The following is a 144,179-nucleotide window of genomic DNA, read 5'->3' as shown; positions in this document are numbered from 1 at the left end:
CCGGCAATGCGAACCCCTGCCCCCTGCAGCTATAGGGGATATTACAAGAACTGTAGTGACTATAATCAAGCGCCAGGTGGAGTTTGTGTCTATGTCCTGAACTCAGTATGTAGTGAAACTGTGCCGCTTCAAACCCCTCTTGAAGCTATGGCTGTCAGGATAAGGGTGACACAGGAAATAACTGTCTGCAACATATATCTTCCTCCAGATGGTGCAGTACCTCTGCACATATTGACTGCATTGATTCATCAACTCTCTAAACCTTTTCTACTTCTGGGAGATTTTAACACCCATAACCCCTTGTGGGGTGGCACCGTGCTTACTGGCCGAGGTAGAAATGTCGAAAATTTACTGTCTCAACTCGACCTCTGCCTCTTAGATACTGGGGCCCCCCCACACGTGGCCGTTGATTTATCCCTCTGCAGCCCAGGACTTCTCCCATCTGTCCACTGGAGAGCCTGTGATGACTTGGGTGGTAGTGACCACTTTCCCATCTTCCTGTCACTCCCCCGGTGCCAATCCCCTGGACGTCAACCCAGATGGGCTTTAAACAGGGCGGACTGGGAAGCTTTCACCACTGCTGTCACCGTTGAATCTCCCCCATATGGTATCATTGATGTGGTGGTTGAGCAAGTTTCTGCAGTGGAAAATGTGATCCCTTGTTCTTTAGGGTGCCCCCGGTGAAAGTCAGTACCTCGGTATTCACCGGAAATCGCTGAGGCAATTAAAGAGCATCGGCGAGCTCCACAGCGACATAAACAGCACCCTTCCCTAGAGCACTTAATAGCTTTTAAGCGGCTCAATGCCTGCGTTTGCCAGCTTATAAAAAGACGAAAACAGGAGTGTTGGGAGAGGTATGTGTTGACCTTTGGGTGCCATATGTCACCTTCCCACATCTGGACGAAGATCAGATGTGTTTGTGGGTATCAGACCCCAACAGGTGTCCCAGGAATTAACATCAATGGCGGATTATCTACCGAGGCTCATGCGATTGCCAAGCACTTTGCTGAGCACTATGCTCGATCTTATCTTCTGCATCAGAGAATTACCGCCCAGCCTTTCACACACTCAAATGGCGAGCAGAAGGGAAAGTCCTCTCGTTCGCTACACGCCACAGCGAACCCTATAACGCCCCATTTACAAAGTTGGAACTCCTCAGCACCCTTGCTCATTGCCCCGACACAGCTCCTGGGCCAGATCGGATCCACAGTCAGATGATTAAACATCTCTCGTCCGACTACAAGTGAAGTCTCCTCGTCATCTTCAACCGGATCTGGTGTGATGGCGTCTTTCCATCGCAATAGCAGGAGAGCACCATCATTCCTGTGCTCAAACCTGGTAAAAACCCACTTGATGTGGATATCTATTGGCCCATCAGCCTCACCAACATTCTTTTTAAGTTGCTAGAATGTATGGTGAGTTGGTGGTTGTGTTGGGTCCTGGAGTCACGTGGCCTACTGACTGCATGCCAGGGCGCTTTCTGCCAGGGTTGCTCTACCACTGATAATCTCATGTCTCTCGAGTCTGCCATCCGAGCAGCCTTTTCCAGATGCCAACATCCGGTTGCCACCTTTTTTGATTTATGTAAAGCTTACAACACGATCCGGTGACATTATACGAGTGGGATCTCCGGGGCCGGCTCCCGATTTTTATCCAAAATTTCCTATTGCTCCATACTTTCCGTATCGAAGTTGGTACCTCCCATAGTTCCCCACATATCCAGGAGAATAGGGTCCCACAGGGCTCCGTATTGAGTGTATCTCTATTATTATTGGCCATTAACGGTCTAGCAGTAGCTGTAGGGCTGCCTGTCTCACCTTCTCTGTATGCAGATGACTTCTACATTTCATACTGCTCCTCCAGTACTGGTGTTGCTGAGTGGCACCTACAGGGAGCCATCCACAAGGCCAGTCGTGGGCTCTAGCCCACAGCTTCCAGATTTCAGCCACAAAATCGTGTGTCATGCACTTCTGTTGGCATTGTACCATTCATCTGCCATCAGAGCTCTACCTTAATGACTACCCACTCACTGTAGTGGAGACATCGATTATTAGGACTGGTTTTTGACACCCGATTGACTTGGCTACCTCATCTTCATCAGCTTAAGCAGAAGTGCTGGCAGCACCTCAAACTCCTCCACTGCCTGAGCAACACCAACTGGGGTGCAGATCGTTCTACACTGCTGCAGATCTACAGAGCCCTTGTTCAATCCTGCCTTGCCTACGGGAGTCTGGTTTATGGTTCGGTGGCACCCTCAGTGTTGAGTTTACTCGACCTAGTGCACCACTGTGGCATTCGACTAGCGATGGGAGCTTTGAGGATGAGTCCGATGAACAGCATCCTGATGGAGGCTGGTGTCCCTCCATTGAAGGTTAGGTGTGCACAACTGCTTGCCAGTTAAGTTGCACACATTTGTAGTTCTCCTGAGCATCCGAATTACCATCTCATTTTCTCAACCACTCCAGTTCATCTCCCGCACTGGCAGCCCAGGTCAGGGCTTACGATTGTGGTTCGTGTCCGATCCCTTCTGTCTGAACTGGAGTCCTTCCCTCTACCACCTCTCCTCGAGGTCCATTCATGTACACCTCCATGTTGTAAACCTAGGCCGAAGCTTCGCCTGGACCTTTTGCATGGCCTTAAGGACTCAGTTAACCCCGTGGCTCTCTGCTGTCACTTCCTCTCGATTATTGACATGTTCTGGGGCTCTGAAGTGGTTTACACTGACGGCTTGATGGCTGATGGTCATGTTGGCTTCACCTACGTCCACAGAGGCCATATTGAACAGCATTTCTTGCTCGATGGCTGCAGTGTATTCAGTGCAGAGCTGGTGGCCATATCTCGTGCACTTGATTACATCCATTCATGCTCTGGCTGGTCATTTCTTCTCTGTGCTGACTCCTTGAGCAGCTTACAAGCTATCGACCAGTGCTACCCTCGCCATTCTTTGGAGTGACCATTCAGGAGTCCATCTATGCCCTGGAGCGGTCCAGTTGTTCTGTGGTGATTGTCTGGACCCCAGGACATGTCAGCATCCCAGGCAATAAATTTGCTGACAGGCTGGCCAAACAGGCTACACGGAAACCACTTATGGAGATCAGCATTCCTATAACTGACCTGCTTTCTCTATTACACTACAAGGTTTTTTGGCTTTGGGAGACGGAACGGCATAGCAATACACATAACAAACTGTGTGTCATTAAGGAGACTAAGAATGTGTGGAAGTCTTCCATGTGGGCCTCATGCAGGGACTCTGTGGTTTTCTGCCGGCTCCACATCAGCCACTCTTGGGTCACCCACTGCTATCTCCTGCACCGTGAAGACCCATCTCAGTGTCGGTGCGGCGCTCGGTTGACAGTGGCCCATATTCTGTTGTGCTGCCCTACTTTGGCTGCCCTGCGACAAAATCTTCGGTTACCAGATACCCTGCCATTAATTTTAGCTGACAATGCCTCCTCAGCAGATTTAGTTTTATGTTTTATGTGTGAGGGTGGGTTTTATGTTTCTATTTAAGTTTTAGCACATGCCCTTTGTCCCTCTGTGTCTTCAACCCTAGTGCTTTTAGGCTGGAGGTTTTAATGTGTTGCAGAGTGGCTGGTTTGTCCTTTTTCTTATCATGGTCAGCCAGCCATGGTAATCTGCTTTCTTGTTTTAATCTCTTCTACCGGTTTCTAGCTTCTCTCAGTGGTTTTCTCGTCCTCTTTTGTTCCTTGTAGTGTTTGTTGCCTTTCTGTCATTCTTGTGATCTTTTCTTCCTTTCGGTACTATGCTGAACGTCTCGTTTGTTTTCTTCTTTCTCTCGTGGCATTACTTTCATAGGAACAAGGGACTGATGACCTAGCAGTTTGGTCCTTTCCCCCCTCCCCTCCCACTCCTTTAAACCAACCAAACGCTACCTAACATACAGAATATCCATATCCATCTGTATTCAAATCTTGCTTCCAATCTTGCATCCGATGGATCATTTGCTTGTGAAGGACCAAGGTGTAAGACCTGTCTCTTACACCTCATACCACAGTCCAATCACAGGCATTGCCTAAGAGGCAGGACCATATGTTAAAGCAGCTGTGTTATGTATCAGCTACACTGCAATTACTTTGCAGCAGTCTATATGGGCGCGGCATGTAACCAACTGTCTGCTCACATTAATTGCTACTGCCAAACTGGTCAGCAGCAAACTTGACCATCCAGTTGCTGAACATGCTGCACACCAGAACGTAAATGACTTGTAACAGCTGCTTCACTATGCTTGCCATTTGGATGCTTCCTTCCAGCACAGATTTCTCTTAAATATGAAAGTGTGAATTTTCTTTCCAGCACATCCAGCATTATTGTGCAATCTCGCTAGCCTAAACCCACTGCCTCACCTTATCTTTATCCTTTTCTCTTCTGTCATGGGACACTCCACTACTTCAACATCCAGATCATGTGCCTTCTCCCACTATTCTTCCTCAGCCCTCTGCACTCTCTCTCTCCCCCCCCCCCCCCCCCCCGCTCGCCCCCCCCCCGCGCTCGCCCCCCCCTCGCTCGCCCCCCCCCCCCCCCTCGCTCGCCTCCCCCCTCGCTTGCCCCCCCTCACTTGCCCCCTCCCTCCCCCCATTCCTACACTTCTTCCCTTCTCTCTCTTCCTCCCCCCACCCCTCTTTCTTCCCCTCTCCTGCTCTTATATGCTCTTTCCTCTCACAAGGGAACCTCCCCATCGCACCCCCTCAGATCTAGTTATAATTTGGCACAGTGGATAGGCCTTGAAAAACTGAACACAGATCAATCGAGAAAACAGGAAGAAGTTTTATGGAAGTATGAAAAAAATTAGCAAAATATACAAACTGAGCAGTCCATGTGCAAGATAGACAACATCAAGGACATATGTGAGTTGAGAAGCGCCGTGGTCCCGTGGTTAGCGTGAGCAACTGTGGATCGAGAGTTCATTGGTTCAAGTCTTCCCTCAGGTGAAAATTTTAATTTCCTTATTTTCGCAAAGTTATGATCTGTCCGTTCGTTCATTGACTTCTCTGTTCACTGTAATAAGTTTAGTGTATGTGTTTTGCGACCACACCGCAAAACCGTGCGATTAGTAGACGAAAGGACGTGCCTCTCCAATGGGAACCGAAAACATTTGATCGCAAGGTCATAGGTCAACCGATTCCTCCACAGGAAAACACGTCTGATATATTCTATACGACACTGGTGACGGCATGTGCGTCACATGACAGGAATATGTTGTCGACCCACCTGACTTGTACACTTGGCGAATGGTTAAAAAGATTCTTCTACCTTGCCCAATCTAGGTTTTCTTGTGGATGTGATAATCACTCCCAAAAAAGTGATGAAAACAAAAGAGTTTGTCACGGACGGACGGACAGATAATAATTGTCTGGAAATAAAAAAATCAAACTTTTCACTCGAGGGAAGACTTGAACCAAGGACTTCTCATGCCCCATCTGCTCACACTAACCACGGGACCACAGCACTCCTGAGCTCACATTCTCCTTGATGTTGTCTATCTTGCGCATGGACTACTCAGTTTGTATATTTTGCTTATTTTTTTCATAGTTCCACACAACTTCTTCCTGTTTTCTCGATTGATCTGTGTTCAGTTTTTCAAGGCCTATCTACTGTGCCAACTTATAACTAAATCTGAGGGGGGTGTGATGGGGAGGTTCCCTTGTCAGGATTTTCCTGCTCCTTCCTTGCAGTACCCTGCTGTACCCTGCTTGCCTTGAACATCCTGACCAAATCAGCCCAACTAACTGCTCTCAATAATCATTGTTGCTGCTGCTTCTGTGTGTGTGTGTGTGGGGGGGGGGGGGGGGGGGGGCGTCCGTCCTTCCTGCTAGAAAAAGAGCCAGAGTTTGAATCCTAGTGTTCACTCTTTACTGTAATGTATGTCCGTGTGCCCCATGTCTGCTCCATTGGTGAGTGTTTGCATCTTCCTTATTTTATGTATTCTTACTAATCCCTTTGTAACATCATATATTTATAGATTCCCGTTCTTTCCTTTTGTCAGATTATGTTATGTCATGATAGTGGAGGTATAGTGTTACATGTCTTGTTAGTTAATTTCATGCTCTAAAGATTGTATTCATGATGAATATTATGATAAAAATAAAAATGAATAAAACATTGCAGAGGCAATTAAAAATATTTTATGTGGCTACATGATGGCCATTCAATTATTAATAAATGGCTGCTTAGATCTAGTCAAGAATTCTTCAACAGTATGGAAGTTGTTGTTAAGGAGGAAACTTTAATTTACATTCGAAAACTCTCCTCCTATCAAACATCTTATTTCTGTGGGTAAATTGTCAAATAATTTAATAGCTGCGTATTTTATGACTTTCTGTGGCAGAGTTAGGTTCACTATAGGGAAGCGCAGATCATTTTTCATTCTAGTTATGTGTTTGTAAATGTATCTGTTATCTTTAAACTGCAATGAATTGTTCGCAGCAAATTTTGTCTAGTCTACGTCAGGGCCTTTGCCCATCATAGAGGCGTTTCTCTACTCCTCAGTTTCACTTAGCCAGTGAGAGGATACTTCCACATAGCCAAAAGGAACTGAGAAAAAAAGGCAATGAATTTCTAGTGCTGAAATCAAAATCGTTCTCTTCTTTGTTGTTGACATAAATATTTGACATATTTTTTCTGAATGTCACAAATTACAAGGTTGTGGTTAGGTTGGGACCTAATAAGACAGCTTAAATTAATCGGACTGAAATGAGCAGTTATTACAATTACAATCTTGGTTGTCATAAATGTTTGACTGTTTGTTTCTTGTACATAAATTAATATATCTGAGGTTGGGATTTATTGACGCACAGATGTATCCAACTCTTGCTTTTGAACACATCATCTGTCCACTGCTCTCTCATTGGCTGTACAGTACAAGCAGCTGTCACACCCCTTTCTGTTCCCACCATGCCTCATGGCAAGTGCTGACAACATTGCTGCGCAAAACGTATATATGCCACTGGCCCTGATCTAGATTTTTATCCAAATTTTATCAGTGGATAAATGTATCATGAAATTGCCGTTACAGTTTCCAGTTGCTTAACAGTCACCTGCAAGATGTATGTTTGTGAGTCATATACTCAGCCATATATACATTGTTGTATGCAATGAATACTTTTTGCCAAAGTGAGGCGTTGTCCCAGAATAGTGTCCCACAGAAGATTGAAGATAGACACCACACATTGTCCTTAATGCAAATTTCTGTGCAATTAATACTCTGTCTAAATAGATTTGACCCAAATGATTGTTCAGTGGGACATTAATCACTCAAGTAAGATACTTGTTTACTGAAATTTTCATAAGTAACTGATTTGTAATTTATAGAAGATGGTAGTGTTGAAGATGTCTTTCAGAATCCATAAATTTACGAGGAGACAGAATGGCTGGCCAGTATTTACTTCCCAGAATCTGTTCCAGCTACTGCCAATGAACATGTTTAAAAGCTTACAAAACTGTGCCTAGCTCTCAGAACTGTTAGTTGTTTCCACAGGGAGGAAACGAGGATAATGCGGGGAAGGCTGGAAAAGATAGGCAGGCCCCTCAGATCCCTGGATTGATAGTTATTCACCTGTCATGAGGATGAAGGGTACACAAAGAAGTTCTATATTATTGAATGAGAGGAACAAAGTCTTTCGGAAGATATGTAGAATTTAATGGCCACAGGGAATTGGAAACTGTCTGACATCCACTCCCTGTATTAACGCACTGCATGGAGATTAGCAATTTTTATACCAGTATATGTGTATATGCAGACACATTTTTGTGCCTTCCATGCTTAGAGAGGTGAACATATAAGGAAAATGTCATTAAAGAGTTTTAAAGGACCATTTGTCTGTCTAAAATGGGTGCCACTGTAATGTTCCTGCTCACAATCAAGATGTGAAAATTTAGCCCAAACAGGAAATATTACTTTATTATCCATTACAAATCCTCAAGAAATCAAGGGTGATATTCATTGTAGTTCATGTTTGTACATTGCAGAGGGTCTGGTTTCATTGCTTTCTTGGATTATGCAAAATTCTTTAGCAATTCTTGCATGTTGCCATTTTTAAATAAAAAATGCAACACAAATGTACTGATAATTTTCACTATTTATGCATTCCAATTAATTGCAAGTGACTCTCACTGCATACTGACTCATATTAACAACTCTCTGTAACAACAAACGGCTTTGACCTGGCACTAGCCTTTATACAACAAAGAGTTACTTATGGTTCTTAAAGTATTGTTATATAAAACGTTAATTACACAGTCCAGTCACATTAACATAACAACCACTAATGTTTAATGTCAACATGCAATAAGGGTGCATAAAGTGTGCCAGGAGGGGATGTGGGAAACAGTGCAGCTGTTGTCGAAATGCGAAAAAGGAGCGATTTATCTGATGTCCAAAAGGACACGGTCGTTGGCTTTTGGTGCAAGCACGGAAGCATTACTGGATTGGCTAAGTATATAAACTATTTGCATGCTGTCTTGATTAAAGTATACTATGCATAGGAAAATGGCACTATCCAAAACAGGCACCGAGGCAAGTGTGGTGTCCCACGAGTTATAGCTGACGGGGTGAACAATGGCTGTGGTGAATAGACGTGCAACTGTTAAGCAGCTGACTGCACAGATGAACTGAGGGGGCTACCAACAATGTCTCCTCAATGACTGTTGAGCGAACATAGTTGCATACAGGCCTCCACAGTAAGTGTCCGGTTCGTGCACCTGTGCCAACTGCTGTTCATCAGCGAAGAAGGTTGGAACTGGCACACCAGTACTGCAACTGGACATCCACTGAGTGGTTACAAGCAGTGTTTTCAAATGAATCATGTTTTGTGCTCTATTAGACAGATGGCAAACATCCTGCAACACCGAGCGAGGTGGCGCAGTGGTTAGCACACTGGACTCGCATTCTGGAGGACGATGGTTCAATCCTGTCTCCAGCCATCCTGATTTAGGTTTTCCGTGATTTCCCTAAAATCGTTTCAGGCAAATGCCGGGATGGTTCCTTTGAAAGGGCACGGCTGATTTCCTTCCCAATCCTTCCTAACCCAAGCTTGCGCTCAGTCTCTAATGACCTCGTTGTCGATGGGACGTTAAACACTAACCACCACCACCACCACCACCCTGCAACAATTGTGGAAGTGTCTGGGCCAGAGGAGGGAGCATTATGTAATGAGGAATGTTTTCGTGGCATCTGCTGGGTGGTCTAGTCATTCTGGGGAAGGCACAATGGATCAGTGAAAGTATGCATCTCTACTTGGGGACCACATCCAACGCAGCTTGCAGTTGGTTTTTTTCCCCAACATGATGGCATCTACCAGCAGGGCAGTGCAACGTATTACACAGCTCACACTGTACACGCATGATTCGGAGAGTACCAGGATGAGTTTACCATATTCCTGTGGCCACAAAATTCCCTGGATTTAAACCCAATGGAGAATCTGCATGACCCACCTCTATTGATCTGTTCATGCCATGAATCCTCAGTTGAGAAACCGAGTACATCTGGCCATACTACTAGAACTGGCATGGTTCCAAATCCCTGTCGGTGCCTTCCAGGACCTCATTGGCTCTGTTCCTGCGTGTATCGCAGTGGTGTGCGCTGCAGAATGTGTTTATTCAGACTTTTGACAGGTGGTTACATGTGTTTGGACAGCGTATGGTTTACAGTGGATAGAACTTGTGCATAATTAGCCAGTACATTCAGCAGAAAGCAGACATATATTTTACAGAAATAGTTTTGTAAAATACAGTGTCTTCATTGTTAAATTTTGTAGGATGAATATTTTTAACAATTAATATTACAGTAGACATGTTTTTCTTCCCCCCCATGAACCATGGACCTTGCCGTTGGTGGGGAGGCTTGCGTGCCTCAGCGATACAGATAGCCGTACCGTAGGTGCAACCACAACGGAGGGGTATCTGTTGAGAGGCCAGACAAACGTGTGGTTCCTGAAGAGGGGCAGCAGCCTTTTCAGTAGTTGCAAGGGCAACAGTCTGGATGATTGACTGATCTGGCCTTGTAACAATAACCAAAACGGCCATGCTGTGCTGGTACTGCGAACGGCTGAAAGCAAGGGGAAACTACAGCCGTAATTTTTCCCGAGGGCATGCAGCTTTACTGTATGATTACATGATGATGGCGTCCTCTTGGGTAAAATATTCCGGAGGTAAAATAGTCCCCCATTCGGATCTCCGGGCGGGGACTACTCAAGAGGATGTCGTTATCAGGAGAAAGAAAACTGGCGTTCTACGGATCGGAGCGTGGAATGTCAGATCCCTTAATCGGGCAGGTAGGTTAGAAAATTTAAAAAGGGAAATGGATAGGTTGAAGTTAGATATAGTGGGAATTAGTGAAGTTCGGTGGCAGGAGGAACAAGACTTCTGGTCAGGTGACTACAGGGTTATAAACACAAAATCAAATAGGGGTAATGCAGGAGTAGGTTTAATAATGAATAGGAAAATAGGAATGCGGGTAAGCTACTACAAACAGCATAGTGAACGCATTATTGTGGCCAAGATAGATACGAAGCCCACACCTACTACAGTAGTAGAAGTTTATATGCCAACTAGCTCTGCAGATGACGAAGAAATTGAAGAAATGTATGATGAAATAAAAGAAATTATTCAGATTGTGAAGGGTGATGAAAATTTAATAGTCATGGGTGACTGGAATTCGAGTGTAGGAAAAGGGAGAGAAGGAAACATAGTAGGTGAATATGGATTGGGGGACAGAAATGAAAGAGGAAGCCGCCTGGTAGAATTTTGCACAGAGCACAACATAATCATAGCTAACACTTGGTTTAAGAATCATGAAAGAAGGTTGTATACATGGAAGAACCCTGGAGATACTAAAAGGTATCAGATAGATTATATAATGGTAAGACAGAGATTTAGGAACCAGGTTTTAAATTGTAAGACATTTCCAGGGGCAGATGTGGACTCTGACCACAATCTATTGGTTATGACCTGTAGATTAAAACTGAAGAAACTGCAAAAAGGTGGGAATTTAAGGAGATGGGACCTGGATAAACTAAAAGAACCAGAGGTTGTACAGAGATTCAGGGAGAGCATAAGGGAGCAATTGACAGGAATGGGGGAATTAAATACAGTAGAAGAAGAATGGGTAGCTTTGAGGGATGAAGTAGTGACAGCAGCAGAGGATCAAGTAGGTAAAAAGACGAGGGCTAGTAGAAATCCTTGGGTAACAGAAGAAATATTGAATTTAATTGATGAAAGGAGAAAATATAAAAATGCAGTAAGTGAAACAGGCAAAAAGGAATACAAACGTCTCAAAAATGAGATCGACAGGAAGTGCAAAATGGCTAAGCAGGGATGGCTAGAGGACAAATGTAAGGATGTAGAGGCCTATATCACTAGGGGTAAGATAGATACCGCCTACAGGAAAATTAAAGAGACCTTTGGAGATAAGAGAACGACTTGTATGAATATCAAGAGCTCAGATGGAAACCCAGTTCTGAGCAAAGAAGGGAAAGCAGAAAGGTGGAAGGAGTATATAGAGGGTCTATACAAGGGCGATGTACTTGAGGACAATATTATGGAAATGGAAGAGGATGTAGATGAAGATGAAATGGGAGATATGATACTGCGTGAAGAGTTTGACAGAGCAATGAAAGACCTGAATCGAAACAAGGCCCCCGGAGTAGACAATATTCCATTGGAACTACTGACGGCCGTGGGAGAGCCAGTCCTGACAAAACTCTACCATCTGGTGAGCAAGATGTATGAAACAGGCGAAATACCCTCAGACTTCAAGAAGAATATAATAATTCCAATCCCAAAGAAAGCAGGTGTTGACAGATGTGAAAATTACCGAACTATCAGCTTAATAAGTCACAGCTGCAAAATACTAACACGAATTCTTTACAGACGAATGGAAAAACTAGTAGAAGCCAACCTCGGGGAAGATCAGTTTGGATTCCGTAGAAACACTGGAACACGTGAGGCAATACTGACCTTACGACTTATCTTAGAAGAAAGATTAAGGAAAGGCAAACCTACGTTTCTAGCATTTGTAGACTTAGAGAAAGCTTTTGACAATGTTGACTGGAATACTCTCTTTCAAATTCTAAAGGTGGCAGGGGTAAAATACAGGGAGCGAAAGGCTATTTACAATTTGTACAGAAACCAGATGGCAGTTATAAGAGTCGAGGGGCATGAAAGGGAAGCAGTGGTTGGGAAGGGAGTAAGACAGGGTTGTAGCCTCTCCCCGATGTTGTTCAATCTGTATATTGAGCAAGCAGTAAAGGAAACAAAAGAAAAATTCGGAGTAGGTATTAAAATTCATGGAGAAGAAATAAAAACTTTGAGGTTCGCTGATGATATTGTAATTCTGTCAGAGACAGCAAAGGACTTGGAAGAGCAGTTGAATGGAATGGACAGTGTCTTGAAAGGAGGATATAAGATGAACATCAACAAAAGCAAAACAAGGATAATGGAATGTAGTCTAATTAAGTCGGGTGATGCTGAGGGAATTAGATTAGGAAATGAGGCACTTAAAGTAGTAAAGGAGTTTTGCTATTTGGGGAGCAAAATAACTGATGATGGTCGAAGTAGAGAGGATATAAAATGTAGGCTGGCAATGGCAAGGAAAGCGTTTCTGAAGAAGAGAAATTTGTTAACATCCAGTATTGATTTAAGTGTCAGGAAGTCATTTCTGAAAGTATTCGTATGGAGTGTAGCCATGTATGGAAGTGAAACATGGGCGATAACCAGTTTGGACAGGAAGAGAATAGAAGCTTTCGAAATGTGGTGCTACAGAAGAATGCTAAAGATTAGATGGGTAGATCACATAACTAATGAGGAAGTATTGAATAGGATTGGGGAGAAGAGAAGTTTGTGGCACAACTTGACCAGAAGAAGGGATCGGTTGGTAGGACATGTTCTGAGGCATCAAGGGATCACCAATTTAGTATTGGAGGGCAGCGTGGAGGGTAAAAATCGTAGAGGGAGACCAAGAGATGAATACACTAAGCAGATTCAGAAGGATGTAGGTTGCAGTAGGTACTGGGAGATGAAAAAGCTTGCACAGGATAGAGTAGCATGGAGAGCTGCATCAAACCAGTCTCAGGACTGAAGACCACAACAACAACAACAACATGTTTTTCTTTACAATATTAATGAGCAATTTTGCCATTTAATAAGTTTATACTTAGTTGTTACCCTTTGAGGTCTGATTATTACTCTTTGTGAAACTGCACAGTGATTCGTGTAAGTTGAAAATTAGACATGATCATTCATACATTTTTACATAGTGAAATTCTCATTGTATCGAGGAGAATACTAAAAAGGCGTATTGTGTACAATTATAGGTGAATCTTTGTCTGTTACGTCACACAATTCAGCAGTCGGAAAAGCATATTTTTTGTCATCTCATCTGTTGGGAAGGCATTACCGCCTTATGTACTTCTTATTATTTTCAAATAATGTCTGTGTTACCCAGATGGCAGTGCCAGTCTTGTAATTTACATACATGGACTGAAAACAGATTGTGGGTAAACTTATACATCACCTATGTAAAGAGATTGTGGACGACCATGTGTAGGGTGACCAGATGCAATTGCTTAAAAAGGAGGGCAAAGGAAGAAAAAAAGAGGACACATCAAACGGGTCAACTGCAGATGAGGATACCACCCGTCAGCTTTGGACAAGTCACGTGACTGCCGGGAATTACCGGTAAAACTAGTAGTTAATTGTTACTGGTGGTCAGGTGGTGATTCCCAGAGCAATATTTTTTTATTTTAAATTAAAAACATTGATTGTGGTGACGTTGTGGCATCAATTGCTTTTATATTTACGCATAGTTTTAAGATTTAACAAAGACGGCTGCCTAAACGCCACTCCTGATTGGCTACTTTCATGTGACTTGCCCAAAGCTGATGGGTGGTATCCTTGTCTGCAGTATTCCCCATCAAACATATGTTCAATTTTAAGAAATGAGTTTATTATTTATAGACATTACATACATTCCTTAACAATTATTCATACTTCTTGGAGGAATGAAAATTCTTTTAAATTATATTGGATCATCAACAGACTTTTCACTGATTCAAGGTTTAATCTATTCATCTCATCAGTCCACTGTGTGGTAATTAGAGAAAATATTCTCGATCCTGGTGCCACCTACTAACGCCACACTCGTGCGTGTTTATCACAAAGGCTGTGCCAATAGTTGAAGTATTTAAGAAAAGAGCAATAGAACGGTATGAATTGTAAATTTAACTGTATTATGCTCAACTTTGCGAAAAAGCCAGACACTGTAAAAATCCTCCCGGACCCCGGACAAAGAGCTAAAAAGCAGCACATGTCCGGATTAATCCGGACATCTGGTCATCCTAACCATGTGCATCGTTGGTGATAGGCAAACGATGTATGCACTACAAGACTGTAGTTGCACCAAAAAGTCATTCTCCATACTGACAGTTTTAAATTGGTACAGCATGGAAGCACGCACAAAAACTGGAGAGAAGGTACTGTTTTCACTCTATTATTTAAGCTGTAAATGATGGCACACTTAGACCATTCTTCAATGGGGGAGCAACTGATTACTGTCTCTCTTTGGAGCAAATGGGATAGATTCAGTATGTGGACAGAAAATATTCTGAGTACTTCAGAACGTACTAGATTTCTCCAGTTGAATTAAAAATTTGTGTGGGAAAACATGAGCAGAAATGAGAAAATGACCTTGCTGATGAATTTCATAAGAATTATGTGTGAGAAAACCAAAAAGGATGAAAATTATCTTAGGGACAGATTGTAAAGATGCTGGCATTTAACTTTTTGTTGATGTTATGTGGTCATAAACTTCATTGGTACGGGCTCGTAGGTAGTGGGGATGGGCTTTTTGACATCAGAGGCTTATATCTGTGGTAAAATGAAGGGATAGCAATAGCCTTCCCCTAAAGCTTCTGTAATAAAAACTTTGTAGGGACAACTCAGAACAAGAGAAAAAGGGATGTATGGAAAGACGCCCTGGACCAGCAAAATCATGATGAGAAAAAGTTGTGCTCAATGCCTAAGAAAGTAGAATTGGAGAATGATGATGGTAAGGCAGTTTTATTTTTTTATTGACTGGGAGAAGAATGAACTAATGTTGAATTTGAGAAGTTTCATATACAGTAAAACTTACTCAATATGGAGTTGCATGGGACTAAAATAATTTACCAAATTGGACAAGTTTCCAGATTACACAAAACTCACTAGGGAACATAAAATTTGTCAGGTATCATGCACAATAGTGTAAATTGGTAATTATGCACGTATTTACGTACCTTCACTCCCTGTGCAGTTGACATTCATCTCCTATGTATTGTACATTAGAACACTAGACTATTACATTAATTGATAAATAATATGCCATGTCTGTATTTTTATTCTAATTTTAAAGTTGTTTATTGTTGTATGTACATACATATTATTCCCATGTTCATTTGCTTTACATTCCGCTTTTTTCACCACACATTGGGGAGGGAAACCTATTTGAATTCCCTATTTAAAATTGTTTTTTATACACAATTTTTTGCGCTGTACAATAGTTCCAAGAGCTTGGAAGAATTTGTGTGTGTGTGATCTGCAAATTGCATAACATCATTTATACATGCAGTAAGTTGTTGAGGCCTATTAATTTTTATAGGGACACCATTTTGCTCCTCTTCTTCTTCCTTTATATCTTCCTGATCATCTTCTGTGTTGCAAATTTCTATTAAATCTGTGGCTGAAGTACAAGTGGTGTGAGTTGACAGATAGTGATCAGTTCAAATGTAATCATCTGCACTACATGAAATTTTTCGGATTTCAATTAACTTGGCAATTGCTGCTACATTTTCTTGAGCTTCGATGGCCACAGAAGCACATTGTTCTTGACCTCCAAACCCCACTTTGTTGAAGGATTTGGTAACAGTTTCAGGCATTATTTCCCTTACTGCCAAGCCAAGCCAATCCAATTTACTACATCCAAGACAGAAACTGACCATGCAAGAGCAAATGCACTTTCGGCTTCTTCAGCACTAAGAATAAGAGGCTGCATATATAATCACATACAATGTGAAATGAATGTGTAAATAACCCCCTGGTCCATGGGTTGTTTGAGATTGCTTGAACATGACAGGAACCGAGCCAGTTTCACATTTGATAACTTGACTTTCGGGTGGCAGGTTGCATTGTTTGTGAAAAGGAGAACTTGGAAATTTCCTTTTTTAAATGTGGCATTGAAAGAATTCCGCCATTCTTCCACAAGGCCGCTCACCATCTGCACCTTGTTATTGCTTCACCATATGACTGGAAGCTTGCTGACATCTTTGTTTGTGAAACAATGCAGTTTTTCCACCTTTCCAATCACCAGTGGCTTCTACATTTCACCTAACTTGTTTCCACGCAGAAGTACAGTGAGTCTTTCCTTGGACATTTTTCTGCCAGTGCACTATTCGCCTTGAATTGGTAGAGATTTTGAAGGCAATGTGTAGGAAGCCACTCCTGTTTCATTGGCATTGAACACATCTTTCAGTTCACAATTCGCAGTTGGGTTGTACAGTACGGTCTTCCATTCTGAAGCTACAATTTCCAGCACAACCTTAGCTTGTAAGTTTTTTGTCTGTGCACTTACAAACCATTCCCACACTATGTTGTTAATTTCTTTATTTCCTGTCTTTTTCACCTTTCTTTTCATTGCTCATTCCCTTTTGTTCATTCAGTTCATATCTTATCCTTATTTCTTAAAGTATCATAAATTGGTGTATTGCCGAAGTTAAAATGCAACATTTTTTTCACACAGAATGAGTTTGTCTATCTCGGTCACCTAGATTATCTTAATCTTTTTGTTAAGTGTTAGTGACACATGCACTATTAGTAAACTAAAACTGGCAGAAAATAAAGCAGGCAGCACATTTCTAGGGAATGCATGACTTCGCCAGGTAAAACCATTGTTTAATGGAACTGCAGGTTCAAGCATAGTGTTCATAGTTGCTCAACAATGTCCTAGTATGCACCCATGCACATCAGTAATAATGGAAAATGAGAAACGCTGACAGAGTGCACACGAACAAATCATTTCCTTTGATATACCAACACTGTGTATCACTTGTTTGTTGTTATACTGAGCGGTGCAGTTTGGTGTCCACACCTTTTTTCTTGGTTTTGTGCCACTTAACAGCATTGTCAGGGCTGTATAGTCTTTGTGTTAAAAGTAGAGTACTTGTAGAGTTGTGAATAACTAATGTATATATGCATCTTCATGTTTTTGCGGCATAAAGACTGCTCCAAAACGTTTTGAGTGTGCAGCTGCATAAATTCAGCTTCTTCTTCTAATATTTCGGCTGAATACCGTCCAGCCATCTTCCGAGTGAGCCAAAGTATCTAACACTCCAGCACTTGCTCCATCCTTTTAAACTCGAGGACCACTGCGTATTTGGCCAAAGATACACAAGGCCGCAGAGACGTTGATAAGTGGCAAAGAGGTGTAACATATGCATGGAAATTAAATCTATGGCTGCGCAGTTGATCCACACGGTGATATCGATGTGTCGTGGAGAGCTGCACCGTCATGACGGCTTTGTGATTGAATTACAGAAATTGCTGGATTCCATGATTTGTCAAAGCTGAAGTTGCTACCTCTATTAATTAAATTCCTCGCCAACCGAATTTCAATTGCTCCTTCCATTACAGAGTCCCAGAAAGATGAAGTTGAGGCTAAAATTTCGACATTATCGTACACCATATAGCTCCCAGTGTCAATACAGTGCTTCGCCGCCACAGATTTATTAGGTTGTAAGAGACGGGTGTACCTGCAGTGCTCTGTGCATCTCTCGTGGACTGTATGTGTTGTCTGTCTGATGTATGAATGGATGCAATCACAGGAGATTTTATAAACCCCAGGCTTCCGAAGCACCATATCATCTTTAACGGAACCCAGGAGTGCTACAGTCTTTGGTGGCGGGTGAAAAATCACTTTCATTTTGTGTTTCCTGGGAATTCATCCTATTTTTGGTGAAGGGCTTCCCACATATGGCAGGAAAGCCATGGATTTAAAACTTTCCGTGTCTTCTTCTGCTTTTCTTGTGCCCACTGTTGATTTCATTTGTAGTGCCTTACGTATCTGCTGTGGAGAGTACCTGTTGGCTTCAAAAACTCTTCTCAGGTGTAGAAGCTTGTCCTCCAGACTGGTCTCGTCAGTAGTGATGTGTGCTCTGTGTACTAGAGTTCTGAGTACACTCATTGTCTGCAAAGGATGGTGGCAACTATTTGCACATAAATACAAATCTGTGTGGGTCGGTTTTCAATACACTGCATGTTCCAAAGTGCCATCATCTTTGTGCCATACCAACACATCCAAAAATGGAAGGCATCCACCTTTTTCGATTTCCTTCATGAACTGAATTTGTCTGTGGATAGAATTCAGATGATTTAAAAATTCTTTTAGCTTGTCTTCACCATGGGGCCACACTAAAAACGTGTCAGCAACATACCTCCACTACACTAGGGTTTCAAGCTAGCAGATTACAGCACTTTCTCCTCGAAGTCGTCCATAAAAAGGTTGGCCACCAAGGGCGAGTTTAAAAGGATGGAGCAAGTGCTGGATCATTGGTCACCTTGGTTCTCTCTGAAGATGGCTGGACAGTATTCAGCTGAAATATTAGAAGAAGAAGAAGAAGAAGCTGAATTTATGTGGCTGCATGCCCAAAATTTTATGGAACAACTAATGTATACTTTAATACACTAGTACTGTACAAGTTCTTTTTCACATTATAAGATTAATTATTAATTAAGTCTTAAAATTGGCATTTCAGTAAGCATTCTATGTTGATCATTTTTTTAATGTGAAACAGGAACTGACAGAGATTGAGGCCAGGCGGATTGCAGGATCAGAGGATTTGTTGTATGGACCAGTGCATCTTCATAATTCAAAGTATCTGGTATTTGGGTGGGGTGGAGGGGATCTAAAAGGTGTTGGTTGTGCAATTTGTCTTTGTTATAATTAAACCATTAATCTAATGTTTAGGCAGTAGAGCAATGTAAAATTCCTTTAAACATTTTATTTCCAGATGGGATGCTTTCTCTGCATCTTGGGCTCAACTGTTGTTGTCATCCATTCTCCAAAAGAAGAAGAAATAGAAAATTTGGACGTCTTGAAGCAGAAACTATTAGATCCAGGTAGATAGGTCCATATAATAATTTATGTAGTTTTCTAGCCTGTACAGTTGTTTTTTTTCATGTATCTCCAATTTGTTGTAATGTCTTAACGAATAATCTTTGATATATTTAAAGGCCTATTTCACTTTGAGAACAAGATAGTAAATTTGCTTAAAATGCTTTGCAGAAATGTTTTGGTTTAGTGTAGCTGACTGAAGATCTGAGATCAAAACTGAACACTTTCTGTGGAGGGACAAACACACAAAAAATCATGTTTCCAAGTTGTTCATCAGTTTTAGTCATGCTGGTGTATTATTTCAAATCAGTCTATGAATGGTCTGCTGTACACCTCTTTGGAAAGATTTCATTAACACTTTCAGGCATAATCTGTATGGGGAGTTAACAATACAATGGGACAGCATATTTCACTTTTAAGATTAGAAATAAATCACTTCGGGATCGGTTATTGGATATTAGATGTAAGTTACCAGAAATTTTTGTGATAAATGAATTGGTGCTTGAACAAGGCTGTTGGTTTTCTACTTAATGAAACTTTCAATGTAGAGTGAAGTCAAATGTAAAAGCTTTCGATAAGTATGACCATACTAAATCTGTCCAAAGCAAAAAAGTAAGAAATTTAACCGTGTTGTCATGGAGTACGTCTTTGCCATCAGTTGTTGGTGCAGCTAGGTACTTGAATGCTGCTGATGTGAATATCTTGTGCTTGTCGACACAAACTGTGGAATTTCTGTTGGAGCTGAAATGCTAAAAAATTCTGAGGTATATGCTATTCTCTTCAGATAGTTACAACTTTCTTCTGTAATTATTTTTAGTCTACAACTTTGCTGCCACCAGTTTGCAATAGGTGGCAGCAGAGGCAAGTTGGGTTGCTGGTGGAAGGTTGCATTATACATTAATCTTAGACATTTGTAAACATAACGCCATCAAAATATTACTCGATTTGTGATTGCATCATAAAGTTATTCTCAATTGAATATGTCAGCTTACAAGCCCTATTCTTATTATTTGTGGATAGCTTTAATTTTGTGCTTTAATGTGAATAAACCTGTGGCTGAAGATCATAAAATGTTGCGTAAGATCTATTGTGAGGCACTTATTAATGAAAGAATCTGTAGAGAATGGTCTAAATGCTTCAAGAATGGTGATTTTGATTTTAAGACCCATATGGCAGTAGAGAAGCTTTTCAAAGCTACTGAAACTGACTGAAACAATCACAGGATATCATTATCGAAAGCAATTGATGCATTTGAGCCTAACACTGAAAGACAAAGGGCCCAATACAGCAATAGATATGAAAAGGTGATTTTGCAGCATAGCTATGATTGACCCCATGTTGCAAAACCCATAAAAACATACTTAACACTGAAACGGGAAGTCCTACCACACCTGCTGTATTTTCCAGACATTGCTTGCTCTGGGTTCCATCTTTATCAATAAGTGGTGCACAACCTGGCTGACCAGTACTTCTGGTCTTATGAACAAGTGCAAAATTGGTTTGCCTTATGGATCTCTCAGTTATTCCACCACAGGATTTGTATGCTGCTTGAAAAATGGAAGAACATAGTGGCAACTAATGGCCAATACTTTGAATTGTAAATTTTCACAATAGCCGTTGCACTTTGAGAAAAAACAAAAATTGGAAGCAAAGTCATAGACCTAATATTTTTATGCAGTTAACCCACAACATACTAAAGATGGACATACGTCTCAAAAAAATACAGCTTTCCATTACATAAAACTATACTCTTCGGAGGGTTGACCAGAACTCGTGCCTTCAAATAATTCTCCTGTGTTCTTTCTTTTGAAGGACATAGGAAGATGTACTTCAGTGCACCTGTACACGGTTATAGTCATACTCTTTTCAAGCGAGATTATAGCAACATATATAGTGTTATTTTATCTGCACTAATTATCTTTGCATTTTTGGAGTATCAACAGGGAATATCCAAATGCTTAACTACTGCAGCAACTTAGTGAAATTGATGACATCAAATTTGTCACCATTAAGGGAACTTGAGCTTTCCATCCACGGAAACTTAACAATAGAACCTGTAGGTGTAATCTTCAGTCATTGTTCAAACAAGACTCGTTTTCTTACCTGAATTTGCTGACTCAATACGACATTGACTGTCTATGAAGAAAACTCTCTGATATAGCTGTGAATGACTGAATACATTGCATAGAAAGTCAATGGAAAACCGTCTACTGTTCTTATATTTGCATTCTGTTGAAACAAGATTCTTGAGTTTCTCAGAGTCAACCTCCTCAATACACACTTTTCCCCACCTCTGCACAAAAGCTGAATTTACATTTTGAGAACTGACATAATTGTTACTGCAATTACTATATATTTGTTAATTAAATTTGAGAAGAGGAGCTGGCCAGTACTTCCATTCAGGAAGTGTAATTACCACTATGGCCAGTAGATACTTACAAATGCAAATGGACATCACTGCTAGCTTTTGGAACCACAGGTAGAAAAGAGGAAATATTTTGGTTACAGGATTGATGAGGAGAGAGGGGGTGTCATTTAGAATCTAAGCATTTTCATAGAAGAAAAAGCGTCGACGATCAAGAAATTGTCAGAGCATTGGAGGTCAAAGGTGGTAAGCACTGCGGTTTTAGTTCAAAGGTCATAGAATATGGTGATAGACTGAGTAGTGAAGATGGATATAGAAAAAAAGAAAATGGCAAGTGTGACGTCCCTTCCATCCTTCTTCACTTGCCGGGAGGAGATGCGACTCGTAACGATGTTTGTCCCCGTCGGTATGACGCGGAACAGCACCTGTAACTCTTGTAAGAACACAACTCCTCGCCTGGTTTAGAAATATTCTGTTATCTGTCTGCAACAGTCTTCTCAGCTTGTGCAAACTGGTAAACTGCAATTGTTTATTTTTATTTTTATGACTGGTTAGTTCTGTGATGAAATAAAATGTTGATTCTTGATTTCATCATTACGGTCGTTTTTCACATGATACGTAGCGAGGATGAAATTTTGCTGTCTACTATTCCTAGCTCACTTATTTGTTACATAGTTTAGTTCTTAATTTCTTTGCGTGTTTTTGGGTACTTGCATTGTTTAATTCATAAATTTCGGGCGTATTACAGTATTTGAGAGTTGTAGCATCGCCTGTTAGTACCTGAATAGTGTAAATTCGCGTAGTCGTATGTCTTCTGTTTTTGTTTTGAATGGCCAGTGTTGGTTGGTCACAGCCAGTGTGCTCCCTGCCACCGTTGGATAAGCAGCTGCCAGCAGCAAGTCATATACGCCTAGCTTACTTACTTGTTACATAGTTTAATATTTAATTTCTTTGCGTGTTTTTGGCTACTTGCATTGTTTAATTCATAAATTTCAGGCGTATTACAGTATTTGAGAGTTTTAGCATCACGTTTTAGTACCTGAATAGTGTAAATTCGCGTAGTCGTTTGTCTTCTGTTTTTGTTTTGAACGGCCAGTGTCGGTTGGTCACAGCCAGTGTGCTCCCTGCCGCTGTTGGATAAGCAGCTGCCAGCAGCAAGTCGTATACTCCTAACTCACTTATTTGTTACATAGTTTCGTATAGGAGGTGTAATTTCAAGTTTTAGTTACTGTAATCGTAAATTCAGACAGATTGTAGCGCAGTCGTTAGGCATTTGTACAGGTTAGTTCATACATTCTTTGCGTGTTGCCCTTGTGTTATTTAGGCACGGACTCGTGTTTCAGTAACTGTTGTTCAACATTGATTAGAATGGGCAGGGACTGTGATTGCTGTGTTCAGATGAGGGCTGAGTTGGTATCCCTTCGCTCACAGCTGCAGGCGGTGCTGACTTCGGTTGCGCAACTTGAGGCTGTTGCCAATGGGCACCACTGTGGGGAGCCGGACTTGGGTATCACGGGGATGTCAACCTCATCCCGTCTGTCCCCAGATCGGTCTGCCGCTGTGGTTGCCCCGGTTGCTGCCCGCAGTGGGGCTGAGCCCTCGCCTGTGGTTGATTGGGAGGTCGTCCCAAGGCATGGCAGGCAGCGAAAGACATCCCCAGAGGCTGATCAGAAAGCCTCCCCAGTGTGTCTGACAAACAGGTTTCAGGTACTGTCTCTGGCTGAGCCAGATGCAGCTGCCTGCCCTGTTTCAGAGGATGATTCTCAGCCTTCAAGGTCCGGGCAATCGTAGAGGGTGGGCTTATTGCTAGTTGGGAGCTCCAATGTTAGGCGCATAATGCGGCCCCTTAGGGATATGGCGGCTAAGGAGGGGAAGAAATCCAGTGTGCACTCCATGTGCATTCCGGGTGGAGTCATTCCTGATGTGGAAAGGGTCCTTCCGGATGCCATGAAGAGCACAGGGTGCAGCCAGCTGCAGTTGGTGGCACATGTCGGCACTAATGGCGTGTGTCGCTTTGGATCTGAGGAAATTCTCTCTGGATTCCAGCGGCTATCTGATTTGGTGAAGGCTGCCGGTCTTGCTTATGAGATGAAGGCAGAGCTCACCATCTGCAGCATCGTTGACAGAACCGACTGCGGACCTTTGGTGCAGAACCGGGTGGAGGGTCTGAATCAGAGGCTCAGACAGTTTTGCGACCATGTTGGCTGCAGATTCCTTGACTTGCACCATAGGGTGGTGGGGTTTCGGGTTCCGCTGAATAGGTCAGGAGTTCACTACACTTAGCTGGCGGCTACACGGGTAGCGGAGGCTGTGTGGTGTGGACTGGGCGTTTTTTTAGGTTAGAAGGCCTCGGGAAAGTACGGGGTGGGCTGCAATCTCAAAGGGTGCTTGGCAAATACAGGATGTGCTTGGATCAAGGAACAGTCGGAATTGTAGTTGTAAATTGTTGTAGTTGTGCTGGGAAGTCCCTGAGCTTCAAGCGCTAATAGAAAGCACAGAAGCTGAAATCGTTATTGGTATAGAAAGCCGGCTAAAGCCTGAAATAGGTTCTGCAGAAATTTTTACGAAGTCTCAGATGGTGTTCAGGAAACATAGATTAGGCAGAATTGGTGGTGGAGTGTTTGTGTCTGTCAGTAGTGGTTTATCTTGTAGTGAGGTCAAAGTAGGTATTCTGTGCGAATTAGTATGGGCGGAGGTTATACTTAACAGCCGAACTAAGTTAATAATTGGCTCCTTCTACCGATCCCCAGACTTCGATGATATAGTTGCTGAACAGTTCAGAGAAAATTTGAGTCTCGTAACAAATAAATACCACACTCATACGGTTATAGTTGGTGGGGACTTCAACCTTCCCTCGATATGTTGGCAAAAATACTTGTTCAAAACCGGTGGTAGGCAGAAAAGATCTTAAGAGATTGTCCTAAATGCTTTCTCCGAAAATTATTTCGAGCAGTTAGTCCACGAACCCACGCGAATTGTAAATGGTTGCGAAAACACACTTGATCTCTTAGCCATAAATAATCCAGAGCTAAGAGAGAGCATCATGACTGATACAGGGATTAGTGATCACAAGGTCGTTGTAGCTAGGATCAATACTGTTTCTTCCAAATCCATCAGAAACAAACGCAAAATAATTTTATTTAAAAAAACAGATAAAGTGTCACTAGAAGCCTTCCTAAGACACAATCTCCATTCCTTCCGAATTGACTATGCAAATGTAGACGAGATGTGGCTCAAATTCAAAGATATAGTAGCAACAGCAATTGAGAGATTCATACCTCATAAATTGGTAAGAGATGGAACTGATCCCCCATGGTACACAAAACAGGTCCGAACGCTGTTGCAGAGGCAACGGAAAAAGCATGCGAAGTTCAGAAGAACGCGAAATCCCGAAGATTGGCTAAAATTTACAGACGCGTGAAATTTGGCACGGACATCAATGCGAGATGACTTTAATAGGTTCCACAACGAAACATTGTCTCGAAATTTGGTAGAAAATCTGAAGAAATTCTGGTCGTATGTAAAGTACACAAGCGGCAAGCTGCAGTCAATACTTTCGCTGTGCAGTGTCGATGGTACTGTTACCGGCGACTGTGCCGCTAAAGCGGAGTTATTGAACGCAGTTTTCTGAAATTCCTTCACCAGGGAAGATGAATGGAATATTCCAGAATTTGAAACACGAACAGCTGCTAGCATGAGTTTCTTAGAAGTAGATACCTTGGGGGTTGCGAAGCAACTCAAATCGCTTGATACTGGCAAGTCTTCAGGTCCAGATTGTATACCGATTAGGTTCCTTTCAGATTACGCTGATACAATAGCTCCCTACTTAGCAATCATATACAACCGCTCGCTCACCGATAGATCTGTACCTACAGATTGGAAAATTGCGCAAGTCGCACCAGTGTTTAAGAAGGGTAGTAGGAGTAATCCATTGAACTACAGACCTATATCATTGACGTCAGTTTGCAGTAGGGTTTTGCAGCGTATACTGTATTCAAACATTATGAATCATCTCGAAGGGAACGATCTATTGATACGTAATCAGCATGGTTTCAGAAAACATAGTTCTTGTGCAACGCAGCTAGCTCTTTATTCGCATGAAGTAATGGCCGCTATCGACAGGGGATCTCAAGTTGATTCCGTATTTCTAGATTTCCGGAAAGCTTTTGACACCGTTCCTCACAAGTGCCTTCTAATCAAGCTGCGGGCCTATGGGGTATCGTCTCAGTTGTGCGACTGGATTCGTGATTTCCTGTCAGGAAGGTTGCAGTTCGTAGTAATAGACGGCAAATCATTGAGTAAAACTGAAGTGATATCAGGTGTTGGAAGTGTCCTGGGACCTCTGCTGTTCCTGATCTATATAAATGACCTGGGTGACAATCTGAGCAGTTCTCTTAGGTTGTTCGCAGATGATGCTGTAATTTACCATCTAGTAAGGTCATTCGAAGACCAGTATCAGTTGCAAAGCGATTTAGAAAAGATTGCTGTATGGTGTGGCAGGTGGCAGTTGACGCTAAATAAAGAAAAGTGTGAGGTGATCCACATGAGTTCCAAAAGAAATCCGTTGGAATTAGATTACTCGATAAATAGTACAATTCTCAAGACTGTCAATTCAACTAAGTACCTGGGTGTAAAAATTACGAACAACTTCAGTTGGAAAGACCACATAGATAATATTGAGGGGAAGGCAAGCCAAAGGTTGTGTTTCATTGGCAGGACACTTAGAAGATGCAACAAGTCCACTAAAGAGACAGCTTACAGTACACTCGTTCGTCCTCTGTTAGAATATTGCTGCGCGGTGTGGGATCCTTACCAGGTGGGATTGACAGAGGACATCGAAAGGGTGCAAAAAAAGGCAGCTCGTTTTTTATTATCACGTAATAGGGGAGAGAGTGTGGCAGATATGATACGCGAATTGGGATGGAAGTCATTAAAGCAAAGACGTTTTTCGTCGCTGCGAGATCTACACTCCTGGAAATTGAAATAAGAACACCGTGAATTCATTGTCCCAGGAAGGGGAAACTTTATTGACACATTCCTGGGGTCAGATACATCACATGATCACACTGACAGAACCACAGGCACATAGACACAGGCAACAGAGCATGCACAATGTCGGCACTAGTACAGTGTATATCCACCTTTCGCAGCAATGCAGGCTGCTATTCTCCCATGGAGACGATCGTAGAGATGCTGGATGTAGTCCTGTGGAACGGCTTGCCATGCCATTTCCACCTGGCGCCTCAGTTGGACCAGCGTTCGTGCTGGACGTGCAGACCGCGTGAGACGACGCTTCATCCAGTCCCAAACATGCTCAATGGGGGACAGATCTGGAGATCTTGCTGGCCAGGGTAGTTGACTTACACCTTCTAGAGCACGTTGGGTGGCACGGGATACATGCGGACGTGCATTGTCCTGTTGGAACAGCAAGTCCCCTTGCCGGTCTAGGAATGGTAGAACGATGGGTTTGATGACGGTTTGGATGTACCGTGCACTATTCAGTGTCCCCTCGACGATCAGCAGTGGTGTACGGCCAGTGTAGGAGATCGCTCCCCACACCATGATGCCGGGTGTTGGCCCTGTGTGCCTCGGTCGTATGCAGTCCTGATTGTGGCGCTCACCTGCACGGCGCCAAACACGCATACGACCATCATTGGCACCAAGGCAGAAGCGACTCTCATCGCTGAAGACGACACGTCTCCATTCGTCCCTCCATTCACGCCTGTCGCGACACCACTGGAGGCGGGCTGCACGATGTTGGGGCGTGAGCGGAAGATGGCCTAACGGTGTGCGGGACCGTAGCCCAGCTTCATGGAGACGGTTGCGAATGGTCCTCGCCGATACCCCAGGAGCAACAGTGTCCCTAATTTGCTGGGAAGTGGCGGTGCGGTCCCCTACGGCACTGCGTAGGATCCTACGGTCTTGGCGTGCATCCGTGCGTCGCTGTGGTCCGGTCCCAGGTCGACGGGCACGTGCACCTTCCGCCGACCACTGGCGACAACATCGATGTACTGTGGAGACCTCACGCCCCACGTGTTGAGCGATTCGGCGGTACGTCCACCCGGCCTCCCGCATGCCCACTATACGCCCTCGCTCAAAGTCCGTCAACTGCACATACGGTTCACGTCCACGCTGTCGCGGCATGCTACCAGTGTTAAAGACTGCGATGGAGCTCCGTATGCCACGGCAAACTGGCTGACACTGACGGCGGCGGTGCACAAATGCTGCGCAGCTAGCGCCATTCGACGGCCAACACTGCGGTTCCTGGTGTGTCCGCTGTGCCATGCGTGTGATCATTGCTTGTACAGCCCTCTCGCAGTGTCCGGAGCAAGTATGGTGGGTCTGACACACCGGTGTCAATGTGTTCTTTTTTCCATTTCCAGGAGTGTATTTACGAAATTTCAGTCACCAACTTTCTCTTCCGAATGTGAAAATATTTTGTTGAGTCCAACCTACATAGGTAGGAATGATCATCAAAATAAAATCAGAGAAATCAGAGCTTGAACAGAAAGGTTTAGGTGTTCGTTTTTCCTGCGCGCTGTTCGGGAGTGGAATGGTAGGGAGATAGTATGGTTGTGGTTCGATGAACCCTCTGCCAAGCACTTAAATGTGAATTGCAGAGTAATCATGTAGATGTACACGTTGCTATGCCATTGCTACATCAAGTTATTGTCAACGGTCCGACGTAACTCCAGAGATATCTTATGTTCAAGTAAATGTTTTTTTAATACTCCGTAATACTGGTTTAAACTAATCACTTTTCACTGTCCATTAAACATGTACTCATTTAGTTACTTAAAATGTTGAAAGAGTCAATCAACTTGCATTAATACACATTGTATTGTCCATGTAATGAGTGAGGTGACACTTAAGATTTATCTTTTGACTCAGATTTTATTGTTCTTTCTGTAATTAATTGTTTGTCCGTACAACAAAGGTACACCAATATGTCATTCAAGATTAACTTTTTTCAGCTCAGTAATCGTGACACTGACGACAGCTTTTGACTAATTGGCATACTTGTCTTTCTTCGTGTCTTCGTTTTATTGAGCCCTACTCAAGACTACGAATTGTTTCTCTGTCGTTGATTCATTGGTGTCAAGGTTTGTAACTGTTCATCAGTACAAAAGCTAAGTCCGATAAACCAATATCACTCAATTGAAGTCTAACACTCACCTTAATATACCATCACGCTGAGAACGGTAAAGATTAACTTTCCTCAATCAAATAAATGAGCAATACTTCAATCTCTATCTCATGAATTATCAAACTTCCAAAACTGAAACAATGTAATAGCGTTTGCATCCAGACAACTATCGCAAAAGTACTTTAGAGCGACTCAAGAGCAACTAACTGAACATTTCCATATCCAAGTTGGATTGTAGTTGCATTGAATTTCCTTTTCAATGCGGCTACAACTCTCTTCCATGGTAAATGTTATCTTTGACTTAATTACTTCGCCAGCCAATGTGGCCGAGCGGTTCTAGGCGCTTCAGTCTGGAACGGCATGACCACTACGGTCGCAGGTTCGAATTCTACCTCGGGCATGGATGTGTGTGATGTCCGTAGGTTAGTTAGGTTTTAGTAGTTCTAAGTTCTAGGGGACTGATGACTTCAGATGTTAAGTCCCATAGTGCTCAGAGCCATTTGAACCATTTTGAACTGGATTACTTTATTTCATTCATATGGTTTTGAATTTATTCAATAGGTGTTTGATAAAGAATCTATGATAATCCTTTCCTGTTATCCCCCCTTTTTGTATGCTATTCTCAGTATTTGAATGATATAGGTGTTTATCAAAATATTACCAGTGTAGATTTTATCGTCAATAGTTGGTGCACTGTCAAGATGACTCACTTCCCTACTTTCAAGTTTCCACAAAGTTTGTTAATTGGGGTTTTTCTGTCCTTGGGGTGTTACACACACACACACACACACACACACACAAATTTACAAGATTGAATTGCTGCATCATTCGGCACAATCATATGAACTTAAGATCCGTAACTTATAAAAATTCATCATTATTGTTCATTTTCCTTTCGTTGCATCGCCGCACTGACTCTGCGTCTGCACCAGACCATGCGAGCTGCAAACATGGCCTGGTTCGAAGCCAGTTTCTTCTTCTCCTGCACCATGGCGATGCTGCCACAGCATCGAATCGTATAAGGCAGCGAGTACCATCTGATTACCCGTGCTCATCTGGTAACCTTCGTTGTCCAGTGGTTGCTCTCCTGGTAGACTGCACTAATAACTCAGTACAATCTGCCTTAAGATGGTCCGCATCACCACTGTCATTTAGTCTGTAACAATTAGCTCACTTCTCTCTTGTGCACATACATGATACTAAATTTTCATTGTTTTCATCATGGCACATTGTTTCTGCCCTTAATTGATCATATTTGCATCTAGTGTGGCTAATCTCTTGTCACTTCACACGTGTCCTATCGGTCTATTAACCAGTACAGCTTTTTAAACACTGTCACTATTTTATTAGTAATGTTCTATCATTGAAATGTGTTTCACCCTTTTCAAGTTTATTGTTTTATCTGTTTATATTTATTTTCCTTTACTCATCTCTTACCTTGTTTTTCTCAAAATAAGTGCTCTTTTACTTTTAAATCAATTTCCGTATTCTGGAATGACCATGACAAGATGTTTCAGTGTGTTTGCGTACTTTATATAAGTAGATGCCTCGTTTATTGCATAACATGATGAGGCACGTTAGTAAAAGAATAACAAACAAACATTAATAATTAACTTAAAAGAGACATACTTAATTACTTAATAAACTTTTAACAAAAGCCGTCATCTTTCTCGATGGTTTATTAAACAAAACTTAATGAAACATGCTGTTGTTACTTAGTAAACTGTGAAACTCATCATCGTCTTTGATTACTTAAAATTTAACTTGATTATTACAAGAACTACTACTACTACTGACCTAGCTTCTTATCGAACTGACTTTTTGGAAGATTAGCTTTATGTTGTAATCTTAAATATACTTTATGTATAAACTTATCACGATCCTTTGTCTTATTACGTAAGCATGGTAACTTACCATTTCACTCATTACTATGTTGCTTATTAAATAAAATCTCATTAGGTGAATAACCGTTTGACATACGTGGTAATTCATTATACATTTCTTCAAATTTTCCAATTAATTCTATCCATCTGTGATGTTGGTTACACACATACGTTCTTATGGATCTGTTCAATTCTAAGAAGACTCTTTCTATGGACTTCCCTGATTGATTATAGCGGACAACGAATACATGAGGAATTCCCCATGTCTTCATTGTTTCGCACCACACTTTACTTCGAAAATACAATGCATTATCAGAAATTAGCATTGCAGGCTTCCCCACTTTAACTAAATAATCATCTATGATCCTTCTTAACATAGTTTTCACATTAGTTGATTGTAACACGTACAATTTTACATATTTTGTGAAAAGATCATACATCGCAAATATATATTTAAAATTTCCTTTTGCTGCTGGAAATGGCCCACACGTATCACATGATATAATGCTTAGAGGTTTCCTAGGTATTATCGAATGCAACACATCTTTAACACAATAATTGACCGGCTTTGCCTTTTGACATATCCTACAGCTCTCGAGTATTTCTTAAGCTCTTTTTGGTAAATTTGGATAGAAACATAGTTGTTGTAATTTCTTTACACACTTACGAGCTTCGAAATGTCCCATCTCATATGTGTGAACCACAATACGGAATCAATACACCTTGAGGGTATGCATATCTTCCACTCATCCTTCTCAGTTTTACAATAAAACAATACGTCTTCTTGCAATTGGTAATGACTATTAACATTATCAGTCGTTCCTGTTCTTAAATCACTTATTATTTTTCTCCATTTACCAGTTACTTTCTGCATTTTGCAAACTCATTTCATTAACCTCTTTCCTATATGGAAGTGTTCCTAACATCATCACCTTAAAATCCATTAATCGCTCTTCTTCAACGTCTTCGATCTTGGTAGCTGGTAACCTCGACAATGCATCAGCGACAACATTCTCTCTCCCTTTGACATGCTTAACGGTTACGTCATATTCCTGTAATAATAAGGCCCAACACGTAAGTCGGCCATTTAACATTCTACTCATAATGAAGAACGTCACTGCTTTATGATCGCAATGTATCATTATCCGTTTACCATATACAAAATATCGGTATATTTTTTTAGTGCCTATATAATTGCTAATACTTCCAGCTCAGTAGTACTGTATGAGCGTTCACAACCTGCTAAGGTTCGACTAGCAAAGGCAATAATTTTTATAGTTTCTACTTTATCCTCATCGTCTATTTGGAATAATGTAGCACCTAGTACTGTTTCCGCTGCATCTGTTGCTATGAAAAAATCTTTATCCATCTGTGGATGATGCAACAACAGAGCATTTCTTAAAGCATTGTGAATCTCGTCAAAGGCTTTACTACAAGATTCTGCCCATTGCCACTATACATTTTTCCTCAACAATTGCAACAGACAGTCTTTATTTAATAACTGCTGAGATACAAACTTTCTGAAGAAAGATGCCAGACCTAAAAATGACTTAAGCTGTTTCTTATTTTGCAGATACGAACAATTTCTTATTGCATCCAACTTTTTAGGATTTGGAATAATTCCTTCAGAAGCTACAATAAGACCCAAGAATTCAATCTGATTTCTTCCAAATTTGGATTTTGCTAAATTAATCGTAACTCCATATTCTAGGAATTCTCAGATACACGATTCATTAGCTCAATATATTCTTCCCAGGTCTCTGTGGTGATCAGTAAGTTGTCAACATATACAGTGACCCACTGTAGTAACTCCGGACCGAGTATTGTATCTAAAACAGTTATAAAAACACCACCACTAATGTTCAGTCCAAACGGCATTACTTTAAATTGGTAACTATGTCCTAGGTAAATGAACGCCTTATACTTTCTTGATTCCTTAGATATTTTAGTTTGCCAATATGAGCTTCGGAGGGTAAGGGAGGTTAAAAACTTCACCCTGTGAAATTTCTGTAAAAGTTCTTCTAAATTCTCCGGGCGAGTCCTCACAGGCTTAATAATCTTATTAATATCATGAGCGTCTAAGACTTACCGAATGTCACCGTTTGGCTTAGTCACTGCCAATAATGGGCTTGAGTATTTGGACTTGGAAGTCTCAATAATTCCCCAGTCTATCATCTTTTTGATCTCTTTAGTTACTCTTTTTGACTAAGGGACTGAATACATCGATTTACAAAAAGTCGAATGAGGGCATGTTTCGATACAATATTCAAAGTCCTTAATTACACCTGTTTTTTTAAATTATTAAATACAGGCAAAAGTAATTTGTAAGACTTCTCTCAATTCAGTTTGTTGTTGGGGCGATAAATATTCCGATTCTCGTACTTTTTCAGCGGTGCACGATACATCGGTCTCAGCATCAGTTTGCCTAACACAATCATTATTCTTGAAATGCAAATCATTTACAGGAAGACAATTAACAGTTAGATTCTGGCAATACTTTCCTAAAATAATCTTCTTTTTCAGCAAAGTTGCCTTTAATAATTTGCCTTTAACTATAAAAGTACACACACCTCCCTTAATATCAATCACTGCACCATAATCATATAAAAAATCCATACCTCAAATACACGGTGTTGACATTCCAGACACTACCAAGAATGTGCATTCTATGGCTACTCCTTGTAGTTCCACTGTCACCCGTATCTGCTTAATTATGCGCTGTGCTTTCGCGCTAAACACCCCTGACACTGTGTAGCCTGTTACTGGTAAGGTAAGTATTTTTTGTTGCTGACTAACCATATTCAAGCAACCCATTATCATCACACTAACGGTTGCTTCTGTATCTATCAGTATATTAACCGGTAAACTATTAATCTTTACTACTACAGTCACTTGCAAAGTATACCATTTTTCATGTTTTGGTTCTTTCATGAGATCTTCCTGAATATCTGGTTCCGTATTATATTCAAGAATATTTATTGACTCGCGATGTTTGCTTCCCTCCTCAATACCAGCCACCCGAGGAAGGCCTAAAATGACTGGTACTAGTTTGACCGTCCGTCATTCAGGTTCCTCGGTGGTTCATATAACTCTACTAAATGAATTTCATTTCTTGTTGGTGGATATATATTATCCGCAACTACATTTCTCCCATCTGTCAACGGTATGGGTCTGGTAGATCCGGAAGACGCACGTGTAGTATTAATGTTTGTCCAACCTACATTATTCATCTGATACATTCCCCAATTTGATTTATTCGGCGGCTCCATAGGAGCACAATGATTCCCATGGCCATTGTCGCAACATGGATTGTGTGACGACTGCTGTCCCCCAAACTTTCTTTTCCTATTTGTGTTTACAACGTTCACCCGTTGAAAACCTCCTGCTCCTGGTATTTGGTTATTATTCCCTACGAAATTCCCTTTAGAGTATTTGTAATTCATATTCCAATTTTGATTATTCTTTTGTGCGTGATCCACATGTCCACTACTGTTCTTAGAATTATTGTTACTTCGGTTAGTCTGGAGAATGACTATTACTTTGATTACCGGTATTCCATTGGTCTGTACACACATTATTCCTAAATTACTATTGTTATTCGGTCATTGTCTCGCATCTTCCATCAGCATGTCGATCGAATCAGACAGAAATCGTTCTACCTCACTATTGGGTACATGAAAAAGTCTCTCTCTGATATTAAAAGGTAATCTACCTTTTAATGTTCTAATAACCTCCCTACTCGAAAACGGTTCAGTCCAATAACGTGTCTTGTTGAAATAACGTTCAAAATATTGTCTCAGTGTTTCTTTCTTTGAATTGTAAAATTCAGGCGGATAAACCTCTTTACATAATCTCTCTTAGCTACTAATTGACCAATATTTTGCTAGAAATAGTTTTTCAATTTCGGAACATGTATTGCAGGTTTCGCCTAGCTCAGTGGTCCACAATGCTGTTTTTCCTACAATTTTTGATACTATGAATTGTAGTTTGTCATACTTTGTCCAACTATGTGGAAATATCCTTTTAAAAGCATTAATAAATACTTTGGGATTAATGTTATTCTTTTCACTTGGAAAAAATAGGAAATTGTCTAATACTATGTTCTACCTTTAATGATGAAATAAAACTTCTTTGAACATAGGGATCATCCTCTTCATCCGATTGGCTTTTAACTTCCTATGGTTCACCTGTAGATGCGTTGTGTTGTACTCGCGAACGTTTTCTCTCGCAGTTAGATTTCGTATGGCTACCTATTTGTTCATTTTTCGGCTTGGCATTACTACTTGATCGTTGCTCTGATGAGTGAGCGAAGCTAATTGCTGAGTGACGCCCTTTGGTAAATTCATTGACAAGTTTGTCTTTAATCTGTTTAAATTCTTTAACAAAAGTTTCTTTTAAAGAATTATCCCTTGGTGTCTGTCCTAGTACCTGCTTCTGTGCACTCTTGATGGCAGATCGCACATTGCCATCAACTTCTATAGTCTTATGTTCTGTCCATTCATATAGATCCTCTTCTAGCTTCTTACTTTGGTTTAACAGGTAAGTATCTATTTTACTTAATGAGCCAATCTGTAAATCATTTAGATGACCAGTTAATCCCTCTATTTTTTTGGTAATAGTGCAATTATTCTCAGTAAAGTTGTTAACCCATTCCGATATGACCCCAAACTGTTCTGAAAAATTACTAACACTTTCGTGGATTTTGTTGATACGGTCAGTAATTTTAACTTCTTCTTTTTCTCGATTCACTAATCTGGATTCTATATTATCAATTTTAATATCAACATTAACCTGCTGTTGAATAAACTTATCCTTCCAGGCAATGATCATTTTAGCCTGTTGTTCTGCAAAGTTATTTTCTAAGACCTGTTGTTGATTCCTGAATTTGGCATCGATAGCTGCTTGCTGCTCCATTATCCTAGCATCGATGTCAGGTAATCTATTTTCTAACATCTCCCACTGTTCAGAAAATTTAGTATTTAAAGTTGCTTGTTGTTCAGCTTCATCAGAAAATTTCGTATTTAATATCACTTGTCGTTCAGCTAGTATTTAAATCACCCAACATATTTAGCTTTGATAGTATAGCACTAAAGTACATCTGTATTTCCTGAACCGGTTTGTGCAACATTCATCATGCATTTGTTGCCTGCTTTCTCCTCGGGATCAAAATTATCATCATCTACTTCCATAATCTTACTTTCTATTCCAGAACCAGATACACTAGGAGTAAGAATTTTGTCCAACTCTGTAAATGATTCTCCTCCTACGTTAACAATTGCTCTGTTTATCTTCTCATGTTCGGATAATTCACTTAGTTCAACAACAGATTCTGGAATGGTTTTGTCAAAATCACCATGTAATCTCCTACTTTGCTTTGACATGATGAAAAATTTTGTTAACTATGGTTTACTACAATTACAATATTCAAACGACACTACATTTACTCCTACTTGAGACAAGCACAATGAAAATCTCACTGTTACCAATATGGTAAAATAATGAAATCTACGGTACCTAAATAATCACTTATTTTGATTAGTGCCTACTGTTTATCATCTATTTGGGATTGTTGCAGCTTCACCCATGTCCCTGCCGGCAGCTTATGTCACTGTCTTGACTGGCGTTCTGCTATCGAAAAGTTCTCTGACGTGTTGCGTCGCTCCGTCTGTAGATATCTCATGGTCGGAAGCATTGACCCTCATGTGGCAGTCTTAGAGGTTGTTGTCTCTGCTGGGTTCGTCGATGTGAAGTGCCAAACAATGTGTAGTCCGGTGTCATCAGGCCCTTTGCTGTAGGCGAACGATGTGTCACTTGGTGTCATCGAGTCCCCGCGTTGTAGGCGCCAACTGATGTGACGTTCCTTTCCTCCTCCTTCACTCTCTGGGAGGAGACACGACTCGTAACGATGTTCGTCCCCATCGGTATGACATGGAACAGCATTTGTAACTCTTGTAAGAACACAACTCCTTGCCTGGTTTATAAATATTCTGTTATCTGCCCACAACAGCCTTCTCAGCTTGTGCAAACTGGTAAACTGCAATTGTTTATTTTTATTTTTATGCCCAATTATTTCCGTGATGAAATAAAATCTCGATTCTTGATTTCATCATTATGGTCGTTTTTCGCATCATACATAGCGAAGATGAAACTTTGCTATCTGCTATTCCGATGCTGCGTCAAGTTATTAACAACAGTCCAACATAACTCCAAAGATAATTTATATTGGGGTAAATGTTTTTTTAACACACCGTAATGCTGGTTTAAACTAATCGCTCTTCACTGTCCATTATTCATGTACTCACTTAGTTACTTAAAATTTTTTAAAGAGTCAATCAACTTGTATTAATACACATTGTATTGTCCATGTAATGAGTTAGGTGACACTTAAGATTTATCTTTTGACTCAGATTTTATTGTTCTTTCTGTAATTAATTGTTTCTCCGTACAACACGGGCACACCGATATGTTATTCAAGATTAACTTCTGTTCAGTTCAGTAATTGTGACACTGGTGACAACTTTTGACTAATTGGCATACTTGTCTTTCGTCGTGTCTTCGTTTTATTGTGCCCTACTCAAGACTATGAATTGTTTTTCTGTCGTTGATCCATTGGTGTCAAGGTTTGTAACTGTTCATCAGTACGAAGGCCAAGTCCGATAAACCAATATCACTCAACTGAAGTCTAACACTCATCTTAATATACCGTCTCGTTGAGAATTGTAAAGATTAACTTTCTTCAGTCAAATGACTGAGCAGTACTTCAGTCTCTATCTCACGAATTATCGAACTTCGAAAACTGAAACAACCTAATAGTGTTTGCAGCCAGACAACTATCGCAAAAGTACTTTAGAGTGACTCAAGAGCAACTAACTGACTGAATATTTCCTTTTCCGAGTTGCATTGCAGTCACATTGAATTTCCTATTCGATGCAGCTACAACACTCTTCCATGGTAAATGTTATCTTTGACTGAATTACTTTCTTGGATTTAACCTTTGTTCATATGATTTTGAATTTATTCTATAGGTGTTTGATAAAGAATCTATGATAATCCTTTCCTTTTATGTACCCTATTTGTTTGCTATTCTCAGTATTTGAATGATATAGGTGTTAATCAAAATATTACCAGTGTAGATTTTATTGTAAATAGTTGCTGTCACTGTCAAGATGACTCACTTCCCTACTTTAAGTTTCCACAAAGTTTGTTAATTGGGGTTTTCTGTCCTTGGGATGTTACACAAGCTAAGACAATAAAACAAAGTATAATAAATGTAAGCAGAAGGAAAAACATTACAGGAAAAAATTTAAAAAATGCAACACAAATTGGTTTAGGAGGGGTCAAGTTAGGTTAACCCCTTAACTGGTCTGGACGTGTTAACGTGCACACCTTTGTACCTGTCTGTGTGTGCTCTGAATGTGTTTACGTGTGCCACCAGTCCTTTTACCTGGTACTCTGAATGTGTCTATGCGTAGACACATTCAGAGTACCAGGTAAATGACTGGTGGCATGCATAAACATGTTCAGAGCACACACAGACAGGTACAAAGACGTGCACGTTAACACATCCAGAGCAGTTGAAGGTTTAATGTAGTTTGAACCTGGAATGGTTGAAGCATGAGAGGATATGTTGAAGACAAAGTTCCCACCTCACGAGTCCAGGAAAATGAGTGCTCAGGATTCAAAACACCAGTGTGTGGAGTTGCAGGCTCTCATGTCTTAATAGTCATGCTGTACAACATATTGAAATCTCCAAAACAATTTGTCAGTGTCAGTTAAACATTATACCGGTTTGGTGGTTGTCATTCGTGTGTAGAAAGCTATGTAATTAACACACGAGTTGCAATTTTGGTTGGTCCTCGTAAAACCTTGCATTTGTATTGTGTGATTTATTTTATTGACACAGGAGAATTGCCCCAATTTAATCCTTGTACCACTGAAAAGATGAAAGAAATAAGTATAGTGTTAGTGGTGGTGAGAAACAACTGAAATTGTTAAAATTGAACAAAGCTCCAGAGCCAGGTGGAATCCTTGTCAGATTCTATACAGATGATTTTGCAGCTGAGCTAGCCCGTCTTCTAACTATAATCTATCATCGATCCCTCGAACAAAAAATTGTGCCCTGTTCTTGGAAAAAGGCACAGATCACACCAGTGTACAAGAAGGGTAGTAGAAGTGATCACCAAAACTGCTGTCTAGTACCCTTGACATCAGTTTGTTGTAGAACCTTAGAGCATATTCTGATCTCAAATACAGTGAAGTATTTTGAACAGAATTACCTCATCAGTGCCAACCAGCATTTATTTTGAAAACATTGAGCATGTGAAACCCAACTTGTGCTTTTCTCTCATGACATACTGAAAGCTTTGGATCAAGGCAGTCGGGTAGATGCTGTATTTCTTGATTTCTGAGAAGCATTTGAATTAATACCACACCTACACTTATTGTCAAAAGGACAATCATATGGTGTATCACGTGAACTATGATTGGATTGACAGTAATTGGAAAGATGGTCATAAGTTTTGACAAATGCTACAAAACTATTATATGTATTTTGCATACAAATTTATTTGTTAATTTTAGATCTGTTTGACAGACTGTGCATTATTCTTTTCACAGGTTTTGTGTTCTATGTTTTCCTAGTGTTGGCACTAACACTGGCAATTATATCATACTTCGGCCCACGATATGGACAACGAAATGTTGTGGTTTACATTACGTTATGTTCTGCAATTGGTTCCCTCAGTGTTATGAGCTGTAAGGGCCTAGGACTTGCTATCAGGTATTATAAAAATGCAAAATTTGTATCTCAACTATTTTCTGGTGTATTGATTGACTCATGTGTTATTAAACTATTTTTCAGAGTGCTATTTCCATAAGAATCATTTTATTTTTAAATGAGTTGTTGAGCTTGCCATAGTTGCAGTGCGCACTAGATATTGTTGTAGATCTTGAAATGTGGCTGGAAAAGCCACGGAGTAGAGTCCGGTGTGACAAGCATGCAGACATGGTCTATAGAAAACAGTGACAGATTTTTTAAAAATATTCAGCAAGCCACCAAAGTATTATTTTTTACATCACTGTCATAAAACATGAGTGGGAAATGCTAGACTTACTTTATGGTTTGTTGGATGTCTTGCTACACTCCCTTTGACGTGGTGATCATTGCAGCATTTTTTTTCTAATGGAATGACTGCGAAAGTGTCAGAAAGGGGAAAATATGAGCCTTTGTAGTGGTTTTGTAGGATGTGTAGTAGATATGGTAATAGCAGAACCAGCTAAGAAATTGTTGCCCTTCAGATTGTACTAGGAAAGAGAAGAAATGCTCTGGACCTATGAAAAGGAAGAGGGGAAGAGACAGATGGGAAGTGATGACAGACAGTAGAGGGAAACAGGTGTGGATTTATTTCAGACATTCACATCATTAATGTGGAAATTAGGTTGACCTTTTGCATCATGAGCAAATGCATGTCTAGACAGGGCTCAACAAACTTTCGAAAAAAACTTGAGATGTAAGAATGTAGAGAAATCTGCAATGGGAAATTAATTTTAGTTGTTAGGTAATTCTCACATTAGAGACATTAATTAACTATTTCATTGTGAACTAAAGCGGAATTGCCTTTTTTTTCTTAAGATAGGTGGCAATGGTGTCAGGAGGAGTGATTTTGTAGAAGAAGATACTAGGTTAAGTTTTGTGGTCTGACCAGTTGTATTGAGTGAAACCCCTATGTTCAGTGGCTTGTGACCGAAGATGCACCAGCATTAAGAATGCCAGTGTGGAATTCTTATTGACTGACATCATTTGAAACCCCTTTTTCTAGAAGAGTCTGTATAGAGTGGAACAGCCACTTAGATTTATCTAACTTGGTTAATCCCATCTGAACATCACATGATCTCTGGTAATACGATATGATATATTGGTAAAGGAAGAGCTGGCATGTTTATATGAAACTTATGCATCAAGAACATTTAACAAAAGTTTTTTTTCGATGTTGCTGGTAGAAGTGCAGTTAACTGTTTTCTTCTTTTTCTTGTGCCCTTTTTTCTGCATCAGCACAGGGTCAGCAAGTTATTTACAGAATTGGGTTGGCTTACCCCCCCCCCCCCCTCCCCTCCCCCCCCCCCCTCTTCCTCGGTACCCCCTGGGATGAAAGACGTGTATGCCAACTATCTGTGTGTACTGTTAATCATGTGGAATTGAGAAAAAGTGGTCTAAATGTTTGTAAATCATGTAACTGAGGCAGGACTTGGGTAGCTGCCTTGTATCCATGTAGTGGGTTGAGGGAAACTGTCTAAAAACCACGTCCAGGCTGACCAGAGTTCCGACCCTCATCGTTAAGTCTGCCAGGTGGTTTCAGTCAGGGACTGATGAACCTCTCCATCCTGGAAAGCGGAGCTTTAACATGTACGCCTATCTGGGCGAGTAGAAATGTAGTTACCTATGTCACGCAGTATTCTTACTGCTTCGTTCTGCTGAGTATATTCTTTATATAAGTTAGGTGCACCATTCCAGAAGATAACACGGAGTGAAAATATACAAAGGAAACAATAAAATTACAAAGAAACAGAAAGGCTGGCCAGTTCTTTATCTTCAGAAAGCAAACTCCAAGTATTGGTGATACACATTTAAAAGTGAATAAAATTATTTCTGGCTTTTGGAACTATTAATTCCTTGCTGAGGGAGGAGAAAGGAGAGAGATTGGGCAAGGTTAAAAGTAGTGGCTGTCATTCAGTCATATGTATTAGAGAACCCACCTGTTTTCACGAAAAGGGGCAACAAAAGATCTTTCTTACGAATACTAGACATAGTTTTTTTTTTCTTTTTTCCCCTAAAAGTGTATCTCAATGGGACAAGTATTTTACATCATTAAGGTAATTACTAGTCTGACTCTTGGTTTCCTTGTAATTGTGTGAAAATTGAAAAAAGCCAGCACCCAAAGTTTTAGGTTAACACAGTTACATACTTGATTAGTTATTCTATGTATTAGCTTTATTTATACTTTTTATCCAGCTGGTCTTCAGCGGTTTTGCATGATGTTTTATTTAATGTATATTTGTTAATATTTACTTCTGGTAGTATCAGGTCATCTTTTTGTTAGTTTGAAACTGAATGATTTTTATCTTTGAGGTTCTTTCTCCCCCTCACTGTTTCACTCTTCCATCTCTATGAGGAAGGAATCTGTTGTTCTAATAGGTAATAATAGTGTTCGATTATTTACATGAGTTTCTTTAGGCTTTACTGGGAGCTGTACCTCCTTACTGTAGGTACTAGGCTTGGTATAAAAAAAACTGTTGTTTTAAGGTTGGTACGTTGGATGGTGATCATAAAAAAATTTTGAAGTTGTACATGTATCATTTGGATATAATTTTTTTTAAACACTGATCAGTTTTGAAGTAGGGTAGCTGTTGAATGGATCAAAACACTGCAGTACTACTTAGAGAGTGAATAGTGGGATCTTGCCATGATGGGTGTAGTATCTCCATTAAAAATGAAACTAGAGTTTTTGGATCCTGCAGCTTATAATGAACAGTGCATTGACAGTTGGACTTTACATTCAATTTTACGTCCCGTGATGCAAAATTTTCACATGGCATTCAATAAAAGTTCTTTAACAGCAACAGTGAATTTATAATCTTTTGAATATATAACCTTTTGTGGGGACCTGTGACTTGTCTTCATTCTAAATGGATTACAGAAAAATTTTAAAAAAATACTTAAACATGTATTTGCAACAGTATGAATTAGCATATTTTGCTATTCATCTCACAGAGCAAGAATGGGTGACAGACAGGTGCACATGAAAGCACTTTTAAAAGTAGACTACGCTATTGGACAAACTAAGTGTGTGGTGTGTGTGTGTGTGGTGTGTGTGTGTGTGTGTTTGTGTGTGTGTGTTTGGTAAAATGTAAGAATAGTGTTTGTTTATTTACATGTATTACACAGAGCCAAGGTTGTCTCCAACAGTGGTCATGTCTGTGTGAAGTGAAAATGTATGAATAGGCATGTGTTTCTCTAAGTTTATTTGGACTTCATTAGTTGGCTTGTTCTACCTTTAAATGGTCCCATTGTTTAAATACTTATCTTGTAGATGTAAGCAGATTTTTGTAATTCGTTATGAATCAAAGTCTAGAAATTATATGTTGACTGAAGAAGATCAGTTTTTAAAACTGGTAAGGGTTTTTGGAACTACATAAAAAGCAGTGTATTGCTGTGTTTGTCTGCATTTCTTAGAAGTAGTATGTTAAATTCACAGCAGTATTACTTCTTAATTTTCTTTTTATTTTTCATTTCCCATTCACCTAACATTAGCAGTATTCTGAAACATTTGCTATATGTTAATTTATCATTCTTTGCTGTCAATTGTTTCTGTGTGTCTAATTTTAGATTGTACACAACACTTTAATTATATTTCTCATGTATGTAATATGAAGATTTCTTCTTTTTATTTTATTACACAGGGACACCGTTTCAGGGAAATCAAATGAGGTATCCAACTGGCTTACATGGCTTCTGCTGATGGCTGTTATTCTCTGTATTTCAATACAGATGAATTACCTAAACAGAGCACTTGATCTGTTTAACACTGGTATTGTGACTCCTATTTATTATGTTCTTTTCACGACACTAGTAATTGTGTCATCAGCAGTGTTGTTTCGTGAGTGGCAGGATGTGGGACCTGAAGACATTGTTGGAGGCATGTGTGGCTTTCTTACTGTTGTAACAGCCATATTTCTACTCAATGCATTCCGTGATATTGACATTTCGTATTCAGATGTGAGAAGTATGTTGCGTCCAAGAAAGACAGGTATTGTATCTGTGGGAACTGAAGGAAACAGAGCAAATGGAGTTCCTGCTTCAGCTGTTTACAGAGACACAAAGCGACTGTTAGGCAGTGATGATGAATCTTCATCATATGGCAGTCCTGGTCCAACTCCTCCTGTATGACCCATGGCTACTCCTGCTACATTTCGCAGGCTTCAGTCTTCAGGACTGTATCCATAGTGTTTTTATTCCCAACAACTCTGAAGGATATGTACAAAGATATTTGTATTATTTTTTCTGTTGGAGAGACTGAATGAGGAAATTATCTGTGATTGTTGATAGCTGTGATATGCGCAACAGTGACTGCCGGTTGTAAACAGTTTTATGGCTCTGTGTTTGTCACTTAAACATGGATGTGTGTCTTTTGCATGTATAAATGTAATATATTTTTGTGTGGTATTTTTAAGACTTGAACTTATTTATTCATACAATTGAGTCATATTCAGTGTACAAATAATGAAGATAGTTATACTATAATTTGTTAGTAATACCGTTTCAATGTTTAATGTTGATAGTCTGAATATTTAAGTAATTTTCAAATTAACATTCATTTTTAGTTTCTGCGGTGCCACCCCACTGGTTACTGCATTCATTTAAATAAGTTTTTATACTCAAATGATTTTATTTGTTGAACTGAGAGTAGTTTTCATGTGTTTTATGCTTTTCTTTGTTAAAAAAATTCAGAAAGTGTCTAAAACTGCCGGCCAGAGTGGCTGAGCGGTTCTAGGTGCTTCAGTCAGGAACCGCGCGACCGCTACGGTTGCAGGTTCGAACCCTGCCTCGGGCATGGATGTGTGTGATGTCCTTAGGTTAGTTAGGTTTAAGTAGGGGACTGATGACCTCAGAAGTTAAGTCCCATAGTATTCAGAGCCATTTTTTTTTTCTAAAACTTGAGTTGTTAGTGTGTGCTCATACCTCAGCCAGTGATAGAGGGATTGAGTAAAGTAAACCTCTAAAGCCATACAACAATGGAAAATCCGTGATTGAATGTAAATATTACCCTTATACTGAATCAGTAAACCAGATGTTTTTTTTAAATGGATATTATGATAGTACCAAAACACTGAATTCTCAATGCTAAAAGCTGAAATTTCCATCTGTAGATGAAATGAGGATAGTGCTTAGTTGCACACATAAATACCAGGTAATTTTCTTCCTGCAGGTTTGGATCTTTTTATTTGCATCTTTGCACCATCCGAATTTCAGTTGTAGTGGCCCGTATTTGTTATATGTTGTACCTCCATTGTGACACTTAATCTGAGTATAGAATTAAGATCAGTGTAGAATAACTGAATAAATGCTGTGTCTGCCCATAAATATACATTTTCAGGAGTATGAAGAACAATTTTTTTTATCATGTACAATAAAAGCAGTGAGATTGTGATGTGGTGATAACTTCAACTGGTTGCATGACTTTTCGGGTGCTTGTATTGTTAATGTGAAGTTCCGAACAATTAGCCCACAGCAGATGATGACATTTTTAGTATAAACAATCTTAACTGTAAACTTTTAATACGTTAAGCATAATTGTGGAGTGTTGATGCTACAAGTTAGAAAATCTTTACTTTGTGGATGGCTTAATTATGTTGGGAAGAATACAGTCAACTTCCAGAAATGGATTATGTAATGAAAATATATTGTCCTGGCACAGTGATAATCAGAAATTGTAATGTAGACTATCGCTACACTTTCAGGTGACCATTCAGTCAAATAAACTAGTCTGGAGAAACATGCTTCTTCCTTGTACACATCAGTATCCTTTTCATCACTCCAATCAGTTCCTTTGTCAGTTCCCTCTTTAAAAACATGTAACTGTGTAGTTAATGTGTGTGTCTTGAGAAAAATGCTAAAGAAGTTCATTTGTACGTAGCTTTAGAAATGTTTACAGAAATAACTAACATAACTCTTTTTCACTAAACATGCAAGATGAAACAAAAATTCCTGCTTCTGATAGAAATGTTTGAATGATAAAGGAGAAATTCTTATATGTACAAGATGTCTTTAACATTTCTGGGATTGAAATTCCTGTCATTTGTGGGAAAGCAAACGATTTTTTAAATTATTTTATTTATCTTTGCTCTCTGGTAGAACCACGTGTAAACTATTCTCAGTGGCCTGATTTTATGTGAACTGTTGGCACACAAAGAAATTCAGCATTATATCAAGTCATTTCAGAGTTGCTGCAGCCTAAAGTTCCCTGTAAATGATCACACAATTTGCCAACTTTACTAGTTTCGTCAAATATTTGTCTATGCCAACTTTGTTTGACATGTTTATAGAACATGTTTGTCAACACACAACAGGAATTTCAATCCCAGAAAGGTTTAGGATACCTTGTACAGGTAAGAATTTCTCCTTTACTATTCAAACATATCTATCAGAACCAGAAACATGGAACATTTGAGTTTCATTTAATCCTCTAGGTTACACTTCCATCACACAATGTAGAATGATAGCAAGTATTATCAGTTGCGATGGTGGTGCAAAGTCAGTGATGGAGCCAATATAGTCTTTCCCTGTACGTGTGTTCATAACTGGTACCCGAGGCAGAAAGGGAAATAGCAGATTCCTCTACAGTCACAGCACTTTATTGATATGGTATCAAATTTGGTTATTTTATTGCAAGGTTCAAATATCTCTGGGAGGACCTAATTAACACCTTGTTGCTATAATAACTTTCAAAAAGGTGCATGTTTGTCCCATGTTTGCAACTTCCAGAATTGTGAGAAATTTTATTTGACAAGATGGTGGAGATTATGTTTGTGGTTTTGGGACGCATGTTTAGTGAAGGAGTGTCATTACCTTTTATCTTATTGTATCATGAATTTTCACAATTATGGAAACAAGGATAAGTGATAGAAATGGTTACCAAAAGGGTAGAAGTACCAAGTCTTTTGCAGCCATATATTGCGTACTGTGCAGGAATAGGTTAAGAAAAAAACACAATGTTCAATGCACAACAAAGAAGTGGGAGTACAATAAAATAATAAAATAATAATAATAATAATAATAATAATAATATAAAGGAAGCTCTCTGGATTGTCTGTGGACAATGTATATTTTCCCATGTTGTGGTATGTTAATGAACTTTCATTAGAGGACCAAGTAGAAGATAAATTTTCACGTAACTGTGTCTTCCTTTTCCAAGTGAGTGTGAAGTAATTTGAACAGGTTATTAAGAGTTTCACTACCAATTTGGAGAAAGTTGGTGTAATCATCAGGTTCTAAGTGTAATATTTCCTTTAGAAGATTTTCATGAGTATATTTATCTTATAGTTTCAACCATTTTCTGGACCAGCATCTTGTTTTCTTTTTCTTCTTTATACAGTGCGAAAGCCAATGTAAGAGATGCTCCACCTGTATAAGTAGCTATTCCGACAAATGTCAAAATGTCCCACTACATGATACACACAGCGTGAGAGCTGCTCCAAAAGTAGCTTAAGTCTTTGTCGGTATGTCAGCGTGCTTGTTTGACAAACCTGTGTACAGGAAACAACAAACTTGACAAACAAGTTTTATCATTAGCAGGGGCCTTAGGAGAGATACTCACATATAATTCTTCACCTTCCGCAAGTGTCATAGTGTTCAAAATGCAAAATGTGTGCCTCAGATCTTCCCAAGGCATTTGACCCTATATTAATTGGTTTCTCTCCTCAATAACTAGAACATATGGCAGCTTTGACAGAACCAAAGCAGCTACTTCCAGTTGGTGAGACCTTGATGAATGTACCTTTGGGCATATTTAGTGTATAATAATTAGACACTGCCTAGTTCTCAGTCTGACACACATTTTGCCACACTACAGCTGCATATTTAAACTGGTGACATTCAGGTTCTGCTATAAGAATTCTGGCCTGAATTGCTGGAGGTGGCAGTCATCTGTGCGTGAGGTGTGCTTGCTTGTGTATATGAATGGTGTGTTTTTCTCTTTTGCCGATGAAGGCTGTGGCTGAATTAGACAAAATTTCTACTTGCTGTAAGGAATAACAGGCTGCTCTAAATGTTAAAAAAATCAAAAAATTGTACCTGTTTGCAACTTAATGTGTCTTCTTTATGGTAAGTAGCAATCTATCTTTTTCCTGCATTGTTGATGTTACTACCTGTAGCTTTCATTGTCTGAAATATTTTGCAACTTTGTGCATATGTCTGTAACATAATGTCTGTTTACAACCCAGTCTTCAATAATAATTCACCGAACTGATTTATTATATGTTTATCATGGAAATTCCCTCAGAAATCATTATAAATTTCCAGAATTTACTAACAGTAATGTCTCTGATTTTCTTTTTGACTTCCCCCCATACTCTCTTTTCTTAGTTTTTTAAATTGTAAATCTGTTCTTGTATACACCAATAAAATGCAAGTTTGTCTACTGATGCAAATGTTTATTACATTTTGCTGGTATAATCACACCTTGTATTTGTAAGTGTGATAGCATACAGAATTTTGTCCATTATGAGCCCTCCCCCCGCCCCCCCCTCCCCATGGCCCACTGAGCTTCAGCAAGTTGTCTGCTTATATCTGTATATTTATTACTTAGCTCTCTCATGCAGCACCTCTTGTACAGTGCAGGTTGATTTCAGTAATCACTGCTTGTACCATGATTTGTCTCTATGTCACCGTTTTATTTGTAGTCCCTCTGCCAACTTCATAATGTTTCACATGTGTTTATTAGCTGTATTACAACACAAGCGTCCTTCATTTCTTTTAGTGTTCAATTTGAGGATTGTTTTGCACCAGTCTGGTTGTGATAGCAATGTGGTTAGCAATAGAACTCCATTATTTCAAACTTCCTCATTATATGTGTCTTTCATAACTTAATGTAGTAGCTCGGTAATAACGTTCCTTTACTATTTTTTCATTTTCCTAGCACACTATCATTCTTCAGATTCTCTCGTATTTCCATAGGCCACTGCTTGCTTCTTTCTGCAGTATATTTCCACAAATCTCTCCATCAGTTTTAAGGATGTCGTCATTTGTCACTTTAATAGACCTGAATTGCTTCAACGTCTTCCTTTAATTCAACCTGGTGGGGATCCCAAATACTTATGCAGTAACCAAGAATGATATTAAACGCAGGTCAGCTACACGTTCCTAGAATTCTCCCAATAAGCTGAAATTAACCATTAAGCTTCCCTACTACCAACCTTACATGCTTATTCCATTTTGTGTTGTTTTGCAATTTTATGCCTTGATTTTTTTTAACATTTAGAGCAGCCTGTTATTCCTTACAGCAAGTAGAAATTTTGTCTAATTCATCCTGTAACATCCTACAGTCACTCAATGATATTTTCCCGTACTACAGTCTCAGTAGCAAACAGTTGCAAATTGCTGCTCACCTTATCTGTCAGATCATTTATGTATGATATCAATATAATGGAAGGAAACATTCCACGTGGGAAAAATTATATATAAAAACAAAGATGAGGTGACTTACCGAACAAAAGCGCTGGCAGGTCGATAGACACACAAACAAACACAAACATACACACAAAATTCAAGCTTTCGCAACAAACTGTTGCCTCATCAGGAAAGAGGGAAGGAGAGGGGAAGACGAAAGGAAGTGGGTTTTAAAGGAGAGGGTAAGGAGTCATTCCAATCCCGGGAGCGGAAAGACTTACCTTAGGGGGAAAAAAGGACAGGTATACCCGCACACACGCACATATCCATCCACACATACAGACACAAGCAGACATATGTCTGCATGTCTGCTTGTGTCTGTATGTGTGGATGGATATGTGCGTGTGTGCGGGTATACCTGTCCTTTTTTCCCCCTAAGGTAAGTCTTTCCGCTCCCGGGATTGGAATGACTCCTTACCCTCTCCTTTAAAACCCACTTCCTTTCGTCCTGCCCTCTCCTTCCCTCTTTCCTGATGAGGCAACAGTTTGTTGCGAAAGCTAGAATTTTGTGTGTATGTTTGTGTTTGTTTGTGTGTCTATCGACCTGCCAGCGCTTTTGTTCGGCAAGTCACCTCATCTTTGTTTTTATATATAAAGATCATTTATGTAAATAGAGAACAAGAAGGGTCCTATCAATTCCCTACGCTTGGATCTAAGTCTGCACAGGGACACTGTGTCTAATACTATCTGGAAATCTGGGGCTGTGGAGTATCCAAGTTGCCCTTCATCTATCATGGTTTGCACGATACTGGACAAGAAGAGGGTAAGCTGAGTTTGGTGTGAGTGGTGCTTTCTAAATTTGTGCTGATTTGTGGACAGAAGCTTTTCTGCCTCGTGGAAATTTATTGTATTTCAGCTTAGAATATGCTCACATTAATTTTCCTGAGTTAATCATCTGCAGGTGAGCACTATGGTTGGGAGACAGTCCATAGAGGTGCAGCAGGGTGGGGCTGTAGTTGTGAAATCTAATGGAATACACTGCAGTGGTGATGACAGATTCTGGTGGTCCAATCTGGGGCATTGTGGAAGGCTAATGACAGAGACAAAGGGCTTGTGTTATCAGTTTATTTACAAAATGTATGATTAATTCAGGTTTATGAAAAATCCCCGTTACACCTTATACTTGAGTGCCTTCCTGATTCACTAACTATTGCTTCACAGTACAGTACAGATCACTGTGTGAACAACATTAACAAAATGATTGCTGGTTGAGAGTCTCATGGAAGCACTTTTATGTTTTTGGAAGTATTTGTTTATGCTGTTATGTTATAATTACAGCCATTGAAGAGAAGGGGATGAAGGGCATTTACACTTCTGACTTACTCCCTCTCCTTTTCAAGTATTTTGGACATTATATATAAATATATAATGATTAAATATACACTTACAATGTGTAATTGTTCTTTTTACTTTGGTGTTTGATTCCATGATATAATTCTTAGTGTTGTTGGCTACTGAGGTGGATGTCCTAGATTTTTAATGTGTAGTAGTCTGGAATGGATCTAATCACCCTTCAAGCCAAATGAGAAACTGCTTGATGAAATAAGCAGCAAGATTGACACACAATATTTCATTGCTGTCAGATCAAAAGGCTTGCACAAGGTTAGCAGCCACACAACATTTACAATTTACTTTTAATTTTTGTACAAATAAATCATAGTGATTATGTTCAACAATTGTGCCCTATTGTACTTTTCACGGTTAAAGTATTCATAAAATTTGGACTGTGCATACAAAATTTACCTCTGAATACAAATTTGCAGAAGAACTAAAGGTTTGTAATAAGTAGCATGAAAAGATTGCATATTTTCAGAAGTGTACTTTCTTTATTTTTATAAACAAAATTTATTTAATCTACTCTGCAGATATTTATTGTGTTACAAATAAAATAAAATCCTCTTTGTTGTCCTGCCTATAACATGGTTATTGTTCCAAGAAGGAATGACAAATCTTAGTTTTATATCTGATGCCTTAGACACATACATGGTATGAATATGACAATAACTTTCCTGGATATATATCAACTACCCAGGCATAAGTTATCTTGATTCTTTTTTGTCTCCACAGAAAATTTCATTGTAGTACCTATGCTGCAAATACACGCCATATTCTTCAGCATCTTGCTTTCTTAGACTGGTCTTGCTCTCTCATGGCCTGTATGTAGATCTTTTGCTTGGCAACACCTTGTGTAATAATCATAAAGCATTTCTTTGTGCTTTTAGCAATTTTATTTATTTCATTCGAGATGTAGCAAAAACAAATATGTGATAATTTGATAACAGCATTTATCTATTATAGTGATTTTTTAAAAGTGAAGGCAGGCATTTAAAAGATGCATAACAAAACAAGTATTGGGAAGAGCTTTCTGGGACCAAAGGATTTCCCATTGTTGTTGCTTTAGCTAATTTACAGAATATGTAAAACTGATTGTAGATCAGAAATGAGCTGTGTTAATACATAATAAAGACCAGATAGAGAAAATTTAATGAGATATTCTACACAATAAGAGAATGTCTGAAGATGGTCATCCAAGCCAAAAACCAGTTAACATAATAAAAGTAATACTGTAGAACAAAAGCAGACTAGCATTTTTCATTTATTAAGTCTTGAAGTTGTGATAAATTTAAAATGTGAAATGTGTGTTTCTGTGCTGGTTAAAAATATGATTGTAACTATTTATTTGAATTTTAGAGGACCTTCCACACAACTGTATTACCCATATTCTTTAATTAAAGTGAGTACATTTTATATTGAATATGTTTGTTTAGTTTATCACCAAGAATAAACAGTAAGGAGGCAGCTAATTTCCAGACTAGGTGTATATTAGTGCTATATGCTTTTGAACAATTTTGAAATAAAGGTGACCAACAAAACACGTTGAGTTCTAAGCATGGTAATCTCTTATGAACATTATTTTGATAAAAATCTAAGAGAAGAGGGAATGCTGCTATAGTTTATACATTTTACGCTTTTCTAATAGTAGCAAATTCTGTTTAATTGTGTAACACAATTTTATTGTGAAGATACTGATGGCAAAATACCTATTACTTCCAGTTTTAGTTTCATGTACATCTACAAACATACTCCACTAGCCACTGTATGCTGCAAGCTGGAGGGTATTTTATACCATTACTAATCATTTCCTTTCCTGTTTCATTGCAGATAGTGATGGAAAAACAAATGTCTATATGCCTCCATTTGAATCCTAATTTCTCCTATTGTTGTGGTTCTTACATGAAATGTAAGTTGGCGGAAGTAGAAGCACTCTGCAGTTGTTCATCTATTTTTCTTTGTGACTGAATACGTCTGTGAATCCTATTGTTTGCTGTGGCTGTCCCTAGACGTAGCCTGCTCCATTGCCAGCCGAGCCATTTGTTTCTTCTGGCAGTCAGAAGCAATAAGAAACTTCAGAGTGTGTTTGCCAACGATTTTCAGTCTCTTGCGATAATTTGAAACTTTCAGCAATTCTGAGAACTTTATCAATATGGATCTGAAAACTCTGGTGCCTGAGTATGTTTTTCTTTGCCAGGTCCATAGCAAACAACTGGGTGCTTTTATTAAGCGATCAGCATATGACTGTATACACTGTTCATTACAACAATGACTCTAAGATGTGGAAGCCAGTCATGGCATGATTCAAACTGCAATTTCTAACAGTGGCAAAGACCTAACCTGGAGGATGATGTATGTGACTTGCAACTATAATATTCTGAAAGTGCTTCGCATATTCTGAAAATAATAATTTATCAGTATTGAAAAGGGCTTTAGCTTTCTAAGGAAACATTACATTCAGAGACAATCGAGACAAAAAGAACAATTTCTGAAGATCAGGAAACTGTTGATGCAGGTACATTTTCCAGGCAGTGCTGCTGTCCTGAAGTAACAGGATGACAGAGCAACAGGTGTGGCTGAGAATGTAGCTATGAATTATGTTAACAGCTATGATTTCAAGACCATTTGCTACTGATGCTGTTCCTAATGGGATGTGAATTACTACTGTTCTTGTTGAAGCTGTTGCTGAAATTTGTTGCTGTTGAGCTTCAAGAAACTAGTATCATTATGCTCATCTCATAGCCCTTTAGATCTGTACCATTGCTTTGCCGCCTCTTGCATTCTACAATTGAATTGAATTTTATTTTTTTAAACAAAGGCTAATAAGTTAGATGTTTAAATGTGCTTCTTTATTTGGCCAAAATCTTTGTAATATCTTCTCATCAGTGATCAATACAGCATTTTTCCATGGTTTTGATCACTTTATGAAGCTCTAAGTAAGTATGGTGTTAGTTAGAGAAAGAATCTATCATATTCTTTAACAGAAACTCCAGGAACCTGCTCTGCCTTTTCTGGATCTGGTCAACAGGATGTTACTGTGGCTGGAAATGGGTGAAAAAGTATTACATGGTTCAAAAGTAAGTCCAATAATAAATTAGAAATGTTCAAAATTCTCTTGTCTGTGAGACATAATACACTCAAGAGAATGTAGCAGGATGGTGGGCATCTTCCTACCCAATGAATTACACAAGACACCCTATCAGTTCTAGGGAAAGGCCTCAACTTTGCTCCAGGACTGAGAACAGTACTCATATGCATATTCAGCATCAGCTACTAGAGTTCCTTCTAACACAGGCAAATAGGTCAGATGAGAGATGCATACAACTGCCAGAAAAAGTTAGAAGAAAGCCTTAATCATCTGAGGGAAGAAAATGGTACGCTAATTTGGATTACTTGTCTTGTCACCGGCCGTTCTTGACATTATCGGGAGATTATAAATTGTTACATTTTACTAATCTCATTGTTAGTTCTCGTAAGTTCTCAACCCTGTTCCCCTACTTTCATGAAATTTCAAAGATATACATATGTGAATAAATACAAAATTTATTTGTTTCAAATATTTGTTTATTTGTAATGTCTTTGGTACTTGGTATTTCTCTTTCATATGATGCTGCAAAACAGTCTCCAAGACGTAACACAACTCCACAAGACTTGCACATTAAGGTGTGTGTATGTGAGTACTTTTTTTTTAACATGCCTGGCAGTTTCTTAATTTTCATTTTGGAAACACGTAGGCCTATTAGTTGGTGTTGCCTTTGAAAGTCTGTCAACCAGGTCCTGATGAGACATATGCAATGTAGTGGCAACCTCCAAGTTTTGCTCCACGCATTCATTGTAAATAATCTCTTTCATCTGCTATGATGAAAGGGCACAGGTACTTATAAAAACAAAAAAACTTGTCGATGGGTGTAACTTATTGTTACCTAAACAAAACACCAACAGACTGCAAAAGAAACTAAAGTGCTGTCGCCGGCCACTGCACGATACTATTCTCACACCACTGTGGTGTCGCTGGCCACCATGCGATACTATGCACATGACACTACTGTGGTGTCACCGGCCGTTGACCACTATTTCACACACAACATTGTGATACAACTGTAAGAATGACTACTGGTGTTGAAAGGCAGAATTGTAATTACAGAAGTGAGGATCACATGTAAGTGCTCTTAATAGTACATTGTTATCACAATTCAGAAGAAGAAATATTGAATTTAATTGATGAAAGGAGAAAGTATAAAAATGCGTTAAATGAAGCAGGCAAAAAGGAATACAGATGTCTCAAAAATGAGATCAACAGGAAGTGCAAAATGGCTAAGCAGGGATGGTTACAGGACAAATGTAAGGATGTACAGGCTTATCTCACTAGGGGTAAGATAGATACTGCGTACAGGAAAATTAAAGAGACCTTTGGAGAAAGGAGAACCACTTGCATGAATATCAAGAGCTTTGATGGAAACCCACTTCTAAGCAAAGAAGGGAAAGCAGAAAGGTGGAGGGAGTATATAGAGGGTCTATACAAGAGCGATGTACATGAGGACAATATTATGGAAATGGAAGACGATGTAGATGAGTATGAAATTGGAGATATGATACTGCATGAAGAGTTTGACAGAGCACTGAAAGACCTGAGTCGAAACAAGGCCCACGGAGTAGACAACATTCTATTAGAACTACTGACAGCCTTGCGAGAGCCGGTCCTGACAAAACTCTACCATCTGGTGAGCAAGATGTATGAGACAGGCGAAATACCCTTAGACTTCAAGAAGAATATAATAATTCCAATTCCAAAGAAAGCAGGTGTTGACAGATGTGAAAATTACTGAACTATCAGTTTAATAAGTCACAGCTGCAAAATGCTAATGCGAATTCTTTACAGACAAATGGAAAAACTGATAGAAGCCGACCTCGGGGAAGATCAGTTTGGATTCCGTAGAAATGTTGGAACACGTGAGGCAATACTGACCCTACGACTTATCTTAGAAGAAAGATTAAGGAAAGGCAAACCTACGTTTCTAGCATTTGTAGACTTAGAGAAAGCTTTTGACAATGTTGATTGGAATACTCTCTTTCAAATTCTGAAAGTGGCAGGGGTGAAATACAGGGAGCGAAAGGCTATTTACAATTTGTACAGAAAGCAGATGGCAGTTATAAGAGTCGAGGGACATGAAAGGGAAGCAGTGGTTGGGAAGGGAGTGAGGCAGGGTTGTAGCCTATCCCCGATGTTATTCAATCTGTATATTGAGCAAGCAGTGAAGGGGAAAAAAAAAAAAAAAAAAAAAAAAAAAAAAAAAAAAAAAAAAAAAAAAAAAAAAAAAAAATTCGGAGTAGGTATTAAAATCCATGGAGAAGAAATAATTGTAATTCTGTCAGAGACAGCAAAGGACTTGGAAGAGCAGTTGAATGGAATGGACAGTGTCTTGAAAGGAGGGTATAAGATGAACATCAACAAAAGCAAAACTAGGATAATGGATTGTAGTCGAATTAAGTTGGGTAATGCTGAGGGAATTACATTAGGAAATGACACATTTAAAGGAGTTTTGCTATTTGACAACATGTCAAATGGTTATTCTGTTATAAATTTTTATAATCAGGGCAAGACTTTGTGCTCACCCTGAATAATAATATCATTCTGTGGCCAAACAAAATATAATGTATTGCCTCTTTGCTGACAACACACAGCTCAGTCTTCTAATATGAGGTTCACTATTGCAAAGCAGAAGAATCTTAACACTGGCTTGAATATCTTATAAAGTGAATTGCATTTAAATCTTTTTTGACAATAGCTATCTTTCTATTACATTCTTATATTTAAATTTATGGCTTATCTGAAATGAAGTCAAAATTCCTTCACCAAATCAATGCATCCCAAGTTTCTCAATTCAGTCTCAAATTATTAAAGTATAACATTTCATCAAAATTCTTCAGTTTCCTTAAATGATCAATAACTTTTTTAAAATTATTCTTTCAACAATCACCCTGAAACTAAAACAACCAAACTTATTCATGAAACAAGATGGAATACACAAATACTATGAGCTACAGTTTTGGGGTCTTAACATTGTTGATTTATGCATTTATTTCAACATGACTTGTACCATATGCAAACTCATAAATGAGTTCATATTTATTCGTGATAATATGGTTATACAGACCTTGAACTAATAAATTCCTCTATGGTGTACAACATACATTGTTGTTTATGTGATATCCCTTAGAGTTGCGAAAGTTGGACTCACTGTTCCAAGGATATTGTTAATAAGACACTTCACAGCAGAACTTTGTTATTGTAGTAAAACTTGAAGACAAGATATACCGCCATTTCACAAGTGCACAGATACACAGTAAAAAATGACAATCGTTCGCCACCTTCCAATGACGCAGCTATTCTCTTTCTATAGTATGGGACCAACAGAGGCATTTGCCTAAACTGAAAATGAGAAACCACAGAACACCATTTTCAAAGTTGCTGGTGGATGGATTTGAACCACCTCGCCTGCTGAATCCACGGATTTCTGGCTCAGTGCCTCAATGCACAGAGCTACCACAGTCGATGGAGAATTTGGAAAAACATTTGATGGTTCATAAATGCTTACACATTTTAAGATTTAATCATGTGTGGAAGTCCTGGCTTCAGTTAAAATAGTAGTACAAGGATATTTATAGATTTTGGATGAAAAGGGAGGGATGGAGGCAGTCAGTTTGGACAAAGTCAAGAAAGCCACTGAAAAAAATCTTTTAGACACGAACGAACTAGAGAATGTGCTATCAACACAGACCCCATACGGTATCCAGAAACCGTCCTCATCATTCCATATCCAGACTGGCTTTCATAATTGAGTGCTACACAGGTGACCAGACTGGGTGATATTTTGTCATGAGGGCTACTAATGATAGAATTTTGAGCAATTTTTCCAAAAAAATGCAACCTTTATCATTTGAGAATTATTTTTTTGGTGGTCAATGCAATCTTTGGATGACACAGCCAAATCCATGGGTGCTTTTATGCGCTGAAGTTTTTTGTAATGATGTTTACTGATCTGCTGCCTTGTGAAACACTGGAATATTGCAACCACAAAGTTCCATCAGCCTCCAAATAAAGACTCCAGTGTTAATATTAAACTGCTATAGATATGTAATTAGACAGTGCATACATATTTTTAACTTACCCTCAAAATCGGTTTTCCTCTTCTCTCTTGCTACAAACTCATCCATAATTAGAAACTATTACAACAGCACACAGTGCAAAAACAATAAACAGCAGCACTTACATTAAATTCAAGTGCAAGTAAGAACTGAACTGATCAACAAAAAACAGCTGAGCTCAAATAAGCCGAACACTACAATAGTTTAACTGGGCTAAAGTAGGAATGGGTGGTAGATCACAGTACTATAGATATCTCGATAGTTTAATTCTATCGATGGCCTTGTTTACTATCAATAGTGTGTACCACTTTTTCGTTGTGTGATTGAAAACCAAAATATCTCTCAGCTGCACTACATGGCTCAAAAGAACCGACAGAAAAACAAGACAATGAGCAGACAAGAAATAATAGAGGTTATGATGTACTTAATTTAGTACTCTCATCTAATTACTTCTCTTTCAAAAATGAAATTTACAAACAGGATCCTGGCTAGCAATGTGAGGTCTCTTAGTGGTCTAATTGCAGAAATATTTACCAATCATACAGAGAATGAAATACTGACACTAAAAGATAGCATCACAAGTAATGTTAAATTCTATAACACTAATGTGGGTGACACTCTTATCCCATTTTGTGATACAGACAATGTTGTTTGAGACCCCATCAGTGAATTAAATAGCCTGTATAAAAATATCCAATTTATCCTTGAACATGAAGAAAACAACAGTATACCTTGTCTTGATGTGAAAATACCAAAATAGAACCAAAAGGTGTACTTACTGAGAAGATGCTAGTACAGACACCACTATACCAAACTACTCTACACAGCCCACCTCAGACAAGGAACTGCATATAGATCAATGCTATACAGAACACACACATTTCCTCTTCAATGTACAGAACTCCAGCAAGAAACAGAAAGCATAAAATGTACTGCATTACACAGTGGATATGCTCCTTCACTGATTAATCCATTGTCACAAAGGATAAAAAATAAACTGAAAAAACAACTTCAAACTACACTCACATGTGAAGCATCCCAGGAGTTAAATACGTAAAAATGTCATATCTTGGTATAATGTCTGACAAATCAGCTAGGCTATTCAAGAACACAGAAGTAAAAATTAGCTTCAGCATGAACAACAACCAAAGTATGGAGCTTACTAAGAATATAAAACTGCCAGATAGAGATCTTGATGCATCAGGCATTTACAAAATTATCTACAGCCAATGCAACAAATATTATATGCAGACTGGGTAAATGCAACAAATCAGCATTAAAGACACAGCCACCATTTCAAAAACAAAGACAGTCCTGAAATGTTGCACAAAATCAGAAATTAAAGGAATTGATATCATGGTACAAACGGAAATTTTAATTCCTAAAACAAAATATGGAGATAATGTTCTTAATGAGGTAACCAACTTCAAACACTCAAAATTGTACAGTAGTCTTAAGCCAGTTCTAATGCATCAGATTTAAGATGTGTAAATGTGAAACAAATGATGACTCGCATGTTTGCATCGTGAATATCAGTATAAAATGTGGTAATCAATATTCACCCACACCCTGCAAGGCCACCATACTATATTTAGTGTACCATGTTTACATGAACGTAGAAAAATTCATGCTGTGAATTATGTCAAAAAGTGATAAAATAAATAGAACAATATTGTGATGTTACACAGTTGCTCTGCCAGTGTACCAAGGATAAAAAACACAGCTTTACTAAGGCAAAATTGGAAGTGAAAAGGGTCATATAAAGAGCGTCACACAAGATTTTTGCAACATAATAACAGATGCAAAATTCTCTGGATCCCATACAGGCGGTGGTCTCAATCATAATAAACAACAAGACAGCTTCATATCAGCAGAAGATGTCGCTGGACAACCCCCCCTATCCCCAACCACCACAAAACAAAACAGTCTCTCCAGCAATGAACAGTAAACAAAGACTGCTAAGTTAATTTACTTTAAGACTATTTGTTTTGAGGAGCAATTTTCTGTATGCATAAATGCATGAAGATGGGTGGAACATGCTCAAAACGCGATGCAACTTGTTAAATCAAACATAAAACAAATAAATGTGACAGCAGATAATAAAAATAAATAATAAGTAGGTAGTGTGTAATTTCATTTACGTGATTTTTTTTTTTGGGGGGGTGGGGGGGGGGTCCTTGCGGACCTCCTGCCGCCCCCCCCCTCCCATGGCTATGCCCTTGACAAAACACACACACACACACACACACACACACACACACACACACACACAGAGAGAGAGAGAGAGAGAAAGAGAGAGAGAGAGAGAGAGAGAGAGAAGGAGGGGAGGGGAGGGACACGGAGAATAAATTTGACAGAAAAGTTTCACTATCATAAATTCATATTTTTCATTTTTTTACAAAATGATTGAATACTTTCATGATAACACACGTAAGCTGATGTATAGTACAGTATGAAAATGAAATTTTCTCACTAATTTTAGTTTAGATCAAGACTTTGGTGGGGTCATACAATTTCCGTCTGGATACCTTTTTCGAAAAGCTTGGATGAGCTCTGGGTCAACAAGACGAACACCATCGACTTGGTTTCCAAGTGTTATCCTGTGCAAATAATAAATAAAAAATTAGGTTGCAACTAAAATATATTTGAATAAGGTAATATCCGCATTAAAGAAATTAAATTGTTATAAAACTAGTTTTCTAATTTTTAGTTACAACATGATTAATAAGTTATTCTAGGCAGCTAAGTGATTAAGCCTTACACTACAAATAAGAGGTTTGGACTTAATTCCCATTTAATCCTATGAATTTTCATGATATTTAACAACTTCATTTCTCGCAGTGTTCTGAGTACCTGAAAACTACTACGCTGAACTGGGGATCAGATTCCGCATTGAACTGGCCATTCATTACTCTGCAAGTTCTATGGTTTGAGGAAGGTAGCACATGTCACTTTCAATAGGAGCACACCTAGTAAATGAAAGCACTGTACAAGTTGTAATGTAGTACGCTAGCCCGCCACCCGCACGATAGCATCTCCTGCCGGTGTGTATTGAAAACACAGATATTTACTAATTCAAGAATGTTCTTTGCATACTTCAAATACTGAAATGTAATATATTGTACAATTACAGATAGAAACTAAAATTATTTATTTTTGTTGTAATGCTGCTAATTACAAGTAGAAACTAGGAAAAGTCTCTGTTGTAAAAGTAAAGTTCTGGAATTCTTGCTAATTTATGATAGTCTGTCACCTTTTGTAAGCACAAAGACAATGCAACTGATGATAGGAGTGCGAGTTTCTGTTGAGCAACCTAATGAGGCAGTCATGTCCTAAATGTTGAATTGTAAAATCTGATGTAGTATTGTGAAAGTACTCTGAATGGTAATTGGAATGAATGATATGTAGGCCTAAATGCTGTTAAGGGGGGTAGGACGTCAAACGGGCTGACTTGGAGCGGGAGAGGCACCAGAGGACATTTTAATTTCCACTGTCTATACTTTTACAAGTAAATTCATAAAACTTTGTCAGCATGACCAGGAAGGATTCAAGATTCACACTTGTAGCAGCAGAAGTTAAAAAACATAACAAAATAATGTTTTTTACATGTGAAATTTCATCATTTTTTTTGCTTACTATTGGCTGAATTTGTTGTTATAGGTACACTTTTCTTCATAAGTAAGAGAGACTGTTCGATGAATTTTGCACAGCATACAAACCATACTTACAGGTGTCTGAAACTCTAGAATCTATTTAATTTATGAAAAAATGAATGAGCTGTTACGTTTTAAACTTTATGTTTAGAAAAAAAATCAAATTTTGTAGTTAATTATCTTAATTTTTACCACAGTTTTTAATAGATTTGGAAAATTCTAGAGTTTGATACACCTGTAAGTATGGTTTGTATGCTGTGCAAAATTCATCAAAGTATCTCTCTTACTTGTGAAGAAAAATGTACCTATAGCAACAAAGTGAAAAAATGATGAAATTTCATATCTAAAAAAAAAATTATTTTGTTATGTTTTCCCACTTCCACTGCCATGAGTGTGAGTCCAGAATCCTTCCTGGTCATACTGACAAAGTTTTATGAATTTATTTGTAAAAGTATAGACAGTAGAAAATAAAATGTCCTGTGGTGCCTCTCCTGCTCCAAGTTGGCCCGTCTGACATCCTACCCCCCTTAAGGTACTATTTGTGAAAACATACAGTTTATCACAGCTAACCTAAAGTAAATTTTTACATGTGACTATAAACTAGATGCCTGGGACCATAAATTTACAGCTTGGAGGATATTCTGGGTAAGTTCAAAAAACTGTTTTTTTATCAACCCAATAATCAGCTTTTGCTGAAAAACCATTGGAACACTGTTTCTAAAGTAAGTTTATTACCTTCAGCAGGGGCCTAAAACATCCCACGGATGATTAGCAATTAGTGATGAACAATTTTTCACAGCCAAATGCCAATAAAAACCTTCCTTCCATTACCTGAACCAAGGCTGTTACTTTAAACACAAAACAGCAACTCATTTAATTTTTCTATAGTAAATATATTAAAAATAGTGATCTTTTTCCCCATCTCATAAACATGGATATTTGCAAATCAGTTGGAGGTGCGGAGATCAGCAGATTTCAACAGTTGAAATATATAATAAATATTCAGTTTCCACGTATAATGAAAAAGAAAGTAGCTATTGAATTTTTTTGTCATATACACTACTTATACAGTTTACAGTGTGCTAAGGGCTATGAGTTAATTGGCAATTGACCATTTCCCATCGCCTTGCTGGTTTACACAATTTTGAAATTTTGTAATTTTGTTTATTGCACCGTCTATGGTCTTAAGCTGCATTTGAACTTTTCCTGATGTCCAGGTTGTAGTGAATAACCACAGCCAGAGACAAAACTCTGATGGTATCATAACAGGTTTCAATTTCTTCAAACGTCATTTTATGATGATTCTAGTACATAACATCATACCTAATTTTGATGAGTCACTGAATAACATATTCAGATCACCTGAGAAGTCAAACTGGTTATGATACCAACTGTGTGACCCAAGTATGGAAAAATACAACAAAAGAAATTTGTTTACAGTTTGTTACAATTTTGTTTACAGTTTACATTCCCTTTAGTGTGTGCTAGTTTACATAAAATAAAAGAGAGAGTGTGTGTGTGTGTGTGTGTGTGTGTGTGTGTGTGTGTGTGTGTGTGTGTGTGTGTGTGTGTCGAGAGAGAGAGAGAGAGAGAGAGAGAGAGAGAGAGCAGGGCGTGGAAGGGGTGTTTGAAGAACATCAGTCAACTCCATTAGGCAGATTCGTCCCACCTATAAAACGGCAAAATAAGCAGACTAACCCATGGACCCTGCAGCCAACAAAATTAAGAAAGCAAACAAGAAATTCCACAAGGCTGTAACAGTGCGCTTATAGACAACTGAGCTTGGAACAGTGCAGAGGAATTAAGGAGCATTACACAATGATACTCATCCAAACAAGGAAAGACAGCTGGAAAAGTACCTATGCAGCTAGTTCCAAAATGATATCTATGACAGATACAAAAAAACCTCCTGGTTGAGTGAATCAAAACAGTTCTGGTTTAGACCATGCTAAGGATCAGTGACAGCAAATCCACAAGGGGGTGAAGGCATGCAGTGGAACATCTGAACTATCCTTATGCACAAGAGGGGGATGCAGTGATGCTGGCCAGGTTAAAGAAAGGGATAACACTCAAATCTGACAGTATCCAGTCAGAAGTGCTGCAGTAATTAGCACCACAGATTGCACCTTGCTTAATATCTGTATTAAATGAAGCATTACATCCGATTCATGTACCTGATTCATGGTACCGAATGAGATGGTGCAGAGGTTAGCACAGAGGACGCACTTTTGGGAGGATTATGATACAAATACGGGTCCAGCCATCCAGATTTAAGTTTTCTATGGTTTCCCTAATTCACTCCAAGCAAATGCTGGGACGGTTCCTTTCAAAGGGCATGGCTGATTCCCTTCACCATCCTTAAAACAATCTGAGCTAGCGCTCTGTCTCTTATGATCTCGTTGTGGATGGGACATTACACCCTAATCTTCCTTACTTACTGATTCATGGTAAACCATGAGAACAATAATTATCAAACAATCCAAAGATATGAACCACTTAAAATGTAAATCTTACAGGAGGACTTGGTTATAAATGCTTGGGCTACGGTCTAGGAATGCTTCCTGTGTGACTGACTTCAGCCACACAGGTAGCTTCATGGACTTAGCCATAGTCAATTTGGGTTCCGACAGGGTCAAGCAGCAGAAGACACCATAAAGAAGCATTTGGCATGCTTCAGGTATCTTTCAAAAATATGAAACTGTTTTATGGTATGAGAGTACATCAAATATAAATTGAATTTTTGTTCCTGAGCGTCTACTGATGGTAGGATTGATCCTGCACTTGTATAGCTGAGTTGTTGTAAGCTGGTCCCTTACAGCTGCAGTAAGATGAGTGTGGCAGCTTTGTGAGCCTACTTCAATCAATAACATAACACAATCTTTTAAACACCTCTATGGCAACACCTCAGTGTTGTCACAGCTCTGTAGATGGCTACTGTTTCCTCCTGCAGACTGCAGACATCAGGACTTCACAGCTGAAAGCTGGCAACAGTGCTGCAAGCTGTCAGTGATCTTTTTACACAGTCTCAACTACTGTATGCTTTAGGAGTGAGGAATGGGGAGAGCTGGTCATTTCATACTCCCACCCAATTCGTCGCTGGCATTCACGATGTTAGAGCAACAGGTGCACCCCTCCACTGTGCTATGCATACTTACAAAATTCAAGCGATGGAAACTTTCCTGAGATTGGCTGCAAAATATGGGGATCAAGCACTGTAAAGGACTCATGTGCCTGCCTGGAATAAAAAGTTCAAGGAAGGATGAGAACTAGTGGAAAAATCAGGAACACGATAACTGTCCTCTGACCAGGATTACAGACAAACATATCGGTGCAGTTCAAGATATTCTCCAAGATGACTAACTGTTGAGGGTATCTGAAACTGCAGAACAGGTAGGGATAAGTTATGGACGTTGTCAAGTGATCATCACAAACAATCTAAAGTCCAGTAAAGAGAGAGAGAGAGAGAGAGAGAGAGAGAGAGAGTCAGGATGTCTTGCCTTTTGACTGCAGATCAGAAGTTGAACATTTGGAGGTCTGTCAGATGCTTACAGCAAGGTCTACAAAAAGCGATGCATTTTCAAGTCAGATCATCACTTGCGATGAAACTCTGGTCTGCCACTACAATCCCAAGCTGAAACAAGCCAGTATGTAATGGCACAGGAAAGAAAAGGCAGCATCAGTGATAACAAAGGCTTGACTGTCAGTTGGCAAAGTTCTTTCAACCATTGTTTTTGGCTACTAAGGCATTTTGCTTACTGATTTTTCGCATGAGTGATGCACAATCAATTTTGCTTACTACTGTGAGCTGTTGAACAAGGTGAGGGCTGCATACTGCCATAAAAGATGAGACCAACCAATTAAAGCGGCTACCCTCTTCGAGACAATGCCCAGGCCCTATACTGCAGCTCTGACCATCTCAAAACTTTAAGCAATGCCCCGGACTGAATTTGATCATCTCCTTACAGCCCGGACCTACTGTCCTACAGTTTTTATTTGTTTGGGCCACTTAAAGAAGTTCTACGAGGAAAACAATTTGAAGATGACAAGGACATGGAGTGATTTGTGCGTAATTGGCTCTTCACATAGCCAGTTTTATTCTATAATCTGTGATAAAAAATTTGTTTCTTCTCATTGGCAAAAACATATTTCTAAAGCAGGAAACTATGTAGAAAAAATTATATCTGCCTTTTATTTTCCATTAAATAATTTAAAAAAATACAATTCCAATTATATTAGTTTTACCCTCGCAGAATCACAGGCACCTTCGATTATGTTAGGTGGCCTCTGTTGGTCATGCAACAGAGAGAGATATGGCACCTGCATAATTCTATCATAGCTTTCATTACCACTGCAAGGGGGTGAGTGGTGGAGTGGCATGCAGGAAACTGGAAGTGATTACACATATCACAAATAGATGCCCACATGGGCCCATCTGTGGAGCTGTGATCTGGGATCTCGTGATAGAATCCCTTCCTCAGTCTGACTGATTGGCATTGATGTATATGTGGTCACTGTATGCATTGGCCTTATGCTAATAGTGTTTTCTGGGAACTCAAAAGCTGCACTTGAGTAAAAATGCTGAAGTGTAGTGGAAAAGTGAGCAAATAATGTTAAGGAAACAAATTGATGATGGTAGCACACAAACTATCTACATGGTGCTAAAAGTTAGATTATCAGTAACTCGAAACCCAACATTTAAATTAGGCAATGTCTCTGCAGCTGCTGAACAACATGACATGCAAAGACCTTAAGGTGCAGCAGTTGAGGAAAAAGTTTCTAACATAATGCACAAGATAACAAGTATAGGTACTACAAATTCAAGGCTCATACTGTTCAACACAAAAGTATACCATGTTCACAATGATACTTCCAAATCAATAGTATGGGCACACTGATTCTGCTTCAAGAATCATTGAAAAGCTATGTGCTAAGGACAGAAGAGTGCATCCTTGAGCTGTTTTAGGTATTTGGAACTATTCTAGTGGAGTTATTATAAGCTTGGGTGGTGTGGGTAAGGGAGAAGCTGGGGCAGGGAGGAGGGGAGATAGCAGGATAGGGTGAAGGGAGGTGTAGTGCTGCTAGTGGCATGTGGTGGGGCAGGGTAAGGTTGTTGAGTGCTGTCAGGAGGTTTTTTTGGGTGGGGAGTAAAGAGGAAGGGGGAACAGATGAGGACAGAAGGGGAAAAAGACTAGTGGGTGCTCTGATCCAATACAAGGCTGTGTAATGCTAGAATGGAAGCAGGGAAGAGGACATGTAGGTGAAGGAAAGGGACTAGTGAAGGTTGAGGCCACAGGAGTTATGGGAATGTAGGATATATTGCAGTGACAGTTACCATCTGTGCACTTCAGAAAAGCTATGTTAGTAGGAAGGATGCAGATGACACACCTTACACAACTTATAAAAGTACCATTTGTTAATGGGCTGTTCCTAAGAAACCCCGAAAAACCGTGATTTTTGGGTACCAAAAGTACCAATTGTGGGAATGGCCATTTCTGTATTTTCTGTTCATGGCAAATCACTCAAATTTTTACCAAATGTTCTTAAGAAGAAGTTCTTGAGGAACTTCACAACTTTTTTCAATATCGTTATCCACTACTGAAATCCAGAGATTCAAAGATTCTGTCCTTTATGCAAAAAACCACAAAAACTTGTGTTACCATTTTTTACTTTTGTTGTACCTGTCTGTAACTCAACATCTCCTTTACATAGTGGGTAGAAGTCTATCCTTTCATAAAACTGTCATTATTCCATCTTGGACTTCCCTCTATTTGTTTGATAGATACAACTACAATTTTAACTGCATACTGGCTAAGGAAAGGACACCTAAAAAATGCCCAGAAGAATAACTAGTGTCAGGATCAACAAATATAAATTAAAAAATTGGAGGATGAATACCTGGTAGAGTATCTGAGATTACATAATAATTGCTGACGAGTTTATTCTTTCTTCCTGAACATACGAGAAAGTCTGAAAATGCACCACGTTAGTCCTAGTCAGAGAATGGTACATTTTTTTGGCAGAACACAGCTCTTGTCTCACCTCACTCATCTTGGGACATTTCAAGCTTGAGCAGAGCAACATCTGTGAATAGCGGAGATGAAGGAATTCCAGAACACATTGCCTTCCACTACACATTATTGAACACATTTAGACCTAACACGACATTCTCACCTCATTTATACACAGCTGTACACGGCTCTAAAAAGTGGTTTATATCAAACAACATAGTGAACACCAGACTGCTAGTAGCATATAAAGAAAGGGTTTGCCCCAGACTACACTAAAGTCGCACGAATGCAAAATAGGGAGTAGGATCCAGCAGTGAGCAATGTGAGTGAAGAGGGAGCATCAGTGTAGAGAAAGTGACATGCATGTGGAGCTTGTTGCCCCGTCATTAGGTGGCCACAAACACTGCTAAAACTCATGCCTACGATTGTACTTAATTGTTAAGAAAAAAAGTACTGTTCTCCCATCTGGTGGAGCTTAAACACCAAGATTTAGACAACTACCAATATTAAATTAGTGTTATTATATCTGTTACAATAGCTGAAAGATATCTTTGCTGTAAAATACAACTGCAATTTTGCTAAATCACATAATGTTCCTTAGCCAGAACTAACAATGGACCTGTAACAGGGGCAAGATCTTGAACCCCCACTGCATGGCCCCACTGGAATGAAAATAGTTACAAGTTGTCAAGCAACCAGCCATGTGATGTAGACTCAATGCATATTCAAAGTTCACCACCCCCCAGTAGTTGCGATGAGGTTCTACGTCATGACTCTTCCTGTTTTCTATTTTTTTCTTTTCCCTTACTATCTTTTTGTTAAACATCTTCAATTTTCCAAATAGTTTATGTTTTTCAGATCATGTAGTAACAGGCTGCATAAACCATTAGAAGAGCTGTTATTTTGCACATTATTATTACAATGTCTGACCAAATTTTATATACAAATTGTGGTCCTATGCCATAATTGTATATGAAGTTATTATTGTAATTAAGATAGTTCATGGTATTTTATTAATAGACTGTCTTCAAACACTGGACCACAAAGCTTTTTCACAAAGTAAATTAAATAAAGACTCTCTGGAAAGACAATGGACAAAGTGCACTGACCTCAAAGGTAAATGTTTAACACAAGTGTAAACTGAAGTACCAGGTCTTTCACTGCAAAGACCAATAAATTCCCCCCTTGCCTTGAGCATTAAACACGATCACAGAATTCTCTGGTTTTTATATCTGCTTCAACTACTTTGCCAGTGAGCCATCTGATGTCTCCGATGGCAGACATTCAACTGCAGTTTCTACCACCTGCATATTTGTCAGATTTTAACCAAGACTACCATTCTGCAAAATACATCATCACCGTCAGCACTCACATAATAAACAACAAATGAGCTATCAGTCCAACCATGACAGTGCACCGTACCAATAAGTTCCAAAAATCCGCACTTGAAAATGTGATTTTTCAGATGGTCACAGGAATAAATGGTCAAATGTTTTGGATAGTCCTTGCCCTAGTGACCATTTGTACACCTATCAGAAGAATGGGCATACTATAGCTATCCTACAGGACAGGGTCACAATTTAAACACTACAAACTTACTCCAGCCCAGGCAAACTGAGCCAATTGGTTGGTTCTTTAGCATTAGGTGTGGTCTAGTGTGAACCTTAGACAGCTTATGAAAGCACCATTTGTTCATGGGCAGTTCTTGAGAAAACCTCAAGAAACAATGATTTTTGGGTAACAAAATTAGAAATTGTGTGGATGGTAACATCTATATTTTCTATTCATGTCAAATCACCAAACGTTTTGCTACATGTTCTTAAGAAGATGGTTTCAAAGAACTTTGAAACTTTTTTCGATACTGTTATTCATTAGGAAGATCCAGAGGTTCAGAGGAAACAGTGAAAACCAGTTTTAGCCGCTTTTGCACTGTGGGCCACAATTATCTGCATAAATAACCATGGACAACGGCTCAAATTTAACTTTGCATTCTTTAGACATTTATTTAGAAATGCCATTTTCTTGTTTCCAAAAATCTCTATCAGTTATCAAGACACACCTGAAAAATAGTGATTTCTGAGTATCAAAAAGTACCAATTGTGTCGATGGCCACTTCTATAATTTTTATTCATGGCAAATGGTCAAAATTTTTACCATGAATTTTTAAGACGATGTTCTTGGGAAACCTTGAAATTTTTTTTTGTATCGTTAAACACTACAGAAATCCAGAGATTCAAAGATATCATATTTATGCACATAAAATATGCAGATAATATTCATTCTGAGGACTAAATGTAGTTTTGACTGTTAGTGAATGCACGGCAAGGGTCCGGGTCCAAGGATCATCGCAAGGGTTTCATGGTCACCAAAATTTAGTAGCACTGTCTCTAAACTTTACACCTATGCAAGCTGTCTTGACCTGGAAATTATTCGATGGTGCCACCTGCCGGTACCTTTTTTTTTTTTTTTTTTTTTTTTTTTTTTTTTTTTTTTTTTTTTTTTTAACTACTACTTTGTTGTACAAAATTTTTGCGTTTGAAAATCAAAACTGAATTGTCTGGTTAATGTTGGTGTATGCTAAAAATGTTGCACATTGTTATGTAAAGCCGTGTAAAGTGAACTTGCGTTGGATGGCACCCAATTTTGTGTTAACCTTTTACTACGCGTACTTTGTTGTTATGTTGTCATATGCGTCAAATTATGTAATTGATATGAATATAATAGAGGGAAACATTCCACGTGGGAAAAATATATCTAAAAATAAAGATGTTGTTACTTACCAAACGAAAGCATTGGTATGTTGACAGGAGACAATAAAAAACACACAAACACACACACAAATTTCAAGCTTTCGCAACCCAAGGTTGCTTTGTCAGAAAAGAGGGAAGGCGAGGGAAAGACGAAAGGATGTGGGTTTTAAGGGAGAGGGTAAGGAGTCATTCCAATCCCGGGAACGGAAAGACTTACCTTGTCTGCTTGTGTCTGTATATGTGCGGATGGATGTGTGTGTGTGTGTGTGTGCGCGAGTGTATACCTGTCCCTTTCTCCCCCTAAGGTAAGTCTTTCCGCTCCCGGGATTGGAATGACTCCTTACCCTCTCCCTTAAAACCCACATCCTTTTGTCTTTCCCTCTCCTTCCCTCTTTCCTGACGAAGCAATCTTGGGTTGCGAAAGCTTGAAATTTGTGTGTGTGTTTGTGTGTTTTTTTATTGTCTCCTATCAACATACCAATGCTTTCGTTTGGTAAGTAACAGCATCTTTATTTCTAGATATAAATAATGTAATTGTGTTGAAGTACATAAATAACCAGTCAGGACTTTACTGACCAGCAGAATTTGTTTATATAAGTAGCACACAATGCTCTAACGTGGAAAAGAAGGAAACCAACTGAAAAATGCACTGTTGGAGCACAAAAAATGGGTGAATATGCTCCCCTTCAACAGACTATGACAGAAACGTGGAGAACCAGCTGCCTTAATCCTCATTCTGCTTTCCTCACCAAACATTTTGGCACGTGAACATATCCACACTTTTTTTGTGCTCAAAGACAGTAACACAGAGACAGTGACAGTGGAAGACGAGACTGTGCTCGTGGGAGAGAAAGAGAGAGGACACAGTGGCACTGAGAGAGACAAAATGGCTGTGAAAGAGAAAGAGAGACAAATGAAGACAATAGCAGTGATAGCCAAGGATAGATAAGATAGTGATGGCCAACGAGACAGTGGCACTAAAAGACAAGAAAGATGGATGGATGGAATAGTAGTGGTGGGAACAAAAGACAGAGGAGACAGTACAAATGTAAAAGAGAGATGAGCTGGGACCACGGGTATGTCGACAGATGAAGACAGCTGGAATGGGAGCCAAAGAGAGAGGAACTAGTGATGGTCAGTGACAGACAGTGTCAGTAAAAGAGAAAGAGATATGGATGAAGATAGCAGCAGTAAGAGGAAAAAAAGGATAGGAGTCAGTAGAAATGAAAAAGAGAGATGAAGAGAGACCATAAATATGTTTGGGGAATGTTGACCCCCCCCCCCCCTTGACCAGTGAAATTTAACCACAAAAAATTTGCTTGTTCTCCACCATATCCTTTATCCATGTGTTAGTTTCCTGGTCTAGGGGTCAAAACCCCAAGAAAAACATACCCATGGACATGTTTGGAGAGGAGACAATGGTGGTTGAAGAAAAAGACAGCAGACTGTAAGCAAGAAAGAAAGAGACAATGGCAATGGGACAGAGAAAAAGAATGTGACAAAGACAATGACAATGGGACAGAGAAAAAGAACGGGACAACGATGATGGCAATGGGACAGAGAGACAGCAAAAGTGGCAGAAAAGGGGACAGTTGCAAGGAAGAATGAGTGAAAGGGATGAAGACGGGACAGTGGTAGAGACAGAAATGAGACAGTGGGAAAGACACATATATAGACAATGGCAGTGAGAGAGAGTTCCTGAGTATGAAGGCTTCACTACAAAGCGAGACTAGATAAAAGGATTTTAATATTCTGTATTGAAAGAGGATGAATATGTTTGCATGCAAATATTTTTGGTGAGGAAAGCAAACTGAGGGCTGAGGCAGGTGGTCTCCCACTTTTTGTCAAGATGTCATACTGTGATTGGAACATTAGAACTGAAATAACAAAGGACATCTTCATCTTTGCACCTTTGTTTTCCTGTTTATGCTGTTGTGCAAATTATTTCTATTATTGCAACATTCATTACTTAATGTTTTCATCTCATAGCATTATTTCCACATCCACTGGGTTGCTACATTTAAAGCAAGTACTTACCAGTTAGGCTGGACGTTATGAGGGCGTCCAAAGAGCTCAATCTTCCTTGTGCCTGGCGATAAACGTTCAATGATACCATATATTTCGTCAGGCTTGTGACTCGTAGCTCGTACCTCTGCCACAATAACATCACAGTCAAGTCCTCTATTAAGGTTGTCTGGACTACCTTTCATCCCCACCTGTAGTATACAGATAATACTACATAACAACACAAATGTACATTCAATGCTCATGAAAACTCTGCAAGAAATGTAAAGATATGGCTATAATGTATTGTACTGCCAATTCTATAAATTAGTATGTTTACCTATACACTTCACAGACAACATTAGTGATTTCCTGCCTTATCCCATCTGCTTATGAAAGATGGGAACTTAACTTATTCTCCAATACCTATTACGATGTAGGACAGAGACAGCAGAATTGTCACATAGTCCTCCTTAAATATCAGTTCTTTAATTATGTTGCAAGAACATTGCCTTAGTTCAAGAGATTTCCATTTATGTTTTCTGGTCATCTCTGTTATACGTTTGTGTACCGGCCTGTTACAGTTCTAATAGCATGTCTCTGAATTCATTCAGTGTCTCCGTTTTTGGCTGCTTGGTAAGGACTCCAAACACTGGTACAGTAAATTCAGGACTGAAGTGTTTTGTATGTGGTTGCCTTTCTACAGTGGAAATTCTAGGATGGAATAACAACAATATTATGAAAATCATAGATTGCTACTCACCATACAGGGGAGACACTGAGTTGCAGACAGGCATAACAAAAAGACAGCACAACAAGAAGATAGCAGAATGAAATTTTCACTCTGAAAGGGAATGTGTGTTGATATGAAACTTCCTGGCAGATTAAAACTGTATGACGGACCAAGACTCAAACTCGAGGCCTTTGCCTTTCATCAGCAAATGCCTTACTGACTGAGCTATCCAAGCATGGCTCACAACTCTTCTCACAGCTTTACTTCGACCAGAACCTCATCTCCTACCTTCCAACCTCCACAGAAGTTCTCCAGCAAACCTTGCAAAACTAGCACCACTGGAAGACAGGATACTGCAGACACATGGCTTAGCCACAGCCTGGGGGATGTTTCCAGGATGAAACCTTCATTCTGCAGTGGATTGTGTGCTAACATGAAACTTCCTGCCAGACCAAGAATCGAACCCTGGACCTTTGCCTATCGCTGGCAAGTGCTCTACTGAGTGAGTTATCCAAGCACAACTCACAGCCCATCCTCATAGCTAAACTTCCTCCGATACCTTGCTTCCTACCTTCCAAACTTCACAGAAGTTCTCCTGCTCAATCAGTAGAGCTCTTGCCCACAAAAGGCAAAGGTCTCCAGTTTGAGTCTCTGTCCAGCACACAGTTTTTATCTGCCAGAATGTTTCAAAAAGATAGCTGTCTTTCTGTTGTGCCTGTCTGCAACTCAGTGTCTCCTATATATAATGAATTTCAATCTATACTTTTCATAATATTGGTTTCCTTTATAGGTGCACTGCACTTTCTCTGCTTCCTCCCAACAAACATTAAATCTTCATTTATCCTTCCTGAAATTGATTTTCACCTAATGTTCTTTTAATTTCATATGACTCTGCAGTATTAGCAACAGTCAAATAACGCAAAGAGCTCCAAAAGTTTATCACAAACCCTACAACTGTACACTATTTAGTTTTTTCTTCTGTTTACAGACATTTATCTACATTTAAAGAAGGTTACCAGAACAAGTATTGGGTGAAGCATACCAAAAAGATTGTAAAGGAATGATTGGATGGAGTATCAAAAGTGGACAGTAAAAACATTCCACATCAAAAAACATGACTGCACAGTAACAGCATAGATAAATACCTTGTACGGCTTGTTCATTGAGTCATTTAATAAAAAAGAATGACATCTCCATGCTTTTCATCCATAAGAAATGAAAGAAAAAAAACAGCTGCCATTTTGTTTTCTCTGTGCTACATTCTGTTTGTCAAAATGGAAGAGGTAAGGGACAGTCAAGCGGACACTATTTCATCTCAACAGCCATTCACTCCTTTAGCATGCATGTTGCACTGACATACCCCAATTTACAGTACTAGGTAAGAAACCAGCTATGATGTATCATGCAGTGTAACTTGCTGTGACAGTGCGAGAGAGGGACAAAGATATTGTTTATTACTCTGTGGCGGTCAGCGCTCACATAATTATTCTTAGGATATAGTCTTTGTTTGTTCTCGTTAAAAGTAATTTTAGGAGAGGAGAGCCATTCTTGTGATGTAAAAAATCGACGCCATTGCGAGTTTTGATTCAAATTGTAAAATATAAGTGCATATGGAAGGAAATCAGTTAATAGAACAATAAAATATTGTTCATTTCAAGAAGCTCAACACGATATCTGCAGCATCTGGAGCAGATTTCTACAACAGCGGAAGCGTGTAATCGCCATCAGTTTCACACACCGCCCTGTGTACGCTGTATGTATTTACCCACAACAGTGAACATACAGTTACTCACACACATAGAAAGACAATACTAGGTGGTGTGGGGAAACATTTCAGTATAAAGGCCCTGTAGAGCTAAACAGTAATTAGCCTAGTAATAAAAGGGAGTCTTTATATACGTCTACCGTTAGACAGGACACGATCCTGATACAACACTCATAGTGAACCTGCAATATAAATATGTTAGTAATTTAGTAATTAATGTTTCATTGTGTGTATATATGTCTAGTTTTATAAAGTAACTACATTATGGTCCTTTGTATGTTTCATGCTAACTGAACGTGCGGGAGTATCTTGTGAAGAGAACGAGTACGCCATCCCAGCAGCCGAGCAGAAACTTCAAAAAGGCCAGAACATTTGAATTACTAGCTTTCTGGAGCATTTATGCATTTAGTGACCTTTCATCTATTAATTTTCTAAGTATAAATAGTGTTGCTATATTACTTTTACTAGAATTCCAGTATTTCAGTAGATACCAAGACAATATTTTATGTGTTATCTATGTACTGTGTTTGTGTCACATTGTAAAGTGTACATTGACAGCATTAGGACATTAACGTTTTTTGCGTGTGTAAAAGTTCAATAGTCACTTTTGTAGGACTTATTTAGAGGAGAAACTGTCAATTGCTCATTTACATGGTGATAACTAGCTCTATGTTCAAAGCCAGTAAGCAAGCATGCATCACAATGCCAAAAATGAATTAAATAGTGCGAATGCGTCGTCAACTAGTGCCACAGAATTTAATACCGCCGTAGTTAGCGATATGTCGATTATGGCTGAGCAACCAGCAATAATAAATGCGCTCACGCCGTCGACACAAACGGTTGCTAGTTCCGACATTCATATGTCGAAAGAAGTCCAGAGAAATATGCAGCAACCAACAAACAACATGAATTTCACCTCTGAGACAGACGCGTGCGAAAACGAAATGACTGTACCGAAAATTGTGTCGGTACAATCCTCATTAAGCCCAGTGCAATCGCCAATTGCTGAGAATACCGATTTGTTATCCCAGCTGATGTCAAGTTTGACTGTCATAAGACAAGGGATTAAGGCATTGGAAACATCGCAATCTAATCTTGCAACGGCACAATCCCCGTTTGCAAATGATATGAATCGTAGATTCCAGGCATTGGAAACTACGCAATCCACTTTTGCAAATGACATGAATCGTAGATTCCAAGTATTGGAGAGTGCGCAATTTAATTTGGCTCAGGAGCAATCTAATAAACTAAAAGAAATAAATGATAAGATTACTGAAAAATTCCAGAGTTTGGAAACAAAGCAGAGTCACTTGATTACCAGTCAGGCACAACTCATAGTTACACAAGAACAACAGTATCAGGAATTAACAAACAAATACAAAGACATCTTATGTCGTCAAGATACACTAAATCATCAAGTGCAGGAAGTTATTCATGTACAGAACACTATTGCGCAAGACGTGAATACAATTAAGCACGATAACGAGCAAGCTGTCATTGAGCTTACTCGGAGGATAGACACTCTCAGTCTCGAAGGCGAGAAACACATAGACAAACTTTTCGATGAACATAAGATCGCATTCTCTAAGGACATTGAAGATTGGGCGAAAGAGCAAACCGAGACAGTGCGAAATTATGTGGACAAAACCTTGAAAGAAATGGTTTCTAACGTGCAAGTTAACAACGAAGCTGCACAAGAACAACTTAAAGCAGAAGTTAAAGATATTAAGGAGAATATAGGAGATGAATTTCCTGCTTGGAAAGCAAAGATAGAAAATACATTAAAAGCATGCCAGCAAGGTCTAGTTAATACTAGAGGGGCACATACTACTTGCAGTTTATCAAAAGCAGACATTATTCCTGATGAAACCAGTGAAACCGAATCCATGCAACAATATCCATGTATTGGTGCATATTTACGTAATCAACCAGAAACAAATTATCAAGATTATCATTCACCGCGAAGTAGCCACCAGAATACACCTGCGACTATGAATGAAGAAAAAATGCTTAAATATCGTCAATTCCAGATATTTATTCCCGAAAGGAAGTCGATCAATCCCGTAGTATTTATCAAGCAATTTAAAGGGATATTGCTGCGAATGTGGACTGAGCAACAAAAAATTATGTACGTTGCAGGATTCATACATGGAGATGGATCGATGTGGGTGTCAGAAGCATCCGATTGGTGTCAAGATTATGACCAATCTGAACGTGCTTTCTTGCACAAATACTGGAATAAGGGAGTACAAGAAAGACTACGTAAGGAAGTTTTTGACCCACAACCTTTTTCTTTCAAAAATGGATCTTTAAGAAAGTATTTCGAGAAGTATATAAATAAAAGTAAATACTGGAATGAACCAATCCTGACGCAGGATATCATTCGAATATTAAAGGGCAAACTTCCACTTGAAGTTAAGGAAAAACTTCTACATGTGCCTGAACAACATGTGGAAGATTTTCTAGCCACATTGGATTCAATAGACATTCTGTTCGAAGAATCACGTGTGCGCTATAGCCAGCCAAGTTACCAACCTAACAAATACAATAGTAACAACAAACAGTATGGAAACAAACCTTTTGCACACAATTCACCAAACCCACAGGTGAATTATTTCCAGAAAAACGTGAAATTTGGTAACGAAATCCCGACCAGTGTAATCATGACCAACAATGTGAACAAACATATGAACGGAAATGGAGGAAGAATAATAAGAAGAGGAAAGGATACTATCAAGAAGGGAATTATCAGCAAAAACGGCGATATCAGCAACCAACCCAAGAATATCACAACCAACCACAAACTTCAGGTTGGGTACCAAATGATAATGCAAATGAATGGAGAAATCAACCACCAATAATAACCGACGTAACGGAGCAGACATCTACTAATAATGGACAATCGTCAAACTAAACTCGACTGTCAGAAGCCCCGACGGTGCAGTCGAGGAAGTTTTCAGGGGCGAAAATTCAAGCATCAATTTCTTTCGGTACAATGATGGCAAATTATTAATAGAAGAACTTCAGCAGGATATGATGCCTTGTCAAGAGGAACATATCACTGAACCTGTTGCAAAAATTCAGGCGGCAATTGAAGGCATTACTGTGCAAGTTACTTTAGATACAGGAGCAGCAGTAAATGTCGTTTCTGAGAAGTTATTTCAAAGAATACTTCAGAAAGCAAATCCACCGATTTTTCCTGTTCAATGTTGTAGAATTGTAGGTCCTACTGGTCATAAGTCTTCTCAGGTTAAAGTGCAGACTCAACTCCAGTTAGATATAGGAAATGTAGCTATAAATTGCACGTTCCTTGTAATAGAAAAATTGGTTGAGGACTGTATCCTGGGTATAGATGAATTTAGAGAGAGAAATTGACATATCGATTTTTCTCTAGGCCGTGCCAGTTTTACAATAATGGATCAGAAACATCAACTGAATCTTCTCAGGGAATATAGTACCCATGGAAAGTATTGTCAGGGACGAAAGCTGCAAATAAAGTGGATACATAGCAAACCTGTACGGTATTACCAAATTAATTACTTGCAACCAGTTTTAAACCCTGAAGATATGGTATATGAAAAGGTACAAGAACCTGAATATTTGCAACAACACCAAAGAAAGCAATTATATGATCTTCTACAGGAATATCATGAAGTCTTTCAAGAAAGACCTGGTGTAATCAAGGGATACACATGCCATTTAGATGTGATACCACACCAAGTTTTCTGCCGTATTTTTTATCCAGTACCGTGGCACCAACGAAAGGCAGTTGATGTGGAAATCCACCAGATGCTTGAATGGGATCTGATCGAACCTTCGACGAGTCCATACTGTAGTCCGCTTCATGTTGTCTCGAAAAAGGGAGGAAAAGTTCGTCTCGTGCTAGACACACGGCAGATAAATAAGATTATCGTGCCCATGCGAACTCACCCGGAAAATATTGATGAGCTAATTCAAAAGTTCGAGGGGATGAAATACTTAACAAACATTGATTTGAGAAGTTCATTTTGGCAGGTGGCTCTAGACGAACCATCAAAAAAGTACACCGCATTTGTACATGCAGGTAGAAGCTATCAATTTAAGGTTTTACCTTTCGGGCTTCTTTTTGCAATTTAGTAGTTAGTTTTTCTTTTCAGGCATAATGCACGAGAGATATGCAGACATTATGTATTTGTTTTCCACAGTAAAGATAAGTTTTCTTTTTAGTATGCAGAGAATTTAGCTATAGTATGAATGATTTCTTTTAAAATTTTTTTATTTAGTTGATAGTAACTTCAATCAGGAGTTTTTATAAATGCTCTAGATTATGCATTGGGACCTGCACTTCGAAGCAATTTAACTTTATTTGTGGACGACATGCTCATAGCTACGACGACATGGAAGGAGCACGTTGATTTATTGAGAAGAGTATTAGAACATTTCAAGGAAGCAGGCATAATCACAAATCTGCAAAAGTCCCATTTTGCTTGAGATAAAATCAAATTTTTGGGTCATCTTATAAATGGAAAAGGCATCTTACCCGACTCCGAGAAACTAAAGGCAATCAAAAACTTTGCAGTTCCAACAACAAAAAGACAGTTAAAGGGCTTCCTCAGAGTTGTCTCTTTTTTCAGGCGTTTCATTCACGACCACTCTATTAATGCAGAACCGTTGTACAGCTTGTTGCGCAAAAATACTCCGTGGGTGTGGACGCAACAATGTCAGAATGCATTTGAAGCAATAAAACATGCCTTAGTCAGTTCACAAATATTATATCATCCAGATATGAGCCAAGAATTCGGTTTAATGGCAGATGCTTCGGAAATTGGAATAGGTTCATGCCTCCTCCAAGTAAAGATGATAGACAGAAAATCAACTTTCTGTCCAATAGCCTTTGCTAGCCGACTCTTAACTGCTTGTGAAAGAACATATACGACTACCGAAAGGGAAGCATTGGCCATAGTCTAGTCATTTAAGAAATTTTACTATTACGTATATGGAGCGAAGACAACAGTATACTGTGACCACAAAGCGTTAAGTTTTTTGCAAACATGTAAATTATTACATCCAAGATTAGCAAGATGGACGCTCTCACTCCAAGAGTTTCAATTTGAAATTAAATACCTAAGCAGACAGGATAATTTCATCGCTGATGCACTGTCTAGAATGCCAGATGGAAATTTGTCAACTATCAACATCACGGACAATCCGTCTGAATTTAATGTTCTTATAATGACTGATAGAATATATAGGAAACATTTTCTTGACATGTGTAAGAACATGGAAAAACTTCAGAATGAAGATCCTCGTTGGCATTCAATAAAAGAAACTTTAGCAAAGCCTGGAAACGATGATCTGAAGAGACTGTACAAAGTTGAGGACAATGTCTTATTTTTCAAAGGGCATCTTGATTCAGATAATTGGAAGGTGTGTATTCCCGAGAAGAATGAGAATGACTTAATTTTGCACACGCACATCACTTGGGGACATTTTGGAGTATTAAAGTGTGCTCGGAAGATTCTAGCATATTGCTACTTCCCAAACATTCGCAGGAAAGTGCACAGACAGTTGAGGAAATGTAAAATTTGTCAGCTAGCCAAACCAGGAAATTTTTGTGTGAAACATTTCCTACATCCTATTATACCCACTAAACCGCTGTCAATCATTTCGGTCGACGTCTGTGGTCCTCTACCATCATCAAGGGGAGGATGTAAATATATTGTAGCTTTTCTTGATATATTTACTAAGTATGTCAAACTTTATCCATTAAAATCAGCTACTGCTGCATCCATAGCCAAGAAGCTGGTCAAGGATTATATAGTCAAGGTAGGCAAACCAGAGGCTATTCTTTCTGACAATGGGTCAATGTTCACTGGATTTCGTTGGAGGCAAACATTAGCCAGTTGTGGTATAAAACAAATTCTAACATCAGTGTACCACCCTTCAGCGAATCCCGTGGAACGAATTTTTCGTGAATGAAACCGGTTCATGAGAACATATTGCCACAACCAGCAACCCAAATGGAACGATTATCTTCACGATTTTCAGGAAATTGTAAACAATATGCCACATACTACGACAGAATACACCCCATACGAACTGATGTTTGGAAAACAGGAACAGAATGACTGGATTCGACCAATTCCTAAAGTAGCTATTAACAAAATAGACCTACAAAATAAAGTACGACAATCCTTACTTAATATAATGGACAAGGCAAGAAAAAGGAAAATATATTTTGACAATCGACTTGGAGAAATAAAAACATATAAAGTGAAAGACCAAGTTTTAGTAAAAACTCATCCTAAGGCTTCACTTATACAGAGGAAGAACACAAAATGGCAATTATTGTATCAAGGACCATTTGTGATTACCAAAATACCCCATCCAGGAACTTATGTTTTGAAGGATGTGAAGAATGGAAAGGTGAAAGGAATGTATCCTCATCACTTGTTAAAGCAATTTCATGATGACTGAAGATTCTGAAGATTGAAAATACTATTCTTATCAAATAATATTGATTAGAGAATTTTCATTAAACCTATGAATCATACTTAGGATAGTTTCTTTCTTTTTGCAATTTAGTAGTTAGTTTTTCTTTTCAGGCATAATGTACGAGAGATATGCAGACATTATGTATTTGTTTTCCACTGTAAAGATAAGTTTTCTTTTCAGTATGTAGAGAATTTAGCTATAGTATGAATGATTTCTTTTAAAATTTTTTTTTTTAGCTGATAGTAACTTCAATCAGGTTTCACAATGCATAATGACCATGGGTTAGTGACTCAAATGAATCTGGTCTATGGCAAGATATTTTTTCTTATGTCAATTTAACAATCTCAATGTATGTTTGTATTTGCTTTTTTACTCGCTGAGCTGAAGTCATGCTGTTCGGAAGGGGTAACCCATTCTCAGTTTTAAAAGGACGCCTATTACTTTGTTTCAATCTTTTGTGATGAACATTGTCTTTAGAATTGTACTATTGTTGTAACATACCTGTATATGTAAATTATGTTATATCAATTGTTGCTCGCGAAGTTACCAACTGAGCGAATGCCTTTCAGTTATAAGCACATCAACAAGTGTTAAAGTCCATCTGAAAGATGACGAGCATAAGTTGACACGGCAGCACCAGTTGGATTTGTGTATAGTGCATTCTGGGGTTGTTGATAGAAATGAAGAACACCTTACGACTTCCGAATATTTCGAATTCAGGACAGAGAATTAGAAAGAACTTTAAATTAGATTCTATTTCAGCTCAGCATAGATCAAACACCTTTTCCACGGAACTTACACTGACTTTTATTTTCATGTTAACCATATGCGGAAAACCATAATACCCACGAGGAGACAGTGAAATGGGAATAGAATTCAATCAGTTACCCAGAGATGACAGATAGAAGGGAATCGTAGATGGACGTAAACCAACGCGTCGATGGTTCACCTCAAGACACAGAAGATTAACAGTGTTGTGTTTCTTTTGTGAACAGTGTTTAAATTCATTCATTCAAAAAAAAAAAAAAAAAAAAAAAAAAAATCCATATTGTAAATATTTTATTTTATTTTCCATTGTAATTCAATTAATTATCTTTGCAAATGAGAAATACGAGGATGGTAAATCTACCCCGAGGTTTTCCTTGGTTTTCCTTCGTGGGGCTTGGCCGAATGGCTAGATTATCCGTTTGAGACATCCCAAGGCGAGTGACAGAAGCTTTGAGTGATGATGAAAAAGGTTTCTGATCACATCTCATGCCATCCTCGACAAATGAATAAAAGCAAGCATGTAAGCTATGCATATAAGCTGCATCAGGAATTCAGCACAGGCTTTGTCACCAGTATATGCACCCAAATCTATAATTTACATTTAGATAGTCATTCACTAATACCAAAATATCATAAGAAATACAGTGGACATTAATACTCTAGTGGACTTTAATACAGCGTCATAAACAATCACCGATATAGTGTTGTGTGAACGCTCGTGTTTGTTTTTGCCCAAAAACGTTCGTCCACAAGAGGGGCACATATGATGTATCATGCAGCGTAACTTGCTGTGACAGTGCGAGAGAGAGACAAAGATATTGTTTATTACTCTGTGGCGGTCAGCGCTCACATAATTATTCTTAGGATATAGTTTTTGTTTGTTCTTGTTAAGAGTAATTTTAGGAGAGGAGAGCCATTCTTGTGATGTAAAAAATCGACGCCATTACGAGTTTTGATTCAAATTGTAAAATATAAGTGCATATGGAAGGAAATCAGTTAATAGAACAATAAAATATTGTTCATTTCAAGAAGCTCAACACGGTATCTGCAGCATCTGGAGCAGATTTCTACAACAGCGGAAGCGTGTAATCGCCATCAGTTTCACACACCGCCCTGTGTACGCTGTATGTATTTACCCACAACAGTGAACATACAGTTACTCACACACATAGAAAGACAATACTAGGTGGTGTGGGGAAACATTTCAGTATAAAGGCCCAGTAGAGCTAAACAGTAATTAGTCTAGTAATAAATGGAGTCTTTATACAGCTAAGAAACTCCAGTGTGCCCATTTGTACCCAGCTATGCTAACAACTCCCTGGTGTGCTAGCCATGTGTGACTTAACTGAAAATGCCAGATATGAAAAGTGTTAAATCTCATTTTCTTAGCAATGTAAATGTGCTGAACAGAGTATTATAGCATAGTTCCATACTATGTCACTCCACATAATGAAATCGTGTAATAAACATACAACTTTAGAGTATGGCATTTCACATAAGAAACCAATAATAAATATTCAAACTGTGTGGCTACTTACTAAACAATGCTCTTTTCCATGGTTGAGCCAATGACCAGTGCGACCAGTCCTAATTATCCTCTGCAGTTGGTTTGTTTTGACCCATATTATTTCATCAACACGTTCATAGCCCCAGAGTTTCAGGCACTCTCTGCCCAATTCCATTGCCCTGTAATAAAGAGCCACTACTGCAAAGTTAAATGAGCCACTTCCATGCATTAGGAATAACACAGAAGGGAAGGAGCAGGGAACTGTGATGTGAGACATTTATTTATAGTTGTTGATTCTATTTAAATGATTCAATCTTTCGTGACTTTCAATGCTGTAATAAAGGAAAATTTGCTTCTCACTTCTTCTACCCATTATTCTGTCTTGATTCCAGTGACTATCCTTAAAGAACATATTTGTGTAGTTTACAGTCTTTTAAGAACATATTAACAATAGCTGCAGCTGTTCGCATCTAAATGATAAATTACTGCTGTGACTGAATGTTGCTGGTATTGTTAGAAATGAGTCGAGAAACAAGAAACATTACAACATTTCTCTTTTTAAAACAATAATGGAAAATCTGAAGAGAAATTCCAAAACTGATATGGGAACAGACAACCAGTTACCACACTGAGGAAGCTCTCAGCAGCTGATCACTCACAAACATGTCAATATTTTTTTCCTGCAGTTTTTTTTAACGGTCTCACACTGCGCATTATGTTCTCACAATACAGAAAAGTTTTGTGTCCTTGGGAGTATTCCACACCAGCATAACTGAATAAACTCCTCTGTTTCAAAGCTGCAACATTTCAAATAAAATACTCAAGATTTCGATGATTCTCTTTGCCATCGTCATCAGGAGTAAAATATCATTGACTGCCAAGTCTGGCACAGTGTTCTGCTTATATGGGAACGATTGCAGCATCTGGAATCAGTTAAAAAAATGACAAAGTGATGCATGTGTGGGGTGCGAGTTGTGGAGCACACAGCAGCTCTGCTACGCCCCCTCAGGTGAAACTGCTGTCCAAACTCCCTAAACGCATCAAGCATAAATCTTTGTTTTTGCTCGATATCCAAAGTGCAGTAGCCATCAGAAAGATCACGGGAGGCGCACATCGGCTCGGCGCGTCACGGACAGTAGTTGCCGCAAGTAGAGTCCCGTCCACTAGAGGGCATGTGAGAATTCGGCCGCGACTTCTGCCGGCGGAACAACAACAACAACAACAACAACAACAACTCAGGCAGCATGGGCCGTGCCCATTCAGTTCACATCAGGCATGCCTAGGACACAGTCCCGGTCTACGCTAAGTGAAGTGCGACATAAACGTGAACAGTGTTACTACACAATTGGCGACCAGTAGGGTCATTCTTTCATGTGTTGCGTCGTTGTTCTGGTTTCGCAGCTTATCCACGGCATGGAGGATTTAGTGCGGGTTTTGGTTGAGCAGCAGACGGAGCTCATGGCAACCATGAAACAAGTGCTTCCGGCGTTGCTCTCCACGCTGTCTGCTCCAGCGCCGTTCCCTCCTCCCTTTCCCCCGTATGACGAGACGGCAGAGGATTGGGATGCAAATGAACATCGCCTTCGGCAGCATTTCCAGGCATTTCATGTTGCCGATGCAGAGGTGTGTCGTGCTCTTTTCTTGTCTTGGATATCTCCCTCGCTGTATCAAGTTTTGCGGCAGCTAGCGCCATTGCAAGAACCCTCGTCCTTGTCTTTTGACGCATCGTGTTCATTGCTGTCTTCATATTATCACCGCCGCACGCATGTTGTGGCAGCTAGGGTCAAGTTCTATCAATGCAAGAAGCAGCCCCATCAGTCTTACCGGGCGTGGGCCGCTACCCTACACGGTCTTAGTCGCAAGTGTCATTTTGTCACGGAGCAGTTGCGAGAGTCGTATGCCCACGTTATGGTACGCGACGTCATTGTTCGTTCGGCCCCTGATAGGGAGGTCTGGCAACGGGCCCTGCAGTTAGAAGACCCTTCCCTTGAGGAAGTCCTGTCCATTGCTCAATCGTATGAAGTCTTTCATGCTGCAGGTCAACAGCTGGAAGCGTGGTGCGACGTCGCGGCGGTTCAGGGCGGCGCTGCCGGGTCCACTGCGTCCGGAGTGGACGACGTGCGAGCGGTACAATCCAGCCATTACGGCTGCTCCCGCACGGCGCGTAAACAGAGTTCCAGCCGCCGGCCCCTGTTACCGTCCTGTGCGTCGTGCTATATACATCATGATCGGTCGGAGTGTCCCCAGCGTTGGGCCATTTGTCGCAAATGTAATAAAAAAGGACACATTGCTAAAGTTTGCTGCTCGGCCTCAAAAGAATCGAAGGAAGCAGTTACAGAGGACATGGACGTTGACATTCAGGAAGTTTCCTTGGGCCAGGCTCCTGACGCATCGGCACACAAACTCTTTATCGAGGTGTCGGTTCGGTCACGCCGATTACAACTGCAAGTAGATATGGGCACGGCAGTTTCTTTGTTGAATGCACAAACTTAGTCCGACCTGGGGTCGCCCCTGTTGGCGCCAGTTTACCGGCATCTACACGGTTATGGTAAACAGTTCATTCCCCTACTGGGTCAATTCACTACTGACGTGACTTACAAATCAGTCACTCGGCCTATTACTTTTATTGTTGTCAGTGATGCGAGCTCCGCTAACCTTTTTGGCTTGGATGCCTTTCAAGCTTTTGGTTTATCTATCACTGACACCATACAGTTGGTCTCCGAAGACGTTCCCTATCAATCATTAGAATCTTTGATCACTGACTTTCCGGATATCTTTGAGGAGGGCCTGGGGCGAGTTTCAGACTTTGAAGCTCACTTAACATTGAAGGCATCGGCTCGCTCGCGTTTTCTTCGCGCGAGGCAGATCCCCTTGGCTCTCTGCCCTCAGGCAAAAGAGGAGCTAGACCGGCTGACAGCCCTAGGGGTCGTTCTTCCCATTTCTTCTAGTGAGTGGGCTTCGCCCCTCGTTATTGTCAGGAAACCCTCGGGAAAATTACGTCTTTGTGGCGATTTCAAGGCCGGCATTAATTCCCAATTGGTGGTGGACACCTATCCTTTGCCTCGTGCTGATGAATTGTTCTCCGCCATGGCGGGAGGCCAATATTTTTCGAAAATAGATCTTTCGGCGGCTTATTATCAGATACCACTTGATGATGACTCCAAATGGCTGGCGGTCGTCAACACCCCGTTTGGCCTTTACCAATACCAGTGGTTGGCCTTCGGAATATCCAGTGCCCCGGCGATATTCCAGCGCTATCTTGAGCACGCCACGTCGACAATCCCTCATTGTATTAATTACCTGGACGACATAATTGTCAAGGGCCGCAGCATGAAGGAACACTTGCACAACCTTCGCACCCTCTTTCTCAAATTCAGGTCCATGGGCTTGTGTTGCAACCTGCGTAAGTCAAACTTCTTCCAACCATCCATTGAGTATGTGGGCTACACCATCTCTCAGCATGTGGTCCAGCCGCTAGGAAGTTTGGTCCAAGGTATCGTCGACCTTCCTCGGCCTGCTTCGCTGAAGGAGTTACAAGCTTTTTTAGGCAAGATTGCCTATTACCACCGGTTCATTCCCAGGGCTTCCACCATAGCCCACCCCCTGTACTGCCTTCTGTGCAAGGGTGTTCCTTTTGATTGGTCGCCTGCATGCGAGTGACCATTCACCTCTTTGAAGGGCCTCCTCACGTCAGCGCCTTGTTTGGCTGCTTTTGACCCCCATAAGCTGTTGGTCCTGGCTACAGATGCTTTGCAGTATGGGGTGGGAGCGGTCCTGGCCCATCGTAATGCAGATTGTTCCGAGCAACCACTGGCGTTTGCGTCTAAAGCTCTTAGTCCCGTGCAGGCCCATTACTCCCAGGTGGAAAAAGAGGCTTTGGCCATTGTCTATGCTGTTACCAAGTTTCACCCTTTCTTGTATGGCATGAAGTTTCAGTTAATCACTGACCATAAACCGTTAATATCGTTATTTGGCCCCGCCTCTCAGATTCCGGATAGGGTGGCTCACAGACTACAGCGCTGGGCCATGTTCCTCTCTAAGTGCCATTATGACATTCATTTTCGCCCTACCGGACAGCATGCCAACGCTGACGCACTTTCCCGTCTTCCAGTGGGCCCGGACCTTAAGTTCGATCGAGAAGAGATTATGTGTTTTCATTTGGATGTGGCGTCCTGCCAAGCGGTTGATGGCTTCCCAAACACTAGTTCTAAGGTCGCCAGGGAAACGGCAGCTGACCCGGTTCTCTGGCAAGTCGTTCGCCTCATTCAACAGGGGTGGTCATCCCGACCTCCAGGCCGGGCCTCGGACCCTCTTCGTAATTATTTTGTTCTATGAGGCCGCCTCTTGGTCTTGGAAGGAGTTCTCCTTCTGGCTACCGATGATACAGCTCCTCGCGTGGTTGTTCCTGCAAGTTTACGAAGGGAGGTCCTCACGTTATTACATGAGGGGCACTGGGGCGTTTCCCGTACTAAAACCTTGGCTCACAGACATGTGTACTGGCCCGGTATTGACAAAGAAATTGAGCACTTGGTGGCCGCCTGTTCCCAGTGCGCGAGCCAACAGGCATCTCCCAGGGCAGCGTTCTCTTCATGACCGCCTGCAACCCAAGCATGGGAACGTGTTCACATCGATTTTGCAGGCCCGTTTCTCAATGGCTTTTGGCTCATTGTCATTGATGCTTATTCCCGATTCCCATATGTGGTTCGCTGCTCCTCAACCACTTCAGAAGTTGCAATCCAGGCACTAGCAAAAATCTTTTCTGTGGAAGGTCTGCCAGTCACTCTGGTCTCGGACAACGGACCTCAGTTTATTTCACAGACCTTCTAGGATTTTTGCAGGCACTTTGGTATTCGGCACGTTTGCTCTCCCCCCTTTCCACAATCGAATGGGGAAGCCGAGTGCATGGTGCGCACATTTAAGACGCAGATGAAAAAGTATGTGCACGAATTTCCTGCAGAGGAGGCATTGACGTTTTTCCTGACGGCCTACCGGACCACACCAATGGGAGATCGCAGCCCCGCAGAGCTCCTCCACAGGTGCCAACCTAGGACTCTGCTGCACCTCCTCCGGCCTGGTCCTCGCCAGTCTTCGTAAAACGGAGTACCTGGCTTTCCACCGGGTATGTTGGTCTGGGCACATGGCTTTGGTCGCAATCCACGTTGGATACCGGCGGTGGTCCTGCGCCGAAATGGCCGCCGGCTCTATACCTTGCAGGCGGGGGACCGGGAGGTACGATGTCACCAAAATCAGCTACGTCCATGTTTGGGCACCCACCCTCAGACCCCTCGGGCACCGGCTTCCCCATTGCCGGCACCCGTGTTGGTTTCTCAGGGGACATTACCGCCTCTCCCCGCTGTGACTCCGCCGCACTGCGATGGTTCTCAGCCTTGGCAGCCTCCAGTAGCTCCAGCACCGGCATCGCCATCGTTAGAGATGCCCCAGCGCGAGCCGGCCCCCCTCGCAGGCCCTGTTTCTCAGGAGGTTGGTTCACCTGTGGTCATCCCTACCCCATCGTCCCCGCCACTGGGTCTTGCCCCTCCCGAGGTGGAACGGGATCCGGAGTTCGACGGCTTGTCTCCCGGGCTCCGGTGGTGGGACGACGGGGGCGTCTTCATGTGGGTCACTTCCAGCCGTATTCGAAGGTTCCGGCTCGAGGGTTGGCAGAGCCCCTCGACTCCAGCCTTCCGATGGACGTGGAGGTCATCGCTCCTGCCCGACGCTCCACCTTTCGATGCAGTGGATCACAGTGGCTTCATCCCCCGAAGGAGGAGGAGTGCAGTACCCATCAGAAAGATCGCGGGAGGCGCACATCGGCACAGCGCGTCATGGACGGTAGTTGCCGCAAGTAGAGTCCTGTCCACCAGAGGGCACACGAGAATTCGGCCACGACCTCTGCCGGCGGAACAACATCAACAACAACAACAACAACAACAACTCAGGCAGCACGGGCCGTGCCCATTCAGTTCACATTGGGCATGCCTAGGACACAGTCCCGGTCTATGCTAAGTGAAGTGCGACGTAAAACATGAACAGTGTTATTTCACAAAGACTGCCACCATGCCTTACTAAGTGTGTATCCATGGTCTCTTAAAATTGTTGCTGTTTATTCCAATCTCAGCCACCTCGTAACATTATCATGTACGAGCCAAGATGCTTATCTTTTCAAATTGTATTTTACATCTGGTTTCCAGGCAGTGCTCAGTGATTGCCAAATCCTCAAGCTCCCCTTTTTAGATATGTTGCTTGCACTCAGTATAATGCTCTGCAACAGTGCGAACTGACTGACTTATATACATGGTGTCACATTCATCGAGGATGCCATACACATCAGATATAAAACGCGCCTTGAGAAGAAGAGTCTCTTGTAGCATCATATTAGGATTCCATTATAAAGGAGGCAACCGAGATTAGAATAAACAACAACAGTTTTAACAGAGACCAGACGTACACACTTCATAGGGCATGGTGGTGGTCTTTGGACACAAAACAAAGACAGATGTCTGTAGGAAAGAGAGAGCAGCATTTTGAAATGAGTCACCAGCCCCTTTGTGCCACCTGAAGTCATTGGTTCCATGGTGCATCAAAGCTGCTATGAGCTGTGCAGCTCACCTTCCACACACACATCACTTCAGCCCTCTTTGATAGGTTCGAGATGCTGCAACTGTGCCCATATATGTGGAACGCCACATCAGTCCCAGCAGTCAATGATTTTTATACTCCTGATGATGATGATGATGGAGATAGCCATCACAAGTTGCAGTGTCTTATTCAAAATGACATGGCTTCTAAAGTGAGAAGACAAAAGAAGTGAGAGGATGGAGGTGGATGATCTCCTTCTGCATCTGTAGACTGCAAATCACTAAGAAGTGCATGGCAGAGGATAGTTCCCAGTGTACACTATATTAGACTTCCTTTCCTTTCCATTTGTTTGTGGAGTACAATAAGAGTGACTGCTTAAATGCCTTTGTGTTCACAGTAATTAGTCTAATCCTGTCTTCATGGTTGCTATAAGAGCAATATGTAGGAGTCAGCAATACATTCCTGGAGACCTCAATACTGACTCTTGGAAATCTGTAAGTAGGCTTTTGTGAGAGAGCTGGCATATACTTCAAGAACCTGCCATTTAATGTTTTACAATATTCTGTAACGTTCTCCCACAAGCCAAACAAACCATTATCATTTGTTCAACCACTTCACTAAATATATTCAATATCCCTTGTTAGCCATATCTGGTGTTAGTTACACACATTTGAGCAATATTCTAGGATGAGTCAAGTAAGCAATCTCATTTGTGGACTGAGTATATTTTCCCAGTATCTTGTCAGTGGACAAAAGTTTATGACCTGTTCTACGTATAATTGATCCTATGTGGTCATTCCATTTTACATCCCCACAAACTGTTGCACCCAACCATTTTTATGATATAATAGATTAAATAGTCATTGGATACTATGTTTTTGCATTTTGTGATGTGTACAATTTCATAATGCTCAACATCTGAAGAAAGTTCGCAATTATTGCATCGCTTTGAAGTCTTATCTAGATCAGCCTGAATATCTGAGCAGCTTTGTTCACATATACTCATTATAGATTACTGTATGATTTGCAAAAACTCTGAGATTGCTATAATTCTGAGATTATTATTATTATTAACATTGCCTATCTGGTCAGTAATAGATAACAACAGTAGCAAGGATCCAAACATACTTCCCTGGCACGTACCTAAAGTTAAATTTACACATGTGGTGACTCTATCCATAGTAACATGCTGCATCCTTCCTACAATGAAATCCTCAATCCAGTCACAAATATTTTTATACCCTATATGGTCATTCTTTCATTACTAAATGTTGACGCAATACTGAGTCCATGCTTTTTGGAAGCCAAGAAATACTGCATCTACCAGTTTGCCTTCATTCATTGCATTCAGTATTTTGTCAGAGAAGAGTGCAAGTTCGGTTTTGCGTAAATGATGTTTTCAAAATACAAGGTGACTGGTTGGTGGGAGTCACTCTGTACAAAATACCTCATTATATTTGAACTCAGGATACGTTATAAGGTTCTTCAAGAAATAAATGTCAATGATATTGGAAGACAGTTTTATAAGTTATTTCTGCTGCCCTTCTTGTAGACACATGTGATTAATGCTCTCTTCCAACTACTGGACACAATTTTTTGTATAACGTATTACATTGGGCCCTTGCTCAATTTCAGTTGTTTCTCAATACTGTTGACACGAATGCCTATATCAACCATCTTTGCAGTGATGCAATAATGAAGCAGGGCAGTAATCTTGTATCTTCCCTTGTTCAGAACATCTGAAAAAATTGTTCAGCACCTCTGATTTTGCACTGATATCCTCAACTTTAGTTAATGTGTGATTCATGAGTGCCTGAACATTACCTTTGGTGGCAGCGACACCCATTACGTATGACCAGTACTTCTTTAGGTTTGCGAGTTTTTTTAAATGATCCTTCGTTTACATTAAGCACTCTCCAACTCTAAGCTTCTGCTTTATTTGACACCTACTGTGCAGTAGTCACCATTTCTTTACCAATTTCTTCCGATAAACTGTATACCAAGGGGGTCCCTCTCTCTATCCAATTAAATAATTGTTCGTTAATGAGTTTTAAAAAACTCTCTTTGTCACTTGATTAGCTTTGCTACATATTTTGTATTTATACACAACAATTATTTGAGTACAAAAACCTTTTCGTGTTAAAATTTGTGCATCATGGTCTGAAGGGCAATTCACCCTTTTACTAATAGAATGCCCATCTAGTAATGAAGAATGAATAAAAATATTGTCTTGGCTGTGCTACTGTTCCCCTGTACACCAGTTGGGAAAAAACGCAATCTGCATCAGGTCATATCAATTTAGATCTTCCAACATCCTTTTTTCTTGCACAATCACATACAAAATTAATACTGAAGTCACCACATGTAACTAATTTTTCGTACTTCTTGTAAAGTGAACTAAGAACCATCTCTAGCTTGAGCAGGACTACTCTGAAGTCAGAGTTAGAGGACCTATAAACAACAATTAGAAGTTTAGTTTCACTAAATTTATCTACCCCTGCACAACATTCAAATACCTGTTCAGTGCAGTGCAGTGATACGTCTAAGGACTTGAATGGAATGCTGTTTTTTACGTACATGGCTACTCCCCCACTCTGCAACGAACTCCTTGAAAAACAACCAGCAAATCTGTACCATGGTAAAGGAAGCCTCTGAATTGTCAAATTATTTAAGTGGTGCTCCAACATAGCAATAATGTTGGCGTCAACATCTATAAGCAGTTTACTGTCTTTACCTCTGATAACTCTTATATTTTGATGAAATATGCTAATTCCTTCACTACTTGGATATATGACCTCATCTGAAGATGATTCCTTTGTTAGAGGTACTTCCTTTAAGCAGGGGTACCTATCAGCTGACTTCAATCTAAAACAGGTGCAGCTCTAACACCAACTACTATAGTAATTTTCCCATGAGATATCCCACTGCCACCCACAACACTGTCACCTATAGGCTTTTCCAGCCTCCGCTTCCCATACCTATAGAGGTGTAGGCCACACCTAGTGAAACCCCATCAATTGATGGACTCAACTGGCATCACTGCAATGTGAGCCATGTCCTCCATCATCAGTGCCTTCTCCAGCCCTATGTTAACACACCTAACAGCAGTATTAAGATGAGGCCGATCATGACGCTGAAACAACTGCAAGAAGTGCACATTAGTTTGAGCAGCTATCTTTACCAGGTTACCACCTACCCCATTCTATCAAGACTATTCCCAGCTCCACCCACACCCTTACTGGTACTCACTCCCCAACACTTCCTGCAACTGCTGGCCCGCACCTCTGCCATCCGAACTACCTAGCAGCAGAACCTTCTTCTTTGTGTTAGAATTTCTAACTGGCTCAGACTTCCTAACTGCTGAGGACTGCTGCATATTTCCTACACTTACAGCTACAAGAGGCTCCTCTCCACTAAACTCTGACAGATAGTCAAATCTATTGGTTATATGCAAAGCACAACTGTCTGAATATCTCCTCCTCCTAGCTGCCTTATCACTAACTGCCATTTCCCATTCCCCACTCTTTGAATGACTCTAGAACTGTCATAGAAGAATCAGGTGGCCAGTAAAAATGTCTAACAATCAGCTTTGCTTCACCTAGACCTGTTATACGTGACCATTTATTTTCTCTGTCACACTCAACTACAACCTCAACAGAGACAATACTTCTGTCAACTGCAATGGTGGCACTCCCCCTCCTATGGCCTCTGATCTGTATTTCTGATATATGTGCCATGACTTGCTAAATGTCTCAGAGCATTCCACTTTGAGTTTCAGCCAGGTCTCGGTTCCAAGAATAAGTTGAGTGCGAGAATTTTCCTGGATGGCAGTAAATTCGGGAACTTTGTTACGAATACTTCGACAATTTACTGGTAAAATTTTGTCAGTCAAAGCACTTCTACTCTGAAAGCAGTCTGATCTCCCTTGCTGCATATTGACTAACAAGTGTGCATTAGAGTACCTTGAAGTTCTGCCTAAGCCTAAAAAACCTTCATGTGCACTCCACAAGTACTCTGCTATCCAAGTAGCTGCTTCCTTTGTTTGTGCACCCTTGACCTATCAAGGGGCATCCTGCAAATCCCAAACCAAAAATACAAGTCCAGAAATCTGCAGACCATCACAGAGTTGACAAATCCTTTGGCTGAGACCCTTCACTCAGCTCCAAACCAAAGGACCCCAATTAACTCTGGGAACAATGCTGCAAATCGTGAGCTCTGCTTGCACCCAACAAACGAGGCCAGAAGCCTTCACCACTTCTGCCAGCCACCTGTATGAATTGAGGATGGCCTCAGAACCCATGTACAAATTTTGAATAGCACATGTAAACATTTGAAAGAACACAATTTATCAAACAACGTGAAATTATTAGAATCTAGACCTTTCAAGTGAATTTATCTGATGTGTGGTCAGACTTGTACAAAAAGGGAAAACAAGAAGTCACCTTGGACATATAAATAAACTTGTGAAGCACATAGATGAATTAGTGACAACTTCCACATCAGTGTGCCAAAGACAAACACTGCATCATCATTTTATTCTACTTGCAGTGACGTACTTGATACTTGAAGAAAGTACCCATGTCATTGCCTGGTACTAAAACTGCTTATGTTTACAAAGAAAGCACACAACACAAAGAATCACATCTAAGATGTTTCACAGAAGAGAAAAATAGTGAGAGTTTAGCATAACTGAATCTTAACTGTAACAGATGAGAGCACTATGGCCTACCAGGGAGGAGAAACAGTAGACAGAGCTCTACTATGCACCAAAGAAAACAGTCCAATCATGAACATTATAACATTTACTTTCTGTGGTGATATCAGGTAGCCATCACCAATGTTCCAAGAAGACTGAGAGCTAAGAAGTTAAAAGTATATTGTAGTTAAAGAGTCTCTGATACAATAAAACACACATGTATGCAACTGTGAACATCAGGGCATAAATAGAAAAGAACCAGAACCCTATTTGAAAGAAGGAAAACAGACTAACACACACTTTGTGACAACCTTTCATTTCATACCAAGACTTTACACTTCCTGTGTGTAGTGATTAGGTACAAAACACATAAATCATTATGCTTGAGAGAAATGAAAATTAACACCAGAGAAAATCTAAACTGCTGCCATTATAATAGAAATATTACTGCCCATCAATGTGTAAACGGTGGAGTATAGTTTGATCAATGTTATTGTGGAACAGAAAGGCACTCCCACTACTCACCAGAGTTATTAAATTTGCTACGCATAACTTAGCTTCTATCCAGCAAAATAAACTTAAAATCTGGAGTGCCAATTATTTTGCTGAACCAGCATCAAAGTAAAATTAATTTTCTACAATAGAGCATAATAGAGGCAAAAGTACTGAACAGCAAACAACAGACGATCATATTTTTATTCTATGAATTGCAAATGCCCAAGAAGCAATTTTTATACTCAAAATGTATGTAACCTGCTCATGCATATAACTTACATAGTTCCTGTTTTTCATTCATTTTTTATTTTTTTTTATTTTTTATTTTTTTTTAAACCTCTTTCTCAAACCTCATTTTGATCACTGGAAATTGCTACATATGGCCACTTGTGTTATGGAGGTGAAATTAAACCAATATTTCCAATGCATTAGAATGCACTGGGTCTCCAACTGTCCATGGGACAATGTGGCTCGTATAAACTGTTCAGTCAGTCAACATCTCTTGAAGGTCATTTCAAGTTTAGAGCATGAGCACCTTGTCATCTCACAGCACAAAACTTTATCAACATCGAAAGATTCTCACTGCATGGCATTCACCACTATCAACGTCATTTAAAACTTTCACACTGGGGCTGAGAATTGCATGTCTCACTGTTAGTCAGCGTGCGTATTCATGCTTTCCTTTATATGGCAGTTCTGGTTTTCCTGTTTCTCACTGTGGGGCGGCAGATGTATTCAAACGCTCTAGGCCACAATTTTAATATACTGACCTTTTATTTTGAAAGTGGCATGAGTTCATTCTTTTAAAACAATGAGAGATCACACAAAATAATTTTACAAACAATGGAAACTCCATGTAGGAATATCAATAATGTAGGAAAAGTAACGAAGGCTATGGCCAATAGCTTTGCGTAAATGTCTTTTAATTGTGGCTGTCCGCAACTTAATATGTATTCTTTACAGTAACTAGCAAAATAATTTTACACTAAATTAATCACAAATTATGTGATATCTCATTCATTCATAAAGCTCTCTCATTGGGGGGTCATATAAAATTGTATTCACAGCTGTTTGTTACACCTAGCAGACGGGTAATACATCATACTGTAGTGTATTGCTGGTGCATAATTGGTAAATTTGAGCTTGAGCCATCGATGGTGCACGCTGCTCAGTTGGAGGATCTTCTGTGAGCCACCAGCGGTGGCAAGTGTGAACATGTTAAACATTCAACTGCTATCATGAGACAAAAAAACACTGAAACCTGCCTTGTAGTGGTTGTCCACAGCCAACAATACCAGCTGATGGCTGACTGCTACCCTCTAATTATCATTTGTAGATACTCCAAGGAGAAAGCAACACATTTGCTCTCTTGGAGGCAAGTGAGAGGGCTGTGTTGTCCAAGACAGTACACAATCATCTCTACATGTTCAATCTGGCTTCAAATCATCCATTACGAATGGTATGACCCCCTCCACCCTCCCACTCTTATTGTACTTTGCATGAAGAAAATGAACTATGGAACAACTTGAATGGATCCCGGCTTATGGTACTGGGTTCTCTCCACCTACAAGTGCAGGATATTTCTGACACCTCATGATCATCACAAATGATATGGAGAAGACCATGCATCATTACAGATTTCAGGCATGCAGCCACACAGATCAGACAGGGAGGCAAGCCAAACATGTTTTGGGCCAATATGATGTAAGGATGTTGGGAATCTCTCATTGCTGTCAAGGGTAATTTGAGGTATGTGAAGTATCAATACAGGATCTTCCGAGCCGTTGTCCAGCCCTGAAGTCAACATTTCAGTGATGAGTGTATCTTTCAGCATAAGAACATACAAGCACACTTTGCCATCGCGTCAACACCTTTCTCCAGCAGAGGTGAGAGTGGAGGAAGGGGGGGGGGGGGGGGGGGGGGGGTGGATATAATATGACCATTTGACCTGTGGTACCTGCGACATGAACACAATTTAGTATGCTTTCAGACCACTTTAACTCATAGTGTATTCTCACAGGGAACCCTCCCCTCCCTTCACCCTCCAAGATGACATCAGGAGGGCTGCTTTCAAGTAGAGGGACTGGATTGACCACCTGGTGCATTGCATGCTAAAGAGGATTACAGCGCAAATGGTGGAGCGACAAATTACTGAACATTACCCAGCATGAGATTTTGATTACATAGGTGTGCAAAGATGTGCACTTGCAATAGACTGTGTTTATTTTGGTTGTTGTCTTTTTTTATTTGACAATGAAACTATGTTATTAGTTTCACAAAGCTTATCCTTTCATTCCCTACTTCCCTTATGACTAAGCCGTCACATTTGCAGATATGCAGGTGGTGCAATTTTTAATTTTTGTCTAGTTTAGATGCTCTTAAGTGGTATCTTTGTTATGAAATGTATGTAGAATCTAGATTGTCTTTTTTAAAAATAAAACTCAACCCAAAATTGTTCTGCAAAAGGCAAATGACAAATTATGATGCTCTCTAGTTTTCACCAATATATACATTCATGAAAAAGTTTCTCACTGCATTAAGGTATTTAATACTATTTACTGAAAGTACTAACCTTCCAGTCACCCACAGAAATATAAGTCCTTCATCTTGTAATGTTGGAATGCCTAACTGTCTCATCTCATCATCAGACATTGTACCATAAGGCAACTCCATGTGAATGTCCCATGGAGGATCGGCCATTATCACAGCAAATTTCCCTATAAACAAAAAGAAAACAAATCACACCTTCCTATAAAAGTTTTTTTTAGTTTCATTGCTCATGATTCTACAGTTGCAACAATAGATGTAAAACTAACTAAATAGTGATTCTTCTGAAGGAAGAAAGAGTCAATCACATTTTTTTTCCAAAAGTACCTAATACTGTCATATCCAGATATCTAAGATCACACTGTATCCACTGAGGAGGATACAATATAGTCATTTCTTGAGATCGGCCAAGTGCTTTGCATTCTATACTTTCTATCTTGCTACCAGCTTCCTTTGGAAACTGCACAGTAGGGCCATCTACCTCATAATGCACATACCTGGAAAACAAAACAGTGTTACAACTTTGTGAAAAAACAGTTTCTGGCATTAAGTTACACGGTAAATGATAATGGTCTGTATCTTGAAAATCATATTCCACTTTCAAAAGTAGCATCCTTCAACTCTATAGATTCAATCTATCAATACAGCAGTAATTTATGACAAGACCAAAAAAGGCAATGTAAATTAATGCCCGTCTTCCCTCCCATTGTTTATGCTGTATGTACTGAGATGCTTATTATATGAATTTTCCAGGAAGAGATAATGAAATACAGAATCTGCCAAAAAAAGTACACACTTTAAGAAACAAAAACTATTTACTATGTGTTTGTTTTACATTTAAATACTGATCACATTGTCTTCAATTAAGCATGTGGTTAGGTTAGATGTTCAAAATGCCCACCATTGGCAGCTAGCAACATAGCGGAATAACAAGTGGTCGCTGCAGCAACATTGTTCAATGTTTCAATGAAGATAGCCACACATGTCTGGACACCTTGGAGGGGAACTTAATGAGTACTCTTCATTCAGTCCAATGTCTTTGCAGATTGTCATCCAGGAAAGCTTGTATTATTCCAGGCAAACTAGTCAAAAAACAGCAAATGGGGAAAATAATTTACAAAGTTTTGAAGCTCTGGGAAAATACTCATATGGGGTATAGCAGTAAGAAACAGAAAAGCCACCCTCACTACATCTTCTCAAAGGGAGGGTGCATCATCCCTTTTCACCCCACTAAAAGAGAATTTCTTCTATTTTTAAAATTTTTTTGCACAAATTGTTTCACTTTTAGAAGAGAACTGTAATTACAAAAAATATTCCTCAAAAAACTCTACACAGAAAAAGTTTTGTATTTATTTTAAGTAAGGCAAATAGTTTTAGAGATATAAGAGTTGGAACAGGATTCCACTAATGCGCAATTTTTGCAGCTTTTGTTGCTTAGTCAGTTAAGTAAATGAAGAGAAAAATTACATATATCAAAGAAATTTCTTGTGTGTTCAGTAATGTTGAAGTCAGGATCAGTTGCCCAACAATGAAAATCTGAAAGTTCCCCTTCCCATTCACTCAACATTCTCCTACCACTGTCACTGGCATTTTTCCCAACAATTAGCCAGTTTAGTTGAGTTGATACCATGAATTTATTAAAGCTATGTGGGACAGTTCAGTTTGCTGTGTTGTGTAGTGTTACTGATTACTCTTTTTTTCCTTTTCTGTGGACTGAGAATATAATGCTGGATCCTACCACCTGTTTTATTTGCAATACGTCTATTTTGGAAGGAGAGGTGTCAAAAGTGACAAAGGGCTTGCAAACTGTGATACATGTCAGCAAGAAATGGAAGGATCAGGCTGATTCTCTTCTACAAAATGTTGGAATGACTGAAGTGCATAAGGTATTTCAGGTGAATATATTAAGTAACATAATGTAAAGAAACTACGTTACCATGTCGATATGAATATATTTAACATAACGTACAGAAACTAATTAGCCACATTGCTGCACAAGTAGATAATAGAAGTTTAAGACCATGTTCATCTTTCCCATTCAGTTTCAAAAAATTATTTTTCAGGTGTGCCCAAAATGTGATTTGGAGGCTGAGGGAAGAAAACATCACCTACAAAAACATCATCCAAGGTTTGCAGTTCATTCTGTAACTCTGAAACACACACTGCTTGAGAAAAAGAAATGCAGTTGTGATTTCAGTATGAAGGCTGTTGAACACACCTGTCATCCTGGAACTTTGTATTATACTTTATATGCGATTACCATTTTATGTTACAGTGAGGGGCGTCTGCTAAAAAGTGCCTTTTAAAATGATGTTCCATTTTTATTCTACATCTCTGGCACAGAAATTGGATACATTATTTATGAACAAAAAAGTAGTTTTCTGCTTAATATTTATCACTTCTGACTACCTTATGTGGCCTGGAATTATACCAGCACGGTAAAACTGCAACAATCTATCTTAGCAATTTCTATCAAATATCACAAGGACACCACATCATCCTCAAATCTGTTGTGAAGTTTATCAGTTATATGGTAATTACACAGTCACAAACCACGGCCATAAGAAGCATGTGGCAATGTTGGTAATCCACATTTTCTGAGTGTTTCCTCATATATGTAAGGATTAATTATGGTTTTTATGGCATGACATCCCCAAACAAAAATCTCCACAGAGATGTACAATGATATGCAAATTAAAAAAAAAACGTATTAATTCTTTTGGCATTAACTTATCATTAAACAGAGCTTCTTGGTAAGCAGTGGGAATAGTTTCACCTTAATATGACAAGAACATATGCAGACACACACAAACAAAGGTAACAAGTAAATTAAGAAACTACTACACTGATTTGTTTCCAACAGGAAAAGGCCACATGTATTGTCTAATGAAAAATGCAGGTTCTTTCATTTGGATGCAGGTGGACCGATATGATGTTTTTAAATATTTTTTTTAAGGTTTCATTTTACCTTCACTACATAAATACTAAATTTTCTATGTTAAAGTCGCACTTCTTACAACTTACTTGCATGTATCCATATGAAAGCATGTATTTAAAAAAGAACAGTCTCCAAGGGCTTCATCTGTGTGTTTTTGAATAATTTTTTGAAGTGTAGCTTCTTACAGGCTTCAGCAGAGTTAACCTTCATGCACTCAACCTTCGTCCCATGAGGACAAAACTCCATCACCTGAGCACCTGATACAATATTTTGAGGCCTTTAATGAGAAGGAAAATTTTAGCTAATAATAAATGTCACTGAAAGGTGTACATTAATTTTTCTCACCTCCTTGTGAGCGGAATCTCTCAGCAAGCGATCGTTCCTTTGCTGTAGGCTTGCTGAGGAGGTCTAAAATTTCTTCACCAACTTTCTTATTTTCCTTTTCACGTATTGAAGGCATGGAGAGAAGTGACTGTGAAACAAAAACATCTATTTTAGGCAACTAAAACTGGCATACTAATTCACACTGTAACAATATGCCAACAAATTCTGGTAGTGCTTTACTTCTGTTAGGAACTCTGAATACTAGATGAGATTACTTCACCAGTGCTAACTTTCATTGCTGTTCGTTGTCATTTTTTATTGTTTCAGCAATGGTGAACAGCAGCATAGGGTGCAGCTACTGATTTGTTTCATTTACCAGGTACACTATGTGACCAAACTCTACAGGCACCCATTGGTATTCATTCCAAACATACTAGCCAAATAGCCAACAGTGTTTAGAATGGCCTTTTGCTACTACTACAGTGTTTAACCAAGACAGGAGGCTTTCCTCATTAGTTAGTAGGAGCAGCCACTGGAGGCTACTCCTGTAAATTATACTAACAACAAATTATGACTTAAGTGATAATCCACTCACACTGATGCTTAAGAGAATTACTTCATTAGAGTTGCCAATAAAACTCTTTTATTTTCATTTTGAATACTTTGAATTTTCAATTTCTTACTTGGTGTCTACTGGAAATCTGTTAAAACTCCTCTGCACAAGGAAACAAAACTCATTTCTGAACCCTATACAGGGATGTATAGCTTACATAGAAATTATTTTTAGATTTAGTATTGAGCTTATGAAGTCCATAGTTCACTCTAAATTCACTCTTGTTGTTATTTTTTGACATGCAGTCTGAAGACTGATTTGATGCACCTCTTCATGCTATCCTGTATAAGGCTACTCATCCCTCCATAGCTATCACATTCTACACCCATCTGACCCTACTTACCATATTGAAGCCTTGGTCTCCCTCTAAATTTCTACCGCCATACTCCCTTCCATTTCTCGATACCTCCAGATGTGTCCAATCAACCAGTCCCCTTTTTCTAGTCAAGTTGCACCGCAAATTTCTTTTTTCCCCAATTCAATAATACCAACATGAAAGGATAGATGCTACTCATCACACGAAGGAGGTATTGAATAGCAAACAGGCACAATGAAAAGACTGTTAGATATTATTCAGCTACCAGACTAAGCCCTTTGTCAGATTTAGACAACACACACTCACACTCACACTCACACACACACACACACACACACACACACACACACACACGGCCACCATCTCCTCTAGGCACTAATGCCTGACTGTGACTGCATCTGAGACGAGCAGCTGTCTTTGCTGGGATGGGTGGTGGGGATACAAAAGAGGCATGGTGGAATGGCTGGTGGGGATACAAAAGAGGCATGGGATGGGGAGGGGCAGCAGAGTATGGGTGGTGGAAGATTTCAGTGCTGCCTGTTGGAGCAAGCAGGGATGTGGTAGGGATAGGATAGTGGGCTGCTAGATACAGCATTGGGAGGCTGTGCTGTAGGGGGTAGGAGATTTTTATTTTTCTTTTTGCGGGGGGGGGGGGGGGGGAGGCAAGGTAGACAGGAGACAAGTAGAGAATGGGAAAGGCTTATGCAAGTGTACTGGCGGGACGGAAAGTATGTGTACAGCAGGTGTGGGATCAGTGAAGGGAATAGGCAAATGGAAGACGGGGACTAGCGAAATTTGAGGCTAGGGAGCTTACGTGAATGAAGACTATGTTGTATGGAGAGTTTCCATCTGCAGTTCAGAAAAAAACTAGTGTTGGTGGGAAGAATCCAGATGGCACATCCTAATTTTTCCCAATTTGATTCATTTGTTATTTGTTTTACCAGCTGATCTTCATTCTTCTATAGCACTACATTTCAAAACATTCAATTCTCATCTTGTCTGAAATGCTTATTGTCCATATTTCACTTCCATACATGGTTTCACAACTATGACTTATGAAACTGGTGTACTATGCATACCTGTCAGCATCTGCCTTCTTTAGAATTGGAATTATTATGTTCTTCTTGAAGTCTGACGATATCTCACATGTCCCACATATCTTGCATTCCATGTGGAATGGTTTTCGCACGACTGTCTCTCCCAAGGATCCCAAAAAATCTGTTAAAATATTGTCATACAGGGGACTTGTTTCCTCGTAGGTCTTTCAGTGCTCTGTCAAATTCTTCTTGCAGTATCATGTTTCCCATCTTCTCATCTTCACCTACTTCCTCTTCTTTTTCTACAATATTGTCTTCCAAGTTGGTTTACCATATACAGATCCTATATATATTCCTTCCATCTTTCAGCTTATCCATCTTTGCTTAGTACTAGCTAGGCATCTGAGCTCTTGATGTACATACAGTTGCTTGTCATTTCTCTAAAGATCTCATTAATTTCACTATTGGTGGCATCTATTTTTCTCCTGGTTATAACAACTAAAACAATCAATTATTGATAAAATTATTTAATGGATAGATAAAAAATCTAAGCAGTGGCAGAACACACACACAAAAAACTGTTGTTATTGGCAAGCTTTTGGAGCCAATGGCTTCTTCTTCAGACATAAGGGTTGAAGGGGAAGGAAGAAGGGTGAAGGAAAAGGACTGGAGAGGTCTAGGAAGAGGGGAAGATTTTGGAAAAGTCAACCAGAAATGCAGGTCAGGGGAGACTTACCGTACAGGATGAGAAGGGAAGACAGCCTGCGGTTCTGTGTGACTTTCCCAAAATCTACCCTTTTCCCTAGACCAGATCTTTTCCTTCACCCTTCTTCCTTCCCCTTCAACCCTTCTGCCTGAAGAAGGAGCCACTGGCTCCGAAAGCTTGCCAATCACAACTGTCTTTTATGTGTGTGTTCTGCCGCTGCTTGGTGAGTAGATTTTTTATTTCTCCTAGTTATGTATGCTTCTACAGCCTTGCATTTGTTCTAGCCATTCTGTATTTTCTGCCAATTTCGTTTTTAGGCATCTGTAATCCATTTCACCTGCTTCGTTTTTACATTTTCTTCTTTCATGAATGAAATTCAATGTCTCCTACATTATTTACAAGAGGCCTTGTCTTTTTACCTTTGTGATCCTCCTCTGACTTCCCTATTTCATCTCTCAATGATATGCAATTGTCTTCTACTGTATTCATTTCCCCTGTTTCACTCCAACTTTGCCTAACACTTCCTCTGAACTCTCAATAACCTCTGGTTCCTTTGACATATCCACATCCCACCTCCTTAACTTCCTACCTCTCGGCAGTGTCTTCAGTTTTAATCTGCAGTTCACAACCAATAAATTATGATTAGGTCCCAATCTGTCTTAAAGCTTGAAATCTAGTTTCAAAATCTCTGTCTTATAATGAAGCCAATCTGAAATTTTGAGTGTCCCCACGTCGCTCACATGTATGAAACCTTCTTTCATGATCCTTACACCAAGTGTTAGCAATGATTAAATTATGCTCTGTGCACAACTCTACCAGATGGCTCTCTCTTTCATTTCTTTTCCCAGTCCATTTTATCCTACTGTTTTTCCTTCTGTTCCTTTTTCTACTATTGAATTCCAGTCACGCACCACGATTAAAAGTTTTGTCTCCCTGAACTGGCTGCACAATTTCCTTTATCTTGTTACAAATTCTTTCAGTCTCTTCGTCATCTGCAATGCTGACCTGACCTGAAGTCCTGTTCTTGCAGGCACAGCACTTCACTAATTCCCACCACATCTAACTTCAACCTATCCATTTTAAATTCTCAAACCTAACTATCCTATTAATAACATTCCACGCCCCAACTCTCAGAATTCCAGTTTGGTTTTTCCTGATGACATCCTCCTGAGTAGTTCCTGATCTGGGAATTCACAGGGGGGACTATTTTACTTCCGGAATATTTTACCCAAGAGGAAGCCATCATCATTTAACTATACAGTAGAGCTGAATGTACTTTGGAAAAATAAAAGTTCTAGTTTCTCTTTGTTTTCAGCCATTCACAGTACCTGCGCAACAATGCCAGATCAGCCAATCATCCAGAATGTTAACCATGCAATAACTGGAAAGGCAGCTGTCCTGTAGTATCCTGGTTTGACAATTTGGACGGCACACCGGAAGGCATGGACGTAGACTACAGCTGCTAGGTGGCACTCCTATAACATGCGAGCACTGCTGTCATCACCCCAGCTCTGCGACCGAGCTAAGCCTGTCATGCCAACCTACTGGCACTCACAGGGGCCCTATAAAGCTGACAGACGTCAGTCGTGTTCTGACTTTGCTCTGGTATCATATGTCATATCCATCGTTGTTCAGTTCCAGATCCTGCCATGTTTAGGGTCTCGATATGGTTCAGTCTTTGGACTAGGTGTTCTGTTGTATCCATCCATAGCTATTGTTGTCATCTTCATTGTTGTCCACAGCTGTTGTCTTTCTGTGGTTTTGGTGACTCACCGTCTATCTTCTCGTCTGGTCGGCCTGCAGCTCCGAGCTGTGTCGGATTCCAATTACTAGAATTGGCAACGAGGTAAAAGGTTCACGGTGCACATGGACATGAAACTTGTACACCCCCTGGAACAGCAACAACAACAGCTGCTCCTGCAGCAGAAATTGCAACAGTACTTCCATCAGCAAACTGACATTTTGTGTCAGTAAATTCAGCTGCTGTCAGACTGATTACAGGTACACAACGTGTCTCAACTATGGTCACCTCCCGGGCAGGGTCCGGCCCACTCGTATTTCCAACATTTAACATTACCAAGGAGGATTGGGACATGTACATTGAAGCTCAGACAGCACTTTACCGCTTTTAGGGTCTCTGATAACACTCCCAGCCTTGTGGCAGGCTGTCCCTCCCCCTCGAAATGGGCGCATAGGGCCAGAAGCGCCCGGGCTGATGTTTTGGGAGGTGAACAGGTGCTGTCCTGTCAGTGGAGGCCACCAGCTATGAGAAGGAGCACAGGACATAGGGCACTGCACTGGGGAACTACAGAGTGGGGGGTGACTGTGGAGCAGACAGAGGCTGTGGTAACTTCTCGACCGCCATACCTGTGCCTAGGGGAGCTACCGACAGTTCCAGGAGTGCAAATGGCACTCATGAGGCGAGGGCAGCAACTCCAACTCAGAGTGACCCACTGGTGGAGGATTAGGCTGGAGGCGGAGACAGAGATGGTTCAATTGCCGATGCTCCAAACCTTTTGGGTATCATCGGTTGTAAGGCACTGCTCATCAGTGGCCACTACCGTAGCTGGCATCCATGAGGGTTTTGCCCCTCAAGAGCATTCCCAAACAGCCGAACCAGGAGGGTACCGTCCAGCATGTCAGGTCTGGAGTGCCAGGAGATGGAGGAGGGTATGTGGCTGTTGACCATGTTCTGCTGGGCTGCAGTCGAGGACAGGGTTGGACCCATATGTGCTCAGGAATATTGTGAGTTCTGCCATTGTGGTAGATGCACCCGTGGCCTTCAACATTTGTTGCTTAAATGTGCGTAGCATCCACTCTGCTTCACCATTGGAGGAGGGGTGGAATGGAGGGCTACATAGGTGTTTGATGCCATTAGCAATGCACAACTACCGGATCGGGAGCCAATTGGAACATTATGTCATGGATCAGGGAATCGAAATATGAGGTTTTGCAAGACATGCTGGCACAGGTAAAATCACAACGACAACTCCAACCTTGTAAATCAGTCACCTACGAGTGATAAGACTGGTCGCCGTGCTTTTGGTACTGATGGAACTCAAGGCACAATGCAACAACTTGCAACTATTGTGAATAATAGGTCAACAACATCGAAAACATTTCCTTGAAAGTGAGTGCAACCGAGTTTGAAAGAGGAGCCAACTTTCTAAGTAAGTAAAATGTCTCCAGGGAAGCCCAAGAAAGGAAGAACAACCATTGGGGAGTGTTATCAGAGACCCTAAAAGCGGTAAAGTGCTGTCTGAGCTGCAATGTCTCATAGATGACAACCGCTAGGCTGAGCCCCTTTAACCTGCGAGCACTGCTGTTGCCATCACAGTGCTGTGCGCTGGCTACATCCACTGTGCCGGCCTGTCGGCACTCACAGCGGCCCTACAAAGCCGGCAACGAAGGGGCTCAGAAATCAGTTGTGTTCCAACTGCGCTGTGGTATCACATGTCACATCCATCATTGCTGGGTTCCTGATCTTGATACGTCTTGGATCTCGATATGCTTCACTCTTCAGTCTCTCCATTCTGTTGTATCCGTCCATAACTATCGTTGTTGTCCATAGTTGTTTCTTTCTGTGGTTTTGGTGACTCACCGTCAACACTCTCGGACGGTCAGCCTGCATGTACGAGTCGTGTCAGATTCCAGTTACTAGATGCCCCTCTTTAGGATCCATGCATTATTCTGGCTTCTCCACTGAAAACCCTCCATTGTGGTTGCATCTGTGGTAAGGCTACCTATATTGTTGAGGCATGCATGCCATCCCACATCAGCAAGGCCGTGGTCATGGAGGGGTCACTTATTATAAATCACAAATAGGAAGTAAATGTAGTGGTACAAAAGTGTAAGAAGCTCAAGGTTCCTGAAGAGGCTTCTGCAAGATGTTTAGTTATTAACTAAACATAATATTCTTTCTGTTTTTTAACCTTAGCACATGCCCAGACATAAAATGGACCATAGACGTAATTGCTTCATCCTACTTATTTTTTAACATAAGGCAGAAGTTAGCCACACTATGGCCAGCACGTCTCTTCCCCCATTCTGCTATTCCTTGTTCATCCCTCTTCATCTGACATGTTCCACATCCAGGAGGACCTCCTCACTACGAATCAATTGGAATGAAAGTAAATCTAATCTAATCTCATGCTGCATGTCCACTATTTAGTAACTCTCCAGTTATGGCCTGCAATTCTCTTATATTTACTCCTTGGAGGCCATACATGGTTCCTCTTCTTCGTTCATGTTGGTCTACAGGTTATATTCCCATGAATATGAGTAGGAAATCTATTGGTGGTTTTCCATAAGCAGCCATCAATAGTAAGAGTATTTTCTTCTGCATTCATCTCAGAATCTTTACTGGTCATTCTTGCTTCAGTTTATTTGGACAAACAATGGCTATGAATGAAACTATAGCCATTAGGGTTGCCTAATGATACCACCTCACTGTCAGGTGGCACCCAATAGTAAACTGCAGTGATACTAACTGTCTTACGCATGATTTCTGAGGCCAATTCAGAGACTGCTTTTATGTGCTCAATAGTCATCAGACTCTGTTGTCCAGATACTAATTTGGCTTTTGATCGACATTTTATTTTGCCTGGTGGTCAGATTCTGTGCCTGGACATTTATCACTCAGAAGTGTACAATTTGTTTTATTTATTTCCATTTGCAGTTTGTTGTGCAAGCACCAGCTCTGCACTAGAGCTAAAAATCCATTTTTTTCTGGCTGTGCTCTTGAATCTTTGATAGATCTTTTACCCCTATTGACTCTAGTCAGCTCTAAATGGGTACGTAACCGCAATAAGAATAGCTTTTCTTGTAATTTAGGGTATTCAAAAGGCTCATTGGTTGGCATGATTTTTTATTTGCTTGATTTGAATTTCACCTCTACACATCTTCCTGGTTTCCAAGTAGAGGAAGTTTATAGATTTCACTTGAGTCATCAGTTCTTCATTTGATGGTGTAGTTTAATGCAATCTTAAACTACATTTTGTGCTTTGTATAAGGCCTGCACTTCACTGCAAAAATTGGAAATTGTCTCTGGAGCTTGTAATTCCTCATTCCTCAGAAGCTCTTAGTCAACATTTTCATAGTTGTAAATCCAAGTGGTACAGTTAGCTAAGGCTTTTTAAGGTCAAACGGTATTATGTTATCATCACTCATAGTGACCCCCTCTAATACTTGCCATTCTCAGACGCACTGAACTTCAATTTTAGTGGCCAAAGTCTACATTCATTGTTTCTTCTGCTTTCCCATTATGTACAATGTAGAAACAAGTCAATTCAGAATATGAAAGCCTAATTTTTGAATCAAGTCTACTAGTTTGACCCTCCTATTGTTCAGTCTCCCCGCTGTCATGGTACGGATATTACTTTGGCATCAAGAACAATGACATGATATCTGATATCTACAATAGTGACAACCAGTCTCTGACTTAAGTATGGGGCTATCTCATGCTGGTATGGAAAGATGCATGTCAGCAAGCCAGTATCTCTATGGGTCCCGCAGGCTCACTCCACACCTTACTTAGTTTTGTGACTGTAATGTCCCTTTCTAAACAGCAATGGCAGTCACTCTTCTGGACTTGGTAATTACTATCTGAACTCAGCTGGGCTTCATTGCTGACCACTTCAGATATGTTCAGTCACTGTTCTGGATTCGGTAATTACTATCTGAACTCAGCTGGGCTTCATTGCTGACCACTTCCGATTTGTTCTTCATAGTTGCACATTACATCCATGTCCAAATCTTCCATCCTTTTCTATACTTCTGTCATTGCAATGGCACTTTGCAATGCATTTATTTGCACAACCTTTACCAACTTGCCACCCGTCATTACTGCCTAGAGTATACAACAGTGAGTGTCTCAAGTGAATGAAAATGCAACCTACCATAACATTTTCCTAAATCTCAATATACTTCTTCCACATTCTGAGATTCCTATTGACTGAACACTGAGGTCAAAAAGTTATCTGGGATTTGGTGTTAAATTATTGAGATGAAGATGTATGGTGATTGTCTCTGGTACTGGAACACTAATGGCCTCCCCTGGAGATGCACAAGTCAGACAACATTGTTAAGCCACACAACATTTAATTTCTTCAAGTTTGGATAACCTCACATTCTAAAATTCCCTGTACCTCTCTACAAGATCTTTTTAAGTCACCAGGCTTCTTTATGTCTGATTAACCGTACCTGCGGGTTGTCACAGTATATTTGCTGTATGTGATGTTATTTACATAGAGGTGTCCCTCTACATTATTCTTTTCTTTTCTGCCCATATCTGAATTAGATCTACATCTACATGACTACTCCGCAACTGACAATTTAATGCCTGGCAGAGGGTTCATCAAACCACCTTCAAGTTACTTATCTACCATTCCACTCTCAAACTATGTACAGAAAAAACGAACACTTCAATCTTTTGATGTGTGTGCTGGGGTGCCAACAAAATATTTTCACATTTCGATGCAGCTTCTTTTTTATTTGTTGATCTGAGGATACATGCTGTTGTGTTCTCTGAAGTGAATTTTGTTGCAAGTATTGGTGTTCACTTACTTAGCTCTCTCGCTTCGATTTTTTGAATTTTAGCTACTGCGTTTTGTGACTTCTGGATCAAGTGAACCCGATGAAGCATAAAATTTGTTGAAATATGTAAAGAAAGTGTTTTTTTCTTCTGAAAGATACATAATCACTCTTATGTCTGCAGAAATGTTTACACATACAGCTCCATCAGTATCTCAGCATCTTCACAAATAAATGGAGTTAACTTGAAAGCTTAGAAAACCACTGATGAGAGGGAGTATTTGACTCCCATCAATAAAAGATACGGTGATTAAATATATTATATAAAAAGCGGTAGATTATCTTATTTGCTGTGCTGCTAGCTTTGAACCTCTTACCAGGACCCTCATAAATTACAGCAATTGCTTTCACAACTTGAAGTACGGCTGAATTGAAGAATTTCGCAATCATGTTTGTAGTAGATGCTGAAACATGTTCACAGACATTACAGATCACATGTGTTAATGACACATTACTACTTTTAGCATACCATAATATCAGCAGCCTTCGGATCCTTATCTCTGTCAGAGGCTGCAGTCTTTACAGCCTTGGGTGCAGGCTCTCCTTCAAGTTCCCCCTCACATTTCCGCTTTCGACTCACTTCCTCTGTTGGTTGCTCTAATGTTCGTGCTTTTTCTTCTCCTTCTAGCTCATTTACCATGGCCACAAGCTTGGTGTGCTCTGCAGAAACAACATCTAGTGCTGGTTTGCCATCTTTGCTGTTCTCTTTCACACTGTCAACAAATAATGTATACATCGAAATATGGTTTAAAAAGTAAGCAGGGGTAAAAGGTCCAGTAATAAATTCAGGCAGAAAAACTTCATATATTTTAATGATACGACTTCATGATCTGTTTTTCATATTCTGTATCAGAATGAAAACGTCTGCATGATTTTATTTTCTGGATACCACAGTGGAATAATTCTTCATTTCCATGAACTCTCCTTAATTGTGCGTACAGACAGGTAACAGTTTTCAAAGCCTGTTATTGCATTGCATGCAAAAATGGTGTGTGATTGCCATGATTACACTGTTTACATAACAAACTTATGCTAAAAAATTAATCCCCATATTTCTTCAGCTAATGAAATCACACAAGGTACAGTAAAACATAGCAATGCTTAAATCTAAACTCAAGTGTTTTGCAATGTACACAGAAGCTGTTGTCTGCGAGTTCCAGAAATAAAACTCAATACTTGCTAATACGAGTATTACCATATCAGTCTTAATCTCTTTATCATAATTTATGACACTTTTGGTTATCTTTGGGATGTGTGAGAGCAGTCTTGTAAAATATTGCCAGGTTCTTTCTCCAACTATCTTCAAAGCTAAGCACACATTCTAATTGCAATGATGTTACTACTTCCGCTCCCCCTCCCCCCCAACCCCTTCCTGGTTTCTAACTTCTCTATTTAAGAGATCTCAAGAAAAGAAGTATTACATCAGTTACATATTATTATTATTATTTATTCTTACACTGCACATAATGAGAACAGAGTACACACACAAAGGCATATTCAATTGTTAGACATTGAAACCTTTAGCATTGCAAAACATCCCATGTTACCGCAAAGAAATCAACACAGCTGAATGAGAATATTTGTTAAGTTCACAATCAAGGTAAATGTGATATCTGAGCTCATTTGAAAATTAAAGAAGGTAGATTGTTTCATGTCTCACTGATGATAAGCTCATTAACAATTAAGCACAAGTTCAGACAGGGGAAGGATGAAGAAGGAAATTGGCCATGCCCTTTTTAAAGGAACTATCCTAGCATCCACCTTAATCTAGGGGATCTTGACATCCGTGTTAATCTACAAGGGAACACAAAGTCTTACCACCACATAGAGAACAAACCACAGATAATCACAACATGCGACCAATGCGTGTGATTGACAATGGAGCACATAGAATTGATGGGGCTACGGCTTGGTCCATGGGCGTTGAAACTGGACTTAGAACTGCAGGCCAGGCCTATTATTGCCAGCAGGTAAACACCTGGTCAATAGCTCTGTCCCACATCACACTTTATGCATGCCACCCATGGCAGTGATCTGTGCTATTCTGGTGCCATACCAACAACAGCTCCTCTGCATCCATGTCAACCACTGGTGGCAGTACTAAATGCCTCCCCATAAAAAGGCCACATAGGACCAAAAATGGCCCAGTTTGTGCCACGACCTCTAGTGCAAAAACTAGATGGGCCTGAGATTCCCTGACTGGACTGACCATCCAAGGAGACAATGGCAACACAGCTTGCTCTGCAGGAAGGCTGGGGTAACAGCTGGCATGGGCACAGGTAAGGACTCAGCCACCGGTGAGTGGGGAAAAAGAGGGCACTGGTTCAAATTTCATGGACACTGCAGTGGAATGCACAGGAACCATCCCACAGATGCCCTATTCCTTGGTCGAAGGTAGGATAGTGGAGGGTGCAATGGATACAGCAGCATCATGTACACTGCCACTACTGGGAGCCTTCCATTGGAACAACTTTACGACTGATCCCGATGCCCAGATGGCTTGGAGACAATGGTGTTGAAGATCCAACAGGTTGCAGACGCAACTGATTAGAATGATGGTTCAGCTAGGCTTGACCGACATCCACTACAAACAACTGCCATGCTTTGTGGCCCACTATTACATCTGGCATCCACCCCTGCCGCTGACCAAGACACCAGGACCAAACAACAGCGCTGTGAGAAAAACATGGCAAGCGGCGATGGTCCAAAGTATACGAGTTCGAGTGCAAGAATTCCAAGAGATTCTCCACTTGGTACCTATGCAAATGCTCTGCCTGACTACACCTTGTTAATTGGCATCACCTGATACAAAGCCAGCAAACTTGATAGGGCATCACTGTATGACAAGGCAAAGACAGATTTTTTATATGGGTCTTGAACATAAGCACAAAATGCTCTACCTCCAAGTTAGACAGAGGGTGAAATGGGGTGATAGTCAGATGCTTGATACCATTGCAAATGCAAAAATCTTCAAACTCCCATGACACAAGGTGCCAGTTGTTGTCAGATACAAGGATCTGGAGGGAGAGGCTTGATATCAGAAATGGCTGACAATGTGCAAACTGTTGCTGTCAACATTGTGGAGCATGTTTTGGGGTGTATGGGAAATTTGACAAGGCATCAATCACAACCAACCACATGCTTTCAAAAGATGTCAATGTGTATTGTGACTCAAGAATGCTCTGGAAATGGCCAAGGAAAAACTGGTGAGGTGCCACAGCATTGTGTTGTGCATAGGCTATGCAAGCCTGCACAAGGTGTCTAACATTGTGATCAGTTTCTGCCCAGCAGGTGTGACAATGTATCAGAGCCTTTATACACATCATAACCTAGTGCAACAAATGAAGCAGCTGGAATATGTGAGGGTGCAATGCTGGAGGGATGACAACTCAACAGTTTTGCTCTTCCATGGCAAGCTTGAGGACTCTGTGGACAATACCAAATCACAAACGTATGTCACAATGAATCCACTCCCAAAAGAGTGCACTCAGGTCACCCCACATGGACAGCTGAAATGATTTTCCCACAGTTGCCATGACATCCTGTGCCATCTAAGGAAAATGCAACAAGGTCTGCTGCAAGGCATCATACAAGGCAAAAACGATGGCCTACTGTTGGTTGACTTCTGGATTTGGTCCTGCTGACAATTGTGATAGAGTATCTGCATTTGCATGCTGTGTGGTGGACCAGTATTGAATGTCATAAGGATAATTACTGAGGGAAAGCACCAACCTCTGCAGTCAGTGGCCAGCCCTACCCGGTAGTTTGGAATGAGGGCTGAATAATTAAACTGGTGGCTTGTGGTTAGTTATAAGTAGGAATTTTGCTCCATGCAATAGCCACTGCCTCCTTTTTTCTCACGTGAACCATTATGTTGTGTCATGAAAAGCAGCTCTGATGTGTAAGCAATGGGCTGTTTGGTGCTATATGTGTTCCAATGTGACAGAACTGCACCAACGCCACACAGGGTTGTGTCACTGGCCAAGATCAAAGATTTACCGTGTGTAAAAGAAGCCAAACTGGGTGTGAAGCACAAACACTGCTTCAGGGAGTGACAAATTCATTGACAAAGTGCAGACCAGACAAATATGAACCCTTTCTGGCGAAGCCAGTTAAGAGGAAGGCAGATGTGTGTGGCCAGGGGAATAAACTTATCATATTATGAAATCCTGCCCAAAAAGAACTCTAACTCCTGCAGTTTCTTGGGCACTGAAGTGATCACCTGTACGACGAGGCCATCTTTGCAGAGCACACAACACAAAAGATGCACCTTGGAAAAAAATCAACATTTTTCTAATTTACAATGAAGGTTGTTCTCCAGAACGTGTTGGAAAACCATCTGCAGAATCCGCAAATGCTCCTTGCACATGGACCTCGTGACCAAGCTGACATCAGGGTATTTCAGGCAAAAAGAAATGTCTTGAATCAATTGTTCCAGATAATATTCCAAAAGACAAGTGATTAAACTGATGAAAGCCCAAATAGGATGTTGAGCACTGAGAAACTTCGAGAAGAGGGATCCCATCCAGGGACAATTGCAATTATGCATCGTGCAAGTCCATACACGAGGAATACTGGCCCCCTAACACACTCATCAACTCCTCTGGCCACAGAATGGGATACGAGTCCATGGCAAATTGCCCATTTATTGATTGTTTAAAATCGCCACAAATGAACACCACTGAATCACCAGCAGGGAGTTGGCCCACTGACTCGATGAAATAGGAGGAACAGTGCCAAGGTCCTGCCAATGTTGCAACTTGACCTTGACTTTATCACGAAGGGGAAGGGAATGGCGTGAGTGGACGAAATTTAGGGACTGCAGACACTTGAGGGAGATGTGTCACTCAAATTGTCTGTCTAATTGAAGATATTCTGAAACAACTAGTTATACAACTGTAGTAAAGATTGGGATTGACTGATGCTAAACATACTTTGTCAACTATCTGGAAGCCAAAAAAAAAAAAAAAAAAAAAAAAAAAAAGAGAGACATCTAACTCACAAATATTTTCAACCTACAGTGAATTTGCTAAATTTACCACTCACAATGTAAGTTGCCATTCCACTTTCTTCTAATGTGCAGAAAATTGTCCCCGCAAAGGAATACACTGTTTTCTATGAGAAACAACTTGAGTTAGTGGCTAATCCAATGCAGGGCAGCCCAAGAGCCGGTACATATTTAAGATAATTAGGCTTACCGACACTCCCATGGCTATCTGAAACTCAATCTGTCATCCATACACTACCATTGAGAGCAGAATATGCTGGGGTGACACTTGCGGGATGTCGGAGACAACATCCAAATCCACAGAAAACACTGAGGCCTCCAGCGACCATACATGGCCTTTACATGAAAATAATTGTGTCGAACATGTACCAAATGGCAATCAGGGAAGGGTTGCTTGCTTCTCCATGGAACAGAAGGAGAGTGATACAAGGAATCTGAAAAACGTCATGAGTGGGGATTACAATAGAAAGCATTAATAGGGCCTTTTTTGGTAGATAGTTAATGTATCAATGGGTGGTGTCTGTTCTTTCAAACACATATTAGGTGAACTGAAGGGTGAGGTGGTGGGGTGGGAGGGGGGGGGGGGGTGGAAGGAAAGATAAGAGAAGGAATTGTTGATGACAGTTGCATCAGGACTCTATACGCAATTAGTGGTGACAAGTGAAAATGTATGCTGGGCCTTTGAAAAGCACAGGCTCCATGTATTCACATAACTGATTCACCTCGACGGGCCATTAATCCACCTCTTCAGTTCAGATGCACAAATACATTTGCCTCCCACAGGAATATGAATATAACGAGCATGGAGGACATGGACAGAGACTGCAGATAGGTTGCACTTGGTGAGAGTGTGGGTTAGCCGGGACGGATGCTGAAATGACCCACACAACTGTGATAAACACTGTGTCCAAATGCTGTAGTAGTTAACGCAACTGCCAAATAAGCAGGAGTCACATGCAGCTGATATCAATGATTCCTTCCCTTCCCTTTCCTTTCTCCCCCATCCACCTCCAATTCACACAAATTAATATAGTTTAATTTTGTATTGGAACACGTTTTCGCTAGAAGCTGCAGTTTTCAAGTTATTCAAGAGAAATGTGCAAAAGTGTTCTTTAAATGCACCCACACTCTCACATTCACCTCTCACTAAGCAGGATTTTTAGTATGTTGTTCTCAGCACTCCCTCCTACAACTGTACAATCTGTAACTACATAAATTATTTCCTGATTCAATATTTTTGGCTTCATTTTGGGGGCTACTATTACACCACTGACTTAGTTGTGCTTGTACAAATTGTAAAACTGATGTGACTCTTCAAGTTTGTGTAAATGATGTTTGTGTAAATTTTATCTCACAAGTTTGTGAATTTTAACAGTGTAAAATTACTAATTAAATAATTTTGTTTGTGTGGCATCCTTACAACAAAACTACTGTGTTCGTAGGAGTTACAGCAAGATTGAATTGTAAAGGAAATTAGTGTATGCATCAAATTTTTTAATGTTAGTAAAATAGCCGACTAAGCTGGTGATATGACAGCCCAGTCAATGAAGACCAAAAAGAGGTGAATGTGGAAACAGTTTGTGTAGTCACAAATTTTTGTACAGCAGCAGGTGGGAGTGCCACTTACAACATACTAAAATCCAGCCCAGTGTAGGGAGATTGTGGAGGTGCATTTGAAAGTAAGTTTGGCACAATTTTTTCAAATAACTCAAAAACTGCAGCCTCTGGTGAAAATTTACCATATTTACTCGAATCTAAGCCGCACTTTTTTTCCGGTTTTTGTAATCCAAAAAACCGCCTGCAGCTTAGAATCGAGTGCAAAGTAAGTGGAAGTTCTGAAAAATGTTGGTAGGTGCCGCCACAAGTGACTTCTGCCGTCGAATATAGGTAGCGCTGCATAGGCATGCTTTGCAGGAACAAAGATAAATACTAGCGCCAAAACCTCCACGTCAGTAAATAAATTTAAAAAAAATAAGGGTGGAAGACGAGCCTTCTTCTCCGCCCCAAGTTTCGACCACTGCATTTTATACCTTATCCAATGAAGTAAATACAAATTCCGTATTGTTCATCTTTGAATGTAGCAGCATTTCAATGTACTACGAAAATCCGACTGGCAAGACTGTTTGGGATGTTTGCCAATATGGCCAACCGCATGTTCTGAATTTTTTCCTACCTGTGAGAAGAGATGGTTGCTAATAGGAACTTTTATGAATTGTGAATTGTTGTGGATTGGCAAGACAGCCAATCCACTATGACAGGAAGCCGAAAGGCACGCATTTAAGCTCACGCAGGCTGGCATGAGGTCTGGAACAGGACAAGGAATTTGTAGTAGCAAAGAACGTACGTAACTACTGGAATACTTAACTTTAATTCATAATTGGTGAACATCGCTCTTGACGGTACATGTTTTACAGCATCTATAGTAACTGTTAATGGCGCCTTGCTAGGTCGTAGTAAATGACGTAGCTGAAGGCTATGTTAACTATAGTCTCGGCAAATGAGAGCGTAATTTGTCAGTGAACCATCGCTAGCAAAGTCGGCTGTCTAACTGGGGCGAGTGCTAGGAAGTCTCTCTCTAGACCTGCCATGTGGCGGTGCTCGGTCTGCTATCACTGATACTGGCGACACGCGGGTCCGACGTATACTAACGGACTGCGGCTGATTTAAAGGCTACCATCTAGCAAGTGTGGTGTCTGGCGGTGACACCACATGAATCACATACAGTATTCCCTTCGCCATAAGAATAATACGAATATAAACATTTTGCCATGTATTCTTTCATGTTTGCTGCTATCTCATTTAAATCCTGCCTGCCTAATAAGCTACGAAACTAGGGTGAGACAACAGCAAACGCGGAAGAATATACATATCATGTCATGTTTATATTCATATTATTCTTATGCCTAATAGTGATACAGTCAGAAATGAAGCACGCAATTGATTAAATTCTTAAATCTAAGATGACTCTAATTTCTGGGCAGAATGTAATGTACTGAAGAGGCGTCTGCAAAGATTTTCAAACGGAGAAAAATTTTCGCTAAACTCTCGTTCAGAACGTCTTCTATCAAAAGCAGTCTATTATTTGGTTCTTGTTGATCATTATCAAAGAAAGCAGCAGTGTAAGTAACAACAAACAGCAGTCTCTTGCCGTTGTTTTGCTAATGAAATGATTCCTCTCTTTTTTTATTGTAAGTGGCGGTAGTGCGCACGAAAACAAGCCATGCCACGAGCGGGGACAGGCCGTATACACTCATATTAGAATGCGACAAACAATTCATGACACAGTACAGTAATGCATTTTCAGCTTAGAGTGACGTAAACACCTATAACAAAGAGAACGGCACTTACCAGATCAAAGCAAAATAAGCAATCAATTCAAACCAAATGTGAAAAAGGAAAGGTACCCGCATAAATACGGACGGAGCGCGTGACGTATAGCAATGGCTACCCACTAAAGCTTAACTGCTAAGCTTACGACTCGAACCTACTGTAGCTGTATCATCATTCATTCGACCTAAATTGTGTCTCATATAACAATGGACCAACTTTGTTTCGATTTGTAGGTGCGGCCTAAAACTTTTCTCTCCCCTTGAATTTCGAGTCTCAAATATCAGGTGCGGCTTAGATTCGGGAAATTTTTTTTTTTTCCTTGATTTCGAGTCTCATTTTTCAGGTGCGGCTTAGATTCGAGTGCGGCTTAGATTCGAGTAAATACGGTACTCCAGTGCAAGATTAAACTACATAAATTTCCTACAAGAAAATGTCATATTCATTCCTTCTGTAGGACAAATACTTTGTCGACAGACAGTGAATGAATACTGACAATTATGCACACTGTGCCATGTGCTATAGCTTAGGTGGTTTTTTTTAGGCCAATTTGTGATAATTTCCAGATTTGATAGACCACTAGTGCCCTGTATCAAACTGTTCATCTCAACCTCCTCTACACCACTGTGATACATTGTAAATAATTATTGTGTACACCCTGTAAACTGTTGAGACACATCCTGTAACATAAAAAATTTCTCCCTACAATGCACAGTTTTTTACTTTTAAAATCTTCGATGCTTCATATACTAATGGTTAACATTCACTTTCTCAAAAACAATGTTGCCTTGTTATATGGTTATGGATGAGATAAAAGCACAGGGCTCCTACAGCCTTCATCATGTGACCAAACAGAATAATTCATTCTAGTTAGAGACTGTTTTAATTTTATATTTGTAAGTAATATTTTCACTATTTCATAACTTAGTACATACATATTCCGTAATGTTCAAGAAAAGCCTGTTTACTTACAGAATTTCCAACAACTTCAAGATTAGATTTACATGAAATGCTCTCTGTCACAGGTATATAAAATAATATGTTTACAAGGTTAAAAATGCAGTTTCTATACGGGAATGCAAACTTTCTACATGAATTTCGAAGATGAAGTCTTCTTGGGTTATCAGCCAGGTCACTGTGTCATTCTGTGGCTACGTTTGGAGAAGTTTCCTACTCGTCATCTTCAGGCGAAGGGTCAGGTTCATGCCAAGTTCATTCCTTTATAGATGCTGGAGCGCAAGCTCCTCTGCCTCGTTTGCAATGGTTAGGCCAAAAACAGGATTCCCCTCGCCCTTTCGACACACCCCTTCTGGAGGTGTGTGATTGGCCTAGCCATTGCAGACAAGGCAGAGGAACCTGTTGTTCACCATCTGCAAAGATACATACTGGACGTGAACCCAACACTTCTCCTGCAAATTACGAGTAGGAAACTTGTCGAAATGTAGCTGCAGAATGTCACCTTCACTCAACTGATAACCTGAGAAGATTTCATCAACGCATTTTTTCTTTATTTGCTGAAGCTATATAGTGATATATACAATGCAAGAAACCAGTGCCACCTATGGCATCATATTTATAGGGTGTTATTACATATCATGCTGTAACCTCGTAGCTTATATCAGGTGTGTATTAAACATATAACTTTGTTTACGTTGTTGTGTGCCTTTCAAAACAAGACTTATTTTGCAGCATGACTTGCAACCTACCAGTGAAAAATAAAATAATAATTAAAAAAAACATCAAGTGCGCTACAAAACTTGAAGCTGCCATCCGGCATCTGCTTCACTGTCAGTAACATACTATGTCCTTTACCTCAGCTATTGATTCTTTGAGTAAAAAATTACACTGAACCTATGAAACATCTGATGTAACACGTGTAGTACAATTCAGCTGTCTTTATGCTCTCTCTCTCATTTTTGAAACTATCCTTGCCTTTCACCATTATGACAGCCACTCTCACCATAATTAATTTCATATTCCTTCTGCTCTCTCTTGTGGCCTAGTTTATTCATCCCCCCCCCCCCCCCCCCCCCTGGTGGATTCGACACCAATACACAGTGTACTTACTATCTTTGTAAAGTCTTCTTAGGCAGGGAACCCACTGGAGTGGGCTAGCATGGTACAAGGTATGCATATAGCTTGCAACCTGAGATGGAATACACACTGTCTAATGGAGCAGTGCCTCTTTGACTGACATGACGTAACAGGTGTTGGGATATACACAGTATGCAGATGTTTTCGTACTAATTTTGACATTTCAGCTACAATTATTCGAATGGCAGCGTGTCCTCAGAAAAAAAGGGTAGTGAGATACATATTCAACTCTTCAAGCACCTTAAGGCTGAGTTCATACAAGTGGATTGTTTGTGGAACATCAGCTTCAGTAAAGCTTTGAGAAACTCCTAAATTTAAAGTGTTGACGAGTTTTGAGAAACACCTATATTTCTCTTATTGCTGACATGCTGCACTGTGCTTCTTCTGGAACAGTCTGGTAAACAGACAAATTCAATTGCAACTATGACAGGATCTGATAACTAGGTATTGTAACATGCAGCCAAGGCTAAGACAGGTCATATAATTGCAAAAATTCAAAATAATGTGATTTCAGAAGTATTCCCAACATGTCTGATCAATAGTTGGGCAGCGGGGAACATGTCTAATATACTCAATATGTGAGTACGAGGTGCATTCAAGTTCTAAGGCCTCCGGTTTTTTTCTCCGGACTGGAAAGAGATAGAAACATGCGCATTACTTTAAAATGAGGTCGCGTTCATTGTCAATACGTCCCAGAGATGGCAGCACCGTACGGCAGATGGAATTTTACCGCCAGCGGCGAGAATGAGAACTGTTTTAAATACTTAAAACGGCGACGTTTTCCTTACTTGAACAGCGTGCAATCATTCGTTTTCTGAATTTGCATGGTGTGAAACCAATTGAAATTCATCGACAGTTGAAGGAGACATGTGGTGATGGAGTTATGGATGTGTCGAAAGTGCGTTTGTGGGTGCGACAGTTTAATGAAGGCAGAACATCGTGTGACAACAAACCGAAACAACCTCGGGCTTGCACAAGCCGGTCTGACGACATGATCGAGAAAGTGGAGAGAATTGTTTAGGGGACTCGCTGAATGACTGTTGAACAGATCGCCTCCAGAGTTGGCATTTCTGTGGGTTCTGTGCACACAATCCTGCATGACGACCTGAAAATGCGAAAATTGTCATCCAGGTGGGTGCCACGAATGCTGACGGACGACCACATGGCTGCCCGTGTGGCATGTTGCCAAGCAATGTTGACGCGCAATGACAGCATGAATGGGACTTTCTTTTCGTTGGTTGTGACAATGGATGAGACGTGGATACCATTTTTCAATCCAGAAACAAAGCGCCAGTCAGCTCAATGGAAGCACAAAGATTCACCGCCACCAAAAAAATTTCGGGTAACCGCCAGTGCTGAAAAAATGATGGTGTCCATGTTCTGGGACAGCGAGGGCGTAATCCTTACCCATTGCGTTTCAAAGGGCACTACGGTAACAGGTGCATCCTACAAAAATGTTTTGAAGAACAAATTCCTTCCTGCACTGCAACAAAAACGTCCGGGAAGGGCTGCGCTTGTGCTGTTTCACCAAGACAACGCACCCGCACATCGAGCTAATGTTACGCAACAGTTTCTTCGTGATAACAACTTTGAAATGATTCCTCATGCTCCCTACTCACCTGACCTGGCTCCTAGTGACTTTTGGCTTTTTCCAACAATGAAAGACACTCTTCGTGGCCCCACATTCACCAGCCGTGCTACTATTGCCTCAACGATTTTCCAGTGGTCAAAACAGACTCCTAAAGAAGCCTTCGCCGCTGCCATGGAATCGTGGTGTCAGCGTTGTGAAAAATGTGTATGTCTGCAGGGCGATTACGTCGAGAAGTAACGCCAGTTTCATCGATTTCGGGTGAGTAGTTAATTAGAAAAAAAAATCGGAGGCCTTAGAACTTGAATGCACCTCGTAAAAACAGTTGTTGAACATTATGTCTCATGGTCTAGTGGCTAGTGTCACTAGGTCCAGCTTTCAATTCCCAGCCGGGTTGGGGATTTTCTCCATCCAGGGACTGAGCGTTTTGTGTTGTCCTCATCATTTCATTATCATTCAGGTAAGTGGTAAGACTGGACTGTGTAAGGACTGGGAATTTGTACAGGCATAGATAACAGTGCAGTTGAGTGCCCACAAACCAAACATCATCATCGTCATCATCATAATGATGAACATTACATGAATGAAACTGTTAGTGCAGACAAGGAAAATTGATGCATATAGTATACCAACAGTAAAATGCTCCTACCAAAGCACAAAAAATACAACTATGATCCTGTTTATTTGTCTCCCACAAGTCCAACTCCTCATCCAAGTCGTGGGAGATGGGCAACGGCATGAAGCAGGGGATTGCCTGTAGGAGTGAGGTACAGCGGGGACTGTGCATGCCCCGGGACCGCTACAGCAGTTATGAAGGTCCAACAGGAACCCAGAAAAGTGACAGCTAATGGGCCTCTGGTGAAGCTACAATAGGCCCTGCAAGCCAGTAGTGGATTATGATTTCTGCTTTCAAAAATAGAACAGGCCTCGGAAAGGACGGGTTTAATCGACGACTAACTGGCTATAAAGAAGGACTAAAAGATTTGGAACATTAAATATACAAACATTGACCAGAAAAGCGGACATGGTAGACATGATGGAAAGAAGGAAGTTAGACCTATTGGAGTTAGTTGAAACAAGATGGAAAGGAGAGGGAAGGAGAGAACTGAGGAAAGGCTACCGACTGTACTGGAGTGGAAATGAGGAGGGAAGGAGAAGTGGAATGGGAATAGTAGTAAGAGATAGATTAAAAGAGGAAGTGAAGAGAATATGTGATAAGATGATGAAGATCAAAATGTCACTCAAGGGCAATACAAGTGAATGCGCCACAGGTGGGTTGCACTTCTGAGGAGAAGCAAAAGTTTGAAGAGGAAATGCAGAAGCAGATGGGGAGGAAGAATGTGATAGTAATGGGGGATTTAAACTCACACGTTGGAAGAGAAAGACAAGGCTGCAAAATGAGGAAGGTGAAAGACTATTGGAGTTCTGTCAAAGGAATGGATTTCTGGTTGGGAACCCTTGGTTCAGAAAAAGAGTGAATCACAAGATTACCTGGTACAGTCAAGACTTAAAGACAAAGTCGATAGTTGACTACTTCCTGTACGATAGTGAGATGAATAGGAACATCTTTGACATTAAGGTAATACCATCAGAGGCCTTTGATAGCGAACACTGTTTGCTGCTAATGAACCTGAGAGAATAATAAAGGGACAGAAAACCAGGAACAACATACACGGGTATGGAAGTTGAAGGATGAAGAAAGCAAGCTACAGTACCTACAAGTAGTAAAGGAAAGCATCCCAAAGGATGAACCAAAAATGGTAGAAGAGGAATGTTGTAGATTCAAGGGAACACTAGTACGTGCAGTGGAAGCAATATGTGGGAGGACAAGCAATAAAAAGAGATGGAAAGAAACCCTGGTGGAATGATAAAACAAAGGATATAGTACAGAAGAATAATAGAGCCTTTAGGGTATGGTTCCAGAAGATAACAGTAGAGACAAGAGAATAATATCAAGCAAGAAAGAAAGAAGCAAAAAGAGTGGTGGCAGAGGAGAGAAGATAGTGGGTGGAACAGTGGACCAGAATGATGGAGGAGGATAGAGAAGGTTCAAAAAAGGTGTTATATGGGATGATTAAAAATAAGAGGAAGAACGGTATGACAAATGACACCTGAATGATCAACAAAAGTGACCAAGATGTAGAGAATACAGAGGAACTCAAGAATAAGTGGAAGGAGTATTTTGAAGAACTCCTGAACCCAAATGGAGACCTGGATGAGGAGGAACAAGCCGAGGAGAAAAAAGAGGAGGAACAGCAAACAGAAAAAGACCTTACATGGAGAGAAGTGGAAGAGGCATTGGGCAAGATGAAGGGAGGGAAGTCACCAGGTCCGGATGAGCTAAGTGTAGAGATGGTGAGAGCAGCAGGAGAGGTGGGGATACAAAGGCTATATTGAGTAATGAAAATTGTGGGGAGACAAAAGATGATCCTAGACGACTGGAAGAAGGGAATAATTGTCCTGATCTTTAAGAAGGGAAATAGAAAAGAGTGAAAGAACTATTGGGGGATAACACTGATGAGTCATTGTGCAAAGATTTTTGAGAAAATTTTGGAAGCACAAATTCGGACAAATTAGAAGGAGAGATGAGAGAAGAGCAACATGGCTTCAGAATAGGAAGGTCCACGGTGGATCTAATTTTTGCTGCAAGACAACTGCAGGAACAGTGCTATGAATATGGAATAGATCTACTAATGACCTTTCTGGACACTGAAAAAGTGTATGATAGTGTACGTAGAAGCAAAGTGTGGAAAGCCCTAGAGAACAGAGGAGTAACAAAACAGATTACTTAGAGGATAAGGGAAATGTACCATGGAAGTGTGAGCTGTGTGAAAGTGGGAGGAGAGAGATCAGCTTGAATTGAACAGAAGAATGGCCTGAGGCAGGGAAGCGCACTTTCACCATTACTCTTCATTGCAGTGATAGATGATATAATGAGTACAGTAGCACAAGTAAATGGTGAAGGAAAGATGAAAGTGATAGTGTTTGCAGATGATCTGTTTATTTGGGGGAATAAGGAGGGGGAAGTACAAAAACAGTTGGACGTATGGGAATGAACAGTACATGAATATGGGTTGAAATTTAGTATAAGTAAGAGTGAGATGATTATCACAACAAGAATGAAGGAGAAAGGAACAACTGGAATAACAATTGGTGGGGAACAATTGAGGAGAGTGGAGAGTTTGAAGTACCTAGGAAGCCTGATACAGGAAAATGGAAAAAACAACAGAGAAATAAACAAGTGGGAGAGAAAAGCAGAAGCATTTTGGAAGAGTGTCAGAAGCCTGATATGAAGCAAGGATGTACCCCAAATAAAAGGTTATATACTGGTCATACTATGTACTGATCCTGACATGCATCCGAAACCTGGGTTATGAAAGGAAGAGAGAAAAGCAAAGAACAAGCTAGTGAGATGAAATTCTTGAAGAAGAGTATTGGAGTGACAAAGATACACAGGTTAAGAAATGAGAGGATCAGAGTGTTAATGTTAAGCAAATGGAGGAGAAGAGGATACCCAGGAGGATACACAAGATGAAACTGGAAGGAAAGAGACCAAGAGGAATACCAAGAGACAGATGGCTGAAAGGAGTGGAGGAATGTGTCCAGAAGAAAGGAGAAGACTAGACCAAGATGAAGACGGAGAGATGGTGGCAAGACAGAAGACAATGGAGAGGCTTACGTTCCAAATAGATCCGGCCAGAGACTGAAAACTGTCCAAGATGATGATGATGATTCCGTTTATTTAAAAGACTTACTGAAAAGTGGGGAACCAGCTGTCTCATTCTACCTTCTCAGCACATTTAAAAATATCCCCACAAATTTCGACATGTGAACATATTCGTGCTTTTTTTAATATGCACCTCATCTCAATCTCTCCTAACTGTAACTCATTCACAGCCACTCGACTGTTGCTGTAAGTTGCTCATACCCTCCGCTCCCAGTTGCCATTACTACAGTCTTCTCTCACTGTCACTGTCTCCCTCTTGATCTCTCTTACACTGCTAATATATCACTCCTTCCTTCCTACTGCCACTGCCTCTTCTCACTGTCACCCTCTCTCTCTTCCTTGGTGTCACTGTCATATCTTCTGTCACTCATTATCACTGTCTCTCATCTACTTCAACTCTCCTCCTCTGGCACTCACATTGTCAATGTCTTCTTCATTCTTTCTATAACCCAATCACTGTCTACTATCTTCCAGTATTTAAAAGTTTTCTCTCTCTTTGCAACTGTCATTGCCTCCTCCTCTCTCATCACAAAAAAGCGGAAATATGTTTGCATGCCAAAATTTTTGGTGAGAAGGCAGAATGAGGATTAAGGCATCTGGTTCTCCATTTTTCTGTCAGTCTTTTAAATAAACAGGAACATATTCACATTTTTTGTGCTCCAATATGAGCATTTTTACACTGATTCCCTTCTTTTCCTTGCTGCAGCAAGGCATGTAACTCGTATGAAAAGAAATGTGTTGCTCAATAAAACTTGGACAGTTAAATTACATGCAACTGAAATAATTCAAAACCAATTTTAAACCTCAGACTGGATTTTATGTGCAAAAGAAATTTTACATGTGCTTCAGTACTACAACATTGTGTCCCCAGATTACAATGGAGACATTTTACAGCATATTTTATGGGTACAAGTAGGGCTAACTTTGAACCTCTATATCTGGAAAACTTTTAAGGTTGTTTGAGAACGGGATCTTGGGAATATATCGTAAAAATTTCATTTGCTGTGCATAGACATCTTGGAATCCTCAGCTGGGTTTTGGTCCATTGGTGATGGCGAAAAAAATAATAAAAAAAATTTTTTTGTAGGGTTTCCCAAGGAACTGCCAATGAACTAATGGTGCCTCCATAAGTCCCATCAAGCCCTCTGTAGGCCACATAAAGTGCAAAAAGAAATAACTGATTTGCTCTATTTACCTAGGAGGTAGTGTGCAATATTCGTACTTTGACCCTGTACTGTACGATAGTGACACTAAGACGATCCTTCTGCTGGGTATACAAGTAGTCCCAAGCCCAAGGGCTATTCAAGACACTTGACATTATCTTCTTAATCACCAATACAGCCTGAGGTTTGAGCACAGGAAAACCTAGTTTTTATGCGTGGCATTTTGAACGTATTAAATATGTATGCTGTTGCACACATACTGATACTAGCTCTGCTGCTGGATCTGCAATTGTCTTTTGAAATGAGAATAACTCTTAACGCAATGTTAGCTTAGAAAATGACTGTAAATGACCACATACAAAAGAGAAACACAAGCCACAACTGCATATACCATGTGGCCATAGCACTGAGAGTGGCACGTCATAGTCCATTGTGGCTGAATACCAAAGTATATCGTGTGTTTACTTGAGACTAGACGTAGGTACTGCTCTCTATCCCATGTTAAAAACAATTTTGATATGTTAGCTACACTTCGTATGCAACAGTGGTGACCTAAAATGCACAAAACATAAACTCACTAATGACTATATTTTTCATTATAAACTTTCTGAAATATGAGCAGTAGTTTACTTAATTTCAAAGTATGTAACAGCTATAAGCAATAACGAAAAGACAGCCGGATCACTGCAATGCGAGACTGCAAGATGCAGAAAGGTCAAATTTTATTATTGAATAGTTTCCTCAAAATCGAATGAGAAAGACTGCATAGTGAAAACACGAGTGAATCCTAAAACAGAGCTTTTATATTTTTTATGTGAAAAGTAAAATTTTTACTAAAAATTTAATTACTGAGATGGATGCAGCTTTGCTTCATTTTCATAAAAATTAATTATGTTGACTACAGTGCCACGTTACTTCTAGCTGGGTCAAGTCACATGTATGCCATGCTACTGTCAGGTATCTGCCATGCCCCACATCACAACACTTGCCATGCCACATTGGTGACAGCCCCGCCTTAGTAAACATGATCACCATTATTAAACAAAAAAAAATTTAGGTTCTGAATGAATAATTAAGTTCCATCAACATTTGTTTACTCCTGTTTCTCATTTCTTGAAGTTTTCCTTTTCTCTTACCTTCTTCCTCCACAAGCGGCTTTTTTCACTTCTAAAGTTGTAATCTTTGGTTCCAAAAAGTGTGTACATTTTTGTGTTCATGTTGATTAGAATTTTCTCTTAATTTTCTGGTGAAAAGTGACTTGTTGCTTAGTCCTAAATTATGATAAAAATTCCATGCCGTATAATGAATGACTAATTACATATTCGCCTCACAGCATAGCAGTTTTTTTCTAATCTCTTACCTTATTAACTGTTGTGTTGCAAATTTCTGCAAAAGATTTGTCACAGCTAGATGAGGAACACTCTTGTTAAGCTGTTTACCGACAGCAGCGGCAAGCTCACTTGAACTTGTAGGCAGTGTCAGTGACACTTCACATAAGCAACGAAGCAGCAGCTTTTCCACTTCCGGATCTGGTTTGACCAGATCAATGGCAGATTCACTTTCCTCACCATCTACAAAATTAAGAAAATGATTGGCCACTAACAGCACACACACACACACACACACACACACACACACACACACACACACACACAGAGAGAGAGAGAGAGAGAGAGAGAGAGAGAGAGAGAGAGGGGGGGGGGGGAGGGGGGGAGGTAGGATTATTATTTCGCCAACAATACTTATATATAAAAAAAAAAAATAAATAAAAAAAAAAAAAAAATTGAATCTGCACTCCCTCACTCCCATTTTCACTCACACATCCACACTGGTAATTAAATTATAAGGACTGTTAACATCATCACTGAGAAAATATCTTTCTTAAAATGTGGATATAATAAAAGAGAGAACACTAAAACACAAACTGAAGAGGTTAGGTTAGGTTAGTGGTGTTTAACGTCCCGTCGACAACGAGGTCATTAGAGACGGAGCGCAAGCTCGGGTTAGGGAAGGATGGAGAAGGAAATCGGCCGTGCCCTTTCAAAGGAACCATCCAGGCATTTGCCTGAAACGATTTAGGGAAATCACGGAAAATCTAAATCAGGATGGCTGGAGACGGGATTGAACCGTCGTCCTCCCGAATGCGAGTCCAGTGTGCTAACCACTGCGCCACCTCGCTCGGTCAAACTGAAGATACTATGGCTGTGTGACTGCTTACAAATGAAATGGATAAGCCAGTCAACCCCACAATGCATAAAGATCACACACTTTACAGTTTCTTAATGATAGTACATTCATCTCATCATTTCCAAAAATTGAGGACTGACTGTAAGTAAATTAGAATCTGTATTCTTGTCTGAACATAAATCACAACCAGTTAAAATATGCCATACTGTAATCTCTACACCACAAGAACCACGTGGTGTGGAGCCTCCTCACAAGATCTTGAACTGATGTGTCAGTGGGTGTTATAATATCCAAAGATAAGTGGGAGGGATCCCACCTTCTCTGAGTGGCTACAAGGAGCAACAATGCTGAAAAATATGAACTGGAATGCACTTGAAGATACGTGCCAATTATCCTGTGAAATACTGATTACAAAGTTTCAAGAACCAGTATTAAGCGAAGACTAGAGATATACTTCAGCCCTCCACATACTGTTTTCACAGACACCATGAAGAAGAGATTTTGCTATGAAATAGTGCAGGCAGCAGAGGATCAAATAGGGAAAAGGGCAAGGGGTAGTAGAAATCCTTGGGTAACACAAGAGATACTGAATTCAATTGATGAAAGGATAAAATATAAAAATGAAATAACTGAAACAGGTGAAAGGGAATATAAACGACCGAAAAATGAGATCAACAGGAAGTGCAAAATGGCTACGCAAGAATGGCTAGAGGATAAATTTAAGGGTGTAGAAGTACACTCCTGGAAATTGAAATAAGAACACCGTGAATTCATTGTCCCAGGAAGGGGAAACTTTATTGACACATTCCTGGGGTCAGATACATCACATGATCACACTGACAGAACCACAGGCACATAGACACAGGCAACAGAGCATGCACAATGTCGGCACTAGTACAGTGTATATCCACCTTTCGCAGCAATGCAGGCTGCTATTCTCCCATGGAGACGATCGTAGAGATGCTGGATGTAGTCCTGTGGAACGGCTTGCCATGCCATTTCCACCTGGCGCCTCAGTTGGACCAGCGTTCGTGCTGGACGTGCAGACCGCGTGAGACGACGCTTCATCCAGTCCCAAACATGCTCAATGGGGGACAGATCCGGAGATCTTGCTGGCCAGGGTAGTTGACTTACACCTTCTAGAGCACGTTGGGTGGCACGGGATACATGCGGACGTGCATTGTCCTGTTGGAACAGCAAGTTCCCTTGCCGGTCTAGGAATGGTAGAACGATGGGTTCGATGACGGTTTGGATGTACCGTGCACTATTCAGTGTCCCCTCGATGATCACCAGTGGTGTACGGCCAGTGTAGGAGATCGCTCCCCACACCATGATGCCGGGTGTTGGCCCTGTGTGCCTCGGTCGTATGCAGTCCTGATTGTGGCGCTCACCTGCACGGCGCCAAACACGCATACGACCATCATTGGCACCAAGGCAGAAGCGACTCTCATCGCTGAAGACGACACATCTCCATTCGTCCCTCCATTCACGCCTGTCGCGACACCACTGGAGGCGGGCTGCACGATGTTGGGGCGTGAGCGGAAGACGGCCTAACGGTGTGCGGGACCGTAGCCCAGCTTCATGCTGGGAAGTGGCGGTGCGGTCCCCTACGGCACTGTGTAGGATCCTACGGTCTTGGCGTGCATCCGTGCGTCGCTGCGGTTCGGTCCCAGGTCGACGGGCACGTGCACCTTCCGCCGACCACTGGCGACAACATCGATGTACTGTGGAGACCTCACGCCCCACGTGTTGAGCGATTCGGCGGTACGTCCACCTGGCCTCCCGCATGCCCACTATACGCCCTCGCTCAAAGTCCGTCAACTACACATACGGTTCACGTCCACACTGTCGCGGCATGCTACCAGTGTTAAAGACTGCGATGGAGCTCCGTATGCCACGGCAAACTGGCTGACACTGACGGCGGCGGTGCACAAATGCTGCGCAGCTAGCGCCATTCGACGGCCAACACCGCGGTTCCTGGTGTGTCCGCTGTGCCGTGCGTGTGATCATTGCTTGTACAGCCCTCTCGCAGTGTCCGGAGCAAGTATGGTGGGTCTGACACACCGGTGTCAATGTGTTCTTTTTTCCATTTCCAGGAGTGTATATGTCACTGGGGAGGGGGGGGGGGGGTACAATAGATGCTGCCTACAGGAAAATTAAAGACATCTGGAGCATAGAGAAACACTTTTATTAATATCAAGAGCTCATATGTAAAACCAGTCCCAAGCAAAGAACGGAAAGCAGAAAGATGGCAGGAGTTTATAGAGCTTCTATGCAAGGGAGATGTAATTGAGGGCAAGTCATGGAAATGGAAGAGGACATAGATGAAGATGAGAAAGGAGATATTATACTGCATGAAGAATTTGACAAAGCATTGAAAGACCTAAGTTGAAACAAGGCTCTGGGACTAGACAGCATTCCGTTAGAGCTACTGATAGCCTTGGGAGAGTCAGACATGACAAAAGTCCTCCATCTGGTGAGCAAGATGTACAAGACAGACGAAATACCCTCAGAATTAAAGAAGAATATAGTAATTCCAACTACAAAGAAAGCAGTTGCAGACAGAGGTGAAAAATTACTGGACTATCAGTTTAATAAGTCACAGTTGGAAAATACATGAATCCTCTGCAGAAGAATGGAAAAATTGGAGGAAGCTGACCTCTGGGAAGATCAGTTTGGATTCTGGAGAAATGTAGGATCACACAAGGCAGTACTGCCTCTACGGCTTCTCATAGAAGATAGGTTAAGGAAAGACACACCTACGTTTATAGCATCTGTAGACTTAGAGAAAGCTTTTGACAATGTTGACTGGAAAACTCTCTTTCAAATTTTAAAGGTGGCGGTGGTGGGAGAGAAACGCTATTTACAATTTGTACAGAAACCAGATGGCAGTTATAAGAGTCGACAGGCACAAAAAGGGAAGCAGTAGTGGAGAAGGGAGTGAGACAGGGTTGTAGCTTATCCCCAACGTTATTCAATCTGTACATTGGCAGGGTTACCACAGGTTTCCCCAAATGAAATTTCCTGGTATTTCCCTGATTTCCAGACAAGTTTTAGCATTTTTCCCTAATAAATTTTGAAATCTCAAGGGTAAATGAAGATGTCAGTTGACAATCTGTCTTTGTAGCTATGGTACAAGAAACAATGGTGCAAACGAGGAAATGCCTAAATCAAAACAACCTTGCAAGCAGATGGCGATTCCTGATGTGAGCAAAAATCTTAAGTACTAATATCAAAATCTTTTGTAACAAACTGTTTTTAGATGGAGAAAGCAAGCCAAATGGTATACGTGTTTCATTAAGACGACTGATGTTATTTTATTTCAATAAAATGAAGCACATTTGGCGACAAAAATACGCATTTCCTTGGAGTCACAAGATATTTAAAATACCTTCACTAATTTCAGAAATAACCTCAGAAAAAAGTAGATCTCTTGAAAGAAGTGTACAAGGTGGGGAAGAATTGTGTAAACCAACTGTTATATCCTAGCCAGTAATGCCACTCGAGCCCGCTGCCAAAAGGTTGGCAGCATCAAAGTCCGGACGCCGTCCGCATAAGCAGCGCCAGCGAGACAGGAAATCGCCGCAAGTCTGCGCGCGCCACCGCTGGCTTCTGGTTTCTTAAGCGCTGGAGTCGCGAGCGCTAGGACAGTTCTGTATTCGCCGCTCAGTTGTATACTCGCCACCGAATTGTGTACTTGCTAGTCAGTTGTGTGTTCATCGCAGCACAGTTGTTGTTTGTCGTCAGCCGACGCTGACCTAGCCGCTCCGACTCGAACTAGACAGATTTCTGTAGACACGGAGTTCACTACTGTGTTTCTGTATCTTTGTTAATAAAGATAAGTACCGACTTTTATTTAATCAGAGTGTTTGGGTTTTCATCTTTCTGTTCACTGTTCCAGCGGACCGGCCGGCCCGCTATTAAAAGTGTGGCGGTGACTTCGTAAGCCGTTTCTACAGCGAATTGTTTGTCGCTACGAACGCCGCCACAAAACTGGCGACGAGGGCTTCCGAACTCGTGTGCAGGGCTGGTTCAACTTGTTTCTGGTTATACTAATTATAGCGATAAAATTTTGGGGGCTGGTTTAATTTGTGTTCACTATGTCTGCCGAATTACAACAGTTGATCTTGTTACAGAGTCAGCAAATACAAAGTTTGGTGGAAGCAATCGCCAAACAAGCGGCTAATCCTCCAACACAAAAGGAACAAGCACAGGCAGCACCACCTTTCCATGCTTTTGATGCATCAAGAGAAGAATGGCGAGAATATTTCGCGCAGTTGCAGGCGCACATGACAGTCTACAAAATCACGGGTACTGAGCGGCAGCTTTATTTAATTTCCACTGCAGGCGTGGAAGTCTATCGACTACTTTGTAAGTTGTTCCCGGAATCCAAGCCAGAAGCTTTAGACTATGACGTTGTTGTTAACAAGCTTGCTGAGTATTTCGAGTCGCGAGTTCATGTGGCAGCAGCCAGATTCAAGTTCTTCAGATTAAAGAAACTGCCACATCAATCTAATAAACAGTGGTTAACAGATTTATGGGGCCTCACCCGTCAGTGCCGATTTAATTGTGTGTGTGGAGCTTCCTACAGTGATGTCATGTTACGAGACGCTATTACTCAAAACATTGCAGATTCTCGAATTCGTGCTGCTATCTTAAAGTTGCCTGACCCGTCATTAGAGACTGTGATGAACATCATTGAAGCCCAAGATACTTTTGACTATGCTGAGTGTGAGTTAGATCAGCCATGTATTTCTCAAATTGCCTGTGCTAAGCAAGTTATGTCACGCCCGCGGCCCCACCGGCAGAGTCAGACTGTAAACACTAGCCGGCCGCGTCATGTTAAACACATTCGTCAGCCGCGTGTGCAAAATGATAGAGTTAAGTCTTGCCCTAAGTGTGTTCTTGCTCATCCTCGTGAACGTTGCCCGTTAAGAAACGCGGTTTGTCACTTTTGTCAAAGGAAAGGACACATCCAGACTGTTTGTTTGCGTAAACGCAAGAACAATTCTAGTGCTGCCCAGCCCATGGATATTCATGTTCTTCAAAGCCAGCCCGCCCAGAAGGTCGCGTTTAAAGACTCTTCCACGGTTCGTGTGGGTAATAAACTTGTTCGCAATAAGCCACCCACCCAGCCCTCTGCTATGCGACCCAAGCGTAATTCAAACGCTGTAAAACGTAATGTACAGACTGCAAGTGAAGCGGGAGTTGTTGTTCCACCCGCCCAACCCACGAGTTGTCGTAAGCAGCGAACACGCGCTGATTTTGTGTCTTCCGCCTCCACTGCACCGATCCAGAGACAGTGTAATAAACTATTTGTGAAGCTGCGCATCCAGGATAAGACCTTCACTTTTCAATTAGACACTGGTGCGTCTGTGACTCTCATAAATAGTGCTACGTATGCGGCTATCGGCCGCCCTAAACTTTCAGCGGCAACACATTCTTTGGCTACTTGTAGTGGCGAACAAATTCCTGTGTTAGGTGTATGTAGCGTGCCAGCCACATTCCGTGGCAATACAAAAACAGTTTCATTCACAGTGCTCCGCGCTACAGACAGTGTAAACATTTTCGGATTAGACTGTTTTGACTTGTTTGGCCTGTCTATCCAAGACAATGTGTTGCAAATTAATTCTGTTGTTGTTCCTCAAGACCGCATAACCGATTTGTGTAAACAATACAGTGACATATTTAAAGACGAACTAGGTTGTGCTGCGAACTTTGCCGCTCGTATTACGTTAAAAGATAATGCTCAGCCTCGATTTTTTCGTGCTCGTCCAGTGCCTCACGCCCTCCGGGCACCTGTAGCAGATGAACTTCGTCGTTGGCAAAACAACGGTGTTATTCAACCCGTTTCAGCGAGCCAGTGGGCTTCTCCCTTAGTTATTATAAAGAAACCGTCTGGCAAGTTACGTTTGTGTGCTGATTTTAAGTCGACAGTTAATCCTCAGACTGTCATTGATTCTTTTCCTTTGCCTAGACCGGACGAGCTGATGGATAAGTTAGGGGAAGCTCGTTTCTTTTCCAAAATTGATCTCCGTGAAGCATATTTGCAATTGCCCCTCGACGAGCAATCACAACAGTATTTTGTCATAAACACGTCGTTGGGGTTGTTCCGTTTTCTGCGTTTGCCTTTTGGTTGTGCGTCAGCTCCAGCTGTTTTTCAGCGTTTTTTGTCACAACTTCTGGCTAATGTGCCATCGTGTTGCAACTATTTAGACGATATTGTTGTGTCCGGTCGGACGCCTGCTGAACATTTCCGTAATTTGGAGTGTTTGTTTACAGTGTTGTCTCAGGCAGGCCTACGTTGCAACATCGATAAATGTTCATTTTTCCTTACGGAGATGGAGTATCTGGGACATGTTATTAATGCTCAAGGCATTCATCCCTCCCAGTCACATTTAGCAGCTATTCGTGATTAGCCCGCCCCTCGCAATCTGCATGAATTGCAAGCAGTTCTTGGCAAATTGACATATTATATTAGGTTTATACCTAATGCATCACAGATTGCTGCACCGTTGCATCGTCTCCGCCGTAAGAATGTTCCGTTTGTGTGGTCAGATGATTGCCAATCAGCCTTTCAGCAGCTTAAAGAGGCTTTATTGAATGATCGTTGTCTGGTCCATTACGACCCTAACAAGCCTCTGGTGTTAGCTTGTGATGCCTCTTCTTTCGGCCTCAGTGCTGTGTTGTCTCACCGAGTCGGTAACACCGAACGTCCTATTGCGTTCGCATCTAAATTGCTAAACAAAGCTCAGTGTAATTATAGCCAATTGGACAAGGAAGCATTGGCTATTGTGTTCGGTGTCACAAAATTCCATCACTACCTCTATGGTAGACCATTCTATTTAGTAACAGATCACACGCCCCTGACGTCACTGTTTCATCCGTCTAAACCAGTTCCTCAGCGGACAGCTCAGAGACTACAACATTGGGCTCTTTTGTTATCACAATACCAGTATGAGATACTGTATCGCCCTACAGCTCAGCATGCAAACGCTGACGCGCTTTCTAGATTGCCGATTGCTGCGGATGATGTCTTCGATTCCTCTGACGACTCTTGCCATCAGATTGACGCCGATGAGCATCAATCCCTCCGGGATTTTCCGATTGATTATCGTCAGGTGGCACGTGAGACAGCTACGGATCCTCATCTGAGTTTACTATTACGTTTTGTTCAATGTGGTTGGCCGTCCAAGGCAAAGGACATATCGGATCCTGTGGTTCGTCGCTATTATCCGCAACGTCATCTGTTGTCTGTTTCGCACGGAGTTTTGCTGTTACGCACCGAGAATGACCAGCTTCATGTAGTGGTTCCCCAAGTGCTCCAATCCAAGGTCCTCGACTTGTTGCATCAAGGTCATTGGGGAGTGGTCCGCACCAAGCAGCTTGCCCGCCGTCATTGTACATGGATCGGCATTGATAAGCAGATTACGCAGATGTCTACAGATTGTTCGACGTGTGCCGAACACCAAGCTGCTCCGCCTCAACGCTATTTTGAGTGGGCACGCCCTGCCGGTCCCTGGCAGCGAGAACATATTGATTTCGCTGGTCCATATTGGCATTCTCGTTGGCTCATCGTGATAGATGCATTTAGTAATTTTCCGTTTGTTGTACCCATGCAGTCTACAACGTCTGCACAAACTATACAGGCGTTGACTTCAATTTTTTGTATTGAGGGTCTTCCAGAAGTTTTAGTGTCTGACAATGGTCCACAATTTACCTCTGCTGAATTTGAAAGTTATTGTTCTGCCAATGGCATTCGCCATGTTCTTACTCCGCCGTTCCACCCTCAATCGAATGGTGCAGCGGAACGTTTTGTACGCACATTCAAGGATCATATGGACCGCCTTCGTGCTACGCACTCTCGTCAGCAGGCCCTCATCACGTTCCTGTCGTCGTACCGGACTATGCCACGCGACGGCCCTTCGCCTGCGGAGCTTCTCCACGGCCGTCGTCACCGCACCCTACTACGGTTGTTGCACCCCCCGGATCGACCCGCTGCTTCTGAGCATCGCACGCGTTTTCAGCGCAACGACGCCGTTTTTTTTCAGAGTTTATCACGGTCGCCGTCGTTGGGAACGTGGTACTGTGATAAGTGTCCAGGGTCGCGGTTTTTATACTGTTCAAGGTGCTACTGGGGTGCACAGGAGGCATCAGAACCAGTTGCGCCGCGCTGGCCGCCCGGATTCTGCCGCTCGTTCCTTGTCCACAGATTTGGTCCGCGGCGGGTTCCAGCCGCGCCTTCCGACTTTGCTGCCGCCCCCAGGGCAGCAGCAGCAGCAGCCATCGCCGCTACCACGCCGACAGCCTGTCCCGTTGATGCCTCCCACGCAGCTTCATCTGGGAGTGCCCCAGGTGGTCGCTCCGGCGCCTGCGGTCCCTCTTCAGTCGCCACCGCCTTCGGATCTGATGGACGTCGACCCCTCAGCCTTCCCAAGCGGTGGCTGTGCAGCCTGTCCTGCAGCCGCTTTCCTTGGGCACCCCCAAGGAGTCTGTCACCGCAGTGCCTCGTCCGGCTCCCACTCAGCAGCTGTCGACGCAGCGTCAGGAGACGCTGCCTCTCTTCGTGGGGCCCGACGCCCCGTCGCGTCCAGTACCAGAAGCTGCGCCCGTGGTCACAGGCGTGCACCCTGACCTCGGTTTTCAGTCGGTGTTTCCCGAGGCCCCACACAGCCAATGCTGGGGTGCGGACCGGGGACTGCCACCGACAACAGTCTCCGCCCCGGTCTCTTCTGCTACGCCTGCGGCCAGACCCCTCCCCCGCCGTCGACGGTCGCCACGTCATTATTCAACGACGGTGTGGCGATTTGGGGGGGAGGAGTGTTATATCCTAGCCAGTAATGCCACCCGAGCCCGCTGCCAAAAGGTTGGCAGCATCAAAGTCCGGACGCCGTCCGCATAAGCAGCGCCAGCGAGACAGGAAATCGCCGCAAGTCTGCGCGCGCCACCGCTGGCTTCTGGTTTCTTAAGCGCTGGAGTCGCGAGCGCTAGGACAGTTCTGTATTCGCCGCTCAGTTGTATACTCGCCACCGAATTGTGTACTTGCTAGTCAGTTGTGTGTTCATCGCAGCACAGTAGTTGTTTGTCGTCAGCCGACGCTGACCTAGCCGCTCCGACTCGAACTAGACAGATTTCTGTAGACACGGAGTTCACTACTGTGTTTCTGTATCTTCGTTAATAAAGATAAGTACCGACTTTTATTTAATCAGAGTGTTTGGGTTTTCATCTTTCTGTTCACTGTTCCAGCGGACCGGTCGGCCCGCTATTAAAAGTGTGGCGGTGACTTCGTAAGCCGTTTCTACAGCGAATTGTTTGTCGCTACGAACGCCGCCACAAAACCAACACTGTCGGTGACCACTAATAAAATGTTGGTTCTACTACGTTCATTATTGCCGGGGTTCTACTATGTTCATTACTGTCGATTATTACCCTCTGTGTTATACCTATTATTTTACAGGTATTGTGTGATTTTTCATTCAAGAAATATATGAGTACATAGTGTACAAAACGACGGTGCCCGACTCAATTTTCTTCTTCTTATGGTCCATACTTTCTGACATATAAACTAGTTTTGAAGTGCCAAAATGTACTACAACAAATAAAATGTCTATATAATGTCACACTGTACAACGTACTTGCCATAAGATACTCGCAGTTCCTGAACTCCATCACCCATGGCCTCTGGCCTGCTGAGGAGCACCATGGATAAATCATGAAAAATGACTTCATTGTGCCACACACAAACAGACCCGGCCTGCGGGCAGATCAGTGAGACTAGATCTGATAGCCAGGGCCTGCACATTAGTGGCAACCGAATGGCTTCAGATTGGCACGCCTGATCCATCACAGATAACCGCAGAAATGGCCTCCAGTTTTGGCCCATCGCAGAAATCCACTTGTGTGGCCAGCTGTTCACAAACAGCATGTTGATGAAATGAGACCATGGTGATCAATCCATGCAACAGATAATTTGTTCAAATACTCTGAGATTCAGTAATAATGAGGATAGGTAGCAACTCACCGTAAAAGTGATTGCGAAGCTGCAGACGGGCCCACAAAAAAGAATCATATTCTTGCAACTAAATTTTCAACCATAGCTTTTGTCAGAAAATGAGAACACAAACACAATCACTCAGGCACATGTGATCGCCATCTCTGGCTGCTGCGTCTTAAGTCTCTGAGAACTGGATCCAAACAAACCACTCCTCACACCTCCCTGCCTTTCGTTGCCAGCTGCTAGGCTAGCGACAAGAAGTGGTGGCAGCACTGACTGCAAGCTGAGGAGAGTGGTACGAAGGGGAGAAGCAGTAGGAATGAGGGAGTAGGGAAGTGGCACACATACTCAAGTGCACCCAGCCACCAATGATGCATGACACCTCAGTAAACAAACCGCTTCATCTATTGAGAAAAAAACGAGATTTTTCCAGTGTCCCCCCCCCCCCCCCCCCCCCCCCCGAATTTCCCTGGCATGTTTGAAATTCTCTAATATTCCCTGATTTCCAGAACCTGTGGCAATCCTGATTGAGCAAGCAGTAAAGGAAACAAAAGAAAAACTTGGAGTAGGAATTAAAGTCCAGGGAGAAGATATAAAAACTTTGAGGTTTGCCTATGACATTGTAATTCTGTCAGAGATAGCAAAGGACCTGGAAGGGCAGTTGAATGGAGTGGACAGTTGTCTTGAAAGGAGAATATAAGATGAACATCAACAAAAGCAAAATGAGGACAATGGAATATAGTCGAATTAAATCATGAGATGTTGAGGGAATTACATTAGGAAATGAGACACTTGAAGTAGTAGATGAGTTTTTCTATTAGGGAAGCAAAATAACTGATGATGGTCGAAGTAGAGAGGATATAAAGTATAGACTGTCAATGGCAAGAAAAGCACTTCTAAAGAAGAGAAAGTTGTTAACATTGCACAAGTATCTGTATGGAGTATAGCCATGTGTAGAAGTGAAACATGGATGATAAACAGTTTAGACAAGAAGAGAATAGAAGCTTCTGATATGCAGTGATGAAGAATGCTGAAGAGTAGATGGGTAGATCACGTAACTAATGGGGAGGTACTGAATAGAATTGAGAGAAGAGAAATTTGTGGCACAACCTGACTAGAAGAAAGGATCGGTTGGTAGGACACATTCCGAGGCAACAAGGTATCAGCAGTTTAGTACTGGAGGGAAGCATGGGGGGTTAAAAATTGTAGAGGAAGACCAAGAGGTGAGTACAGTAAGCAGATTCAGAAGGATGTAGGCAGCAGTAATTAGTCGGAGATGAAGAGGCTTGTCCAACATAGAGTAGCATGGAGAGCTGCATGAAACCAGTCTTTGGACTAAAGACCACAACAACACACACAGGTTTAAAACAAATCATTCATTTCATACTTAACATACAATTGGAATGGGGAGAAACCCTAACACAAGATACAATGTTATATTCTCTATGCTATGCAATTCACAGTAGTTTGTAGAGTGTGTATGCAGATGTATAATAGATAAAGGGAGAAGCAATTGTCTTGACAGCTGAAATTTCTTGACACTTAGCTATGCTGGAGAGTATTCCTGAGTTCAAAAATGCTGTCTAAAACGCTTCATCTAATGCGTGCAGAATAAGTGAATAACCACAGCTATGCCAAAGCAAGTAAGATGAAAAAAAAAGTGTAGCTTCCACAGTGAACCTTTTATTCTGCAAGGGAGTGTCTGCTATTTTGCAACACCCAATGAGTTGTAGACTGCTGTTCCTTACAAGGGAACCTCCCCATCGCACCCCCCTCAGATTTAGTTATAAGTTGGCACAGTGGATAGGCCTTGATAAACTGAACACAGATCAATTGAGAAAACAGGAAGAAGTTGTGTGGAACTGTGAAAAAATAAGCAAAATATACAAACTGAGTAGTCCATGGGCCACATAAGCAACATCATGGAAGAAGTGTGCTTAGAAGCGCCGTGGTCCCGTGGTAGCGTGAGCAGCTGCTGCACGAGAGATCCTTAGTTCAAGTCTTCCCTCGACTGAAAATTTTACTTTCTTTATTTTTGCATAGTTATTATCTGTCCATTCGTTCGTTGACATCTCTGTTCACTGTAATAAGTTTAGTGTCTGTGTTTTGTGACCGCACTGCAAAACCGTGCGATTAGTAGACGAAAGGACGTGCCTCTCCAATGGGAACAGAAAACATTTGATTGTAAGGTCATAGGTCAACCGATTCCTCCACAGGAAAACACATCTCATATATTCTATACGACACTGGTGACGGCATGTGCGTCACATGACAGGAATATGTTGTCGACCCACCTAACTTGTATACTTGGCGAATAGGTAAAAAGATTCTTCTACCTTGCCCGATTTAGGTTTTCTTGTGGATGTGATAATCACTCCCAAAAAAGTGATGAAAACATAAGAGTTTGTCACATAAACGGGAAATAAAAAATTAAAATTTACACTCGATGGAAGATTTGAACCTAGGACCTTTCGTTCCGCAACTGCTCACGTTACCATGAGACCACGGCGCTCCTGTGTTCCTATTGTCCATAATGTTGCTTATCTTCCCTTGAACTACTCAGTTTGTATATTTTGCTTATTTTTTCACAGTTCTACACAACTTCTTCCAGTTTTCTCAATTGATCTGTGTTCAGTTTTTCAAGGCCTATCCACTGTGCCAACTTATAACTAAATCTGAGGGGGGTGCGATGGGGAGGTTCCCTTGTTAGTAGTCTTTCTAGACAAGAAAGACATAATTCTTAATTCCTGTATACATTATCTGATTAAAAGTATCCAGAAACCAATTAGTGGACATTAATAATGGGTGTGTCCACCCTGCATCTTTGTGTTGGCTTGAGCTCTGCTGGGGACACTTTCAATGAGACGTCTGAATGTCCATGATAAGCTGACACCCGCTGATGTCTGGAATGAAGTCGACATTCTAAGTGTTCCATTGGGGTCAAGTTGGGACTCTGTGCAGGTCAATCCATGCCAGGAATGTTATTGTGCACAAACTATTGTCTCTCAGATGCTGCTTTCTGGCAGGGTGGATTGTCACACTGATACAAACTATCATCATCTCCAAACTTTCTTCTACCGTATCCACTACACAATGCTGTAAAATATGTTTATATACACCCATATTTATAGTTTTATTAATAACAATGAAGGGAACACAACCTAACTGTGACAAATGCCCCCACATCGTACCACCACCTCCTCTGTGCTTCATCGTTGGCACTACACATGATGGCATGTAACATTCTCCAGGCATTTGCCGAACCCAAATCTTTCCATTGGATTGACTGGACTGCCACAGGTGATGATTCATCATTCCAAACCACTCATTTCCAGTCATTCACTGTCCAGTTGCACCACTCTTTTGATCACCTCCAGTGTCCATTAGCACAGACTACAGAAATGTGTACCTTATGAGGAACTGATTGACATTATTCTTTTTATCCCCTTATACACAGTCACTGTGCTAGATATCGAACAACTAGTCCACATGCAAACCATCTCAGCTCTCCTAACCAACCCATTCTGCTGTTACTGCTTTTCTACTGACAACACAATACTCCCAGACTCTTTTTATACAGGCGGGTCTGCCTCTTGTGAGATCTAGTGGTCAATTTTGCATTACATAGAAGTCTATGGATACTTCTAATTACATGATGCGCATTTGTAACAATTACAGAAAATAATGGAACTTAGTGGAAAGTTTTTAAAGCAGTGATAATTCTCACCGTCAACTTGAGAAACAGGTGATGGTACATTTGAAGAACTACCTTCAGTTGACAAAGCCTTCGTCTTTGGTAGTGAGACTGGTGTAACATCTACATGGAACAGAGAAAGAAACAGTCTATCAAGCATCAAATGCACAACATGATGCGAAATAATATGCAAAACAGAAGTCAGTTTAAAACCCATATCAAGCCACCAGCATGTGTATTACACATAACAGAAACAGTTAATGCAAACTGATACTCACCAGTAACAATAGATACAGCAGATTGGTTCAGGATGTCCTGTCGTTCTTTCTTTCTTTTCTTCAGTTTCTCACGTATAATATTTCGTTTACTTCTTATAGCCTGAATCTCTTCCCATGCATCAGACATGATTGACTTATGAATATCCTCTTATGGAAGTACTAAAACAGAGACAGATATTGTACAGGTTTAAGTTTGCCATTCATATAAAAATTATTTTTACGAACTGCACGACATATTCTTCTGTTTAGGACAATTATAGAATAACGCATATGCATTACCAATCTGATGCAATATATACGAAAATTTAATTACAAAGAAATGAGATGTAACACAGACGCATAGCTTTCTTTCCAATTTTAGTTCTTTTTAGCAACATGCACATACCGCATAAAACTATAGCCGAATGCAAGCTATGAATTAAAATTAAACATATATTTAAAAAAATTCTAATACAGGAGTAAAATGCTTGCAGTAAGTAATCTACGTTCTCTCGAAACAAATACTACTCCATCTCTAACCAATCTGGTAAAGCTTAATTTATAAATCTAAAATTATATCTAAATTACAGTTTAAAACTGTAATACCTGACTCTTTTCTTCAAAATATCTGAAGTAATTTTTAATATGTACATTTACGTAATTTAGTACGTTCACTGGAGGAAAGAACACTGGCTCTACGATTTACTTGAAAATTAGTCAAGGTCTTCCAAATATTAATTTCAATTTTGCATTTGTATCTCACCTGTTAGTAAACACCAATTCTCACTCACGAAAAGTAAATATAAACATTCTTATATACATAAAAAGCTTTCAAATACAAAATCGATAATTGACAAAGTATATCGATACGTTTCGATATCTTGTATCGATGACTGTACAAAAATATTCATAACTTCTGCGATTAACGAGAAATGCAGTCCAGTAGATTTAATTGAATTATTATTTCTGCATATGTGTTATAGCAAAGTAAGTGTGCATCTCACAGCACTTCCGAAGACCAGAGACATTTTAAGGTCGATTCACATTAGACGTCAACGGAACGAAACAGAAAGTCAGGCAGTATCCGTTATCTTCATTACACCAGAACATCCCGGGACTCAGAAATAAAGTTGATGAACTACTCATTTGTATTGATGAAATCAATTCATCTAACCAAATTGACATAATCTGCCTCTCTGAACATCAAGTGACAACTGGTATACAACTAGACATTTCAGGATTTAAGATAGCTTCCTACTTCTGCAGAGTAGATATGGATGGAGGGGGAGTTGCCACATTTATTAAAAACTGCCATCAATTCAAGGACATTGATATTGATAAATTCTGTTTAGAGACGCATCTAGAAGCATGTGAAACAGAAGTAGAG

The 144,179-nt window shown here is 40.6% G+C and overlaps 2 protein-coding genes across 4 annotated transcripts in view; one reads left to right on the top strand and one right to left on the bottom strand.

Annotated features, from left to right (window-relative positions):
- Positions 1-45,100, top strand: part of LOC126416645 (magnesium transporter NIPA2) — a 55,253-nt gene extending 10,153 nt beyond the window's left edge. For all 3 annotated transcript variants that reach the window (XM_050084440.1, XM_050084438.1, XM_050084439.1), the window contains exons 5-7: positions 19,053-19,161; positions 39,168-39,330; positions 43,008-45,100. In XM_050084440.1, the coding sequence (XP_049940397.1) occupies positions 19,053-19,161; positions 39,168-39,330; positions 43,008-43,494 (759 nt within the window). In that variant the 3' untranslated portion in view covers positions 43,495-45,100. The remainder of the gene's footprint in view (positions 1-19,052; positions 19,162-39,167; positions 39,331-43,007) is intronic.
- Positions 45,101-59,611: 14,511 nt separating this feature from the next.
- LOC126416570 (N6-adenosine-methyltransferase catalytic subunit) lies at positions 59,612-143,668 on the bottom strand. Its single transcript, XM_050084318.1, is given in 13 exon segments — positions 59,612-59,849; positions 71,698-71,876; positions 82,943-83,090; positions 97,254-97,398; positions 97,556-97,725; positions 100,253-100,328; positions 100,331-100,423; positions 100,512-100,638; positions 110,223-110,466; positions 128,021-128,231; positions 142,569-142,658; positions 142,814-142,972; positions 143,556-143,668. Coding segments are annotated over 12 exon segments (1,722 nt in total). The 5' UTR covers positions 142,941-142,972; positions 143,556-143,668; the 3' UTR covers positions 59,612-59,737.
- Positions 143,669-144,179: the final 511 nt, after the last annotated feature.

This window comes from Schistocerca serialis, chromosome 8, assembly GCF_023864345.2.
Source record: "Schistocerca serialis cubense isolate TAMUIC-IGC-003099 chromosome 8, iqSchSeri2.2, whole genome shotgun sequence".
Classification (NCBI taxonomy): domain Eukaryota; kingdom Metazoa; phylum Arthropoda; class Insecta; order Orthoptera; family Acrididae; genus Schistocerca; species Schistocerca serialis.
The sequence above is the reverse complement of the archived record's forward strand: the minus strand, read 5'-3'. Positions and strand labels throughout refer to the sequence as shown.